The 142,799-nt window shown below is 44.6% G+C and overlaps 2 protein-coding genes and 1 long non-coding RNA gene across 3 annotated transcripts; 1 reads left to right on the top strand and 2 right to left on the bottom strand.

The window, feature by feature from the left end:
• Nucleotides 1-22,035: 22,035 nt before the first annotated feature.
• Nucleotides 22,036-24,899, bottom strand: LOC111159127 (eukaryotic translation initiation factor 1B). Its single transcript, XM_022521548.1, has 4 exons — nt 24,517-24,899; nt 23,425-23,588; nt 22,920-23,021; nt 22,036-22,494 (listed from the first exon to the last, which is right to left on the bottom strand). Exons 1-4 carry the CDS (start codon nt 24,545-24,547, stop codon nt 22,450-22,452), a joined length of 342 nt encoding a protein of 113 aa, XP_022377256.1. The 5' UTR covers nt 24,548-24,899; the 3' UTR covers nt 22,036-22,449.
• Nucleotides 24,900-25,062: 163 nt separating this feature from the next.
• On the top strand, nt 25,063-33,863 carry LOC111159128. Its single transcript, XR_002641398.1, has 2 exons — nt 25,063-25,330; nt 33,177-33,863. It is a non-coding gene; the product is annotated as an uncharacterized LOC111159128 (long non-coding RNA).
• A 23,450-nt stretch (nt 33,864-57,313) lies between these two features.
• LOC111159084 (rab effector MyRIP-like) lies at nt 57,314-132,096 on the bottom strand. Its single transcript, XM_022521471.1, has 13 exons — nt 132,061-132,096; nt 131,688-131,785; nt 131,391-131,471; nt 128,826-128,969; nt 120,659-120,812; nt 112,527-113,158; nt 96,749-96,988; nt 71,863-72,057; nt 65,197-65,358; nt 60,825-60,929; nt 60,655-60,715; nt 58,748-58,866; nt 57,314-57,346 (listed from the first exon to the last, which is right to left on the bottom strand). Exons 2-13 carry the CDS (start codon nt 131,775-131,777, stop codon nt 57,314-57,316), a joined length of 2,016 nt encoding a protein of 671 aa, XP_022377179.1. The 5' UTR covers nt 131,778-131,785; nt 132,061-132,096.
• Between the last annotated feature and the right edge of the window lie 10,703 nt (nt 132,097-142,799).

Genomic DNA, 142,799 nt, shown 5'->3' with positions numbered 1-142,799 from the left:
AGCCATTCTGACTGGTGTGAGGTGATATCTCATTGTGGTTTTGATTTGTATTTCCCTGATGCCGAGTGATGTGGAGCACTTTTTCATGTGTCTGTTGGCCATCTGGATGTCTTCTTTGCAGAAATGTCTGTTCATGTCTTCTGCCCATTTCTTGATTGGATTATTTGTTCTTTGGGTGTTAAGTTTGCTAAGTTCTTTATAGATTTTGGACACTAGCCCTTTATCTGATATGTCGTTTGCAAATATCTTCTCCAAATGTTTTCATTCTTAAGCTTCAGTGAACTATTTCTTCCTCTAAGTGAGATCAATTAATTGAACCCAGTATACTTAGCCCCCATTTCAGTAGGTCTTCAGAAGGAATAAGTGCATGAGATAAGCCCTTGACTCTAATGTGTCAGCCATGGCTCCTGGAGTGTCCACATGGATCCAACAACTGGACGTGAAGAATGGGGCAGCTGTGCTGTAGTTCTGGCCCAGGAGGGGTAATCAAATTCACACCCACTGTGCACCATGCCCATCACACATCAGAGTGAGAGGACTGTGTTGAGGTCAGTGCTGGGAAAACAGACTGGGTAAAGATAGAGAGCGCTACCCATTACTTCTAGGGCCTCTTTGCTCTAACACCAAACAACCGGCTTCTTTTCTCTTTCAAGTCAAATGCTTAATTTATCAGATCAGCTGGAAGCACAAAGGAGAGTTTTGATAACATTTACTTGGCCCAGATTTCTCCAGCTAAGTCAGAAACACCTGCTAGCCTTGCCTCAACCCTATTTGAATTACAAAGCCTGTTTTAACAAAAAAATTTTTTTAGTTACCTGATAGACTCTGGAAAGATTTTTTGTTTTGCTTTGAAAGTAAGTGGTAGAGGGCACCTGAGTTGCTCAGTCAGTTAAGTGTCTAACTCCTGAATTCAGTTCAGGACATGATCTCACCATGATGAGACTGAGCTCCACACCAAGCTCCACGCTCAGGGCGAAGTCTGCTTCAGATTCTCTCTCCCCATCTCCCTCTACCCCTCCTCCCATTCACACTCTCCAAATAAACAGATAAATAAATAAATAAAGCCTTTTTCAAAAAAAGAAAGTAAGTGGGAGAAATTGAATCCAAGTCAGTTTAAAGGAGGGCTTCAGTAAGCAATCAATTGGTTTTTAGGGGTGAAAAACAGTGATGAATATTCCTCAGTAATTGAGTGGAAGAACCTGGGAAGAATTTAGACAAAGAAGTGACAAGAAATGACTATATCTGCAGGACAAGTTTCAGTACAGGTGTCTTGGTAAAAAGGAACAAGAAAGAAACAATCCAAATGTCCATCCATGGATAATTTTTAAAGATTTTATTTATTTATTTGACAGAGAGATATCACAAGTAGGCAGAGAGGTGGGCAGAGAGAGGGGGTGGGGAAGCAGGCTCCCTGCTGAGCAGAGAGCCTGATGTGGGACTTGATCCCATGACTCTGAGATTATGACCTGAGCCAAAGGCGGACAGTTAACCCACTGAGCCACGCAAGTGCACAAAGATCCCACCTCTTAATAGAGGCATGTCAGTGTCACATTGTAGGAAGAGCTTGTGGTGTGGGTTATATTCCAGTGTGGGAGTCTTTGGATAATACCGTGTGACTACAACTAATCATATCTTAAAATAATATCTAATGACATGGGAAATGTTCAGGACATGTTAAGAAGTAAAAATCAAATTATAAAATGGTGTGTACCATATAATCCAACTTTGAAGGCCAAATGTATAGGTGCAAAATACAAACAGTGGTTATCTCTAGGTTGTGGGATAACAGGACATTTTTATTTTCTTCTATATGCTTTTCTGCATTTTCCAACATCTCTACAATAAGCAAGTTACCAATTTTGTAATTAGATACATAAAATGAAATAAAAAATACCCAATACATGTTATTTTCAAAGGAATGGGACACTCTGCCTCGGGGTGCTTCAGAGCATTTTTACCTTAGGGTGTCAGGGATCCCACACTCCACTGCCCCTCTATGCCCCAGGGCCATCTCCGAGGGTGCTGGGCTTGCCTCATTATGGAGGCCAAGCTTCCACCAGGCCCCCTGAGTCCATTCTTGCCCTCATTTGACAGACTTTTCTCAATCGGCTACCCGGTCTTTCTCCTCCGTCTTCAATCTCCTCTTTGTTATTGGGTCTTTCTGCTTACATTCTCGAGCGACCAAACTTTAAAAACTCAGGTGCTTCTCTCTCTGACCTCAAGAACTACTCTCTCTGCTCTGTAACGAACACCTACACTGGCTTTCTCTAACCTCACCTCTAATTCTTTCCTCTCCTCTCCACAATATGCTTTCTGGCTTCACCACTCATTTTAAAGGACCCGGGAAGAGGTCCCCAGTGGATGCCTGACTGACAAATCCAGTGCAAGCAGACATTATAAGTTGGGGGATTATGTGTGGGCTCTGGTGCGTGAGTAGGTTTCTCTTAACTTCATAGTATTTTAACATTTTGTAATTGATTCTGAAGTTTAAACATTAAAAAAGCTCATGTAAAATGTAGAATTTCAGACTCTATTAAAATGGAGAGATCTAGCAATAGTGCCACCCCCTTGCGTGGCAATGGTCTCTTAAGTTGAGTAGAGCTAGCCCTGAGAGACAGGATATGGGGCCCTCAGGACCCCTCATGTTCCAGTTGGCTTCTCCACTCATGGCTTTGGCCTGTAGATATTTGGGTTTGAGATGTTCACTTTTAAGACAGCTAACTTGGAAATGTCATTACTGACACTAAGAGTAAAACTGAGTCTTAGTTTGTGTTCCTCTGAAAGCAGTTGCTGAGACCAGGATTTGGATGCAATTAGTGTATTTGAAAAGTGATTCTGTAAAGCTAGTCAGAAAAGGATGACTCCCAAGACAGGGGAAATTAATGAGCAGGAGGCCAGGGTGGACGACCAGCGCTCCCTCCCACTGAAGGGCCTCTGAGAGACTGAGTAGAACGAGAGGCGAGGAAGCTGTGATCTTTATCCAACGCCTCCTCCCTCCGTGGATCCCCTCGTGGGGCCGTTAAGTCCGTGACATTTTGGGACAGTCCTGTCCACAGGCCCTCTGCTCCCACAGCCAGTGAGGGCCCCAGCCAGAGAGATGCGGGGGTTTAGGGTAGGAAACCGAGGGACTGTAGGGGATCTCCAGGTGCACAGTGGGTGGGGCGCTGGCCCTGTTTGCCAAAAGGTGACCTCATCTCATTTCCCCACAGCGTCTGGCACCAAGTTGGCACATCTTCCGTGAGAATGGTTAGAAGCTCTTGCCTTTCTCATCCTCGTCCTGATGACTCCCACCAGAAACATGATGAATTTAATGGGTGATCATGTAATACCAATTGTTTGTGCGTGTGCATGTGTGTGTGCATGTGTTGTGTGTGGGGGGGGGATTTACTGGAAGCATCTGTTCTCTGCCCAGAAGCAGCTCTCAGCTTCCTTGGGGAGTGCTCTTATTGGCTCCCCCAGTGGAGCACTGGATTTAATAGATAGGAAAATCTATTTTTACTCAGTGATGCCTCTTGGTGTTCTTCCGAGAGGCCCTGGCTTCGTTCCAGGTTACTGTGGCACAGATTCCTAGCAGCACGTGGCCGCGGGGACAAGGCAGGAGTGAATTAACATTTAATTAAAGGTGAAACTCCACTGTAGAAGGGGTGGCCTTCTACACCTATTTCCTCATGGGTGGCCTATTTCCTCATGGGCAGTTCCTGTAGGCATGGCTCGAAAGGGCGGCACAAGGACTGCCTGCCGTGTGGGACCGCTTTCCCAGGCTTGCGTGTGATCAGTAACCACCCCCCAACCCAGGGCAGTTTTGTGAGACATCTTTCTTTCTCTTTTGCAAAGGGAAAGAAAAACATTGAGAAATATGGTGGTAAAAACACGGACGGCTAGTGTGGAGGGCCGTCTGGAGGAGCAAATGCAGAGTGGCTTCTTGGGTTTGTAATCCAACTGGCATCCTGGATTCCAGGCTCTTTAGCCCCTGGACCCCTCAAGCAACCTTCAGTACTTTTTACTGGGATGATAAGCCGGCTTCTCTGTCCACTGCCAAGCTGACTTAACTGCTCAGAGAAGTCACGGGAAGATCAGAAAAGCCACCATCTGGGCTCAGGCATGGGCCTTCTCATACACTGACTCTCAGACGTTGGGTGAGATGCAGAAGCAACTTGAGCCACAGTCCCCTCACCTGTGAAGTGGGGGTGAGGTCGCTTGCCTTACCCCACCCCCGCGGGGGGTTCTTGTGAGATAACACCTGGCAGGGGTAGGCCTGCTGCATGGTCACACGGGAATTTAGTGCAAGAACATGACAGTCATGAAGAAGACAGACTTCATGGAAATTTCAAAGCAAACCTTAGTGGTGCCAGGCTTTGGAGTGACAGAAACTGGCCCCACAGCTGCTCTAAGGGCTTCAGGGAATGCAGTTGGCCCATTATCACGGTAACACCAACAATGCTAGTGGTAGTAGTGATAATGATGCTAATTATAAAGTTGAGTGAGCACTAACTCTGTGCAGGGCACACGCTCAGATCTTTCTACACATTGTCTTGTGCATTCATTCACTCCTCAGCAGGACCCGGGAGCCATTTTCACCCCGTTAGCCCTCCCCACCAGTGACACTGCCCAACCCCAGTTTAGGCCAATGTCCCGATCGCCCATGCTCCTCCTCTGCTGGGGTCTCTCCTGGGTCTCTTTTCAGAAAGCTGCAAGGCCTACCAGCTGCTTGATCATTTCCCTCTTTTCCAGCTCAAGTTTCTGACACCGGGAACATTCCCAATCTGTCAGGACCCGAGGCTCATGCAATTTCAGAGAGATTCTTTGGAAAGGGAGAAAAATGCATGCATTCGTAGCTAGGTTTGGGGTCCTGGAGGAAGCCTGGATGGGAGTGTGAATCTGAAAGTGTGTTTGTTTCAGGGTGAGCCTGTCGAGGCTGGAGTTTAATAATAAGCTGCTTTGGTGGTTGGGATGGAGGGTGACATTTCATGGCACCAAACCCAATTGTTAGAAGCTGGTGCCTTTAAGCCTGAGCCCTGTGGCTGACGTTCTTTTCCCAACCGTGCAGGGAAACTGGTCTTCCCAGGGAGAACTTGGCCATCTCCCCATCTCACCGGTCCCTCTCTTCTTCAGCCAGAAGCTGGACGTGGGAGAGAGCAACTTCCCTGGGGCAGCAGACTAAGTGCGGGGGCTCCGTGGAGACCTGCAGGGGGAGGTGCAGACATGGAGTGGATAATGATCAGGTGGCAATTCCCGTCCTGAGTGGTTGTTTTCTCAGTGCCCTCGGGGATCTGATGGGGATGAGGGATGGCTGGATCTAGCACAGTCTGGGGCATTTATAGTGTTGGTGGGCCTATGGCCAAATCACCATCTTTAAACCATTAAAACTTTTCCATGTTTCCTAACAACCATCTCTGATGGTTTTCCCAGCAAAGGTACCGGGAAGTGGAAAGGTTTAAAGTTTTTAAGGCTCTTGACATATAATTTTGTTCAAAGGAAATCCAAATTTCATTCTAGAAAGTTGTGCCAATTTATACTTTTTCCAAAGAGGAAAATATGCCCACATCACAGCATCCTCCCCAACACTGGGTCCTCTCATTTAAAACAGTTCTATTTGTTGTTTTTCTCAGTTTTACAAAGGTAACAGCCATGCTCTTTATAAAAATTCAAATGTGACAGAGACATATAATGGAGAAATGAAAGCCATCCCAACCAACCATCCAAAGGTAACCATCATGAACAGTTTGGTGATTATTCATGCAGATCTTTTCTACGTATATACTAAGATGTCATTTTAATTTTAAACAGAACAAACAGAACAATGGCACACCTAATACACTTCTCTCTCTCTCTCTCTCTCTTTTTTTTTTTTTTTTAAGTAGGCATGGAACCTAGTGTGGGGCTTGAACTCACGGATGCTGAAATCAAGACCTGAGCTGAGATCAAGAGTTGGATGCTTAACCAACAGAGCCACCCAGGTGCCCTGGCCACCTGCTTTTCTAACTTCCTCCTCACTTGCCAACCTGCCCTCTTGTCCAGTGTTCTCACCATGCCACAGTCATCTACTCTCTCATGAGACACTTTTTGTCTGCTGAGTTTGCTTTCTGAAACTTGCCACCTCCCTCCCTTGGCTTCCCTAGATACTCCTCAGGTCAAATGTATTTAACCGTTCAGTCTCTGGTTGGTTGTTTCAAACTTCTTGGTGTTAAAAACAATGATGCGTAAACCATCTGAATGCATTCAACTTTGTCCTCTTTTCTGATTCTCTCCTTGGTATAAATTCCCAGAGTGGAATTGCAAGACGGGAAGGGATTACTTACTTAACTTTTTGATATGAAAATGATAAAATGTCCTGGACAAAATCATACAACCTGTGTGATCCTGCTGATTCTCCTCCTTTTCTCATTCTTCAGGAGAAGTGACAGACCCCAGGGGCACCTGGGTGGCTCAGTCAGTTAAATATCTGCCTTCAGCTCAGGTCATGATCTCAGGGTCCTGGGATGGAGCCCTGTGGCAGGCTCCCTGCTCAGCGGGGAGTCTGCTTCTCCCTCTCCCTCTCCCTCTGCCTGCTGCTCCCTCTGCTTGTGCTCTCTGTCAAATAAATAAATTAAATCTTAAAAAAAAAAAAAAGTGGCAGATCCCAGACCAGGACTGGCATGAAGTGATTTCCCTGCTGCCACGGAGGAAGCCCTGCTTCTGGGAGTACACATGCTTCACGGATGGAAGCCTGGAGGCTGCCTGCCTGTCCCTCTAGGGCGGTCTGGTGACTGCCATCCCCTACTTCCATCCTCTGTCTTCCACGAGTGGGCTGGGGCTGTCTCTCCAGGCTTCCTTTGACCCCATCTTTATGAAAGCCAAGGAACAATGCTGCCACTTCAGGCAGATGGACAGTGTATTTCCCTAGTTTCCAATATGGAGGCAGGTTTCCTTGTATTTTTTATTCTGTACACCAGTGTTTCAAACTTGCCTCATTTCAAGAATGTTTCTGAGCCCTTGTTAGAAAAGTAAGTCCCTTCCCTCCACAGAGATTCTGAGGATGTGGGAGAGGATGGGTCTCGAGCATTTGTGTTTTCTCACTATGTCCCGGGCAGATTTAGAAAACGATTCCACAGATTGTTTCCATGACAAATGAGAAGTGGTCTTGGGTGTTCTCTATTGGTAATCACATGCCATCTTATGTGTAAGTCTCATTTTCCTGAAAACATGACCAAGCTCTTTCCCTGGCAAGGCATTGAGTTTGGAGCCATGCTCAAATCATTTCATTTTCTCCCCCTGTATTACCAAGCATAAGATCCCTGAGTTCTTGCTGAAGAAGCCGAGGCCCTTGAGAGATTCTCTGGCTTGCCCTGGAAAGTGCTGGAGCCTGAATTTGAAAGCAGGGCTTCTGATTCAAAATCCACACTGACTCCCGTCATGAGACCACTGCCATGAGCCCTTGCTACACAAAGTGTGGCTGGCAGATTCGCATCACCAGCCTCACCTGGGAGCTTGTTCAAAATCCAGAATCTCACGCATGTGCTAGAGCCCCTAAGTCAGAATCTGCCTTTTAACAAAATCAGCAGGTTATTCTCCCCACCCCCTCCAGCTTCATTGGGATATAATCCATATATAACAATGAGTCAATTTAAGGCGTACAGTGTGATGATTTGACACATGTATGTATTAGGAAATGTTCACCACAATAAGGTTAGTTAATACATCCTTTACTTCACACAATTATTATGTTGTTGTCATCCTTAAGGTGGAAGGTTAAAGCTCTACTCTTACAGCAGCTTTTGAGTATAGGATACAGTGTTGTTAACTGTAGTCCTCATGTTGTAGTTGAATATATTCATCTTATGACTGTAATTTTGTATCCTTTGGTCAATAGTGCCCATATCTCCCACCAGCAGCCCCTGACAACCACCTTTCCACTCCCTGGTCCTGTAAGTCCCATCTTTTTAGACTCCACATATAAGTGAGATTATACAGTCTTTGTCTTTCTCTGTCTGACTTGTTTTGCTTAGCATAATTCCCTCAAGGTCCATCCATGTTGTCCCAAATGCAGGTTTTCCCCCCTTTTTAAATGGCTGAACAATATTCTGTTTTAAACACCCCACCCCCACATCTTTATCCATTTGTCCATCAAGGAACACTTAGGTTGTTTCCACATTTTGGCTATTGTGAATAACGCTGCAATGAACAGGACAGTGCAGATATCTCCTTGAAAATAGTGAATTCATTTCCTTCAGATAGATACCCAGAGGTGGGACACCAGGTGGTTCTTAATCACATTAAATCTCAAGGAGTGCTTAGGGGGCGGTGGTTTGAATAGAAGTCATTTGAGAGTGAGAAACAGAGAGGAAGCACATGAGGATATGTGTACCTTGGAAAGGTCTAATCATTCAAAGGTTGATCGTCCCCTCACCACCTCATCCACTTCCTATCTCACTCTGGTGGAAAATGGTACCCCAATAAAGAGTCTAACCTTTTTTTAATCCTTGAAGGTGATTTTTGGGAGGACCGCTCATTTGTAATCAGAAACACGTCAGCCAGGTAGCTGTGCCAGGAGAAGAATCTCCAGGAAATGGCTGGACAGATCACTGCGACATCGGGACGCTGGGAAGCAAATGCTTCTTCCTCCTGTAAGGTCGCTGGACCTCCAGAACGAGTTCTCAGAGGGAGATTTCTCTGCACCTTTTAAAACAAAGTTTTTATTATGTTTTTATCTTGAGTGCCTGGAGCATCTAAGTGGTTAACCAGTATCCTGTAACCTCTCTACCTCTTCAGACATGGGGATCCTTTCCTCTGAAACAAACTCCAAGGCAAAGGGATTAGAGCAACCATAGGAAAAGGAGGAGCTGGCCTTGAACAGGTCAATAGCGTCATCTATTGTTCACATCTGGGTACTGCACCTACTATTTTTTTTTCCAGCTAGTAAAATTGCAAGCAAACTGCACCTGGGGATTTGTGGTTAAATAAGGCAAAGCTATCCGCTCCCCATCCCCACGCTGTAACAAAGAGGAACCACAAAGTGAAAAAGAAGTGCCATCTTCAAGGAAATTAGTTGCCACCTGATATCTCTAAGTACAATATTTGAAGAAAGTTTGACACCAGCACTAAAAATGGACCAGGTCTAGGATGCAGAGAGCAGGCGCCAATTTTGGCAGCGTTGAGCAGGGAGGGTAGACCATCGTGTCCCCCAAGGAGTGGGAGGACCATAAATAACAGACACTAGAAGGTATTTCTCCGGGAATGATAATGGAAAGACTAGTTGTCAAAACCTGTGGGTTGCACAAAGGAAATTTATATCCTTAAATGCTTACAACTGCAAAGATGAAAAGTTAAAAGTGAGTGAGCTAAGCAACTAACTTTAGAAGTGACGAGAAGGACAGGACAAAGAAAGTGGGGGGAAGAAAATGATACAAGGCAGAAATGAAAAAAAAAAAAAAAGAGAGAGAAGAAATCTAGAATAGGTAGGGTCAAGGAAACCAAAGAAGTTTTGTGTGTTTTGTGTTGTTGTTGTTGTTTTTAACAAATGCTGATAAGTTTCTGGCAATACTGATCAGGAAAAATAGAGAGAAGGTACAAATAAGAATAGAAGAGGAAGCACAATTACAGTGCTACGAAGATTAAGCACCTCAAGTTCAAAGCTTACTCTTTGTCCTTTAAAGATGACTAGTGAACAGGGGCTGCTGTCCCTGCCCCAAACCTAGTGAGCGCATTGACTTAGTGTCCAGGATTCTGCAGCCCCTGCTTCTAACAGGACGGCTGAAATGCCACCTTAGAGCTTTCTTTCTCACATTTTCACTTCATGCACCTTTTTGATATCTGCAAATTGGACGTGACTAATGTCTTCTCCTTTATAATAATACAAGGGAACATTTGTTAAATGCTTATTATGTGCCAAGTACCATGTGATTATCCCCGCGGTGAGTCCTCTAGCTATCATCATCATCATCATCTCCTTTTTAGAGATAAGGAAACTGAGGTTTGGGACATAGAGAACTCTCCCCGATATCGTGTAGCCTGAAGGATGTGGTACCCGCTTGTGGTTCAGCAATTGGGGTTTGGAGTCTCTCAGTTGTAGAGAGAGCAGACAGAAGATTCCAGGTCTTTTCCACCAAAGTCCTAGTGACACCAACACTATGTGTGACCAAAAGACAACTCTAAATGGTGTTTCTTTTTTCCTCTCCCTCTCCAAATGGAGTGGGGATATGCTTTGTGACTTGGGATGAATCCACGGAGGCACCTTTGGTCTTAGATGTAGGCACTGACTACCTGGAGGGGGTGTCCAAGGCTTTGTGGACAAGTAGCGTCTGCCTCAGTTCTCACTCTCTGGTATGTTTTGGAAATAGCTCCTTAAACAGGCTTTCATCCATTGTTCCTGGGCTATTACGTGTTACTTGTAAGGGCTTCTACTTTCAGGAGCTTCAGATAAAAACCTGCTTTACATAAGGGAGAAGCGTGGTTTTGCAAAACGTCGTCGTAATCAGAATGAGCTGCTAACAGGAGTTTCTTGGTTCTATGCGTGATCTCTTTATGTGTGATGCTTCCTGTGTCATGTTAGAGTCCATAAACTATGAACCCTGGGCCGCTTCCAGCCTGTTGGTTGTTTCTCCATGGCCAGCAAGTTCAGAAAGAAGGATGTTTCCATTTTTAAATGGTGGAGGACAAAATCAAAAGAAGAGTAGCATCTTATGATATGTGAAACTCCTATGAAATTGAAATTTCAGGGTCCATAAATAAAGTTTTGTTGGAACACAGCCACACCAACTCTTTGACTACAGTCTGTGGTAGCTTTCTTGCTTCCAAGACGAGTCAGATTGTTGAAACAAAGACCATCTGGCCATTGTAAGACTCTCGGCAACACACAGAAAGCTCACTTGGGTCTTAACCTGTAGCTGCTCTGCCCTCTGGCATTTGGAGCCTTCCATCTCCCCCCTGAGATATCAGGAGCCGGAGTGGGTGACACTGTTGGGTTACAGAGTCTAAGGTACTGGTATTGCAGGGGAGGAGAAATTTGTTTTTTTCCTTATCCTTCTAGATCCTCCACTGGGGACTTGTAGATTGGGCAACAGAGACAGGTTAATAAGAAAACAAGAAACAGAAGTTTGTTAACACGTGCATCACAGGAACACACAGGAGTGCTCAGTGATAAGTAGCTCAAAGGGATGCTCAGGACTTGGGTCCATGTAGCATCTTAACAAAGAACAGTAATTTTGTGGAGAAGTGGTAAGAGGAAGGGAGAAAGACTTTGAGCTCCTAGGGGCGGCCAGTTGTGGGAAGGCAAGTGTCAGCGGAAACCGGTGGTGTAAAGAGGCTGGTTAGGCAGGTCTGTTGTGTCCTCTGGTCCTGTCCGCAGGCTGACAATGGTCTAGAGTCGTCTCCAGTCCTTCCTGGTAGAGAGACGAGGGCTGACGCCTCTACAAATTTATGTCCTGCTTTTAGGCAAATAATGGGTAGGGCAGGGAGGGGTAGTGGGCGGAGAGCTTTTCTTGTGTCTGCCTTCAGCTCAAAATAATTCTTTTGCCAAAGTGGCATATTTTAGGGTGGCATATTCTGATCCTCTTCATTATAAAGATAAGATAGGGATGTTAGGAGCTGGGAAGATAATTAGGGCATTTGGTTGCCCAGGAATCAAGCTATCCCCACAAGGTCCCTGAGAGAGAGAACAAATAATCTCTTGTTTATGGCCAGTTGATTTTTAACAAAGGTGACAGTCGCTAAATGAGGGAAAGAATGATCTTTTCAACAAATGGTGTTGGGACAACTAGGTATCTCCATGCCAAAGAATGAATTTAGATCCCTGCCTTACACCAAATACACAATAGTACAAATGGACCAACTTGGGCTCCTGGAGGCCTCAGTCAGTTAAGTGCCTGCCTTCCGCTCAGGGCATGAACCCAGGGTCATGGGATCAAGCCCCGCATTGGGCTCCTTGCTCAATAGGGAGCCTGCTTCTCTCTCTCTGCCTGCCACTCCCCCTGCTTGTGCTCTCTCTCTCTCTAACACATAAATAAATAAATAAAATCTTTTTAAAACTGGAGCAATGACCTAACTGTATAAACCAAAACCACATACTCCTAGATGAAAACATACAAATAAGGAATGACTGCTAAGGGGGACGAAGAGTCTTTTGTGGGGGGAATGAAAATGTTCTGAGAATATTGGTGATGGTCGCACAATGTCGTGAAGGCACTAAATCCTGTGGAATTCTCTACTTTAAATGGTTGGATGGATGGTACGTACATTATAGCTCTACAAAGAGGACAACATGGCAGGGACCTGGAGGGTGTGGGTCTGAAGGACCTTGGCTGACCTGGCATTTCTCTGTGAGGCTTGGTGGTTTGGGGAGTGACAGAAGCTTCTATTAGGTGGAGATCCTATACCTTGCTGCAACCTTCCTTTGCGGTCCAGCGTGTTCCTGCCTTTTTTCTGAGCCTGTTCCCTATTGATTCCTTTCCCAAACAGTTCTCCAAACCACTTGAATCTAACACCTGTGTGTTCAAGGATAAGCCTGGGAAGCCTTTAATTTTCTCAGAAGGGTTCCCGGAGCCCAAGCTGCCAGGCTCGGCCTAAGAGGATAGCCAAATCTACACTCATTAGTGTGATAGTTAAAAGTCTTCCAAGAAAAATAAAGAAAGGAAAAGAAAAATCTTCTTTGGAAACTCACTTCTTTCACAGTCTTCCGCCCCAGCCAGACAGTGTGTTTCGGATGCAGAGCAAAGACCCGGTTACACTCACTGCATGACCTTGGAGCTCGCGGCAGACTCCTGTTTGCTCCTGCTTCTGGGGCTGGGAAAATCCAAACCCCAGCCTGGCATACCCCAGGCTCACCGTCTCTCCTGAAGGGATCCTTCCCTCTCGCGCTTCCCACCAGTCTTTTGAGGGGTTCACAGAACAGCCTTTCTGGCTTCTTTTGAGTTCTATCTGTTCTGCATTCCCTGACCCCCTCTCCGCCCTCTCAGTAGTGAGGGCTCCTGACAGGCACGCCCTGGCCAAGGTGATGCCCACTTTGGCCCTTCCTGACCACTGTTTCCTAATCTGCTCTCTCAGCCTCAGGGATGACACTCGGAGGAAGGCGGGGAGAGACGGGGGTGCTGTCTGACTGTGCACCTTACATCAATGAGATCCTTTAGATTCTCACAACCACCCTGGAGACAGGGATCATTATACCCATTGAGCCTCTGAGAGGTTCAGTGACTTGTACAAGGTCTCATAGTTCTGAGTGACTCCTGGGATTCAAACCCAGGTCTGCCTGGCTCCAAAGTTTGGCTTTCATAAATTGCAATGGAAACACCCAAAATGTCCACACCCGAGTCCGGAGGCAAGATCCTAGGGAGTAGGGGTTATCAACCACAGGGGAAGAATAATTAATGACACAAAAATTGTTAATGGGAGAAAAAAAATCAACAAAAATGGGTTGTAAAATAGAATATGCTAATTCTATTTTCACTGTAAATATAACTATACCAAAAAACCCAAAAAACTCTAAGGTTGTATAATAACATGATAACAGTGGGACCCAACGTGGTGGAATTATGGCTAACTCTTATTTCCTTTGAGCTCTTTTGGATTTTCTGAGATTTTTTGGGCTCTTTCTGTTTCCAAACGGACTGCAAAAACCACACATTACAGAGATAACAATAGAAAAGTTTAAGCTTTCATGAAAAATAAAAGGCTTACTCTTTTATTTAATGATTTCCAGTTCTAATAGCCAAAATATGAAACTGTCTTCCCTCAAGTGTAGCTAAAAAGTATTTTCTCTTTTTTCTTTGAAAGGGATGATATAAACATATTTCTCAAAAATTGATTTGAAAGAAACTATAACACTTTGATAAATGTTAAAAACATCGCCCCCCCTTTCTTTTTTAAGGTAGGTTCCATGTTCAGGGCTCAAGCTCATAGCTCTGAAATCAAGACCTGAGCTGAAATCAAAAGTCAGACACTTAACCAACTGAGCCATCCAGGCATCCTTCCACTATCATTTTGTTTTTAAATTTTGTTGTTTTTGATTTTCTTTTGTTTGGTTTACACAAAACAGAAATTTAAAAATTTTGCCAAATCAATTAATTTTTAAAGGTGCCAGCTTTTGAACAACTAGGAAAAGGGCAGAGAAAATCCTCCAATAAACATTATAAAATTAAAAGTCATTCTCAAGTACAGAAGGCTTTTCTTGCTGATTTGCAAGAACTCCTTATATATATTCTAAAAGCTCACTCTAAACATTTTATAGATTTTAGGCCTTATGATATCTTCTCTTGTTGTCTGTTAACTTGGCCCAGTATGTTTTCAACAAAACACAGTCTTTAATTTTAACAGAGACCATACCATCAATTTGTCTCCTTATACTTTGTTTTGAGGTCCAGTTAAAAAATTCCTTTTCCCTCATATTTATAGCAGCTTTATTTACCATAGCCAGAAGGTGAAAGAAACCCAAGTGTCCATCAGTGGTTGAATGGGTGATCCAAATGCGGCACATACATACCACGGAGTATTTACTATTCAGCCTCTAAAAGGAAGGAAATTCTGATACATGCTACAACATGGATGACATTGTGCCAAGTAAGTCAATCACAAGATGAAAAATACTTCCTGCTTCTGCTTGTATGGGGTAACTAGAATAGTCAAATTCATGGAGATTGAAAGTACAATGGCGGTTGCCAGGAGTAGGGGGAGGGCAGAACTAGGAGTTACTGTTTAATGGGTACAGAGTTTCATCTCTTGCAAGATGAAAAGAGTTCTATGGATGGATGGTGGCGGCAGCTGCATAACATTGTAAATGTTATGCCACTGACTACACTTAAAAATGGCTAAGAGGGTAAATTGTATCTCACGTGTATTTTACAGTAGAAAAACCTCTTTTGGCATTTCAAAGTCACAACATATCCTACTGATTTTTTGGATTACCTTTGTATTTTTGTCCTTCACAATTAGATCTTTAAGCCAACTGGAATCCACCATTATTTATGGTTGTGAAATAGGGACCCAGCTTTTTCTTCATTTAGCCAAATTTTCCAACACTTTCAACTAAACAATCCATTCTTTTCCCCAGTGGACATCCACTGTGATAGAGAAGCTTTGTGGTAAGACTGTAACTAAGTCTCCTAAAGCATCTCGGCAGGCTGGGTCACTAGGGTAATGTTGGTGAATGGCAAAGGGGTCTGGCACTCGGGGTTTTCCAAGGCCCTCATAGAATACGCCTCTGTCAGTCATTCTGCCAGCTTTCTTTCTCCTAGAACTGAATTCCACTCCTCTGCTCCACTCTAGAGAGACAGCATGGGAGACAGACAGGGCCAGGATTCTGTTTGCCAGGAATAATTGTGTTCAAACAATCCATTGACAAAAACCATAGTCCTTTGCCATGTCAGGGAGGAATGTGCTTCTTCACAGTTAGGAATGATCCACAGCTAAGTGATGTCATTGGACTGGAATTTCCCAAAGGGTGAGTGGAGGTCAGAGGAAAGGAGATTTAGTCATTTGTTCAATAAATATTTACCGAGCACCTGTTTTTTTTTTTTTTTCCCCAGACCCTGATCTAAGCACTGGGAGTGGGAGATACAGAGGTGTCTTAGGTTGGGTTCCCAAAGAAGGCTGCGATAAGGATTTAAGTGCAAGTAATTTATCTGGGAGGTAAGCTCAGAAAGTACTGGTTGAAGAATGGGGAAATGAGGCCAGAAAAGAAAGGAAGCCAATAAAGGGTACCATATTGACAGGTTATCATTATGAGCAGCTGAGGTCCCATCCTGCTGGGGAATTCTGGGAGCCAGTATAGAACATGCTTCCAGGTTTTCCCACCCAAGGGTGAGGAATCTGGGATACTATACACCAACTTCCCCCAGTCAGGGCCAGGGGACTGGTGTTAACTCCCTGGACTTCTATCCTACCCTGTCTAGTCCCAGCATGGTCCCTTGGCCAGAGAAAGCCCTCAAGGAAAGGTCATAGATGCTTGCAGCTGGATCACCCAGGGAACACGGCCAGGAATGGTGAGTGCCAAGGGGATATGGGTGAGGCTCTGACTGCATCGCCTATAAGGGTCTCTCGCGTTCCTTACATGTTCGTGGTGGGAGGAGGGGAAGTAAACCCCAACAATTAATGAACAGGATACTTTTGAACAAATAGAAGTACTATGAAGAAAGCAAAATACAGAGTGTTTTGTTAGCAATGGATGGTAAGGGCTTGTTTAGACTGGGTGGTCAGGAATGCCCTCCTTGAGGTTTGAACTAAAACTGAGTGACAAGGGGACCTGGGTGGCTCAGGCAATTGAGCAACGAACTCTTGGTTTTGGTTCAGGTCATGATCTCATGGGTTGTGGGACCTGGACTCCAGCTTCAAGCTCTGCGCTCAGTGGGGCGGTATGTTGGAGAGTCTTTCCCTCTGCCCCTGCCCCCACTTGTGTGTGTGCTCTCCTCCTCTCTAAAATGAATAAACAAATCTTTTAGAAAGATAAAATGGAGTGACAAGAAGAGTGATGGAGGGTGGCAGAGTATCGCAGGCAAAGTGAACACAAGTGCAAATGCACTAAGGCAGGGGACCACTATGTCTGGAAGCAGAGTAGAAAGTCAGAGGGTGGATGGCAAGAACAAGAGGTAGGCAGGGAAGAGGTCATTGAGATGCCATGAACCCCTGTAATATGTTCAGCGTTAATATTAAGCGCAGTGTTCACAGAAGATTTTGTGCAGAGAACTGACATAAAATCTCATTTGAATTTTATAAAGGATCTTCAGGGTTTGTGTGGTCAATGGATACATGTAGATCAGTTGGGGGGCTACTTACCAACTGTGAAATCAGTGAAAGGTGAAAGACAATGGTGGCTCCAACTTGGACTAGGTCAGGAGATGTGGGAGGGAAGAAGAACACAGATATATTTTACAAATAGAAACTAGAAGACTTGATCAGATTTGGATGGGAATGTAGGCAGTGAAGGAAGGGAAGATTCAAAGGTGATTAAGTTTTAGGCTTGAGTATTTTGTGGATGGTGGTACCATCTGCTTAGATGAGGCTGACTGGGAAAGAGAATGGGGGGGTAGGGGAGGATGGAGTCAATATTTCTACTTCTGTCATGTTGGTCATGAGATCCCTGTTACACATCCAAATGGATGGAAAGCAGGCTGGTTAGCAACTGAAGGGAATATGGGATCAAAAGAGGTTTTCTTTTCTTTCCGTCTGAAAGATGGGAGATATTACAAGTATTTCTGCCTCTTGGAAAGGATCCAGCAGAGAAAGAAGAAATGGATGATGCAGAAAAAAAGAGAATAATTTCAGTGGTAATTCATGGAGAAGAGGGGACCATGCCCCAGAAATAAATGGAAGGGTTGGTTTTGACGGGAGCAGGGACACTTCACTCATTATAAACAGAAGAGAGGACAGAGAGTATGAACGACGGCCTGAGGTGGGAAGATTTGGAGCTGGAAAAATGAGAGTAGGCCAGGGCATCCATGCTGGGTCACAGAGTCTGTGAGCACCTGAGCAGTCACATGAAGACCACTCAGAGCTGAAGACTACAAGCGCTGGAAAGAGGCTAGCCACTTTTACTTTTATTGTAAGGGAGGTGAGGAAATGAGGGGCAATGCTTGGTCAAAATGTGGGAAGTGTCGAAGGATCTCTTGGAGAGGTGGTACATATTCTGGTAATACTTCCCTGGCACGGGGATTCCCAGGTCTGGAGCCCATCTCATGAAGCTGACCCTCACCGCATAGAATCGAATCCCTACAGTATAATTTCCATGTTGCCCAGAACTCTCATTAGGCCTCCCCTACTGGTGACGGTGAGGCTGTGCAAGTGGGTCCTGTTCTGGGCCTAACGGAGCATCCTGTATTGTGGCCTGAGGAGCTTCTGGGGAATCCAGTCACTACTTTTCCCAGGTAAAAATCGCCGATCTTCAGGTGACACTCAACATGGGTGTGCCCTTGTAGCCAAAGAAGGCACACTAACCTGTGACAGAGGTTTAAATCGAAAGCCCCATACATTTAGGTTCTCTGTGTATGTGTATGTGTGAAGCTCCAGATCATGTTCCTCAACAGGTGACAATTTGAGGAGAGCCTTGATTCTTTCTAGTTTAATCACCCATCCTCTGGAGGCCATAAACAGATGTCTCTGTTTACATTTGAGTTAAATTCCTTCTAATGACACTGTGGGAGGTAGTGGGAGAGGAGGCTTTATACATCCCTCCGGCAAGACTGCAGAAGCATTTTCTTGTCTCTCCAGCAGAAAAGCAAATCGATATAGATTTTTATGGATTGCAGTGATAAAGGATTGGCTGGATCAATACCCGCCTCCCATTTGAGGGACGGCAAAACTAGTCAGCTGGAGCTGTAATGATGCCCCCAACAGCTGAAACCTCAGTAATTTACTGTGAACAGCCAGGCGCGAGCAAGGTCTTTAGATGGCCACAAGGGGGTGATAAAGGATTACACACGTGCCCTGATCACTCCCCCTCCTCCTCCACCTCTTTAATTCCCTACTTTTTAATAGCACAATTCCCCGGGGAAGTCTATGTTGTTTTATTTCAACAATCCTGGTCTACCAAGTAGGTCACCAGTGGTTCCAGTAGTCCAATCTGAATAGCGAGAGGGCTAACGTTTCCTGTATTTTAAAAACGTCAGTGGCAATAAAGTGCCTGATTAGAGTGCACTCAGTTCATGACCAGTGAGCAGGTGGGCCATTTTTCCCCACTTCAAAAAATTATACTATTCTCCAAATCCTTGATGTCTTCTCTGCAGAATTTGTCATGGCTTACGTGGATTAAAGTACTTTCTGATTCCATCTCCACTGCCATACTGGATGCTGTCCCTTGCCCGAAGGACTCAGGAGGTTGGCCTGGGGTCCCAGTAAGAACGGGTAAAGGACACATGGAGACAAACCTGCAGGTCATAGCTACCCTCCTTTTAGACCGTGCTGTAGGGTCAGAGGCCCTTCAAAATCCTCCAGGCTGGAACAGAGAGCTTCATTCAGCCTGAAGCCCAGTTTGGGGGCTGAGATCACTTAGATGTCCTGTGGAGGATTTTGATTTTGAACTTTAGTCCTCTTTTGTGCCTTGAATGAATGGTACCTAATTGTTTTTTGCATGAAAAATGTCTGTAAGTTGTTCTTTCTTTTGAGATGAAGGCGCCAACCATAATTCTAATCATGCCCTCAATTCGTTGGGAAAAGAGCTACAGACCCATGGCAGTACTACTGCTCCCCCTGCTAGGTCAGAATCAGATAGATGAGCTAATAGGTGAGCTACATGACCCACATGGGCATCCTCACAGCCCAGGCTAAGTTTTAAATGGCCATTTCAGTTCTCTGTATAGGTCAGAGACTCCTCACAGGCCACACGTCATTGAACCCAAAAATGCCTGGATTAGGGCTGTCCAAGGACAGTTTGAAATTCCCTCCTCTTCCTGGCATCAATTCTGCTCTGAATGATTTTCCAGGCGTGAAGTAATACAGCCATTCCTCTGATCGCTTTTCTTTTTCCAAGTTTCCATTATCAGGATAAAACAGAGTTAAATGCCTGCATAGCCATGCGAAAGGAGCTGTCAACGCCGAGGGTCCTTTACATGGTTTTGCTCCTGCTTAATTCTAGCTGATTCACTTGGCCCCTTGATCCCAGACAAGCATCACGTGGCCTGGCTATCGCCTGTCAAGGAAGAGCAGCTGGTAGCAATCCACAGCAAATGAGGATTCCCTCAGTTTTAGTTACAGCAGGGCCACCCTTAACTCGTTTCCTTCCCACACGGAATTCTGGCTTAGTAAGGGGAATCCTCAAGAGGCCCAATGGAACAAGCTAATGAGGTTGTGAGCAATCTGATGAGGTTGATTTTTCGTGAGCTGTAACTACCCATTCTTTTAGCTGGAGCCCAGCCGGTGACAGGTGGCACACAGAAGTCTGTTTGCATTCTCTATTTATTTAACTGCCGTCTGAATGGGACCAGAACTGTTCCTTCCATATTAGAGCTGCCCTTTCTAGGATGATTGAGAACAGCTAGTATTATGTGAATTCCTAAGTACATAGAGCAGGCTGCTTCCCCCAGGCTATTCTGGGCCTCAGGGGGTCTGGGATTGGAGGCAGAGGAGGTCACTGCTAGAAGCACCTTACTCCAGGCCCTGCCTCAACCAAAGGTTCATTTTCCTAATAGCCAAGACCTCTGCCACATCTAGGTTAGGGACAATTTTACTTGTCCTCTATTCACTATTTTTCTTTCCACTTTGCATCCTGGGAGTATAGACCACTAAAGAAACTGCAGATCTAAGTATTCCACATGGGAAGCACAAGGAGGGACGCCCCTCAGGCTGGTTATTTTTGCTACATTTGTTAAGACTTAATCTATTTTCCCTCCTCAGTTATACAGGGCTGCCTAGTCCTTTTTGCCTCTGAAACAGACAAGAGCAGTTAGCCTTGCTCCCCTGCTCTTAGGAACCTCCAAGGCTGCCAGTCAGTTTTTCCACATGAGAGTGGTATTTATTCTAAGTTCTTTGACGAAGTTTCAGCAAATTGTGGAAATCCATAGATCTTAATTACATCCTTTATTTCCATTGCATTGCAAACACTAGAAAGAAGGAAAAGGTACATGACCTGTTCCTGCTCTGAGGATAGGGACTGCCCTGCAGGTGAGAAGTCCAGTCAGGTGTCTGGGGCTCATGGGCTGGAGGGAGATCAAGAGAGGCACTCCTCAAAGAAATCATTTTGCACCAGAGGCTTTTCATTCATCCAGTGGGAGTGGCCTGACACACGGGTTATGGAGAGCTTACCTACGGGTGCCAAGAAGAGGGGCCTTTCTTGTGAGGTTTCTCTCTTCCCTTTGTTCAGTTTTAAAGGTCAATTATTTCCTGAGCACTAGCTTGGATCCCCTATTTTAAAACATTACAATGAGGAGACAACTCTTGAACACACATGTTAACTTAGGTTTCTGCTTTATCGTTTTCATAAACTGTTTCCATGGCACATCTCAACTAGAGGTGGAATCCTTACAAAACGCTACAGGTATAAAAACAAGGATTTCTCAGGTTAGCTGGAAAATGCTCTTAAACTGCTTGTTCTTGGTCAAATTTTTTCAGAAAGAGCCTCTCAAAGTTAGCACTGTATGCTGGTATACTCACACTTAACAGTCCCAGTCTTTCTTGGGAGTAGCACAGGGTAAGGAAATAACAAAACCTATTTAGTGTCTTTAAGAGGTAAACTATGGTGGCCAATTTTGCTTTTCTAAAAGCAGTACTATATTAAAATAGGGGCAAGAGTTCAGCTGGTACAGAACATGGTGGTGGCCTGCGTGAAACACTTCTCACATCATTATTCCACCACATTAAGCTGGATTATGCATTTACGGATGCATTTTTTTTTTTTTTTTTTTTGTCTTGGTGAAATGGATTTAATGACATGGCTTGTATAATGGAGCAAATTACTATTCCATAAAAAGCAGAAGCTTGTAACTCAAGAAGAAGAGTTGCAGAAATCTTCTAAGAGCTGCCCCAACTCCCGAGCATTGTCACCTACAGTTCTCATTTCCTTTGGTGAAACCCATGTAGTGAAAGAACATGAATTTTCTGGCCTGGAAGCCCTGAGCTGGCACCCCAAGTCACTTCCTGGCACTCTGGGTAAATTAATCTCTGCACCTCTGTCTTCTATCTGTATGACAGTGATCCCACCCATCAACACTTGCAGGACAGTGCCTGTGAGTAAACTTATTTTCTGTCAGGAGCCTTCGGTATTATCTGGCATAATACTGGGACAGATTTATGTTGGCAGCCCAGGAACATCATCGATAAAAACATATAAAAGAATTCCATGTGTTAATACTTCTGAATTTAAATTGTACTTCATATTCTCTTTGAAGTTTAACACTATTCTTATAAATCTTGGCTCTGGCCGAGCTTATACTCCTGTTCCTAGTAAGTCAGTAAATGAAGAACACAAGTTATATAACAAATGCAACCCTCCATCTTTGGGTTTAACGGTACGTAAAAACTAATTAGAATACTTGCCATGACCTGAACCGAAATCAAGAGTCGGATGCTTAACCAACTGAGCCACCTAGGCGCTCCTTATTTAAAAAACAACAAAAAAAACTTGCAGAATGAGAACTCCACCTATGAGACGAAATATGTGTATTTACTTGCTTAGATTTGGGAGCCTAATTGCTCACAAAGGATTCATAGATGTTTCTTTATTGTTAAGCTGCAACATACATGGTTTAATACAACAAAAAACATTTAATCAAGTGAAAAAAAATAAACTGAACAATAAACAAATAAACACTCAAAATATTTTCCATTGGAAACATGTTAAGATGAATACGGGGTTTCATTACCATCTTACTGCAATTTTCTTATGTGTTACTAACCTACATACCCCATGTTTTCTGTAATCATGCAGGTGTGAATGGGAGTTTGAATGATTAAATACATGAAAAGTCCGTTTACTGCAGAGAATCATTTCACAAGGCAGCCAAACTGGGTTTAGAGAACAAAATTATTCAAGAAATTCTCCACGTATTTAGGTTCATTTTAGAATCCATGAACCTTAAGCTGTTCCTCCTTGACAATGCCAACCTGCAAAACAAAATTTAACAGAATCACTGAGAAACTTATCTATTTCATCCCTAAGAAAACATGGAGCGCTGATTATAAAAAGAATCATTGTTAATAGTCTATTGCAACACTGTTACTTAACAGTATTAACTGTTAACACTAAACAATTCCACACACACTTAAATACCTTGATATGCCCCCAAACTCAACTGACAATGTAGGTACAGGAATGATCAGGTCATTCGAATGATAACGTAAGTGAATAAAGGTTCTACTGCCTTCAAAATAAGTACCAACTTTGTACTTCTCTATCAATTTACCTCATTCATACGATTTTTCTTTTCTTTCTTTTAACTAAGGAGGAAATAACTCATAATTCATGTTGCCCTTCAATACAATTTTGGAAGAAATCTGAAGGTTGTACATAAAGCACCCAAGCCACTCACCTCCAAGAGAAACTGGCAAATGTTTTTTCTTTGGTCACCTTGAAGCTGAATAACCTCTCCGTATTCAGGATGTTCAATCACAGTACCATTACAGGCGAATTTCTGGAGAAGTGTATGTTTAACATAACGGAGTCAGATACAATGAGGTTTTATTTTCACCATAAGACTAATATTGACTACTTCGGTAGACTTGATCATGTTTAAGAAACAGGTTTTGTCTCCTGTAATCCCCAGCGCTCCCAAATTTGCAAGTGAATCAGCAGGAAACATAAAGGAAATCATTTCACTTGGAACATCAAGAACTGAATATTTTCATTTTGTCTGAAAGCCATGAAAATATTATTTTAAAGTGGGAGACAACACAAATATCTGGGTGTTAACAGAATGAACACGGCTTTCTTAGGTCCAACCATTTTCACCCATACTGATTTAAAGTCAGGTAAAGGTGTCCTATTCAGGAGTCATCAATAACTACAGTTTAACCTTTTCTTCCCAACACCTTTACCTTTTTGAAAGCTTTCACAAGTTTCTTTTTGTCATAATCATCTGCAATGCCCTGGACAGTAGTCAGTGTCTTTCTGCCGTTCCGTTGCTGGATTCTTATATGAATGTAATCCTCAGTCCCTGCCGGGAGTAAGTCGTCACCCTTAGTTGCATCAGCAAAGGGGTCTGCAAAGGGATACAAAAAAAATGCCAAACCAGAAAAACATCTTTTAGTCAGTCATTTCCATATGTAGGACACACTACAATCTAGCAGCAAAGAAGGTTCTAGTGCCTCTGCTTTTTTTGCGGGTGGGGATGGGAGGGGGCGAAGGGGCGAGGTATTAAGAAAACCACCAAGGTACTCTCACAAAAAGAGGAAAAATTTAAACAGCTACGTCCACGGACATGTGAATAGAAAACGTTGTTATTGGCAGATTGTTATCATTGAACGCAGTCCTCTAATGAGAAAAGAGCTTTCAAAAAACCGTAATTTTATAGCGACTATAAAAATGTGCGTCATCTCGATTACATTCTGATGTGACAACAAAACAGTCAAACGTGTCCACCCCAATCATTTAACCGTAACGGTGCCCTTCACAAGTAAACAAGAAAAAGAAACCCACATATACACAGACACACATAGACATATCTGTCAAGAGGCGTAATTTTACAAATTACTACGCAAACAGAGAAGCTGGACCGCAGCCCCGTGACAGATCAGAGGGCCGGATCCGCTTCTTTAACCAAATGCCCGAGAGAGCTGCGCCGAGTCCCCTCCGACCGCCGATGGACGCCGATCCCCAGCCCCGGGCCTGGCAACCCCTAGCGAGTGGAAAGGCAGGTCGGGGAGCGGCGGCCGGGCTGGAGGAGGCGGGAGCCGGGGCAGGGGGTTCCGCGGGGAGGGAGCAGGGGCCGCAGCCGTCCTCGGGGAGGGGGTCGCCAGGGGCCCAGTCGCCATTTTCTGGGCGCCGAGACAAAGCCCCACTCGGGGTGCGGGGAGGGCAGCGGGGGGCCCCTCGGGGCTGCGGGGCGGCCAGTGGCCCCGGCGAGGGCGGGTAGTGGCGGCCGGCCGGGAGGCGCGCGGGGGCAGTGGGCGGTGGCGGCCTGATCTTACCGAAAGATTGGAGGTTCTGGATAGTGGACATGCGATACTAGTGTGAGGCCGGTGAGGGGATAAAATTCCTGCGGGGCCCGCCCGGATCACCGTGTCTGGCGGCTGCAGTGGCGAGAAAACGTAAATAAATAAAGAGACGCTTCGCCCCGGGACTGGGATTCGGCTAGAGCGGCGGCGGCGGCGGCGGAAGCCGGGAGGAGGCAGGAAGAGGCGAAGGAGGAGGCGGAGGAAGAGGCGGCGGCCACGGAGGCGAAGACGCGAGAGAAGAGGCGGCGCTGTGGCTTCTCCCTCAAAATGGCCGAAGGAGGCTATTTAGCCGCGCCCGCCGCCCCTCCCTCGTGACACACCCGCGCCGGGCATCCTGGGATTTGTAGTTTTCTGGAGGCGGCTGAGCCCGTCCAGCCTGGGATTGGCGGGTTTCCGGGACCGCAATTCCCGGCAGGGAGCACGCCCTCCGGCTCCTGCAGAGGCGGGGGAAGAATTCAGGGGGTTCCGGGGCCGTTGGGGCAGAGCCCTCGGGTTTGGGGGGCCATGCACTACCCGGTGCCCAGGCGCTCTCCCTGACTCCTTTTCTCTTGCCATACAGCAGCGGCGCCAAGGGGTTGGTATGGGGGGACCTTCTTTGTCAGTTACCGTCGAGGCTTGGAGTAATATAATTAAAACCGGGGTGCAGAAGAAAAACAAGCACCGTAGCCCTGGCTTTCGACTCATTAGGCCGCTCAGCACCTCCTGCATCGCAATACCGGCCCCCCAATCTGACCCCGGCCCCTGGCCCCAGTTGGACAAGCAGCGTTAGTCCCCACGGAGGTTGGAGGTGAGAGAACTCCTTGCACCATCCCCAACCCCCGCCCCGGGTTGGGCTGCCCTCCCATTCCCTAGCGCGGTGGTACTCAGACTCCCGCGTGCATCTCCCGGAGGGCTTGATAAAACACGCATTGATAGACCTCAGAGATTCTATTTTGGGTCTGCGGTGTGACCCAAGAATTGGCAAATCTACCAAGCTGCCGGGAGATGCTGATGCTACTGGTCTGGGACCACACCGCAAAATCACCGCGCAGCTTCACCAGGGGCCCGACATCCCGCGAGGGCCAGTAAGTGTCATCCGAACACACCAAAAAACCAGCCTGTCAAGTTGGACACAGAACCTTGAAGAGGGTAGGTGCCAGCCATAGATTGAAGGTGAGCTCAGCAAACAGATTAATTGATAGAGTCAGGTACCAGGGCTGCAACAGCTTATTGACAGAGCTACACATATAGAAAACAAACCTGAGACTTTGGGAATGGGATCACCCAGGCAGGTGCTCAGTTATCAAACTTGGTTGGCTTTCTGGAAAGAAACAGAGAGACTAAAATTTAGGGATTCTTAAACTTTATTCGAGCCATGGCAGTTTTGTGAAACCTAGGGAGCCCTTCTCAGAATCATGCTTTAAGTGCATAAAATAAAACATGGAGTATTACAAAGCAAACTAGTTATACTGAAATTTAAAAAAATATGTTGGTAACACAGTATTGTTTCTTTTCTAATGCATTGATTAACAAGATCTAGCAGTAGGTCTAACAAGTACTAGAATTTCAAAAAGGTGATGAAAGGTATTTTGAGAGACTTGTGACATCAGAAGTGTGATGTGAAAATACCTGTTCTGTAGTGCAAAGCGGCAGGTTCTTCTAATACTGTTTTTGCCAGTATTCATAATGGGGAAATGCTAAATTTTGATTAGAGGTTAGTGAAAATATTGATGTAATCTTTTTTCCTATTCAGTTTTTGGGGTTCCCCCCAGTCTGCCATTTTATCTATGGACTAGAGGTCTATAAACCCCAAATTAAGAATACCTGGATTTAATAACCTTTCGTGATTAAAAATGATGTTCTCACTGAGTGCTTAGTATTTGTCTGTTGGACTTATACACAATATATTCTTGATCTTCATAGCCATTCTGTGATATAATTTTATTGAAAATATGTGGAAATGGCGGCTCTCATAGGTTAAATAAATTGCCTTAAAAGATACAGTTCATGAGTGTCTGGGTGACTCAGTTGGTTCAGATCATGACCTCAGGGCCCTAGGATGGAGTCTCTATTGGGCTCCCTGCTCATTGCCGGGGGGCGGGGTGGGGTGGTGGTGTCAGCTTCTCCTTCTGCCTACCCCTTTCCCCAGCTGGAGTGCATGTTCGTTCTCTCTCTCTCTCTCTCTCTCTCAAAAATAAAGAAAATCTTTTAAAAAAATCCAATTCATAACTCTCAGGAATCTTACTACATTCTTAGTCTTCTAATTTTGGTGTAAATGAATAATACTCTTTTTTTTCTCCAAACTTAGGTGTAAGTGTTAGAGCTGGTCCCCAAGCAAGGAGAATTAAGCATTTTTTGTTGTTTGTTGTTCATTTGTTGATCACAGTTAGAAAGGTTTCTGTTCTTTGGTCTTACAGCTCTATACACATGCTTTGAAGTAATTTTTAATACTACTGTAGATGAAATATAGGATAAACAAAATGCATGTCTGTTTCTTACTAGATGTCCATAACCATTTTATACTACATTTTTTTTCAGTAGACAGGGGTGGTCCAGTCAAGAATCAGATAACAAAGATACATACAGAAGTTAAAAAAAATTCCAGTATCTTGGGGATTTCATGATCATTACCCCTGGGAGGAGAATTCCTTTTTACTTCCTAGTATTGAATCAGAAACCCCTAGAACCTCGGAAATCTTCAATAAAAGCCAACTATATAGGTTAGGTACAATTGTGATTGTTATCTTAAAAATTTTTTGGACTCTTTGTTCATTGGTAGCTTTGTTTTTAGACTGACACTGTCCAATACAGGAACCACTTGACACATCTGGCCACTGAGCATTTGCCGTGGGCCTGATCCAACTCTGATACAGGTTCTACCTATGAAGTACACACTGGCCTTTCAAAGATTTAAATTGTTTCAATTTTATCTGTTTCTTTTTACTTTTTAAAATGTGGCCACTAGAAAATTTAAAATTACATGTGGGCAGCTCACTATTTCTATTAGGGCTGGTTGAGAGCAAAAGGATTGACCTCTATGCAAAGTTATCATACAAGGAATAAACTGAAGCATTTAAAATCTGGTCTTTTTAGTTCTCGTAGTTACTAGCCTAGTCGACGGTGATTATTTCCTGCCTTATTTCAGAAAGGAGTATGGATCACTTGCAGAGAAGAGTAGTGTTGAAAATCAGGAAAGAGTAGTAAAAAGGTAGAAGAGCAGAAAAATGAAAGCCCCAAAGCTAGAGTTAAAACCCAGGTCTGGATCTTAATTTCCTAATGGTTAAGACAAAAAGAAAATCAGCGACAAAATTCACATAGCTACAGGATGAAAACATACCAGTTGCGCAGGAGGAATGACTTTGCCTGGCCCTGAGCCACAGGACCTGTTTTTCTTGGGCCCTCATAAAGGGGACACTGTGATGTAGTGGACAGCATCCACACTAGTTTGCCTACCGCGAAGACAATGGTGGGTTTTATGCCGCTGTTTTTTATATCTGCTAGTTATGAAAATGTGCTCTCTAGTTAGAAACTTGGGTCCTCATCCATCCTGCTGTGGCGTGCTGGTGAGAGCGCGCCACTCAGATTTCCTGCTTCAGTGAGCATAATTGATCAACAGCCCCAGCCACTGTGCTGTGAATTCAACCTTGAGTCCCGCTGAGGCCACACTTCCTACCAGCTGCTCCCAGCCAATGACTGCATGTGACAAGGATCCAGGCCTCTTCTCCAGATGAGGGACTCAAATGATGGGCGACTTTTATCATGGACTCTCCATGGGCCTGGCTGAACATTCCTAGCCTTGGGTTGAGATCAAAGACTCTTCTTATTCACCTCGTCTTCCCTCTCTCCTTTGTAGGGTCACCTCGTTTGACTCCTTCCTCTTTCCCCCCAGATGTTCCACCAATAAATTTCCTGCACGTCCAGACCCGTCTCGGTGTCTGCCTCTCAAAGGACCCAAACTGATACACGCAACCCCGTGCTGGGTGGGACGCGAGGTTCTGCCTCTGCTGTATACGTTGCACCAAACTCTGAGGCAAGAGGAAAGAGTATGAGTTTCACCTTTCCAGCTTATGCATGCAGGGTTCCAGCTTGCTTGGATCTTCTTCTTTCCCTTGCCTTCCCAGTGGACTCTGCATCAGATACAGAGGTACAGTCTTATAGAAGCCGCCTAACGATCCCTCACAGTACATAAGCCAATCCCCTGTAACAAATTCTTTCCATATATTTGCGCGTGTTCCAACAGAGAAGGAGAAATAGCAAGGGATGTATATGCACTATCCTGTGTGGGTGTTGCACGCAGTTGCCCTAACCTTCTGGGTGGTTTCTTCCTAGGCTTCACGTGGTTACCTTTCATTCCTGGGCTGATCAGGATTGTGCTAAATACTGGAGGAGAGCCTAAGAGTTCTTTGGAGTTTCCCCTCTCTCTGAAGCTCTTTCCAGTACTCTGTGAACTCTGTCTTGGGCTCTTGACTTTTACTGCTAAACGTAGGGAGTTGGCTGGGCTTTGCCTGTGTTTTCCTTGAAACTCTTTCAAGGCAGTGAGCTAGGGCAATCGCAGGGCTCACTGCATTCCTTTTCTATCTTTTAGGGATTGCTGTCCTTTGATTCAGAGTTTCTTGAAACACTGTTGTTTGTACTGTGTCCTGTGTTTTGGTTATTTCAGTTGGAGAGTAAATTCAGTAGATTCATTTTGGTTGACAGCAAAAGTCCAGTACGTGTATTTTTGAATGAATGAATGAGCTTCTCCTTGGCATCCATCCTGAGATTAAACCCTTTGCTCTCAATATGTCTGACACCTGAACAGTGCAGTGACCTGGCCATATGGGTGTGATACAGTGGTGTAAGTGTACGTGTGTGCACATTTTTTATCCACCAAAGGTGTAGTTCTTATAGTATTAAAAACCTGTGCTTCAGGACTTTTAGAAATGTGTATTTCTATTTATTTTTTGTAAAATTTTATTTGAGAGAGCATGCACGCGTGAGAGAGCAAGAGCGAGGGAGAGAGAGAGAGAGCGAGAAAGCGCCAGTGAGTTCAGGCAGGGGGGAGGGGCAGAGAGAGAGGGAACAGCAGGCACCCCACTGAGCAGGGAACCCCAATGCAGGAACTCAATCCCAGGACCATGAGATCATGACCTGATCTGAAGGCAGACACTTAAACAACTGAGCCCCCCCCACCAGGCACCCCATGCTTTTAGGAATGTGTATTTCTAAATATTATTTATTCCTTATTATTTTATAGCAGGGAAACTTTTCTCCTACATTCTTACTCTTTTATGGAGGTTAAGCATACAGTTTGGGTCATACTATGTTTATTAGTATTTTTACAGGAAAAGAATAGGCAAATCTGGCCAATTGAAAACATGGACCAGTGAACAGAACATGGACCGGTGAAGTATGGTTTCAGTGGTTGCTGACAAATGACCTAAAATCATTCAGGAGTAAAAAAGTCACTAAGTCTGGTTTAAAGTGTACGCCAAAGCTAATTTTTCTTATGCCGGGTTTTTGTTGATAACAAATTAGGTATAAAACCGCACTGTTCTAATTGATTGGAAATAAAAAAGCAATTAGATCTTCCCTTCATCATAACCGAGGAAATATTTCTCAGTTCCTTAACCTCATCCAGCTTCTGAGAGAGTCCTGAATCCCTGCGCCCCCCGCCAAGAGTACAAGTGAGTCTGTTGACCAGGTGATAGCATCAGTCAGTCAGCCTTTATTGAGAGCTTCATGCCCTGCCAGGTGCTGTGAAAAGAGACCTATGTTTGAATCAATTAGGCGGTAATTCAGTATGTGCTGGAGGTCAAAGTTTGCAAATATAAGCCCCCTGCTTGTTTTTCAAGAAAGTGAATTCATAAAATTTGTATAAAATTTGTATAAAATATAAATATAAAATATAAATTTGTATAAAATTTATTTTCTTCAGGAAAATATATGAATTTCTAGCTTCTTTACAAAATTCAGAGCTATTGCTCTACCTTAGCTGAGGCACAGTTCTTGAATTTATTGCATACCTTTTATTTCTTATAGTCCCTTTATCATGGAGGCTGAGTGCACATTGTCTTTGCCATTATCAGTTGTCCAGAACACCGCCTGACTCACTAAATGCTGGCGGCCTTGGCTGGGAGCCTCTTGCTAGAGAATTAGAGAAGGCATGATGGAGACTTTTATGCATTTTCTTCAGCTCAAGCTTCCTGAGAGTCAAGGGATAGTGGGAAAGAAATGGGATGGATTTTAAGATGTAGGACTGATTTTGGAAGAGTATCTGTAGTCGCATATCAAAACTAGATGTTGAGAGGGAAGTATTGATCAGAAGAGTATTTCAGGAAAGAAATCTGTAGGTCAATAGGAAGAAGATCAGTTACTTCAGTTACAAACAGATACATGGAAGGAGGGAGAGGAAGGAAGGGAGGGAAGGAGACAGGACAGGGAGGAAAAGGCAGGCAGGATGCTCTGTGGAAAGAATTGCATCCATATGACAACCAAAGTGAGGAAAGCCAAGGCACAGCGGCACCGACCCAAGTGGAGTTTAGGAGTTGGTCAAACAGAGGCCCACCCATTGTTTTAAAAAAGGTAAATTAGCTGTCATATTTCACATGAAAATTCAGACTTCTGTCTGCACTTAAAAAAAATCTACATTGACAGCTTATTGTAAAAAAAACAAAAAACAAACAAACGAAAAACAATCCGTCAAGGCTAATCTGTAGATATTTGATTTCTGATTGCCCAGGCAGTGGGACAATGTGAATGGAACTGTGTGAATAGAATTATGATGGAAAAAACCCAAAAAACAACAACAACAAAAAAAAACCAGTGAGTTAAGAAAATATTTTTTTTAAAAAAAGGAAAGAAAAAGAGGTGGAGCCAAACGTGACAGGCCTGGACTGTTCCATCTTCGGGAACATTTTTGGGAAGAGTTAGTGCCAAGTGAAAGGGAAGAGTCATGAAGGAAGGAATTTGTGTCTTGTATTAAAAAGTGAAATTGAACTGTTTGGCTGGAGAGAGCATCTGCTGGTAGAGAATTTTTGGCTCTTCTTCTGAGTTGGGTTAGCCCAGTGTACATAATACATCAGCAGTTGCCATTCTGTGTGTTGCTATTCTGTGCACTGGGATTTGTGGCAGAGATTGCGGGTTGCTACATGATATCCATCCTCCCCTTCTTTCATAGTAAAAGAGATCTCCAGTTTTATTCTGGGCTGCAGTGTGCCCCGCATTTCAGTCTTCCCTGCTAGATGTGGCCAATGCAACGTAGGCAGAAATGTTGAGGGAGCTTTCCAAAAAAATCACTTAAAGGAAGCAGACTCGGTTCAGAAAAGTGTCCATTTGCCTCCTTTCTGCTTCCTGCCTACTGCCTAGAAAGGAGACAGGGTGCTGGAAGTGCAGCAGCCATCGTGGGCGGTGAGGTGACCTTGCCATGTGGATGGGCTGCAGCTGGTAGCTCAGAATGATAGAGGGAGCCCGGGGCCGTGTACTGCCTGTCTCTATCCCTTATTCTGTGGCAGAAGAAACCCCATGTGCTTAATTAAGCCTCTGGTGTTTTGGGTTTTCAGTTAAATGAAGTGGAACCCAGACAAAGAGTACTTGTGAATGAAAACCCCAGGACTCAGGGAAGCTGGGCACGCACTTTCCTCGTGACCCCTGTTGGTGCTGTCTGTGGCCTGGATCATGCCTTCTGTGCTGTGGCCCAGGAGAGTTGGGCCGGCTACAACGTGGGTTGTGGGAGGACATGCCAGAAACAAACTGACGGTACCTTGTGTCTCTCACTTCAGAGGCCACATGGCAGGGCAGATGTCCATCAGTTGCCTTGGGCTCATCACGACTTTGCAATAAACACCAGTGACAGATGGTGGCCTATGGGAGTTTTATTTACATATATTTTTTAAGGTTTTTATTTATTTGATGGAGACATAGGGAGAGAGCACAAGTAGGCAGAGCGGCATACAGAGGGAGAGGGAGAAGCAGGCTCTCCATTGAGGAGGGAGCCCGATGCAGGGCTTGATCCCAGGACCCAAGAATCAGGACCCGAGCCAAAGGCTGCTGCTTAACCAGCTGAGCCACCCAGGTGCCATCCCCACCCTCCACACCACCCCGCCCCCACCCCATGGGAGTTTTAAAGGGAAGAGTTGATCACATTTTGCCTTGTTTATTGTCTGCTTTGGAAACAGCATGTCTGGATTCTCACCCTGAAACTGGAAGCAGACTTCCTAAAGTTCAAATTTAAAAAGTCTGAAATCCCATGAACATTCTTTGGCTCTTTATGATGTAGTTATATATGTTGGAGGGTTGACTTCCAGCTGATGTCCATAACTGCAAGCATACATGTTAAACTCTTAAACTAATTTCATGCTGGTTGGCAAATAGGTACTGCCCTGCCTCCCCAGCCCGTGCTTCTCCCTTTGGACCTCTTAGACCACTGCCTGAACAAGCAGCTGAAAGGCTGATGCCTGGCAGCAAGGACTTCCTGAATCTGGTCACGATCCACTTTTAAAATTAGGCATCTGAGCTCCCAGTGTTCATTTTCCCAGCAATGTGTTCATTGCTGCCCAATTTTTGTCAGTAGTTTGAGGGAAACGTGGCAGAGGGTGATGTTCTAGATTTTCCAGAGTCCAGCCCTGGATCAAATCAGGTCAGCAGATGAACTGAGATTGTGTGTTTCATTTCAGTTTGTTCCTGCCACCGCTGCCCTCTGGAGAACTGGTCTTGCTGAGTTGTTGTCGGGGTGATGTCATCCGCCTGTGCTGAGAGACAGGGGAGGAAACGGCCCAAATGACACTCACTGTCGTCTGTCTTACAGAATGTTGTCAAGCTGTGCTGTTTTGTATCCCAGTGTCTATTTATAAGACTCCTCAGAGACTTGCCTAACTGGTCTTAGAAGCAAAAACAGTTGTATTACTCCTGGAAAGCTGTTCTTTTTCCTCCGAGAAGCCCATCTCCAAGTGTCCAGTATTCTCTTCTCCCTGTCATTCCGGAATGAAGCAAAGAAACAAAAGAAGGAGGAAAAGGAGAAAATACTTTGAGCTATGAAAAATCAAAGCAGATAGATGATCAAAGGAATCCAAATACACAGGCATTTTGTGTTTTTTTCCTCAGTGGAATTTTAACATTAACTCATCACAGATTCGTACCGAGTAATAATTATGTACTCGCTTTTCAAAGCTCTGAAGTACAAACAGTAAGTGCCTGAAGAGGGCATTCTATGTATGTGCCTTGTCTACAGACTCCTAAGTTCTTCTTCCCACCATGTTTTTAGAAATAACCAGCACAGTTAGGACTTTGTAGAATGACATTCGGACACTATGCTTTCATTTGAAGCCAGGCACAATAAAAATGTCTTTGAGGCTTTGTCCTGATTTGCCTTCTGTCAAACATGGAAAGTCTGTTGTTCATAAGTTCCATAAACATGTAATGCAGGCATACCCAAGCACTGTGTCTTCTGAGATTATGGTTTCTTTTTTTTCTTTTGTTAATAAACTGATTCAAGTCTTATCCCACGTAACTGCGGGGCATCTGGTACCCTACTTACAATTTCCAAGGATTCTGCAGAGGTCTGCTTCCTTCTGATCCTCTCCCACTTTCAATTCTTACTCTGGTTGAATTCTTTGCCCCAAAGAATTCTTTGCTCCTCCTCCCTTACTTCCCTAACTACTGCTAACACAGGGTTATGATGTGTAGCACTTCTATGGGAAAATTAGAGAGAACCCAAGGGGCACACAGGTTGGGGATCAACTTCCAAGTTCAGGGTTAGGTACGGTCACCTCCTCCTGAGACCCCTCCCATCACTCTTCCTCTCTCTGTGTTCTGGGCCAGGAAACCACTTGCCAGGGGACAATGAACCTTTTTTGGTACCTTATCCTGCAGAGCGATTTAACTGCCTCCCTTAAAACCTCACCGATTTCAGCAGAGAGGACTTCCTGTGCTAGAGTCTCTCATTACATAGTAGCAAGAAGAGCAAAGAGCAGCAATGTTGTGTATTGCATTTTGCATTAAGTTCTGGAAAAGCAAATTCTTTGGCAGCATTCCCTCTTCACCAAGCAGGACCTGTGGGTTCTGGGGACCTTATGGTTTGTGGGGAGAAATCTGGAACCTGTAGTATATTAGACACTCTTTCCCGGTATTTTTTGGCTGTTAGTAAGGTAGCTAATCAAAAAAGTTTGGTAAAGATTGGCTGCAGTGATAGACATACTGTGTTTTATATTTTGCTAAAATATATAATTTGATAATCTTTCAATATTGAGCTGAGACCTTTTTCTGATTATTGGCTTACTGACTGGAGTTCCTTGGTATCACAAATTCTACCTATAATATATTGGTTAGAGTGTCCTGTTTTTGTGTATTTACTTAGTAAGATCTATTATTTATTTATTTTAGAGAGAGAGCCTTGGGGGAGAGGGGCAGAGGGAGAAGGAGAAAGTCTTAAGCAGACTCCCCACTGGGCAGGAAACCCGAGGCAAGGCTTGACCTCATGAAAACCAGGAGTCAGACACTTAGCTGATTACACCACCGAGGCGCCCCTGTTTTTGTGTATTTAAAGTAAGAACTTAAGGGGCATCTGGGTGGCTCAGTCTGTTAAGCATCTGCCTTAGGCTCAGGTCATGATCCCAAGGTCCTGGGATCAAGTCCCATATCGAGCCCCCAACAGGCACCCTGCTCAGCAGGGAGTTTGCTTCTACTTTGTTGGCCTTATTTGCACTTTACTTGGCCAAAATTCTCGTTAGCAATTCGCTTGTACTTAATTTTTCCAAAGTTGTCAATGTATTTCTCCTAGAAGTGACAACTGTCTTTCTTTTTCTACTCATGGAATCCATTTCATTTTATTGGAATTAAATAATTACAGTAACATGTAAAATTGCAAACATAACTGTGGGAGCAAACTTAACTGACTCTTGGTAAGCATTTGTTTCACATAGTGGAGGCTAGATGTGTCAGGGCCCAGCTAGGCAGCAGCATCAGGGCAGGGGGAACGTTCTACAGAAGGAAGGTGGCGATTGGCTTGGAGAGTTGGTTAGTGGGGGTCCATTATGGGAGCTTCTCTCCAAGCAGATTAATATTAATAACCAAAGGCCCAAGGGCTACCTCTGTTGACCAGGTATATGACTTCATGGATGTAATAGCGTCTCTCTGAATATCAATTTCATTTGTAAATTATGGAAGAAAAAAAAAAGGTATACTTGCCAAACCTACCTGCTAGGAAAATCAAATGAAATAATGTATGTAAAGCTCTCTTGAAATAGTAAAGTAAAAAACAAAAATGTTTTTGTTACTATAGGTTTTTTTTTTTAATTCATTCACAGTATTTGATAGCTGTGGGGAAATATTTATTTGGACTCTCTCCCACCTTTTCTTTTGTTTGTGAGGACTGATATTCTTGATTTTTAGCTTAACTGGAGCCATATGTGATGTGGAGACGCTAGGTCACCTGTAAATTGTTGTCCTGATAATGAGTTGCCTTTTCCCCAAATATAAATAACAGCCTTTCCAGATTTCAGTTTAAGAAATAAATTTGGAAAAAAAAATAATAAATTTGGTTTCATCTTGCAATGTTAAGGCCTCCAAACCAAAGCAAGACTTGTTTCCTATGCTATATATATATTTCAGTGTTTGAAACTTAAGACTTTGATGGTATTGTCCAGGCATACAACCATTCTGGCTAAAAGTGTCCAAATCTGAGAATTTTTATATGTATTATTTCATTAAATGAAGGTAAGTGAAGTAGTTTTTATTATCTTACGTTTGCATAGCAGGAAGTTAAGGCTCTGAGGGGTTAAAAATCTTGCTCACACCCACAGAGCTTGCAGTAAGTGCTTGGACTGAGCCTTGAATCCGGGGCTTCTGGTCCAAATCCCATGATGTCTTGTATGCAAACTCTCTCATACAGAAATTGGATAAATATACCTGAATGATTCATAGAGCTGGAGCAAACAGAAATAATTACAGAGTGTCTGAAAAGTCAAGAAACATAAGGATGAATTCATTTTTAGAAGCACATTAATTACACTTTCAAATAATATACTCTTAGGATGTTTTTTCAACTCCTGGAAAACGTTTCAGGTGAAATACCTCTAATCTTAAAGCAATAGGTCCTATCTATTTTTTAAAAATATTTTATTTATTTGACAGAGAGAAATCACAACTAGGCAGAGAGGCAGGCAGAGAGGGGGGAGGAAGCAGGCTCCTTGCAGAGCAGAGAGCCCAATGTGGGGCTCGATCCCAGGACCCTGGGATCATGACCTGAGCCAAAGGCAGAGGCCCTAACCCACTGAGCCACCCAGGTGCCCCAGGTCCTATCTATTTTTTATTCTGAAAAAGTACAATGAATACACTGTTTATGTTTCTAGACCTTTTAGACACTCTGTTGTGTCCAGGTCACTTAGAAAAATTAGTAAGAAAATCTCAACTTATTATTATGAGTGGTTGATTGTTGTATCAGCAACATGTGATATAAACAAAATACTTGAAACATTATTGAGAAAGGTTTAATTCTTTTATTTATCACTGAAAATAGTAGAATTCTGTTACAGCAGAACTCATTACTATGAATATTTGCATGGGCCAAAAATAAAAGCATATCTCTGGAAACCTACTTAACCTACAATAGGAATTTGAATAATAGGTCATTAAAAGTAGTCGTGATAATGAAAAATTAAACAGTCTTTAAAGAGAAGGGGATAGTAGTTGGCTCAGGGTGGCTAAATCAGCATGTTTACCACCAGAAAGTCCCTAATGATGTCAGACAAGATATATTTTAAGGCAGAATAAATCTAGCACCAGACAAGAAGACATAGCATCTGTGGATTAGATATTTCCTTCCTCCGAAGGAAAAATAGATGGAAATCAATTGATGGAATAAGCTGCAAGTTTAAATACTGGCACCACTGGGTTCTTAAAGATGATGGGATACTTTCAAAATTTGGAGATTTTGAACCCAAAGCCCTATATTTATGTAAAAGAACATGCAAAAAAAGGCAAAATAAAGGCTTTTAGAGAATTTTTAAAACATTTAAAAACTCACAGTTTTCTTCCATAGGCAATATTGATGACACACTCCAGAAAAATTAAAGTCCCAAAGAAAAGAAAGAAATGGGACAAAAAGAATGCAAGTATATAAAGAAACCAGTAAAAATTGTGGTTGTGTCTAAATAATATTGTTATGTAACAAGAGTGAAATATTTTATGGGGAATTTCTAGAGGAATAGAAATTTAATGCATTTTTTAACCCAACAAAAGGCAGAAAGAAGGAGAAAAGCAAGACGAACTCGTGTAGGAAATTAAAAACATTAAATTGTAATGAAGTAGAAAGAATTATCAGTAATCACAAAAAATGTGTTATATTTTTTAGTTATAATTCTTTAATCGAAACCTCTGGTTTCAATTATATTAAATCAAGAAGGATTGCAAAGGGGCGCCTGGGTGACTCAATGGGTTAAACTTCTGACTCTTGATTTTGGCTCAGGTCATGATCTCAGGGTGGTGAGACTGAGCCCCAAGCTGGGCTCCCCACTCAGCAGCATAGAGTCGGCTTGAGATTCTCTCTCTCACTCTCCCTCTGGCCCTCCTTCCTGCATTCTCTCTATCCCCTTAAAATAAATTAATAATAATAATAAATAAAAATGATACAATAAATAATAAATCTTTTAGAAATGGTTGCAAAACTTTAGCTTCTATTTATGAGATATTCAAAGTCAAATGATAAAGAGAGATTTAAGAAGTTATTTTGAGCAACTGCTAATTGAAAAGTAGGGTATAATAATGTTATCAGGAAAAATGGATTCAAGAAGAATCATATTAAACAGAACAAAGAAGAATAGTTCATATGGATTCAAATTATATCAAACCATGAATGAGTCATTAACTTTTATATCCCTAATAACTTGGCAAAATGCATTTAGAGCAAAAGGGGAGAAAAACATGGAGCAATTGATAAATTTGCAGTCTTAATGGAATATAGAAATCCATCTACTTCAGAAATGGACAGATCAACAAAAATTAAGTAAAATATAACTGATTTCAGTAGTATAGTTAACACATTTGACCCAACAGGCATGTGTAAAACTTTGTATCTAATGTAAAAACATACTAGTTGTTTCCAACACCCATGGCATGTTTATAAAAATGTATCACATGTATTTCATAAAAAGAATCTCAAAAAAATTAAAATATAGAAATCATATAGGATATATTATTTGACCAAAAATCAAAATTCAATAAATTAGTTATTAACAAAAATTTGGCTAGGTAACCTAGCCAAAACAAACTATTTACTTAGAATTTTTTTGGTGTTATTATGGTATGTTAGTCACCTACTGTACTTCATTAGTTTTTGATGTAGTGTTCCATGATTTATTATTTGCATATAACACTTGGTACTCCAGGCAATACGTGCCCTCCTTAATACCCATCACTGGGCTCACCCATCCCCCCCACCAAAAAAATCCCTCAGTTTGTTTCCTGGAGTCCATCGTCTCTCATGGTTTGTCTCTTCCTCTGATTCCCCCCCTTCATTTTTTCCCTTCCTTCCCCTGATGTCCTCCATGTTATTCCTTATGTTCCACAAGTAAGTGAAACCATATGATAATTATCTTTCTCTGCTTGACTTATTTCACTTAGCACAATCCCCTCCAGTTCCATCCCTGTTGATGCAAATGGTGGGTATTCATCCTTTCTGATGGCTGAGTAATATTCCATCGTGTATATGGACCACATCTTCTTTATCCATTCGTCTGTTGAAGGGTATCTCAGCTCCTTCCACAGTTTGCCTATTGTGGACATTGCTGCTATGAACATTGGGGTGTTACTTGGAAATTTTAAAAAGCATATACTTCTAATTCTTGGATTAAATAAGAAATCAAAATTGAATTTATAAATTATTAAAGAATTGATTTTTTAAAACAATATACATCCAAACTTAGGGAATATAGCTAAAGCAGGATTAGGGGAAAATGTGTAGCATTACTCATAATTAGGAGAGAACATGGAAAATAAGTGGACTATATTTCAACTCAAGTGCTAGAAAAAGAATAACAAGTAAGTCCAAAAATGTGGAGGGAAACCCCAAAATAATGAAGAGAAAAGTAAAAGTAAGTTAGGAAAAACAAGAGTAGTTTATCAGTATAACTTACTGGTCAGTAAGAAGCCAAATTTTGTTCTTTTAAAAGACTTAAAATAGACAAACACTTAGCAGTTGTAATCAAGAAAAAGAGAGGGGGCGCCTGAGTGGCTTATGGGTTAAGCGGTTAAGGGTTTGGCTCAGGTCATAATCTCAGGGTCCTGACATGGAGCACTACATTGGGTTCTCTGCTCCGTGGGTAGTCTGTTCCTCCTTCTCCCTCTGCTTCTCCCTCACTTGTGCTCTCTCCCTCTCTGTTTCTCAAAATAAAATCTTAAGAAAAAAAAAAAAAAAAAGAGAAAGGGAGAGAGAAGCTTATAAAGATAACCTTAATAATAAGGAAGAGATGTAACAGATACAGATAACTTTAAAAATTATGAGAATTCTGCACTGTCCTTATTGGAGTAAATGTGAAAATCTAAATGCAAGGATGATTTCTCATAAATTCCTATAATTGGTTTATAAGAAGTTAAAAGGTAGAATATATCTTTTCCTAAAAAAGGAACCTAGCCCAAATAGTTTTGAATAATCAAGTTCATCATACATCAAAAATCCCATGTCACATAAAATGTCAAAAGCATAGAAAAAGATGGACCTTCCTAACTTATTTTAGAACTCCAAAAGCAAAGATGACATAAAAGGAACAGTTTATAGAAGCATCAAAACTAATAAAATTCTTAGCAATAAATTTAACAAAATAAGTATAAAACTTGTACTTTTAGAACTATGTAACATTCTCAAAAGACATCAAGTATTAGGTGGAGAAACATCTTATGGTCATGGATCAAAAGAAAATATTGTTAAGGTGGTAATCCACTCCCAAACTAATCTACAGATTCAACACAATACCCATTAAAGTTCCATTTGGCTTCTTTGCAAAAATTGAAAAGCTGATCCTAAAATTCACATGGAGATTTAAAAATTCATATTTAAGAAATTTATATAGCTAAAACAATCTTGAAAAAGAACAGGAAAGTTGGAAGATTCATACTCCTGATTTTAAACTTCGAAACTACAGTAGTCAGGACAGTGTTGTATTGGCATAGGAGAGACATCTAGGTCAGTGGACTGGAACTCAGAGCTCAGGGAAAAAAAACAAACCCAAAAACCTTAAATTGAGACACCTGGGTGGCTCAGTCAGTTGAGCATCTGCCTTCAGTTCAGGTCATGATCCCAGGGTCCTGGGATCAAGTCCCACGTCGGGCTCCGTGGTCAGCAGGGAGTCTGCCTCTCCCTCTTCCCTTCCTCTCTGCTTGTGCCTTCTCCCTGTCAAATAAATAAAATCTTTAAAAAAAAACAACCCTTAAATTTATGGTCAATTGTTTTTTTGACAATGGTGACAAGACAATTCAATGGAGGAAAGAATAGTTTTTTTAAACGATGGTGTTGGGACAACTGGATATTCACATGCAAAAGAATGAAGTTCTTAACTCACATTATACACAAAAATCAACTCAAAATGGACATAATGCTAAAGGTAAGAGCTAAAACTAGAACATTCCTAGAAGAAAGAGTAAGTGTATATGTTCATGGCATTGGATTAGGCAATGGTTTCTTAGGTATGACACCAAAAACACAAATAAAGAAAACAAGATTAGTTGGGCATCATCAAAATTAAAAAACTTTTGTGCTTGAAAGGACACCATCAAGAAAGTGAAATGCTAACCCACAGAATGGGAGAAAATATTTGCAAATCATATACCTGATAAAGGAGTTGTATCCAGAATACATAAGGAACTCTTACAACCTAATAATTAAAAAAAAATCCAATTAAAAATAGGCAAAGGATTTGAATAGACATTTCTCCAAAGAAGGTACACACAGACGGTGAATAAGCACATGAAAAATGTGCTCAACATCATTAGCCATCAAATGCAAATCAGAACCACGATGAGATACCACTTCACACCTGGTAGGATGTTTATCAAAAGCAGAGATACTAGTGTTGATGAGGATGTGGAGAAATTGAACCTTTCATACATTGTTTGTAGGAACACGGAATGTCTTTTAGAAAACAACCTGGTAGTTCCTCAAGAGATTAAACACAGATTTGAAATATGACCCAGCTAGTCTCTATATATTTTATATACCCAAGAGAAATGAAAACCTATATGCTCGAAAAATTTGTATGTTCATAACAGTTTTATTCATAAGGCAGAAGTCACCCAAATGTCCATTAACTGATGAATGAATAAACAACATGTGGTATATGCATGAAAACTCAGCCATAATAGGAAGGATACATGCTACAACAAGGATGAGCTTTGAAAAAATTATGCTAAATGAAAGACACCAATCACAAAAGACCACATATTACATGATCCCATTAATGTGAATTGTCCAGAATTGGCCAGTCTATAGAGACAGAAAGTAGACTAGTGGTTGCCAAGGTTAGGGGTACATGTGAGAGGAGATGCTGGTTGCTGCTAATGGAATTCCTTTTTGGGTGATGAGAATGTTCTAAAATTAATTGTGGTGATGGTTATACAAACTCTGTAAATATAGTAAAAGTCAATGAATTCTATATTTTGAATTGGTGAATTGTATGGTATATGAATTATATCTCAACAAAACTGTTAGAACGTATTCAAACAAAGTGAAAACCAGTTTCTCCTATTCACTGTCAATATATCAAAAAAAATATTAGCAAACTAAGTCAGCACTACATAAAAAGTATATTATTAACCCAGACATGCTAGGGTAATCAATCACAAGTAAATATATTATTATAATTACAGTAAAAGATTTGGTATTTAATATATAAGGATTTAAATACAGGATTTTGCCATTTTGGAGGAGGAACAGAGAGAAGAGTTAACTAACCCTCCACACTGCCAAGCTTTTTAAAAATAAATTTAGAAAGAGAGAGAGTACATGTGCATTCAAAAGCTAGGGGAAGGGGCTGAGGGAGAGGGAGAAGCGGCTCTGCACTGAGCAGGGAGTCCAATGCAGGGTTCAATCCCAGGATCCCAAGATCATGACCTGAGCCAAAGGCAGACACTTAATTGACTGAGCCACCCAGGCGCCCCCACATTGCAAGTCTTTAACATGTCAGAATGACAGGCTTTTATAACACAAATATAACCAAGACCACCAGTGGGAGTTGCCTTTTAGTTAGTAAGGTTGGAGGGGCTTTGGGATGCTCAGCAGGGGAATGGAGACTTGGTGATAATCAAGTGGAAGAGATGGAGACCTGCATCTCTCAGATGGAGAAGGTAAGACCCCTGACAGCATGGGAAAGAAAGGTCAACATCATAGGTACAAGTCAGCTAATTTCAAAAAGGCTCTTCAGAAAGGGATAGTGATAATATACATTTGGAAAGTGGCAAAGAGGCTTTAACTTCTAGTTAAGGACAAAAAGCATTACCATGAGAAAGGACTGATCCCTCACTTCCCCAATATACTGACAAATTAAGTGATCCGAGCTCTGTGTTCCTCTCAATAAGACGAAATAAAAAGCGATTTCAATCACCTTGTTCTGTTTCCAAGGACAGCACTCCCCACCCCCGGCCTTTGTCTCCAGTGCAGGAAGGGCGACCACGGTGTTGAGGTTAAAGCTACATGTTACATCATCCCATAGGTTTTCCACAAGTGGGATGATGCCGGCCGGAGGTTGTTATGTCTAATTTCAAGGATAGAACAGTGACCTTTCCAAGTCTCAAATTTATGCTGATATTTTCATTGTAATAATAGCTTCCCTGAATTCTTTCCTTAGCTCACTTCAATATAAGAGCTGCTTAATCGATTCTATTACTCTTTGAGTATATTATTTTTTATATATGATATACCCATATCGTAATCTGCCCACCAAGGTTTGTAATTCCAGACCAACCATGCCCTTATGTTACAGGGCTGCACAAGGTTCTGGTAACAGCCACATTGAGATGCAAGCTTGCTACCATGTCCTTACAAAATCTTATTTAACTGATATCATGCTCTTCATATTTCAGTGGTTCCTTAGGCCATTAGGTCTACTTTTCAAGACTCTTATATTCAGCCATCTTACTTTACTTGAAATATTTTCTGTATTTAATGGGCTTATAATGCTGGTAAAACCATCTCACCCAAGATTCATTCTCCCTCCCTCCCTTCTTTCCTCCCTTCCTTCCTTCCTTGCTTCCTTCCTTCCTTCATAAGATTGTATCTCTCTCTTTTTTTAAAAGATTTTATTTATTTATTTGACAGACAGAGATCACAGGTAGGCAGAAAGGCAGGCAGAGACAGAGAGGGGGTAAGCAGGCTCCCTGCTGAGCAGAGAGCCTGACTCAGGGCTCAATCCCAGGTCCCTGGGATCATGACCTGAGCCGAAGGCAGAGGCCTGAACCCACTGAGCCACCTAGGTGCCCTGATAGGATTGTATCTCATCTAAGCAAATAATAAAGACATATTCACGTGGCAAAATAGTAATAGCTTGCATTTACTGAGTATGCATTATGTACCAGGTTCGAGCTAAGTGCTTTACACACAATATTTCTGTTTTCATTAGCCAGCCTCATTTTAAATTCTAGACCACAAATCTCAAAAGGGCAGTCAGCACCTCACTTCTTTCTGTACCTCCTAGGATGTTCTTTTTCTCACTATAGTGATGATATCAGACCTTTTCTCTCTTTGCAAAACCCAACTTCTTCCCCTATATTCATCCCAGCTGATGGGCTTGCTCATATTTTGTTGAGAAAATAGAAGCAATCAGATGGGAACAAACATCATCCAGCCAACCAAATCTCCAAATCTCCTTGCATTTGCGCTTCTGCTCTGTAGTACTTGCCTCTTGTTACAATGGATGAAGATCACCTACTTTCCTCCTTTGTCTTTTCTAGGACTTTGCTCTTGGACAAATCCCCTTCTCTTGCTTGCATTTATAATGTCTTTCTCTCTATAGTATAGTTCTACCACGAGGCAAAAACCCTCTAACAATTTCCATTTTGAAAAGACAAAAATAAAAACCTCCCTTACCTCATTCTTTTCTTGCCAAGACCATTTCTCCAATCTTCCAAAGAGTTGTTTTTATTACTCTCTCCACTTGTTCAAGACCTATCTCTCCTAACCCCCTCCAAACAGGCTTCTCTTTACATAACCCTGAGACCATTCCTCCCTGAGTTTAGTTGACCTTCATATTGCCAGTTGAATTGTTATTTCACATGGTTGGTTTTTTTTCCCCCCTTACTTGACTTCAGTATTTGATGACGTGAACTACTCCTTTCTTCTTTTGGTTTCTATGACATCACCCTCTCTTTGTTTTCTTCCATATCACCTGTCATACTATTTCCAGCACCTTTGCTGACTCCTTGTCTGCTCAGAATATGCCAGTGTGATCATTAAGACAGGAGGAAAATCAGAAGGTAAAGTTTTGAATACCAAAGGAAGGAGGTGTGGATCCTAGAGGCTGATTAAGAGTGGTAGTCACCAGCAGAGGACAGTTGAACCCAAGGGCCTGGTAACCTCACAGATGCATTCAGTGGCATTATGGTGTCAGGATAGGGACAGAGCTGAAGTAGAGGAAGTAGTTATTCCAAACATTTGGGAGACAAGGGAGGGGCTCAGATCACTCCCAGTTGGGTTATACTGGTTATAATAAGCTACCAGCAAGAAGGAAATGCATTAGAATTCCCCCTTGAGCTAAAGAATAAAGAGAGAGAGGAAATTATTCTGCATCAAAAACACCTTTGAGGAAGGGAAAAAAAATGTGGCCAATTATTTAAATAAAACCATTCAGTCTTGAGAAATGGGTAGGACACAGACAGAGTGTGAGAAAACAGATTAAGTAAAAGAAAATCTGTTAGTTCACCTCACCTTAATTCCCTTTGCATATTAGTCCTCTTTAATGATAATACTCCTTAAGAGAAACAGGAAAATTTGTAGAACTGTCAATAAGAGCAATTGGTTTGGAGGGCAAGATCATTCTAAGCAAACAGAAGAAGATTTGTCTTCATGCATGAGCTAGGATGTTGTGAAAATATTATGAACCATTGGCCATAAACCCAGTCCCCATGTTGTATAGCCAGGGTGCTAAGTTATAGTAGTGGTGGAAACGCCACAGCCTGTCTTCTTTTAGTTACTCAGAGTGATAATTTTAGGTGTCTTTCAGAGTAGCTAATTAGAAAGTATGGAGATTGCAAAACCAATTCAAACACAAATATGAGCAAACTTCACAGTAAAAGAAAGTACTACTATATCCCATATCTGTTTCACTGTGTCAGTTAATACAGCTGCCACTGACCCAATAGGCCTAGCAGGAAATCTGGGGGCCTTCCTACCCTTCTTCCCTTCTCTCCACTCTTTCTGCTTGGTTCTTTGAGTCAGTCGCCAACCCTTGAACACCTGCTTTCAGCCTCATTATTGCTTTGGGCCTGGGTGTGGAGGTGATTATGTCATCTGTGGGTCCCTTCCCTGCCTCCACACAGACCTTCGTTCTTGAGTACAACCAAGAAAGACTCTAATGCCAGACTCTCAAGTAAGCAAGCCTTTCTTAGAAAGATCAAAAGCGAAAGTACACTCTCAGGATGGGAGAACAGGCAGGTACAGAAATGACAACTGTACGAGTGGTTGGGGCTGTCTTCTCCTTTTATGCTTGTGTTGTTCAAGGGACAGCACTAGAGCAGTCTCTGAGATTGCTTCCAGTCATCTAAGGGATTCTTTCTACTGGTTGAGAAGGGGAGTTTGGGGCCCTACATAGTATTTGTCAGATATCACGACAACCTTCCCCCTAAAGGGGGGTAGAAACCACAGTGTAAATGTATTATAATGAAGCTATAGGTTACTTTAGGGCAGCAGCTATAAGGAAAAGTACAGGTGGGCTCCCTGGGCTTTTCCCAGCTCTTTGTGTTCTGGGGATAGTTGACAGTTTCTAGATTTTTAAATTATTTTTAAAGATTTTTAAATTATTAATTAATGTATTTACTTATTTTAGATTTTTATTCTTAGTGGCCAAAAAATTCTGTTCCTCGCTCATACCCAGCTAACTGCCTGTTCTATCAGATGTGGAGTAGGATTTTGTGAAATATTAGAATATTGGTAGGGAAGGGGGACTGGCATGGGCTGGCACATGTATTCTTAAAAAGCATCCCAGGGGATACTGACACCCACCTCCCCACAGTTAAGAACCACAAGGTGTTAAATAAATTTTCATTAATTCTGTGTCTTCTCTTCCTTCCTAAAGTGTAGACTTCCAGAGGATTATATCTTTTTCTTTTTATCTATCTGGTCCCTGTCAAAGGGTAGACACTAAGCACGTGCTGCTGGATTCAGTGAGTGAATGTGTGTTTATAATCCACACCTGGATATCTCTATAGAGATGTTCCAGATGCGCCTTAAACTCAACATGACCCCAAATTGATCTTTTTATCTGGATTGTGCTTAAACTTGTACTTCACTTCTGTGTTGGTTGGTGGAATGGAGTCATGCAGTCTCAGCCTTTCCAGTGTGTGTACAATTTGAGTGCTCAGTAGCCACTCACTTTTTCTCTTAAACTTCTTGTTTCTTGAGTCATTATTCTCCTCTGGTTTTCTTTCCACCTTTCTGGCTACTCTTCCTCTGCCAGTCCACAGGTCCTGGGCCCTTGGTACCAATCAGATTTTATAAGGTCCCCCAGTGACCTCATCTATTTATACATTTCCACTTCCATCCATGTCCCACTCATTCTCTGATCTCCACCTCCAGCCCTGATCTCTACAAATGTAGATCCACCTACCTCCTGGACCTCTCCACTTGGTCAGTATCTCAAATCCAACATATCCAAAAAGGAATTTGTCTTCCCTCAATATCCCCCAGATCAGTGAATGGGACCAATATTTTCCCTATGTCACACCTCAATCTTTTTCACACCCCATATCCAACCAATTCCTGAATCCCGTTTTTGACTCTAAAATGTCTCCTAGATTCACCAAAATTCTCCTTTCTCCCTGCCTTAATCTAAGCTGTCTTGATTCCTTCCTGGACTCTATAGGAAGTCTCTAAATTAGTGTATCCACAGTCTCCTTGCCCTGCTGTCATGTATTCCTTACACTAAAAAATTCAGAGCAATTAAAAAGAATAAACTCATAAATCTGACCAGGCCACTTGCCTCTCAAACTTTTCAGTGTCTTACTTTTAATCATGGACTAAAGACAAAATGCACTGTATCAATCCAGACATGCACATAAGTGGTGTTTATCTGTGATAAATGGAATGGTGATGGGGGAACATGCAAAATGCTCTGTGATGAGAGGAAGGAGGGAATCATGCAACGAGGTAGAAAATGATATTTTAATAATGAATTCCAGCACTCAGCTTAGGTGCAGAGCTTTCTCTGGGTAAGTGCTTGGGGCAGAAAGTGGGACACCTGTATGCTGAGTTTTCAGTGGGGCCAAGGCATCACAGAGGCCTGTGGAGTTGGCCAAGCAATCCGGGGGATCAGAGAGGAGGAGGCAGGACATAGCAGGAAACTGGTGCTGTGTGGGAAGTCCATTTTGGTTGGAAAGAGGACTTTTGGAAAGGGAATGCCAAAATGGAATTTTCAGCTATTAGGTGATACGCCCCCACCTACTTCCCCACCCCACCCCCAACCCCTGCAAGTTCCTGCTGCCCATCAGCCCTTCAGTGATGTCCATTATTAAGGGATGATTGATTGTTGTCTTTGTTGTATGAATGAAAATAGTGAAGGGTTACACTTCCTGTCTGGATTAATGCAGTGCAAAATAGAGCCTGCAACAAAGAAGAAAAGATCAGAAACTGTGGATTTTCACAAGCGCAAACTCACAGGCTTCTGGGAAAGGCTTTGGGCTTCACAGGAAATAGAATTAGGGGTTTGAACCTGTGTAGATTTGAACCTAGATTTTGAGTGGCATGGAGTCTACTTCCACCTCCAACTGTCTGGGTTACACTACAGTTCTCCTAGGCTGGGAGGGGTCAGAACCATCATACAGGAGGTGACATTTGAGCCGAGCCTTCTTAAAAAATAGATAGGCTTTTCACAGTAAGAGAGAGGCATTCCAGGGGGCTGAATATAATATGGGAAGACACAGAGTTGAGAAAGATCTTATTTTTAATGGTTTGTGACCCACAGAGTGTAAGTGGGACCCTGCCAGGAGCTGTGATCCAGAATTCCCATAGGGTACAGGCCTGTGACAATGCCTGGAATAGGCTTTCCAACCATATATTTTTTTTTTAAAGATTTTTTTTAAAATTTATTTATTTGACAGAGAGATCACAAGTAGACAGAGCGGCAAACAGAGAGAAAGGAGGAAGCAGGCTCCCTGCTGAGCAGAGAGCCCCATGTGGGGCTCGATCCCAGGACCCTGGGATCATGACCTGAGCTGAAGGCAGAGGCTTTAACCCACTGAGCCACCCAGGTGCCCCCAACCATATTTTGATCTGTAATTTTAGCATTAGCTGAGATGTATATTTTCTCCTGCAATCAAGGTCTGAGTGGAGGTCAGGAGAGCAGAATCTTAACTGCTTCAAGTCAAGAAGGGGTGTCTTAATCTTTTGTCATCGGACAGTTCAACAATCGATGGGCACCAAACTGACATTTGGCCAAGTGACATCAGCACAGCCACTGAACCTCAGATAAGCAATATTTCAATAGCCCATGGTCACAAGGAGGAATTGCTACTGGACACAGAAAAGCGAATAACAGTGTCATTCAAAGACAGAAAGGAACCCTGATTCTGCCAGACTGAGGAGAGCAACCCATTCATCACCAGGATGGTTCTACAAAGACCCAAATTACAAATGGGGTGGAAATACTCATTCACAGAATCTGTTCTCAGCAGAGCATTTGTGACACATGGGCTACATTTATCAGGGCAAAGAATACTTGTCCAGCCTTACCCTTTTAAAGACTGGCCCTTCCTCAAAGATGGAAGTCTTTTTCTGACTTCTGAGTGAGTTTGTCATGAAAAGAATAAAATAGTAGGGAAGAATAAACTGAAAAGACAGGCTTGAAAGTGAAAGTTATTGTCATTATGAGAAAACAGGAAGGGCATGTTGAAGATGGAAGTGCAACAGAAAATACTTACTAACTCCACTGCCTGCAAATTGCCCTTTTATCTTCAATTAAGAAATGGACATACTGCTCTACGGGCAACAATTACATGCCTTTTCATCCTGTCACCTTACTACCTAACCCCTTATGGTTGTGGCCCATCATGGCTCTGGGCCAGCATTGCTTCTTTTCATTTGATACCACAACACATGGTGAAGAACACGGATGACTCTCATGGTCTTCAGGCCACCAGATACTCAGTCCTGCTTCTGTAACCTTCTTGGGAAAGTATAGACTGAGAACTTGGCAAACTTGTTGGGGCTGTCTGGGAAGTGCCAAAGACATACTCTCCAAATGGCTCTGATTATAGCAGAGTACAGACTCTCCTGGACTTATGGAAGATCTTAAGAGATGACAGATGTGCAATGTTCATTGCCCTTTGCCTGCACAAATAGACTTTCTAGAGGTTCTCAGGTTAGCTGGGCTTGTGAACAGCTGAGCCTACCTGACTGGGGGGCTTTGGATGCTATAAATCAAGGGAGGTAGAGCTGGGTAGAGCTGTTGCCTGGTTCACCTGACTGCCAATGCCACATGGCTCTCCCTCTACTAGCAGAGATTTAACTTGGGTTCACTTCAGAGAACTGCAAGGAAACTTGATGGGAAATCCCCACACCTCAAGGCCACCCACTGGGTTGTTTCTGGACAAAAATAACCTGGTGTCTTTCAGTAGTTCAGTTAAGGGAGTTGGATAGTAATAGACATTCCCTCCCTGGGCTGGGAAGGAGAGCAAGGAAGATAGCAAGACAGACAGAAAGCTTTTCCCTGAAGACATGGGCAAAACCCATCCCAGGCCAAACCAATAGATTGGGGCTCTCAGGATGACCTCCTCACCTCTGTCCTGCTTTCAGCTGCCCTTCAAGCACTGGGTCAGGTCTTGAGAATTAGCACTGTCCCTGAAAGTACAGGGATGGGGACCAGCTTGGGTGGGGGGAATTTGAGTCATCAAAAGTATGCTAGGGCTTTCCAACTAGTAGGTGTTCTCCAAGCCTTTTTGGCTATATGCTCCATTACAAAAAACTGACAATGCATGCTCAAAATAAGTATATTCACTTGTAAATTATTTATATGTACTCTCATCTATCATATATTTCATATTGGAAGACTTACTTCCATATAAAAAATAAGTATAAAAAGAAGTTTTAATATTTCTTTCACCTGCCCCCAGCTGCCATCTCTACACCCCATGTGTCATCTGTACCCCACTCTGGATGACTACTTTAATTGTTAAGTTCCCGATGTTCTGGCTTTTGGTGGGCAAAGAACAAAGAAGAGGGATCCACTCGAAGGAAAGTTGGGTCATGGATGGGCACATAGGCTGTGTCCAAAGAAATCAGTGAAATGCGTGAGCATCTCAAAGTTCTCCCACCTTATCAGTGATGGCAAGAAGGGGTGATTGCATCCAAGAACTCTGTGTTAACTCTCGCTCAGTCTGGAGACTGTGTTTTAAGAGGCCCAGTTAAACTAAACCAAATTTACTGGCAAATTCACTGGGACCCATGGGTTGTGAGCGTCTATGGATACAGGGGCTTGTGCTTTCAGACTCCAGGGAGCAGATGCCTACATGGTTTATTGCCCACTGGACTGCCCTACTGTCTCTAGGAGAGGGAGAAGGGAGAAGTGAAGGTTTGGGGGAGTCTCCTGCTGCTCCATGCTGGTGTTGAGATTCCTCCTAATGCACTCCAGTGCTGTGAGGATGCTCACCACCTACCTATGGGTGGGCATGAGAGGGACGGCTCCCTGTTGTACAGAGTCTTCAGTTCAGTCACATGGGCATGGGGCAACCACACAGCCTAGATGAATGACGTTTGTTTCAAACACCTGCTCCATGCCAGGCTCTGGGTGGGACAAATAGAAACCAGTTCCTGAAGAGGCTTTCAGGTCGGTGCAGGAAAACTATGCAAACTTGTGTATGCATCGCAGGGGATGTCTTGGTTTGGGTTTTCCCCAAAGGAGGCTCTGTGTTTAGTAGTTCCTTGGGGAGGTGACCCCAGGATATGTGCTCAGGGAGGGAGAATGTGAGTACACGAAGGGAGGGAAAGTCAAAAGTGAGACATAATGAACAGGGTGCTGCTGTGGGTAACTGGCCTCTATCTTGCAGGGGTCCCTCTGAGGGACTCCACGGAACCTGGGAACCTTGCTGCTCAGGTGTGGCCAGCATCATTGGCATAACCCGGGAGCTGGTGGATTGAAGCATTGTGCACCCTCCTCCCCAACCAAGACCTGCTGGAGCAGAATTTGTTTAACCTTAACATTGGAGAAGCACTATCTTAAGAAGCACTATCTTAAGGCTTTCATCTTTATCAAACATGATGGCTTTGATATAAAACATCGTTGTCCGTATTGTAGGACTTGATTCTTCCAAACTGGATCCCTCTAAATAACTTCTTTGAGGTTTCCAATGTTTGAAGTGGATATTAAAGTTTTCTAGTCCCTTGAAATCTCTTTAAAATGCAACTCCATGTACCTGCACTTTGTCATCATTATAACTCAATTGCAGAGACAGAAGGTTCACACAACCAACTGTTCTGTAAAATGCAAATTGTGCATGGGAAAAACTTCCCTTGGGAGAAAATGGAGTAGCTGCTGTGCGAGAAGTTATTTTTAAAAGAACACACCAAATGTGTCCCGTGCTTTAGTGTTTTACCAAACATTTCAATGAATCGAGGACCCTTTGGAAAGATCAATACACACACACACAGAGTGAGAGCAAGAGCAAGAGAGAGAAAGAGAGCAAGAGAGAGGTGCTACATTTTGGGAAACATGTAAACATAACAGAAGTTTCATATATAAATTGGAAATGTCAAAACCAAGCAGGTCAATACTTTGCTTACCTATCCTTCATATTGTCATGTGATTTTTTACCTTTGATAGCCACTCATCTTCATTTCACCCTCAACAGAAGGATTAATCTAAGGTGTTAAAATGTATTTTTCAGAGAGTGTATCAGTTAGTCATTCCCATGTAAAAGACTACTGCCAGTCTCAGTGGTTTAAAAGATGGATGGTTTATTCTTGCTCATAGGTCTAAAGGTTGGTGGGGTGTCTCTGCTGATCTCAGCTGGGCTCAGCTGAACTTGGCCGCAAACCACAAGTTGGTTCGGTCTGGATCTGTTCCTTGAACCAGTTGGCTGCTTGTGGCATGTTCTTAAAGTGGGAATGGCAAAATGAAAATGGACAAACCCAACTCAATAAACATATTTGAAGCCCCTTAGTAGCTCTTCTGTTAACATCTGATTTGCCAAGACAAGTCATGCGGCCAAGTCCAAACCAAGGGTTGGAGGATACAGTCTGAATGTTTGAGTCCCCGCCCCCTGCCCAATTCAATTTTTGAATCCCACTGCCTCAGGTGATGGTATAAAGAGATAGGGATTTTGGGAGGTGATTAAGTCAGGAGAGATCTATCCTCACAACTGGGATTAGTGTGCTTTTAGAAGAGGATCCAGAGTGATCTCTCACCTGCTTCCAACATGTGAGGGCATAGTGAGAAGCCGGCAGCCTGCAGTGGCTTCTGGTAGCCCCCGGCCATGTTGGCACCCTAGTCTTGGATTTCTAGCCTCCAGAACTGTGAGAAAGAATTTCTGTTGTTTATGAACTGCTCGGTCTCTAGAATTTTGTCATAGCAGCCCAAATGGACTAAGAGAAGTATGTTCTACCAGTGCTAAGGCAAGTCACATGACCCAGCCCAAAGTCCAGTATAGTGCACGGCTCCCAGAGTGAGGGTGAAAAGGGAGTGCGTACTTGTAGAACAATGATCTTTCTGACTGTCAGTGGGAAAAGTGGGGCACAGCATTTTACCTAAGTCCTGGTGCTGATATTTGAATGATTTTCATGTCCTAAGAGTAAAAGTACCTATAATATATTATATATACTATATATACACGTTTACTATAAATACCTAAAGTATACTGTAATAACTATAGTACTCTAGGATTCTGCTGAGTTTCTTCACGGGTTACTCCATTTAGCCTTGTAACAACACTAAGAAGATTTTTATAACCCATCTCACATATAAGGCCATAGGCCACAGAGCTAGTACATGGAAAATCTTAAGAGTGGAGCCCGTTTTTTTCTGGCAGCCTTCAAGTATTTGAATATTAGGTCACGTTATTATTTATGTATTTTTTTTGTCATGGCAAATCAAGCATTTATCTCTATGGGGAAAATATCATTGCTACACTGTTCCTATTTACCCCAGAAGCAGGAAGAGCTGCGCATCATTCTTGATATTCAAATTGTTTGCTCAAATGGATTCTCTTGAATATTTGGACGGATGAGGCAGATTGGTTGCTCAGCAATGCTTTGGGGGTTTCTGGGCTAGAGAGGTGGAATGTTCCTGCTGCTGGAGTGTGACTGGACTGTCTTCACTGTGTTACATGTCCAGCTGTCCTTTGGGATGGGGCCGTGGGGAGGGAGGATGGAGAAATCAGGAATTCCAGCCAGGAAATGCTGCCTGAAGAGGACTTCAGATGGGTCTACAGATGGTGTTCTCCCCCCTTCTGAAATACCGTGTCCACCTAAATGTTAGCTTGTTTGCTCTCGGTGCTTAGCAAACACTGTTGTGCCAGACACATGTGTAGTAATGTAGAGAAAGTAGACCGAGCACTGGGGATGACTGGGTGACTCCCATGAATCTGTGTCTTTTTTTAAAAAATATTTTTATTTATTTATTTGACAGAGGTCACAAGTAGAGGCAGAGAGAGATAGGAGGAGGAGGCAGGCTCCCTGCTGAGCAGAGAGCCCGATGTGGGGCTCCATCCCAGGACCCTGGGATCATGGCCTGAGCTGAAGGCAGAGTCTTTAACCCACTGAGCCACCCAGGTGCCCCATGAATCTGTGTCTTAACAGGTGATTCTGATGCCCACTCAAGTTTGAATATGACCGTGTTAGGCCACCAGGTGGTGAAGGCCAGTGGCTTCTGTCCATATTATTATTATTCACTCATTTACTTCCAGTGGGAGGAGGGTTCCTACTCCTCCGTGGGGATGGCAACATCCAGTGTCAGGACAGGCCAGCCTCAGAGAAGCAACAGTTGTCACTGGACCCGTGAAAGACTCTGGGAGACTCAGGGTCCTGCTTCCTGTGCAGGGGCCTCTCTGCCCATGTCCAGGCTTCCCTCCAGGGTCCCAGCGTCCTCAGCCTTGGCACTGATCACATTTTGTGTGAGATAATTCTTGGTTGCGGGTGGCTCTGCACTGTAGGGTGTTTGGCAGCATCCCTGGCCACTGTCCACCGTATGCCAGTAACAACCCCCCGCCACGTTATGACGATCAGAAAGGTCTCCTGGGGGAGAAACCTACACCGTTCCCCTCCTCCCCCTCTGCTTTGAATACTGCGCTCTCAGGACAGTGAGTAATCCAGAAGCAAGTGCTGTGACTGGAAGGAACGGGGGTGTAAGGCAACAGTAGCTTTGAAGGTTGGCCCCTCCAACGACTAAACATTGACTTCTTTCCCTGTCCCCTCTGCACTCCCAGTCTTCCCCAACCCAAAAAAGCGCACACTCACATACATTATTTTCATAAATGACTTTTACTTCTTTATCATTTCTCTTGACAGTAATTCTTGGCAATGTGCATATAACATGAAGGCAAGCATAACTTTCAGAAGTCATCAAAGATATGGTCCTATTGTCCTCATTTTCTTAAACCATTAAAATATTTTCATTTATAAAAATTAATCTAAATATAAATATTGACACTGAAGATCAAAATCACTTGATGACAAAATAATTCTTCTGAAACTATAACATATACTTATGGTTTTTAATAGTAAATTAAATCTTTGCACTTATTTGGCACAAGGAAACCTTTATAAAATTTCAAATGCCATAGAGCAGGCTTCTTCTTCTTTTTTTTTTTCTTTTTTTTTTTTTGCAAGGCTTACACAGTTTACACATTTTTGTCAAAGAAAACTGAATATTTTAACACTGTAACACAACAATAGTTGCTTTTTCATGCCTCTTAAAGAAAACATTCTATTTCGAACTCAGATCTTTTTTTGTTGTGTTTTTAAAATTTGTATTTGTCTGCTTTGAGTCACACCAACAGAAAAAAAAGCCAAAGACTTAATTTCCAAAGAGTCATTTCTGTTGGGTAACACATACACAGCATCAGCAGGGAGTATCACTGGAAGATAGGTAGACCCCCATCAGGAAGGGATCATAACACACATCTCAGCAGCAAATCAGATCTGGGAATGTGCGTAGCAGCGAAAGAATGTAGAAGTTGAAACAAACACGGAGTGAGGCTTTTGTGAAGCTTTCCAATTAGACTTCGTTTCAAGGTGTGACTTGGGCAAACTAATCTCTTTGGCCCCCTCTGTTTCCAAATCTGAAAAATGGGGACACCTACCAAAGAGGGTTGCTCTAAGTGTTAAAGTTAGAAGAAACTGACTTCCTGAAAGCAGTCACTTAATACATTTCGGTCAAACTATCCCCTTGCTTCCCATGATTTGCTTCTTTTGATTCAGAATGTCTCAGGGACAGATTTAAGAAAGGTTGTAAATGCTCAATTCATTGTGTGAAATTCCATTCCATTTGTCTTTATAAACACACTCTACGTAGTCATGCATTTGAGACCAGGAATGTGGAGCTCACGTCAGCTCTTGTGTCCACTAAATTCAGTTTATCCCTGCTTTTTTTATGCCTGTTTTTCCCAAGGTGATTCTTTAATCATGTTTACTTTTAAGGTCATTCTATTACTTTTGTTGAATATTTATTTGGGAAATAAATTTTGGAGGACAATTTCTCACGTGGTTACTATCTGCAAGAATCCATTTACCCAAACCCCATTAGACGCATGACCATTGCTAAACCACGTCATGTGGATTCTGGACAGTGCCCTAAAGTTAAGCCAATGGTAGGTGTTCTCAAGTTCCACCCCCCTTCAGAGTGGAGAGACTGTCCGTAAGTCCAGGGAAGAGCCCTGAATTCTCAATGAGACCTTGTTTCAGATAGGCCTGGACATGGCATGAGTGAGGCAGAGCTTCTACTTCGTGGCTTGTGATGGCAAAGCGATGGGAATGACTGGCTGTGCCGGGTGCGGGGAAGGTTGGAACTGCCCAGGAAGGAGGTGGCTGAAAGGCAGCATCCTCTCTGGGTGCACGCTCCCCAAATGGGACAGTCCTGATGTTCACTACAGGGGCGTTTGCACTTTTTTTTTCCTTAGCACTTGTGGGACAAAGATGCTTGTGAGAGATTAGCAAGACCTGATGATGAATTAAATGATGATACAGATCTCCCTTCCTTCCACCCCCTAACCCCCAGTAGTTTTCCTTTGGACAAATAACTGTTGGCACGTACTTCTACTTGAATGAGAGGGACCAAAAAAACCCAAAAACCCAAAACCAAAAACAATCTTAAAGACAACACACAGTAGCAAAGCGGATAGGGAAAAGATGCATCTTTTGAACACGGAGCTCTGCTGTTGGAAGCCAGCGTCTCAGTTTGCTGTCTGGGATTCCCCTGGGAGCCTAAGGCAGAGAGTGGGCAAGCCGGCAGCGCCCAAGTCCAGGACTGCTTGCTGGGTGAGGTATCGGGACAGCCCTGTGCAGTGGTGCACCATGGCCTCCCCAGGCCCTCTCCTCGGGTGGAAATCCGCACAGTATTCGATGGCTGTGGGGTCAAGGCACTGTCGTGTACGGCCGGAGGCAGTGGGTCATTGGCAGTGGAGTCCCGGGGCGCTAATACATCACCGCTGACTCCAGAGTGGGCTCCTGTGGGGAGACAGAGGGCGCTGTGGCTGTTTAACACTCTCTCTCGCCCTCTCCTTCTGCCCCTCCACCCCACAGAGAGGGAACAATTCAGTGGCATTTGCTACACTCACAATGTCACGTGGCCACCACCTCCTAGTTTCAAAGCCTACTGTGCCTCTAAAGTAAAGCATCTTACCCACCAAGTGCTTTCTTCCTATGGCCCCTCCCCACAGCCCTTAGCAACCACTAATCTATGTTCTATCTCTAGGAAAAGTAATGTTTTTAACTTTCTTATTTATAACAGATTCCTTCCCTGGCCCTAATGGTCTGCCCTTTAAAGTGCGATAAACGCATCTTTTTAGCTCTTTGAAGTAACAGCCGGGAGCAAGGTAACTGGACTTTAAAAGGTCAGGGATAGGGCGCCTGGGTGGCTCAGTGGGTTAAAGCCTCTGCCTTCGGCTCAGGTCATGATCCCAGCATCCTGGGATTGATCCCCGCATCAATCCCTGCATCGGGCTCTCTGCTCATCGGGGAGCCTTCTTCCCCCTCTCTCTCTGCCTGCCTCTCTGCCCACTTGTGATCTCTGTCAAAAAAAAAAAAAAAAAAAAAAAAAAAAAAAGGTCAGGGATAGTGACTGAGCAGTGAAGAAGAGGCAGTGGGCAGAGCTGTTGCCATGTGATGCCCAAGAGATGCAGTGATTTGTAACCCCAAAGGGCATGCCCACCATTATGCTGTTACTTGGGGCTCCTGCTCTCAGGGGACAGGGACCATGAGGCGGAGGAAGGGGAAGGGAAGAATGGTGATGCATAAAAGGCAGAAAAATAAACTTGCCCTTGCTTCAATCTTGTCACCCAGATGCCATCTGTCCTCAGTGTAATGGTACCATGGGGTCAGTTCAGCTGGATTATCACTTCCCACGGAAGCCCCACCAGGCATAGGTAGGTGTTTAGTCAAATGATCTGTTAGGCCTCTGTACAAGCTCTCCAGAGTTTGTGCAAATTATCTACTGTCCCTTCCTTTGTGTTTCGGGACAGCTGTTGAACATTTTTTTCAGGAACACAACAAGTAATTAATGACTCACAAGAAATTTAAGGATGAGTGAATGTGGATCAAAAACAGGATATAAACTCTGACACCTCAACCAGACCTTACATTCCTATGTACCCATTTCTAGTTCTCTCCTATCAAACCCTACAAGGAGTTGCGAGGATGTATCCCCATATCAAAGAGGTTAGCAATACCAGGCAGGGTGCTCATCGCTTCTCATTGGCCCACTTACCCGCCAATTCCCTGACCAACAGACCGTGAGACCAGGCAGGAAGGATGCTTCCTGGGGCTCTGATGGAGGAGCTGGGGACAGGAGGACTACAAAATGGAGGCCTCATCTACAGTGCAAGTGATGGTCATCGCGACACAACTTACCATCAAATCCTTGGTGGTGTTTTTCCTTTCATTAGTCCTGTTTGTCAAGGAGCCTTGGAGAACGAAGTTGCGGTTAAATGTTTTCGTGGTGGTCACTGAAGATGCCTCCATGTTTTCAGCTAAAAGGAAACAGATGGAAATAAGTGGTACCCAGAAGCGGGCTGAGTGTTGAGGAAGAAAGACCAGGTGTCCCCGTGACCCAGATTTTGGTTCTAGGTTTGGTATCTCATTCCAATCTACAGGTATGACTGCAGAAGTTTTAAATTTTATGTTTATTTTTATGATATGCACCAAACAAATTCAAGACTCATTAGTGGCTTTCCAGGAAAAGGTAGTTTGGAGATAATCCACCATAGTTCATAAATTCTTTCTTTATTTTTCTTAAGGTAGGCTCCATGCTCAGGATGGAGCCCAACACAGGGCTTGAATTCATGACCCTGAGATTAAGACCTGAGTTGAGATCAAGAGTCAGATGCCTAACCAACTGAGCCACCCAGGCACCCCATGCATAGTTCATAAATTCTTATTTGCAATTCTGGAATATAAAAGGCTTTCAAGGTTGAAAATCCTTATAACTTTGGGGCCAAAATTGTCCAGTGGCCAAACCTGACTTACACTGACATATGACCATTTAAAATCCTTGTCCATCCCACTGAGAGTGAACATTCTCATGTTTTGGTGCAAGGATATTAAAGTGTTTATCAGCTGCTGCCCCAGACACTGCGGGGCAGGGGCTATTAGGAAATATACTGTCCTTGTACCATGTTACTTTTCTAATGTCCAGGATATTCTGAAACATATACTTATCCAAGGTTTCAAATAAGGGGCAATGGATCTGTAATACATTGTAATTGTATAAGGTTTTCAATTAGCAATAATCGTGCCTCAGATAAACCTCATTGGCTATGATACTGCCACTGCGCAAAGCTTGTATAAGGTTTTACGGATTCAAGAAATGTTGAACAAAGAATGGTGGAGCCAAGACTCAAACGTATCTTCTGACTGTCTACTCTTCTGATTTGTAGATCTAAATTCCTAGTTCGGCATCATCATATGTGGCTCTTGAATCCAGGGAAATTGTTGAAAACGCCCAGTGGATGAGGAGGACACCACCGGCATTGCTGGAATCCCCTGTGGGTTGTGCACTGTGTTAGATGCCTCTGGTGCCCTGCCCACATTTCCCTGACATGCCACACATTCTGGCATCCAGCACATTCCAACAGCATGCTTCTGCGAGCACTGTCACTTTCTCTTGGCTCGTGTATGGGGTGGGGCAGAAGTACCAGGGAATTAATGCCTCTCCGCCCCCCACCCCCCGTAAATGTCAGGGGATGATAGCTGAGAGTTGAAATCCTCATCTTCCTATTCTTTGGGCAGGAGACTGTGAGGTGCCATCAATACTGTCTCCCAGGGATGTCTCCAGGGCTCAGTCGGTTAAGCGTCTGCCTTCGGCTCAGGTCATGATCCCAGGGTTCTGGGATCCTGCTTCTCCCTCTGCTTGTGCTTGCACACACTCTCTCTCTGACAAATAAATAAATAAAATCTTAAAAAAAAAAATACTGTCTCCCAGAAGTCCTCAGTAAATCCTGCTGAGGACTTCTGGAAGACAGTATTTTAGTCTCATTTGCCTGGAGAAATAAACTACAAATTATATTGTATTGCATTGACTTAATTTCCTTTCCTGAATCATTTCTCTCCTGTCCTACCAGTTTCTTGGAATTGCTTCCCAAATCCCGTCTTTGTCTCGGGGTCTGCTTCTGGGGGATTCAAGTCAAGATAGAGTCTTCACAAGAGCACTTCTGGTGAGAACTCTGCCTTAGATCCGGTCCTCAAACTCAGATCGCTGAGTAACTCAAAGTAAGTCAGGCATATTTCTTTAGTAGTTCTGCGGTTTACTTTAAGCACACCTTTCACTGGTGGGGCAGGCAGTTTCCTTCTCTGCTGCCTTGATGTGTCTATGGTTTGTACCTACAAATAGAACACAGCTGTCAACACACCTTCACAAAGACAAAGATATTTGATCTAAATTTTCCAGGTCGTGCAATATTCCAACAGACGAAGTAAGGGACAAACGCACCTGGTTCCTTTGCTTCTGCTCTCGTTTTCTTGTGAGGCGCACACACGGTGCTATGTTTAATCCGGCAATGGTCAGAGCTGAAATCCGGCTCTCGATATCAGAAATCTTAATGCAACAGAAAGACAGAATCAGTAGGGGGAAAGCACAGGAGGGGAGAATCTTTGTTAGAAATGACAGGAATCTATAATGAATAAATCTGCTTTGATGTATACATTCAACTTCTTTTTTATTCTTTTAAGTAATCTTTACACCCAACGTGGGGCTCAAACTCACAACCCCAAGATCGAGAGTCATATGTTCTCACTGACTGAGTCAGCCAGGCACCACTCATTTGTCCAACTTCTACCAAGCCCTTCTCTATCTAGTGCTGTAATAAGAAAATAAAACACAGGCCTTCCTTTGTAAATTTAAATGTCTAGCTTGGTAGCTCTAGAGAATATCAACACCCTTGTCAGGGATATATCTCTAGGGATAAGTGGAAGCCCAGGGCATGATGGGAGCCCTGGCCCAGCATGGTGGGAGAGGGGTGGGGGGTGGTCAGGAAGGCTTCCAGAGTGGGCCACACTTGATGTGAGCTTTGAAAGGTGAGTATGATTTGTAGGTCCTTCTTCGTTCTTCCATGACTCCATGAGCCAAAACCACAGCACAGGCTCTTAGGAGTGAGGCCCAGCAGTCCCTGGTTCCAATCCATTTCTTTCATTAAAAGGACAAGTGCCTTGAGACAAGTGCCCTCTTCTCTCGGGCATCAGTTTCCTGGACCATAACATCAGATGGTCAGAGAGAGTTCGGATTACTTTTCAAGAGTCTTAAGGCAGATACAGAGAGCAAGAACCCAGTCAGTGCCCAGAAAGAACCCTAACCCACCCATGTCCCCAGGGATGGAGAAGACGTAATCCCTGCTCTTAGAAAAGAGCAATAATCTGTGTGTCACCCTGCTAAGCATTTTGAATATGGGAACTCATTCATAAACCTATGACAGAGGTACCATTCTCTTGGTTCTATGGATGAGGCATCTGTGGCTCAGAAGGATAAGTAACACAGCCAGCACTGCACAGCTGGTCTGGGGCAGAGCTTCGAACTCATGCCAACCCTCATGCTCTTGCCACGCTGCCACATTCTAAGAGGACCTGCCAAAGCCTGGCATGGGGGACACGGGGAGAGGCAGGAGCAGGCTAGTGGAGTGGAAAGAGGATGTGGGGATCACAGCTGCCTTGCTGATCTCCGGACACAGCCTGCACGTTGCCAGGGCATCAGACAGGGAACCCGAAAGTTGGCCCAGCAGCCAATCTGTGTGGACCCTGAGTTCTCTGTCCCCGTCCCTATCTCTCCACTCTCTTGAGCTGCTCAGGACAGATTCAAATTCTGCTTTCATTTACTAGGGACCTCTTCAGAAAGAGCCTACTGGGACAGAGGCTGCAGAAGTGCAGAGAGAAGGACTGAGGGGTCGGCGAATACCCGAGGTCCATCCCCTATCCCCAAGTTGGGGTAGGGGGTAGTCTTGGTCAGAATAGGAAGAGGAGGAGGGAGGAGGCCAAGGCTGTGCAACCGGTGAAATACTCCAAGCTGTTCCCAGGGGAGATGCTGCGCAGCCCCTGCTCCTCCCTGGCCCCCAGATGCCTTCTTGTTCTGACTCCTCAAATTTCATATTGAAAGCTGCATTCCTTTAGCTTATAGACCAATAAATGGCACAGCCCCCTTAGAAAGGCTGCAGGCTAAACATTTTTTTTTAAGATTTTATTTATTTATTTGACAGACAGATCACAAGTAGGCAGAGAGACAGGCAGAGAGAGAGGAGGGAGCAGGCTCCCCGCTGAGCAGAGAGCCTGATGCGGCCCGATCCCAGGACACTGGGACCATGACCTGAGCTGAAGACAGAGGCTTTAACCCACTGAGCCACCCAGGTGCCCCAAACTTTTATCAGTTATGTGCAACTGGTGTGGATTAGATTCCCATGGTTTCCCTGGAAGCTGTTTGGATGGAGGCCCTTGTTCATCAGGCCCTGAGAGACGGGTCAATGGGAGAGCGGGCTGCTCACCTCCTGTTCTGCTGACTGTCAGGCTCTGGAATAAGAAGGGGTTAATTTTTTGAGTTTTAGATCAGAGGGCACAAGCCAGAGAAAGAGGAAGGAGGCCTATTGAGGGCTGATTTTGCCTACATTTTGTACTCTCTCTCTTTCTCTCTCTCCCCTCCATCTATCCACCTAGTTGTGCTCCATTTCATTCCTAAGACTGCATATCCAATGGCCCTTACACTTGTTAGGGGGGATGACCAATTCAGCTCTGCGTTTCCCGGGAGCCAAAGCAAAGAGATCAGTGTTGGATAAAGACCGAATGCTCAGAAGAACAGCTTTTCCCGGTACTGAGAGTTAAGAGAGAACTTCCCCCAGGAAACCCATAGAGATGATGCCACATGATATAGTGGACAGCACCATAGTACAATAGACCCCTGCCCCATGGGTCATCCTGCAATCTCCCAGAGCACTGGGCAATCTTGTGCCAAGGGTGATAGAGTCCCTAGACTCTGACCTAATCCAAGAACACAGTTTAGCACATCTACACTTCTCCGTAGGGACAACTTTGGATGAGAATAGACAACAGGGAGTGAGAGGCTTCATTTTCTGGGGCAGCTGGCAGCAGGGAGAGAGTCTCCATGGTACTGAAGATTCCCATGTTGTGAAGATCTGTAAAACTGAAGGCAGCGTTGACAACCTCCCTTGCAAATTAAGGACTCCTGTGCAAGTGGATATGTGTCTGATGGCAGGACCAACACATTTCTCAGAAAACCACGCAGCACAGCCTGGTACAGAATGTGGCTGTGAGATCAGAAAGACAGGTTCAAATCCTGGCTTTATCACTCTTTAGCTATTTGGCCTTGGGCAAGTGGTTTAACCTCTCTGAGCCCCAGTCTCCCTAGGAAAGCAAGGGGGAAAATAAGAGCTATGTCATGGAGTTGCTGAAAGGATTGATTACAATAATGAGTTTAAGTGTCGAGTACAACTCGTGGCACCAAGTAATGATCACTGAACACTACTGAACACTAATGAACACTGAACAATACTGTCATATTTTAAAATGTATAAAGACTAGGCACATTCAAACACAAAGAACATGGTCATTTTGGACTCCAGGATTTTCTGCCGTAAGACATGGTTCCAATAATTTAAGACTAGAAATATCTAGGAGCAGGAATAACTATCCAGTAAAACCCTGCCAAACACCCATACATGATGTTATTTCTTGCTAAACCACTCAAGAAGGATTTGGCCCAAACTGTACCTCAGAAAACAAGTGATTTTATTCTACTTTGTATAACTTTGACCATAAATTGATTACATGTCGGGTGGTATTTTTGGAAAATGATTTGTATTTGAGGAGAGACGCTCTTCAGCCATTCTTGCTGATAATGAATAGTCGACAGGGCCGTGTGCAAGGAGACCACTCCTAGAACACAGCATTAATTCTTCCACGGGGTGGAGAACGGGCACCCCCCATTCTCGAGAGGGCTTAATGCTGCCGGTGGCTGTAGGGATTTTTGACTCTCTAAAACAAAAATATTTATTTAAGAAATAATTACCACTTGAGATCATCATCTTCTCTGTGCACAGGTGGTTTCTACTGACCCCAGTTCCCCTAGGATGCAGTTTTAAGATGCAAGGTCTGTAGAAATTGCACTGAGCCAGAGGTCTACACTGAATGTATACTACAGAGACCAGCATGTCTCATGGACCCCAGTTTGAGAATCAGCGACTTTGTCCACAGTCCACTCTGATTCAGAGTCAGAGGCCATGGGACTACCCATGAAAATGTCAAACTCTTGTCTTCACAAAGGTACAGATAACATCATTTCAGTTCTGAATCCGCCATGTCTAAATCATGCAAAATACTGGTCTGTGAAATCTACAATTTCATTTCATTCGTTTATTCACCCCATTTTTATTGAGTGCCAAACCCATGTCCAGTATTATGTTAGGCACTGGAGTTTCTGTGTTAAGCTAGGCAGCTGTAGTCCTGTCCTCATGGGGTTTTTAGTGTATAGAGGGAGAAACTGCCATCAAGTAAGTAATAAACAGTGTGATAAATGTTAGGGAGGGGAGGTCTTGGGATGGAATGGGAACCTATATAGCCAGGAGACCTACCTGTGGGACAGAGAATTCATCGAAGAGAAAGGTGACATAGGTTTAAAGAGAAATCTGATATATTATCAACGCTGTAATTTTTAAAAGTCGTATTTGATGGAATCCACACAAAAGGACCATGCAAGCATGCCAGAGAACGTGCCAGATAGAAAGGCTCTGCAATCATTCTTGTGGAAGTCAGGGTGCCCTCTCCCCTTTCATGAAGGTGCTCCATCTGGGCAGAGAGGGAGTTCTTACCTGGAGCTCAGCATGGTGGACCTGGGCTGCCGCCGTGGCCACCTGGTCCTCCAGATCTGCCAGCTCGGTCTCATTGGTGCCACTGTGGATGCAGCGGGCGGCATCCTCCAGCTCATTCAGTTGGCCTTCCAGTCCGTACACGGTGCCTGCCGCCAGGTACACCTGTAGGGGAGGCACAGCCTCTGAGCTCAGGTTTTGGAACTGGGATTGGTGGGGTCTTTTCAGGGCACCCCAGACAGAGAACCAGGCTCAGCCTAGGGGGAAAAGTCAGGGAATGTGCCCAATTCAAATGGTAGCATGAGGTCTTACTCCCCTCTCACTGTCAACCACACCTACCACTCCCCCAAACTTTCCTGCAGGAAAAAGCAACTTCTAAGTCTTGAAAATATGATAAACTAGTCCAAAGTACAAGGTGTCAGCTACATAAATTGCAAATTTTTCCAGTGATTATAACAGCCATAATGCCAAGACAGAAGACACAAAGAAAAACCAATGGTGTGATTTTTCCAAGAAAAATTTTGTTTGGCATTTAGCAACCGAAAAAAAAAATTCAGAAAACATAAAAGAGATGAAATTAATTTAAAACAATTCCACATTTTGAGTGAATTAACTCTGATTGATGACCTTCGGCTTGCTTGAAGCTGTTTAAGAGCATTAAGATGAACCTGAAATGTGTAGTAGGAAAATAGTTGATTTCTTAGCAAATTGTGTGATGTTGAAAGAAACATGTCAAATCTATTTATCCGTCAATGAAGACAGTTTTTTGAGAGTCCTCGAAAATTAAAGAGAAAATTAGTAAAGGGAATGATCTGAGGAAAAATTAAAGGGAAAAAATTTGACTCATGAGTTTATAAGGCAATTGCCATACAAGTGGGCAAACAGAAGGTAGAATCGTTGGGATAATTCAGACTGAGGGATGCCGGCCAGGGTGAGAGAAACAAATGTCCTTCAGCCTAGATAGTTACGGGATGCAACAACCAACTACACAGAATGAGACTGATCCAAAGAAGCTAATTACTTAACAAGCGGTTTTTGAAACTTAATCAACATATGTAAAGCTCTAAACATGTAATCACAGCAATTTAGAGTCATTTGAATGAAAACACACGGTCACACATGCTCTTTTAACTTGAGTTAAAAAATAAAACAGGATAAGCCAAGAGCTTGCACACACAATTCATGCAAGTGTTTTGCACTGAGCGACACCAAGTGTTGGTGAGGAAGAGAAGAACGCTGAGGTGCTCCTACCCTGTCCGTTCTCTGGCCTGATTCACACATCTGAATTAAAACTGACAATTTTACAAAACATTTCAAAGTGGAACAAAGGAAGGGGCAGGTTTGATGAATGTGCATTTGTGCCATGCCAGGCAAGATGAGCTGGGCTGGGGGAGCTTCCCGCAGTGACGGGCACAGTGGACGCCATGTTAAGTGATTCTTCAGTCAGAAGGGAGCCATGAATCAAATGTCTGTCAACGACTGCCATAGTTCCATCTGCCCTTAGTTTTGTCCTTCTTTGTCATATGCAAGAATCAGAGAACTTCTGTTTCTAAAAGATCCTCACAGTTAATATAAGACATTTATTCTTTGTCTTGAAAACAAAATACACTCCTTTGTTGTTTGTCACACGAAGGAAATGAATCTTTCAAAGCTATTTGAGTGGAGAAAACATTAAGTATTTGTGTCTCAAAAGTTACGAAGTTGAAAACTTCTCTTCAGAGGGGTAGAAAATCGAGGAAAGAGAGAAAGAGACAGGCAGGGAGAGATGATAAAAGGCAAATGATGAGATCAATTTAAATTCAGACTTACAGGGTTGTGCAATGAAACAAAATTTGGAATGATTATTTAAATTAAATGAATAATTTGAGTGAGTATGGCAATAGGGCTAAACATAACTTGTCATAACTTTGGTCTCAAGAACCTTGATTTTTCTGGAAACACACAAAGCTCAACATCATCACATCCCACAGCTGTGTCATCTTAACGGTCTCTTGTTTTGTCTTCAACGTGGTCATCTGCTAATATTCTTTGTTTCTCTGCCAACTAGTTCCAAGCCTTCAGCAAGGCCAGGATGTTCATCTTTTACTCTATGTTCCCTGAAAGTGTGCTTTCCTTGCATGAGGGGGTGAGGGAAGGTTCTGTGGTTTGGCCCTGATGCGGGCTGAGCAGGAACACCCCAACAAGGTGATGGTGCCTAATGGGCTGGTATTGGCGATGATGGTGACCACACATACTTATTGAGCCAGGCATTAAGCCAAGGGTTTTATGGGACATTTCTCCTTCAATGTTCGTGGCAATCCCTGAGGTGCGTGCTATGATCATCATCACTGTCTTAAAGAGGAGAACGTTAGATCCTGGAGGTTAAGTGACTTCCCCATGCCTCAAAGCTCGGAAGTGGTAGACTTGGGATTTGAGCTCCTGGGGGCTGATGTCAGATCCCATGTCTTTATCTGCCCTAATACTTAATCTCCCCTGATGCCCTAATACTTAATCTCGCTTGCAACATTATGACGTTTTACACTTGAAACTCTGACCTAAAGGTCTTGAGTTATTGTGGTTATAGATCAACCTGATGTTGGTTCTGTTGCTGGGGATGAAATAACACAAGTTAACATGCTATGATAATGGAATGCTATTCGAGTCTTAAAAAAACAATCCATTTGAAAACCATTAACCTGGAATTGCTGGCTGAGTAAAGGCTCGCTTTTGGCAAGAACCATGGCTACCATGTCTGTGTAAGCCATGTCTTCTCCAAACTCCAGCCACTGATGCCCATGACGCCATGAACTGGCTCCTGGTTCAACTCAACTTCCTCAAAGTGGTTCAAGAAACAAGAACAGGTGTTTCACTGAGGAAGGACTTTGTGGTCAAAGCTTCAAGCGTAAAGAAAATTAAACAGGTTTCTTTGCTGCAGTACTTCTCAGAGTCTTTAATATGCTAACACATCTCTCAATTTTCCTAGAAAGACTATACATCTTGCTGAAACTGATCTGATTTTATAGTATCCTGTTGGACTTGCCTTCCATGAAACACATTCTAGGGGACTATGCCTAAACAGTAATTGATAGCATTTCTTTGCTTGCTCTGGAAGGCAGAGGACCACCGAAGTAGCCAGGACCATCTCCACAAGGCCCAGGCCCACGTCCTCTCCTGTGCCACGGAGGGCACCCGAGAGCCTTGAGAAGGAGGACCTACATCCTCTGCCTGCTCCCAGATTCTGTGACAGAGCTGGGCTCCCTCCTAGGGCAGTTCTACTGTGTCTGAGGCCACTAAAGATACATACCATGGGATATGGTGTTACAGGGCAAAAGTTACAGGGCAGCACTAAAAAAGAAGTTGGGCTGTTCCTGCACAGCCTCTGTGTTGGGAATTACCAGGTGCCCCAGGCTGTTGGTCATTTAGCAAAGAAGAGAATGAGGAAGGTCTTCCCATGGTGGTGGGAGGTGTGAGGGAGCCCACTCCTCCCTCCCACTCATAACCCTGCCTAAATCCCACAAGATGGCCTCTGTGGGTCCCTACTCCTCACACCAAGGGTCTGAGAATGGTCATGCCAGTGGTTCTGTTGACCCCTAGGTCCAGTTCCTACCCTTCTCTGCCCCGCCCTCTTCTCTGTGAGGCTGACCTGCGTGAACCTCATCATCCCGGCGCCCTTGCTGGCTGGGATGGGGGTTTGGCCACTGGGAGACAACCAGCAGGAGATGGATGGCAGGAGGAGGTGGAAGTTACTCTCCTGGCCCCTGCGCTCTCCTAGTGCGGGCTTCTTGGTGACAGCTCCCACTAGGGGGCGCTCTTCCGGGCTCCTGCTCTCCATGGACCTCACAGCCCGGGGTGGGGACCACTCCCCCCCGCCCCCAGCCCCGACTGCCACTTTCTGGGGCTACAGCCTCCCTGAACCTTACCCACACCTCAGACAATAGTCCCTTCCTGAAACCGTGGTAGCCAATGTCCAGAAGGTGAGAGTAGGTGTCTCCGTTTCTATTTCTGGCGCTCCCGGCTCCTAGGCACAAAGGAGCAGGGCCGCCGAGGACAATGAAAAACGAAGGAGCGCCCTTTAGAGCACAGACGGACAAAAAGCCCGGGTTTAATTAAATCCGCGGCACCCAGAGGCCCGCTGAAGAATCAGCCCCGCCCTTCGGCTGCCCCCTGAATTCCGTCCTGGAAAACGCGGAGCAGAACCAGCCCCGGGGCTCTGTGATCTTTGTCTCTAAAGAGATAAAGAGAAGAGTCAGCCCTTCTCTGACTCAGAACCACAGAATTCAAAGGAACGGAGATGTTCTTCTGAGGCGCGATGTGGAAAGCTGGAAGGGGGAAGGGAGGAGGGGGAAGAAGCAGTTAACTCTTGGGGAGCAGGGGTGCAAGGAATTACAAACCCCCGCCTTAGAGCGCTGGTCCCTGCTGGGGTTTCTGACATCTCACATCGCGGGTTAAGTGGATGTGTTTCCACCGGAAAATGTTAAGGAATCCAAGGAAAGAAACATAGTGTATAATAAAATGATCTTACAAAAGGAAAACTCCCACAAAGCCACTGCATTTTCAACATGCCCCTTGGAGGGAAAAAAAAGGCATGTTGTCTTTGCTTTAAGTGTTCCCTGGGAACCCACAGTCACCTCTTAAATCTGAATGTTTCACATAATGCATTTTTAAAAAATACAATACTTGGTAAAAAAACCAGCCCTTTCCTGGTGACCCATGTCTTGACTTTGACTTTTTCTGCTCTGGTGTCCAGGATTAAGGCTATTTTTAGAACTATCAATACTGAAAGAACTGTAAGAACTGTATTGTAGACATATTTAAAGAACAGAGACCCTCCATGTTACCAATAAAACATTTCTTTCCAAGAAAAGGAGTTCATTCGACTGAACCATGTATCAGGTAAACATTCTTCCAGCACCTCCACGTCAAGCTCTGGGCAAGGGCTGGGGCTACTCAGGGGAAAGATGGTGTTCTGCAGCAATTCATACATCGGATTCCTAATCTGGGGATGACTGGGCTTCTGCCTCCGTGCCTCTCCCCCTCCAATATCTGACAATGTCTGAAGACATTTTGACTGTCATATTTTTTTTAATAAACATTTTCTTTTCTTTTTTCTTTACCTTTCCTTTCTTTTTCTTTCTTTTTTTCTTTTTAAAGATTTTATTTATTTATTTGAGAGACAGACAGAGAGAGAGAGAGCACAAGTGGGGTGAGGGGCAAAGGGAGAAGCAGACTCCCGGCAGATGAGGGAGCTCGACGTGGGACTCGATCCCAGGACTCTGGGATCAAAACCTGAGCCGAAGGCAGACACTTAACCGACTGAGCCACCAGGCGCCCTGACTGTCACAGTTTGATGTCACTGGCATCTCATGGGTAGAGGCCAGGGATGCTGCTGAACATCTTTCACCTAGAGGACCCCCCCCACAACAAAGAATTATCGAACCCAAAATATCACTGGTGCCAATCTAATGGGGACAGATGAATGGATAGAAAGGGCAGTAAAGGGAGGTAAGGGGCAAACAGACCTCTACTTAGGTTTTATGGGAATTCCAAGGGAGAGAGTCTTTAACTTTTAAGATAAAGCAACTATTGGCATTTTTAAAAAAACCTTGAGTCATTTTGATTTGTTGTTTCAACTTTTTGCAAAAATTACCTGTACTAACAGATCCTGATTTCTGAGAACTCTATTCATGACAGCACCCCACAATCAGGGTTGACTCTGCTGGGTCTGGAAAGATGGAACCACCTGAGTCCATGGGCAGGACTATACCCACTGGTGACAGAGACTATGGCCCGAGTGGCTACTGTCCCAAGCTCTGTGCCGCCCCCTAGTCTGGAGTGTTGGGAAATTCTCATCAGGAATTTATTAAAACACTCAAGAATGAGCGTGGATATTTATATGTAAGAATCTGGTACCTCCTTTCCTCCTCCCAAGTCAGACTAGAAAAATCCACTACCAGCACACAAGCCTGGAAGCAGGGTAGACCACTTGTGACCTATATTCTGTTGGCAACCACCCCCTTTCCCTGTGGCAGTGCTCCACCTGGATCCCAACTGGGTCCCTTTTACAGTTTCTGTATCTCCCCACCCCCACAAGAAGACACCGTCTGCTGACTGTAGGAAAGGCCAATTCCTTTGCCGCAAGTCAGGACAACCCTGAGATGCAACTGACGCCCTAGTGCTTCCTGCTGGATCAGGTCAAAGCTACTCTTCCTTTAAGGTCACACCTTTGTTGGGGCCCCTGAGTGGCTCAGTTGGTTAAGTGTCTGCCTTTGGCTCAGGTCATGATCCTGGGATCGAGCCCCATGTTGGGCTCTGCTCAGTGGGGAGCCTTTTCCCTCTCCCAGCTTGTGTGCTCTCTCTCTCTCTTTCTCTCTCTCTGTCAAACGGACAGATAATATCTAAAAAAAAAAAAAAAAAAAAAGGTCACACCTTCCCTTGACTTCTTCCCTATCCCCATCTTTCCCCACTCCCTAACCAGCTTCCCTGGCAGAGTGCTTCCTAGGAAATCACTTGGACGCAAACCCACATTTCCAGGTCTGCTTCTGGAGAACCCAGCCCGTTGCCTCCCTGGGAATAGACCTGCTACGGTGGTAGTGTGTATGCATCCCTGCACTGTTTGGGATGGGCTACACCTTCATTGGTTTCTTCTTTGCACCTGTTTGCCCTAGACAGGGAACATCCCCACTGTCTTACGTTTTCTTCCAGGGAAGTCAGCTGCTCATCCAGTCTCACTTGGTCTATCCCGAGAGGAAATGTCCCCTTCTCTCTGTCGGGAGGAACAGGTGGGAACTCCAAGGGCCCTGAGGACTCTGCTATCAGCTCCTCTGTGGCATTGATGACCTTCAAGACTTCTGTGGAGATGTTGCAGAGAGAAACTGCAGAATACTTCTGTTTGGTCCAACAACAGAAGGGGACAGAAGACAAGAACAGCACATTAACAATGACATGGAAATTTGACATCATCACTGTGCTCATCATGAGACTGATTCCATTATAACACACACAAACGTCGATGTGCCAAAAGAATGAGAAACTGAAAAGTCTACATGGCTGGAGGGCACCTGGAGGTGGCCTGATTTGACGTGGCCTGGCTTCTGTGATTCACGCAATTATTTGATTCTGTCCCTCTACTGTCCTTCCCCTCCAGGGAAGAAGGTGACCTCAAGGGGAGGCTATTCTGTCCCCTGTCCGCTGCTGCTGGTTTTATCGCCAAAGGTCATTTTCTGGATGATATTCTACTTCTTCGAAAGAGCTCCAGCCACAGACTCTGTCCAACCACAACCCTGGCTGGTCCATTAGGGAGCCTTCTGGACTGGGTATTAAGAGACCTGGGTTCTAGATCTGGCTCTAACTTCATTTGATGATGGGATCTTGACCCAGTTACTGTGTACTTCTAGAACTCAGCTTCATCATCTGAACAATGAGTGTTGGAAGTATTCACCTGCTGTGTGTCAGTAGCCCCTGTGTGTTTAGCTCCCACACACCTGTTGTCAAGCCCGTTCTCCCTTGCTCTGCTCCACCATAGAGGCTGAATGGAGAAACACTCCATTTCCCTCATCTCTCACAGTCAGGGGTAGTCACGTGACACCGTTCAGCCCAGTAAGCCTGGCAGGAAAGCTTGCCCGGGAGTCTCAATGAAAGCTTTGGTTTTCTTAACCAGGTGAATAGATCCAGCTGATGCTCTCCTTCCCCACTCCTGTCTACCTTGATCACAGCTGTGCAGTTGTGACAAATGCCAAAATGCTGAGTAGCGTGGGTCAGAAAGCCTCAAAGAGCCTGGCCCAGACAGCCGCGGATCAGCTGAACCACTGTGAGGCACCCCTGCCTCTGAATATCTTGTTACATGAGGAAAATAGTCCCCTACCATTGAAGCCACTGTTGGCCAGATTTTCTGTTATTTGCAGCTGAATATAGTCCTCACTGACACAAGCTTTTACATTCAGGACTGAAAATTATAATCAGTCCAGATCTGGGCCAAGGTCACTGACGGAGAGAGGCACTGCCACCACAAAAAGTTATCCGCATCTCTAAGTTTGTCAGGAGAGAACGTCAAGCAGTAGGCTGGAGTCTGGTGTTTCTGGATGGCAATGATTTCAATCTAGAACCCAGTTTATTTATCCCATCAAAGGGCTTGCAAACTGGAAGTCAAATATTGCCTGCTGCTGACTGGGGTGTCTGTGTGTGTGTGTGTAAGTGTGTGTGTGTTTACAATTTACCAGTAAAATGTTTCAAGAAAATCTGGAATTTTAATGCCTTTGGTACCTTGTAAGGTACTCATATATCCTGGCTAAAATATTAATGATGGCTATGGCTTGATTTTCCATTCCTCCAAGTAGATTCTACTTGCTAGAGGATGTTTTGATACCCTTCCCGATTCGATGTGTTTAAGTGAAAAGTCACAGTCTAAAAGCTGGCTCTGGGCTTCCATGCTGAGGCACATGGTCTCGTATCTGTCAACCCTTTGTAGGGTTAAGGCACGTGTGCCCAGAGGGCTCCCCATCCATCCTGTCTGCTCTAGAACAGCTGATGGCTGACCCAAGAGCCACATTCCTTTTGGTTCAGGGGACTTTGCTACAAACCCAAACAAATGGGTCTGGAGTGTCGGGAGAATGGGATGGAAGGATGATGACGCAGATCCAGTGGAATAAGGTCAGTGTCCCTGGGAACAGCCAGAGTCAACGCTTCACCGGAGGAGAAACAGGGGCTGTCCCCTGCGATCCAGGACGCTGTGACTCGCTGTGGCGGACTGTGAAGATGAATTGGGCTCAAAATGTTTTTGGCATTAAACAGCTGCCACTGTTTGCTTAAATCCATTTTAGAAAAAGTGACGTTGTACGAATGAAAGCAGATTTGTCACCCTTCTCTCAGGACATAAGTTTGTGTTTAGAAAGTCTGTTCCTTATTTGGTAAAAGGGGTGTTCTTTGTACATTTTTTTTGAAAAGAAAGGCATATGACTAAGAGATTCAGAAAAAGACCACAGCACAGTAGAAGGGAAAGTGTGAAAATTTACACGTCTCCAATTAGGACAACGTTGTTAAAGGGTCAAGGTTATTAATGGGAAGGATTTAAGAGGTGCGTAAACTGGTCCTGCGTCCTGACTCCAACCGGGCACATTACATCAAAGCGGTAAGCGGGCATCGCTGTTGCTTGGAGGTCATTGTTCCATTCTATCCATAAATAGCCTTGTTTATTCAACCATAGGGGTTGGAAGCTGGAAGCCAAATATTGCCCAGAGGTGTGTTTTTTAACAAGAATGGCTTCCACGAGACACGTACTTGCCAGGTCTCTGTGATCCCCACACTGTTCCCCCTACATATTTTATTGGGGGTGGTCTATGGTGTGCAGACTCTGTTCCAGGTGCTGGGATAAAAGGGACAATGGGTAAAGCCCCGCCCTCATGGCATGCCTAGTCCTACGCCAGCCACTTGACAAGCAGACATACTTCAGGTGCCCTGAAGGCATCTGCTTTTGCCACTAAGTCAGAATGTGGCAGTACCCGGCAGCTGGGCTGAAGAAGGCACCACAGCTTCACCTGGAAGCTCTGTGGTCTGGGGAAAGCCCTGGAACACTTCAGAAGCTGACTAGCCTCCAGCTGGGGGTAGTGGCAAAAAAAAAAAAAAAAAAAAGAAAAGAAAAGAAAAAAAAAGTATATGCAAACTGGACAAGATCTCTGGTTGGTGAGCCAGATGGCGGGAGCACCCCTCCCCCAGTCTGGTGGGTGAGCTCTCAGAGGGGAAGTACACCCTGCCATCCACCAGCCTTTGCAGGAATTCAGGGGCTCCTTGCCCACAACCAAGGACTGGGCTATTTGCTTGGATATGGAGGGAGGGAGTGAACAGTGCACCTACCGGAAGTTAAGATACCTGGGATTTAATTAGTCCTATGACAGGAGCAGGGCTGCAAACCTCCCCGTTCCTTAGTTTCCTCACCACTCCAATAAAGGAAATCAGGGCTGACACCAGCTTGTTATGTAAATGTCCCACTCCCTGGCCAGTCTAGATTTAAAAGTAGAAAGCACCTTGTACAATTATGTTAAATAAAGCTATATTTAGCACTGGACAGGGTTTTGTTCAGATGAAAAGCTGGTGTGGACGGGTGCTGGCAGGAAGCCCTGTGTGTGGGAGAAGTGAATAGCTAAAGGAACCTTCTGCTTTGTTGCTTACAGCCCCGGAGGGCTGAGCTGAATGGCACAAACAAAGCACAATTTGAGAGCCCAAAGAGAGCTATTATGTAGCTGATGGTACTCCAGAGAGTAATTATAAGATGGATTCAATGTGACAGTTTCCTGGGATCAAAGAAGGGAGAGGTGAAAGTGTGGACATTAGCAGAGAGCATAGGGGCAATTACAGAACAGGAAGTTTGGTCTCAAGGATACTTGAGGCCAAGGGCCCCACAGATGATAGGATGGAAATGGCCATGCAATAACAAATTCAACCTTCTAGTGATCAAAGAAATACAAATTAAATAATGAATTTTGTTAAGCGCCAGATACCCGTGCGATTCCCTTTTTAAATGCTTGGTGTGTGCCAACATGACTTGGTGCAGATGGGGCATGGTTTTCAGTGGTCACTACTGAGAGCCTGAGTGTCCCCTGCCAGGGTCAGTCTGTGTCCCAGCCCCATGTGGAACATCAAATCCATCATGCTGCCCTCACTACCTCTGGGGTTGACCCAAACAGTCTACACTTGGGATATAGAAGGTAATGAGAACCACTCCGGTTTCCTTGATCACTCACCAGAGCCAGCACAGTAAGGAACCTCAGCAAGAAGTCATGTTTCCTGCTGCCTATAAGCAACAGCAGGACCAAGGCAGACCTTTCAGAAGGTTGCGGATCACTCTGGGGCCAGGGTCCTGCCATGGTGGCCATTTCAATGGGCCCAAGAAAGCAGAAGAGCAGGGCAGGACCCGAGTCATAAACCCCAGCTGTCTCGTTCTTTTCTCTCTAGGGACTGCAGAGAGAAGCAAGACTTCTTTCCTTTTTGTCTCACTCCCCACAAACTTTAGCCGTGGTGATCTCTCCATCCTGTCCCCATGTACTCCCCCTTCACATAAAACATGCTGCCAGAGCGAATTCCTCTTCCATTTACTCTTCCTTATAGACTGTTTGCCCAAGACAAGCAGAATGCAAGGTGTTCCCAAGGACAGATTCTGAGTCTACAGAGTTCTAAAGAAAAGACGGTTTTCAGCCTAAACGCTAGATATACTTGATCAGTAGCAATCCTTGTAAACTCTCCTGATATTTTTTTTTCTGGCATCATCACTCATTTCAAAGCATTGTGTTGGACAAAGAAATGCAGACTCATTTCAAGCTGGAATAGACAGGAATGCTCCTTACCAGAATATCCCAAGCTTGCCAACATGTGAATATCGGGAGTGCGTGAAATGCCTGGCTTCCCAGAGAAGGAACACTCTGGATGCCAGAGGGCTGATTCCAGGCCTGGTTCCACCCAGGCTCACGTGTGTGTCTGCCTGACTCAGCTGGGCCAAAACAGATCCCATGTCGGGCTGCATGTGATGGACCGGGGCTGTGACGGAGGCCTGGCTTTCTATTTATTTGACTTGATGTAAGTCTTGATATGATCTCATCGAATACAATGTGGGGAGGAGAAAAGCCTTCCAGGTTAAATGAGTATGCAGGCGTCTGGGGCAGAAGAGGAATTTTTATAGCTCTACCTTGGGAACTGTTCCGATGCCTATAACAAGAATAGAAGAGCTAAACAGGTAGAGACTGAAGGGACCTGAGCACTAGGGTTTTGTGAGATAAAGAAGGAGGCAGTAGGCTTTGAGGTCCATGGGCTAATCCATGAAACAGGGGTGGGCAGTGGTGAGAGGACTCCCACTCTGGCAAAAGACTCCCCTTCTTGCCCGCTGGGCTCAGCAGGCATGGAGCCCACAGCTCATCATTCTTTTAGGAGCCTATAAAAATGTTTTAATTTTTTTTTAAATGAAAAAGAAGAAGATAAAAAAGAACTCTTAGGTCCAGGAACATGTTTTAATTCATAATATTCCTATATTAATCTTTTTTAAAAATTTTTTATTTATTTATTTGACAGAGATCACAAGTAGGCAGAGAGGCAGGCAAAGAGAGAGAGAGAGAGGAGGAAGCAGGCTCCCCCTGAGCAGGGAGCCCAATATGGGGCTCGATCCCAGGACCCCAGGATCATGACCTGAGCTGAAGGCAGAGGCTTTAACCCACTGAGCCACCCAGGTGCCCCCATATATTAATCTTTATACCTACACAGTTGTAAAATTTGATTTGATAGTGTGTTCTATGGAGGAAAGGGCCCATGGGGGCAGAAGTGCTTGGGTACGGAAGTCATATATTGGCCTTGACGTGGCTGCTCTGGAACCAGATGTCTGTGAGAAGGCACGTGGGCAGCAGCGGCCTGGTGAGGCCTGTCCTCTGGGAGGCACTGCTGTCCTCCCTAGATAATTATAAAGGCCCCAAGCAGGCCCCTATGGGTGGACTGTCCATGCACACTTGGAGAAGCCTCCCTAGTTTCCCCCAACTGCTGTGGGGGGGGGGGCCGTGGGTGCTGCGGTCCTGTGGCTTCCTACTGAGGACTGATGAGAGTGTGACCTCCTCATTGCATACCCCATACCACGAGGCTTGGGAAATTTAGGTTACACTGCCTGTGACATTTTGGGCAAATGATTTATTTTTAATTTTTTAAAAAGATTTTATTTATTTATTTGACAGAGATCACAAGTAGGCAGAGCAGCAGGCAGAGAAGCAGGGGGAGCAGGCTCCCCACTGAGCAGAGAGCCTGATGCAGGACTTAATCCCAGGACCCTGAGATCATGACCTGAGCCGAAGACAGAGGCCTTAACCCACTGAGCTGCCCAGGCGCCCCTGGGCAAATGATTTAACCTCTCTGAGCCCCCACTGTGAAAGAGGTAACACCATCTAGCTCAAGAGACTTTGGAGAGTAAATTAGACAGCATGTGTAAGGGGACACACAGTGCCTGGGTCCAGGGTTGGCCCCTCCTCAACACCCACCCCCACCTGCCCCAGTGTCTAGGTGGACCAGTTACTGGCATGGCCTGGTGACTCAGATGCCTTCCATTATATGTCATGCTCTCGAAACAGCTTTCCTTGCCTACCTGTGTTTTGAAGAATGCTTTTTACTGTTCTTTACTGAAGAAAGTTAAACTTTGCTCCTCTTCATTTCCCAGTTTTTTTCTTGCCAACTAGGAATATTTTAAAAAGAGGGGCACGTGGGTGGCTCAGTCGGTTAAGCATCTGCCTTCAGCTCAGGTCATGTTCACGGAGTCCCAGGATGGAGTCCTGCATCGGGCTCCCTGCTCAGCGTGGAGTCTGCTTCTCCCTCTGCCCTTCACCCTGCTTGTGCTCTCTCTCACTCACTCTCTTCCTCAAATAAATAAATCAAATCTTTAAAAAAATAATATTTTAAAAAGAAAAAAAAAACCCCACTATGATCTAGTATTATCTACCACCACCATAATTTCATAAACAAGGGGTAACCTAATGACAAAAAAGGAGAACGTAATATCTGACTCTAGAATGGTCTGTCCTAAGAAATGACAATGGGCAACCTGACATGGACATGCAGACCGCCCATCCCCCACCCCCGCCCCCGCCAGGCACATACACGTATTCTGGGAAATATATACACACGTATTTCCCTTTGACTGGGAGCAGAGTGAACTGGGAGTACTGGTATGCAATAAAAACAAGGGATGTCATTGCCTAGCTGGGAAACTGAACAACCAGTTCCTCAGACATCACCTGCTGTTTCCCATCAGCACTAATTGAATGCAAGCCTTCAGGAAGAGTCTATCCCACACCAGGGCCCTGGCACAGAGCCCTGTAGGGGATGCAGAGGCCAGTCAGTCATCGTCCCTGTCCTCAGAGAGCAGATAGGGGAGAGGGACACGAAGACCAACAGCAGGTAGCAGAGGACAGGCCCTGCCCTGCACTGTGAGCAGTGGGCTGTGGATCCATAGGGGCCCCACCACTTTGTGACTTTGGGGTTGGTCTGGAAGCACAAGAAAGAAGTTAAAAAACAGTGAAGATGAGGAAGGTCTTTCAGACACCAGTCCCGGAGCCCTGACCCCATAGGGACTGGCACCGCAGCCTGGGGCGTGCCAAGGATGACAAACAGGAGAAGGGAGACGGGGGCAGGGCAGTGCCCCGAATTCCAAACTCAGGAGTTTGAGTTTTGTGCTCTCTGAAAGCGGGTGCCACCGCAGGTTCTCGCTGCTGTTGTTCTCAGGAGCCGGCATTTCCTGACCACTTACCGCATGCCAAGTTCTGTGATGAGCACTTTTTGCCTTGCCTCCCTGAGCTCACCTGACTGCCCTCTGATGCCTGTACTATGATCACATCTCCCAGATGAGGAGCTGAGCCTTAGGGAGGGGTCTGCTCTGAAGGAGCCGGCTTTGCACCCAGATGTGCCTGGTTTTGAACCCCAGATTCCTCACAGGCCCCTCGAGAGGCCTATGTTTGTAGGAAGGCAGTTCCGACTAGGAGAGGAGGGACAGATTTAAGGCTGGGGAGAAGCTGAAGCAGAGAAAAGTGTTGGGAACTCTTACTGCAGCTGGAATTCAAGGTCACTGGGGCCTGGGGTGGGGCAGCTGTGTGGGAGTTACAAGGGTGAGGAGCACTTTTCTGGAAAGAGCTGAGAGCATGCCGGGGCTGTGGACTGGGGAGGGAGGCAGCAAGACGGGCTGTGAGCCCAGTCGGCTGAGCTGAGTGAGCCCAGGGAGCTGGCACAAACTGACACTGGTAAGGAGATTTCAACACCAACAGAGAAAGAAGAGTTCCCTGGGCTCTTGGAATAAGGGAAAATATAGTATTGCAAAGATCCTTTCTGACCATCCAAGAGCCAGTGATTGCTAATGGCCAGGATGGAATAAACTCCAGGTCACCCTTTTAGTCTTTATTTTGTTTTTTTTTTTAAAGTATTTATTTATTTATTTGAGAGAGAGAGAGAGAGAGAGAGAGAGTACTAGTGGGTGAGGAGTGGGAGAAGCAGGTTCCCCACAGAGCAAGCAGCATGATGTGGGACTCGATCCCAGGACCTTGGGATCATGACCTGAGCAGAAGAGAAATGCTTAATGACCCAGTCAACTCATGTAACCCCTTGAATCTGTCATTTTTGCTGTCAGGTCACCAGAGCGGGTTGGGGGGACACAACCTTCATAGCTCGGTTGGTAAAAATGAGAAAATGGTGGAGGTGTGGGGCCCTCCTGTTCTCCTTTGAGCCTGTGATAAATGAATGTTCCTCAGGAGGCTGATGGGAGATCGTGGACCTTCCAGGTAATGCAGGGAAAAGCTTCACCTGGGCTCTTCTAAGGACCTTTTTGAACATAAAGGGGTAGTGCTCATGCAGCATAGAAAAGCCCTTCAGGAGCTCACATTGCATAAAACCCACATGGGGCCCCACTGCTCCCCTGCTGAAGGCTGCTCCCGAGACCCCTCCAGGAGAGAACAGAAAGAAGAAGGCAGCCAGCTCAGAGCTAATGTGGGTCCTGGTGCCATTAGGACTCCAGGCTTCTCATCATTACATTTAGCCCTCACAACAACCTGACACAGTTGATGTTTTAATTCCATCTCTAGAGATGAAGAAACTGTGGCTCAGGGAAGATGCAGAGCTGGGATCTGAGCCCAGAGACTTTGGTCTCCGAAGCCCACGCTCCTTCCCACCTGTCACACCACCTCCTCTGCACATAATTCCTGGAACCCAGTGGTCTGTAGGAAGTGACTGTGGAACTGAATTGTACTGAATAATCAGATCAGTAACAATAGATAGGTCAGCGAGACAAGGGCTGCATTGACATTCAGCAGAATAAGCTTTGGCCACACCACCCACCAAGCCACACTACGGAGCTTGAGATCTCCCCAGTGACAAGCTCTGGTTTTGAGCCTTCCTGAACCTACATGGGATTGAGCCAGCAAGGACAGTCAGTGAAAAGGAATGTGGTCTCTAAGGAAATCTGCTCTAAGCGTGGTCCAGGCTTCATGGTCTCCTTGTTACTTTTCTGTCCCATATTACAGATGCTGTGTTGGCTTTAAGAAATGCTTCCATCAAACTACCAAGAGGAAGCAAGGAAATTTATCCTGATTTCATGTATTCCCCCCACCCCTTTTCAAAGGTAAGAAAAGAAACTCCATATGCCCTCTTCAATAGTTGACAGAAATCTGCTAGAAAAATTCAATGCAAATATGTTTCAGCTCTCATAAAACATAAGGCGCTCTGGCGAGGCCTCTACAACCTGTCAAAATACATCCTCCACGAACAGACCCCTGTCCCTGAAGTGACTTGACGAAAGAGGGTGACACAGAATTGTGGAAGGAAATTGGAGTGCGAACAATAAATTCGCATATGTAATAAAATGAAACTACAAACCATAACAGAGATTAGAGAACTGTCCTCTAGGAATGTTTGGGGCCTAAATCATCTAGGGTTTGATGGTCAAGGCCATGTATGAAAGAAATGACTTGCTGTCTTAATGGTGATGACAGAAGTGAATTTTTGAAAACTCTGCACTTTCAATCCAGAATTAACCCCCCTGGTCTGTATGTTTTCCTGAGGTCATGTTCTTGTTTAATGCCGGCCAACTGACACCCAGTGAAGGCCACTTCGGGACTGGTGGAGGTGACAAAAGAGGGGGATGGGGAGCCATTACCTTTGCCTGCACCTGCCTTGGTAGTGTCTGGCAAGCAGGACTTGCTTTCCCAGCAGAGGGGGTGATCATGGTCACCAGTCTTTTTTGCTTTTGCATACTTACTGGCTGTTCTCCAGAAAAATTGTTTCTGATACTGACCGCAAGTGTTTGCCTGCTGCTGGCAGTAACCGGGGGGTTGCTGGGGCATGTGATCACTTCTGAAGAAGCCCAGTGAGATGTGAAACCATCTTCCACGTTCACTGGGAAAGGAGGTGATTCTTTTTACCTCTTGGCAGCGTGGGGGATCTTGGTAAATGAAAGGTCCTCCTTGTCATTCTCTGTGGACACCTTTCCAGGCACTCCTTATGTCACTCAGAATAAAAGCTGAGGTTCTCCGCATGGCCCCCGTCACTTCTCTCACTGTCCTCCCCATTGCCATATTGCGCCAACCACCCTGGCTCTTTCATCAGTTCCTTAAACTTGTCCAGGTCATTTCCACCGTAAGTCTTTTCTTGTGTTGCTCTGCCGGGAGGAACCTTCCTTTAGATTTTCCCCAAATTCTTCCTTCTTGTCCTTCAGGCCCTCAGTCCAAGGGACACTCGGTCAGAACGGTGTCCGAAAAGACCTTCCTGGATTCACCTTCAGTCCAAGGGACACTCGGTCAGAACGGTGTCCGAAAAGACCTTCCTGGACTCACAATCTGACATCATCCCCTGAACCTGTCTACATATTTATCAGCTGTCTCCTCCAATAGAAGGTAAATTCCACGAGGCAGGTAACTCTTCTCTCTTATCCCTGCTGTACTGCAGCGCTTGGAATAGCTCAAAAACTATTTGTTGAATAAATGGCAAAGGTACAGGGATTCACTCTCTAGAGCCTGTGTGGCCTCTTCTCATAAGGGACTGTCTCCTGTAAGTCCTGTCGGGCCTGCACACCAGGAAGATCCATTGCTCCCTTCACTGGAGGGAAAATTAAGGGCCTTCCTCCCTTGCTACCTCCTCCCCTCTCCCAAATAACTAGTGGATATTGGTCCCAACACCATTTATTAAGAAGTTTCTTTTTCTGACTGGGGGTGAGAGGTAGGTGGGAATCATGAGATAAATCATGAGTTAAATTTTAATATATTCTAGGCTGTACTTCTGGCCTATTTCATTATAGCTTGTATCACTCTCTCACAAATTTAATTACTGTGCTTTTAAAGTATACAGTAATATCTTAATACGGGGGTCCTCTTCATTCAGATCTTATTTTTTGTAAATGTATCTAAATTATTCTTGACTTTTTCTATCAGGTTTTCTATCAGATTTTCTTTCTTTTGAGAAGTTAAAAAAATGTCTGGTTCAGATTTGGATTTGATTTACATCAGGCTTCTGCCCTAATTTTGGAAGAATTCACCTTTACATTATCTTTTCTTCCATTAGATGGCTATGCAGTTTTCTAAAGTTTTAATGTCCTATTTTTTGTTCCTAGTACGGAGAGAATTCATTTTCATTTTATCTGCTCTCGCCAGCTCCCAAACTTGGTTTGAGATTCATCCGTGAATTTCATTGCAGATTAATGGCTAAACTAGAAGCCCCTGACACGAGGAGTTCTAATGTAAATCTTGGAATTGACACTTGGGCTGTAGTACTGTGTAATTACATCCAATGATGTGGATTTATGAATATAACTGCTACTAACAGACCATTTCTTCCAAAAGAATGGGTTTTTATTTTGCATTTATTTGTGTTCAAGGTTGTGGTAATCTTTTTTTTTTTTTTTAAAGATTTTTATTTATTTATTTATTTATTTGTTAGGGACAGAGGGAGAGAGAGCGAGCGAGCACAGGCAGACAGAGAGGCAGGCAGAGGCAGAGGGAGAAGCAGGCTCCCTGCCAAACAAGGAGCCCGATGTGGGACTCGATCCCAGGACCCTGGGATCATGACCTGAGCCGAAGGCAGCCGCTTAACCAACTGAGCCACCCAGGCGTCCCGGTTGTGGTAATCTTTTGCAGGCTCTGTGTCTCAGGTAAATGTTCATGATCTCTGGCCTTATGCAGGCCTTCCTTGCTGTGTGGGGATCCTTTCTATTTGTCCATATAATTTCCTTTCCCACTCTATGCAAGAGCTATTCCAAATCTTCTCTACAATCTGGAAATGTCAATTCTACCACCCCTTCGCCTTCAGAAGACAGACTTGCTTTTCAGTTCAGAGAGCAGGGGGTAAATGGGGGGGGGGTGGGATACAGAGCATAAAACAAAACCTCTCCAACTTCCTGACATCAAATTTACACAATTCCTTGTATCTGGACCAAATCTGCCTGCTCTTGCAGTGCTGATGCCTTATCTGTTTTCTGGACCTTGTCCCCTCCATTTCGCCAAGAGTCCCTATTGTGGGACATTTATGTCATTGTTTCCCTACAAGAATAATGCAATGCTTGATGGACTGTACTGGTGTACCCTGGGTGGCTTGTTCAGTTTTTCCATAGGATAAAGGATGCAAAGTACAGTTGCTGGACCAAAGGGTGTGCCCGTTCTGATGGCTCGGACTTACCCAGTTCCCAGCACACTAACGCGGGCTCCTACTATTTTGTGTGCATTAGACTGCCTATTTCCCTGAACTCCTAGCAACGTCGGTTATGATTCTTTTTAGTCATCCAATTTGTTAGGCAAAGTGACATTTCGGTATTTCAATTTGCATTTTTGTTGCTCGTCTAAACAAATGATGAACTTTGCCCTGTTCATGGCTGTCTTCCCAGCATCTTACTGTGCATTTGTTGAATGGGAAAGATGAATGTGCAGACCATATGCTAAGTTCTGAGCTACATGTTGAATTAGATACAGTTGAAATACAGTTTAAGCTAAATATTTTTTTCACATGCTTATTGGTCATTTACTTTTTTTTTTTTTTTTTGTGAATTGCCTGCTCATGTGCAATGCCCTTTTTACCCATTAGCATTATGAGGCTAAGTTAATTGTTTGCCCATTATGTATGTAAGCAATATGTCTTCTCAGTTATTGTTTGCCTTTTAACTTTATGGCTTTTGAAGGATGAACATGTCTCCCCCCACCCTCACCAAGATTTGTTGAGATATAATTGAGACATAACATTGTGTAAATTTAAGATGTATAACATGATGATTTGATACACTTATACACTGTGAAAAGATTACCATAATAGGGTTAGTTAACATCTCAATCATCTCTTATAATCTCCATTTTTTTGGTGTGTGGTGAGAACACCTAAGATTTACTTTCTCAGCAACTTCGGAGTATGTAATACAGTATTATTAACTACAGTCACTATGCTATGTTCCCCAGTACTTAATCATGTTGTAACTGGAAGTTTGAACTCTTTGACCAACACCTCCCCATTTCATCCATCCCACAGACCCTGGCAACCACTGCTCTACTCTCCATGTCTATGGGTTCACCTCTTCTAGATTTCACACGTGAGATCATACAGTATTTGTCTTTCTCTGACTTATTTCACTTAGCATAACACTCTCAAGGTCCATCCATGTTGTCACAAATGGCAAGAGTTCCTTATTCCTCACAGACTGAATAATACTCCATCGTACATATATGCCACATCTTCTTTACCCATTCATCTGTAGATGGATATTTAGATTGTTTCCATACCTTGGCTACTGGATAATGCTGCCTTAAACATGGGAGAGCAGATATCTCTTCCAGATCCTGATTTAATTTCCTTTGGATATATGCCCAGATATTACTGGACATTACTGGACCAAACTCCATACTGTTTTCCACAGCGTCTGTACCAATTTACATCCCCACCGACTGTGTACCCAGGGGTTCCCTTTTCTCCATAACCTCGCCAACACTTGTTTTCACTTCTCTTTTTGATGGCAGCCATTCTAACCGGTGTCTTTTCTAACAGCATCTTTTCATGTCCCTACCTTTTGGTTATTTGTATGCCTTCTTTGGAAAAATGTCTATTGAGGTCTTCTGCCCACTTTTATTTTTTCTATTTTTATTTTTTAAAGATTTTATTTATTTATTTGACACACAGAGAGAGATCACAAGTAGGCAGAGAGGCAGACAGAGAGAGAGAGAGAGAAACAGGCTCCCTGCTGAGCAGAGAGCCCGACGCGGGGCTCGATTCCAGGACCCTGAGACCATGACATGAGCTGAAAGCAGAGGCTTAACCCTCTGAGCCACCCAGGCTCCCCCTCTGCCCACTTTTAAATTAGGTTGTTCACTTTTTGCTATTGAGTTGTAGGAGTTCCTTATATATTTTGGATACTAACCTTTATCACATATAAGGTTTGCAAACAATTTCTCTTATTCTGTAGGTTGCTTTTCCATTTCATTGGTTGTTTCTTTTGCTATACAAGAGCTTTTCAGTTTGATGTAGTTTCACTTATTTATTTCACGTATTATTTTGTTACTTGTGCTTTTGGTGTCATAGCCAAAGAAATCATTGCCAACACCAATGTCAAGGAGATTTTTCCCTATGTTTCTTGAGGAGTTTTAGAGTTTCAGTCTTTAATTCATTTTGAGCTAATTTTTGTGAATAATGTAAGGTATGGGTCCAATTTCATTCTTCTGCATGAGATTATCCAGTTTTCCCATATTATTTATTGAAGAGACTATCTTTTGAGCATTGAGTATTCCCAATTGAGTATATGAGGGTTTATTTCTGGGCTCTTGATTCTCTTTCACTGATATGTATATCTCTGTTTATGCCAGTACCATACTATTTTGACATCTATGACAGTGAAGCATAGTTTGAAATCAGGAATGCAAATCCTCCAGTTTTGTTCTTCTTTCTCAGGATTGATTTGGCTATTTGGGGTCTTTTGTGGTTTCATACAAATTTTAAAATTGCTTTTTTCTATTTCTGTGAAAAACGTCACTGGAATTTTAATAAAATTTTGATAAGAATTGCATTGATTCTATAGAAGGATTTTATGGTGTGCATATTTTAACAAAATTAGTTCTGATCCATGAACATGGGATATTTTCCCATTGTTTGTGTCTTCTTCAATTTCTTTCATCAAAGTCTTATAATTTTCAGAGTACAGGTCTTACATTTTCCTGGTTAAAATTTTTTTTAAAAGATTTTATTAGTTCATTTGACAGAGAGAGACATGGCGAGAGAGGGAACACAAGCAGGGGGAGTGGAAGAGGGAGAAGCAGGATTCCTGCCGAGCAGGGATCCTGATGTGGGGCTCGATCCCAGGACCCCAGGATCATGACCTGAGCCGAAGGCAGATGCTTAATGACTGAGCCACCCAAGCACCCCTTCCTGATTAAATTTATTCCCAAGTATTCTTTTGTTTTTGATGCAAATACAAATGGGATTATTTTATTTCTTTTACAGATATTTCCTTGTTAGTATATAAAACAAAACTGACTTCTGTATGTTGATTTTGTATTCTGCAAATTTACTGAATTTGCTGATTAGTTTTAACAGTTCTTTGGAGTCTTCAGGATTTTCTCTATATAAGATCATATTGCCTGTGAACATGACAATTACTACTTCCTTTCCAAATTGGATGCATTTTACTTCTTTTTCCTGCCTGATTATTCTGCGTAAGACTTCCTGTACTATGTTGAAGAGACGTGGTAAGAGTGGGCACCCTTGTAAAAGAGGAAAAGCTTTCAGTCTTTCACCATTGAGTATGCTGTTAGCTATGGGCTTGTCATCTGTGAGTTATACTGAGGATGTTCCTTCTACACACAATTTATTGTGAGTTTTTATCATGAAAGGGTGTTGCATTTTGTCAAGTGCTTTTTTCTGCAACTATTGAGAAGATCATGATTTTTATCCTTCATTATATTAATGTAGTATATTATATTTATTGATCTGTATATGTTGAACCATCTTGGCATCCCAGAGATAAATCCCACTTGATCATGCTGTACAATTCTTTAATGTATTATTGAATTCAGTTTGCTAATATTTTGTCGAGAATATTTGCATCTATATTCATCAGGGATATTAACCTGTAGTTTCTAGTGTCCTTATCTGGCTAGGGTAAAAGGGTAACATTGGCCTCATAGAATGAGTTTGGGAGTATTCTCTCCTCTTCAATCTTTGGGAAGAGTTAAAGAAGGCGTGGCATTTATGCTTCTTTAAATATTTGGCAGAATGAGCCACTGGTCCTGGGCACTTCTGTCCTGGGAGGTTTTTGATTACTGATTCAGTCTTCTTAGTCATTATTGTTTTTTTCAGATTTTCTATTTCTTCATGATTCAGTTTTGGTAGGTTGCATCTTTCTAGGAATTTATCCATTTCTTTTAGGTTGTCCAATTCGTTGGTAGGCAATTGTTTATAGTGTTCTTTCATGGTACTTTATATTTCTCTGATATTATTATGTCTCCTCTTTCATTTCTGATTTTATTTATTTGAGTCGTCTCTCCTTTTCCTTAGTTAGTATATGTAAAATTTTGTCAATTTTGTTTTTACCCCCCAAACCAACTCCAGTTTCATTGATCTTTTCTATTGTTTTCCTTGTCTCTATTTCATTTGTTTCTGTTCTGTTTATTGTTATTTCCTTTCTTCTGCTAACTTTGGGTTTAGTTTGTTCTTATTTTTTAGTTTCTTGAGGTGTAAAGTTGGGTTGTTTATTGAGATCTTTCTTTTTTCTTAATGTAGGCATTTATCACTATAAACTTCCATCTTAGAATTGCTTTTGCTACATCCCATAAGATTTGATATATTTGGCTTCCATTTTCATTTGTTTGAAGACTTTTTTATTGCCCTTTTGATTTATTTTATTACTTTGTTATTTTTTTAAAAGATTTTATTTTGTTTATTTGAGAGAGTGAGTGAACAAGTGAGTGCACAAGTGGGTGAGGGGATGAGGGGCAGAGGTAGCAGGAAAAGCAGACTCCCCTCCAAGCCCAGACCCTAACGTGGGGCTCAATCACTACCTAAACTGAAGACAGATGCTTAACTGGCTGAGCCACCCAGGCACCACTTGATTTGTTTTTTTAACCTATTGATTTTTTAGGAGTGTGTTATATAATTTCCACATATTTGTAAATTTTCCAGTTTTCTTCCTGTTACTGATTTTTAGTTTTATACCACTATAGTTAGAAAATATACTTAGTATGATATCAACCTTCTTAAATTTGTTAAGACTTGCTTTGTAACCTAACATACGTTCTATCCTGAAGAATGCCCCATGTAAGCTTGCAAAGAATGGATATATATATGGAGATATATATATATATGGATATATATATGGAGATATATATATATATCTCCATATCTCAGTTCCATTTGGTCTTATATATATATGGAGATATATATATATCTCCATATCTCAGTTCCATTTGGTCTGAAATATAGTTCAAGTCCAACATTTCTTTATTGATCTTCTCTCTGGATTATTTATACACTGTTCAAAGTGGGGTACAGAAGGCCCCTACCCCTACTGTATTGTTGTTTATTTCTCCTATCAGATCTGTTTGTATTTGCTTAATATATTTAGATGCTCCAACACTGGGTGCATACATATTTATGATTTTTATATATTTTTGATGAATTGACCCCTTTATCATTTTATAATAACATTGCTTCATTACAGCATTTGAATCAAGTCTATTTTGTCTAATATAATTAAACCTACCTTTGTTCTCTTTTGGTTTCCATTTTCATAGAATATCTTTTTCCATCCCTTTACTTTATGCCTATGTGTGTCCTTAAAGCAGAAGTGAGTCTTTTGTAAGCAGTGGATAGTTGGGTCTTGTTTTTTAATCTTTCAGCTACTCTATGTCTCTTGACTAGTGAATTTAATCAATTTACATTTAGAGTAACTATTCATAGGTAAGGACTAATTAATGTATCTTATTAATTGGTTTCTGGCTGTTTTGTTGTTCTCTTGTTCCTTTCTTCCTCTCTTGCCATCTTCCTTGTGATTGATGACTTTCTGTAATGGTATGCTTTGACTCCCATGTCTTTATCTTTTGTGTATCTATGGTAGATTTTGCTTGTATCATAAGATTTACACAAAACAGTTTATAGATATGACGATCTATTTTATGCTGATAACAACTTCAGTGGCATACAAAACTACATTCTACCCTCCCCCTTTATGTTTTTGATGTCACAATTCACCTCTTTTTATATTGTATCATTAACAAATTGTTATAGCTATAGTTATTTTTCATATTTTTGTCCTTTAATCTTTTTACTGGCATTAAGTACTTAACACACTACCGTATTACAGTATTAGGGTATTCTGTACTTGACTATATATTTACCTTTATCAGTGCATTGTATATTTTCATGCCTTCATATTATTAATTAGCTCATTCTCATTTCAGCTTGAAGAACTTTAGCATTTCTTGTAAGGCAGATCTAGTGTTGCTTAACTTGTTCAACTTTTGTGTGTCTGGGAATGAATGAGGTCATCTGTACTTCATTTCTGAAGGACAACTTTGCCAGATAAAGTATTCTTGGTTGGCAGGTTTATTTTTTTCTTTCAGCATTTTGAGTCTGTCATTCCACTGTGTCTTGGCTTGTAAGGTTTCTGCTGAGAAATCTGTTGATAGCCTTATGAAGATTCCTTTATAAGTGATAAGTTTCTTTCCTCTTGCTGTTTTTAAGATCCTCTTTTTGTCCTTCATTTTTGCTAGTTTTATTATGGGTGGGTCTTGGAGAAAAAAATTTTTGAGTTTAACCTCTTTGGGGACTTATGAGCTTCATGAAGCTCATAAGCTTTGGATGGTCAAACCTCTGCTCAGAAGTTCTCAACCATTATTATTATTTTATTTATTTGAGAGACAGAGACTGAGAGAGAGCAAGAGAGAGCATGGGAAGGAGGGGCAAAGGGAGAGGGGGAAGCAGACTCCCCACCATTTTCAAGCAGGGATCCTGACATGGAGCTCGATCCCAGGACCCCGAGATCATGACCTGAGCTGAAGGCAGATGCTTAACCAACTGAGTCACCCCTCAACCATCATTTTTTTTTTAAAGATTTTATTTGTTTATTTGACAGACAGGGATCATAAGTAGGCAGAGAGGCAGGCAGAAAGAGAGAGAGGAGGAAGCAGGTTCTCCGCTGAGCAGAGAACCTGATGCAGGACTCAATCCCAGGACCCTGAGATCATGACCTGAGCCGAAGGCAGAGACTTTAACCCACTGAGCCACCCAGGTGCCCTCATCATTTTTTTTTTAAAACAAGCTTTCTGTCCCGTTCTCTCTTCCTTCTCCTTCTTGGTCTCTAATAATTCAGATTGCTTCTCTTGATGGTATCCATAGTTCACACAGGCTCTCCTCACTCTTTTTCATTATTTTTCTTTTGTTCTCCTCTGGCTGCATAATTTCCAAGGTACTGTCTCCTACTTCACATGTTGTTTCTTCTCCTCAATCCATTCTGCTCTTGATACTCTCTATTGTACCTTTCATTTCATTCACAGTATTCCTCAGCTCCAGAATTTCTGTTTGGTTCCTCCTTTGATTTCTACCTCTTTGTTAAACTTTTCATTTTGTTTTATGCATTGATTTCTTAATTTTGTTGAATTGACTTTCTGTGTTTTCTCATAGCTCATTGAGCTTGCTTTAAAAACCTATTTGGAATTCTTCATCAGGTAAATCACAGATCTCCATTTTGGGAGGTCAGTTACTGGAAGATTATTGTGATCCTTTGGTGGTGTCATGTTTCCTTGATTTTTCATTTTCCTGTAAGTTGTGTGTAGCTATCTTTGCATTTGAAGTAGCAGTCACCTCCTCCAGTCTTTACGGACTGACTTCAGGAGAGAAATACCTTCTATCATCTTTAACCCACTGAGCCACCCAGGTGCCCCCCTTCTATCATCTTTACCAGGGATTCTGAGGCTTTCTCAGACCTCCTATGGATACCCCTGCTCCACATTTCTTTGTCCCCCCTCACCCGTTCAAGCCCTATGGATAAGAGCTGCAGCTCTAAGTGCACAGTTAAAGCTTCCTCCCCACACCCCCCCACCCCTGCCATCCAAGGCAACAGTTAAATGGAGAGTTAGAGGGGCGCCTGGGTGGCTCAGTGGGTTAAAGCCTCTGTCTTCGGCTCAGGGCATGATCCCAGGGTATTGGGATTGAGCCCCGCATCAGGCTCTCTGCTCGACAGGGAGCCTGCTTCCTCCTCTCTCTCTGCCTGCCTCTCTGCCTACTTGTGTTCTCTGTGTGTCAAATAAATAAATAAAATCTTGAAAAAAAATGGAGAGTTAGAAAAGAGGTGTTAATTCTTCAACAGGCATAGGCCTACTGAGATCAATCACTTGTAAGATACAAGTCAGTACCTAACACTCTATTCTCTCTAGCACCATCTAGAGATGAAGACACTCTGAAATAGAATGTGACCTGGGATGAAAGACACTGAATCCTTACATGAACGTGTGTTATTTTACAGGGGTGAGACACACACAGATACAGTTGACTTTAATGTTAACACTGATATCAACAAAAAGGTTTTCATGAGCACATTAAAATTCAGAAACAAAAGGCTCTGGGTATGTTGGAATAGTCAATAGATCTGTCTCCTTGATCACTGACTGGGATTATGTATCCCTGTTCCTTAGTGTTAGTAAATGAGCAGACAGAAGAAGATGCATAAATTCATCTCTTGTTTGGGAAGAAAGACATATAATAATTTAGGGAGCTCTCAATACTTATGATGAGAATTATTCCGTGAAACTATACATATGGGAGGTATCTGCTGGTCTGTGACTCCCTTGTGAAAGCAAAGCCCAATGATCCAGCGACTTCTAATGGTTATAAACAAAGGCACTTTAAATAAAATGCTTTCAGGACACCAGCTATACAAATTTTACTATAATGCAAGAACTAACTAATCTGGGCCTTCAACAGACATTCATATTCCAAGAGCTTGATACATGGGACATCTTTTGTCATATAAACAGTGTCATAAAGGATACTTAGGTCAGGAAACAAAAAAATTAATCTAATCTGTTACATTTCTAGAACCAGGGGATTTGGGAGCCAGAAGGGACCTGGGGGACCAGTGCTCTAAGCCTGGGAAGATTACGGGCTTGTGGGAAATCCAGCCTCTGAACGTAGACTCCAAACTCAGGCCAGGAGTTCTTGGCCATTCTTGGCTCCTTCAGGAATGCTGCCCTTGCATACCTAGATGCAGACCCTTCTAAGAATTGCTTTGGCCAGGACTTTCTCCCAGAACCATTGGCATGGCCATCTGCCCAGTGGTAGAGGTGGTGCTCACTTCTGGGCTCTAAGGATCACATGGTTTAGGGGGTTGACCCCTAAGCTTTGATGGAATAAAATGACTTCAAGGACAAAATGATTCTTTGGGAATCCAGCACCCAAGAGGTTTCTGGGCTCCTCCTAGCTCTGCAAGCGTGTTCTTCCATTGGTTAAAATTCAGAAGGTAGGTACCACCCTCCAACCCCCAGAGAAAGTGAGCCACCTATAGGACAAGTTTGCCTACAGCAAAGAACTGAATCCAGTCAAGATAAAATGCTTCTTCTGCCACTGGGCAGGATTCTAAAGCCCCGGTTCTTATGTGGGTTGTCATACTAAAGACAGTAAACAGCCACTGATATCCAGTGTCTGAGGGAACATGCACATTCCTCTGCTTTGGCTCCCAGAGAGCAGGGCCAGTGTGGGAGGCAGGGGGACAGTGACGGCTGAGCAAACCTCTCTCTGCATAAGGCAAAGCTCCTCTTAATAAGGCAAAGGCAATTAGTAGCCAATTGGGCATTGGGATTTCTTCGCTGCCTACACAGCACTGAAGGATTTGTGAACTGGGGACCATGCATTTCTCCTGTTTAGTTACCAACTTAGTCTGGTTTCCCAGAAGCAGATGTGAGACAGGGATTTAGTTCATGTGGGAGGCGATCCTTGGAAATAGTGGTGGAGAAGGTGGAGGAGGGGTCCGTGGGGGCAGGGGAGGGAAGGGAGTCGAGGAGGACTGTTCATCCTGTTGGGTGCCGGGAACTCGGGGAGTCAGTATGCAGCTCTGCCCCAGAGTCACCATGCCCACAGAGGCCAAACAGCTGGGGCTGCTCCCAGCTGGGGTTCTTGCTCTCCCTTTCAGCCTGACTTTTGCAGAGGAAGAAAAGCTCCTGCTGCATCAGGGGTCTTCAGGCAGCTAGACTTTGGGCCAGTATGCATTGCTAGAGTAAAGGGGTTGGGGAGCACTGACCACTTCTGAAATCATTACACAAGCCCAGTTCCACTCCCAAACCATGCTGTGTGCCAGCCATATGTGTGTGTGTGTGTGTGCGCATGCACGTGCACACATGCTGTACAAATCAGTCATGGTTGGCCCACAGGGGAAGTCATAGTTATTCTGATACTGAAGATGGGAACGTGGGGCATTCTCATGTAGTGCCTTCCCACTTATATTCTACCTAGCACGACAAAACCCCAGATGTGGTTACAGACCTATGTTAGACATGCCAGGTGTCAACTGGAAATAGGTACTAAGTCGTTGCTTCAGTACCTGAAGATGGATGTTAACTCACAGCCATGAGGTTTATAGGGGATCTGGTATTTGCTGGGCTTCTGCTATGTGCTAAGCACCATGCTGTAAAATTCAACCCTCACAACTCTATCAGGGAGTACGATTATCCTTATTTTACAGATGAGGCCAAGATGTGTTTATGCAATCAACCATGAGGCCCAGGGCTGAGTCCCAGGGATCAGCTGAAAAACACAGCAGGTGTGGGCCTGTCTCAGTGCTGACAGCAAGCTCAGGGACTGCAGGGCAGTTGTGGCTGTGGAGTGGAGGAAGAACTGGAGTAGTCATGCATGGTCTGGAGGGACAGAGAGAGCAGCTGGGGGACAGGGTCCAGCGGGAGGCAAGAAATCACCTTGGCTTGTTCTAAGCACTAGCCAAAGTTTGCAGAGTTTGCAAATTGCATGGTTGCATTTCGAATTCAGTCTTATCTTGAAGCCTATCTCTATATCCTTTTGCTTCTAAATAATAGTGAAGATATAAACCTGTATTTCTGTGTTCCCATCCCAGAGTAAACCATGCCTGATGAGGAAAATATATGTTAATTATCTTTCTCAGTTTGCTCCCCAGATTTTTACATACAATAAATGATAGCTGATGGATATTTTAATGCACTGATTCATGGTAGGCGAGGGGAAGACTTAAATTTTGAGAAACTGACATATTTGGGAACTTGAATAAAAGCAACCCTCCTAGTTTCTTGCTCAGTGAGGGCACGGGGCAGAATGGGGGCTTATCTTAGATTTTTCTTGCCCTGGCTCCTCCTTTCCCTGTTCACGTTCTGCCCAAGAGAGCACAGCGCAGACTGGCTGCTCTGCTTCCAGAAGGTGAGGCCTGCAGGCTGACAGGGGCTGGGAGTCCATGACTCATCATGGCCTGGCGGGCTGCTAGAACAGCAAGCCTGTGGGGAGCCTTGTGACCATCAGGCAGCAAAGCCAGTAGGATGCAGAGGCATTGTAAGAAATACCATGATATTCCTCAGTTACCATCTGGCTCTGAGTTCTGGCAGACAAATGTGACTGTCATGGGATATTGGTTCAAGTAACAGAGAGGAGCAGAGCCCATTACCACGGAGGAAGTGATGGGTTGGAGCCCACATCCCAGGGAGGGGTTGCCTGTGAAGGCCACGCTCCGGCCTCCAGCCTACAGATGTGGCAGGGGACAGATGTGTGCACATCCTTGGGCAGAGGACCTGACAGACTGAGGAGTAGGAGAATTCGATGGCTATGGAGGGTGGGACAGGAATGAATGAGATGCAGAGTCTGAGCTGTCGGAGGGCTCAGGGGCTCGGCGGTGGGAGAGGGCCCCCAGTTGGCTCTTAGCCGGCTCTTGCCATATCCGTGCTCTTGCTGGCTTGGCCTGGCTCCTCCCCCAGCTTGGCTGTTGTGCAGATGAAGGAGCTCATCCCTCACTCATGTGCGCTACCAGGAACTTGTTAGCTTATATAATGTACTCTCAGAAGAGGGGAAAAAACTACCACAAGTGCCAAGAAATCTACATGTTTCCAGGCAAGACATTATCTGATTACAGAAGAGACAGCTCGTCATAGTAAAGAAGGGACCTGTGATTTGAGGCCAAGCAGGTCTGGGATGCAGCCCCAGTTCTGAAGCTGACTAGTTATGGGCCTTGCGTAAGTGCCTTCAGGACAAGCCTCTGCATCACCTTCAAAGGGTTTTTATGAAATGAATTCATTAACATAAGCAAAGCACTAGGCACTCAACAAATGTTAGCTTCCTTCTCTTCCACTCGAAGCAGTAGGGATAGCCTGACTGTCCAGTGGCCAAGTCTACAGGGATGTGCTTGGAGAAGCTGTAGAGGAAAGAATGGGGGTAGAGCACTGATTGCGGGGTAGGGGCCCAGGACCCCCCCTTTCTGCCAGAGGGTTCTTCCTTCTGTGGTTTCCTAGCAATGCCCTTGGGTAGTTAGGGGGGTGGTTTGGGACTGGAGATCAAATGGTTGGGTTTTGGGGGCTTTTACCTATTTTAAACACCAGGATTCCAAATAAGGCTTGTTTGGAAAATGATTTTGAGGCTAAGACAAGCCCAAATATGCAAACTGCAGGGATAAATGACATAACAGGCCACATTTAGCACAAAGATCATGGTCTGAAACATTGCTGTTGACTAAAAGGGGGATGGTGAGATGCTCTCAACCCACAGGCAAAGTTCCTCTGGGAAAGGGTGGGGGAAGGAAGAAGTAGCATGGCCCTTTACCAGCAAGAGAGACTGTGAGCATTAATTATAGGCTTGAAGGGTAGTTCCCAGTATAGACTAGGAAGGATAGTTAGTAGAAGGACAGGACAGATCTCGGAGGCCTGGGACCCGCGGGGCCCTTTCCTGGATTGAACCACTTAGCTTGAATCAGCAGGAGTTTCTGGGGCTCTCCTGCATGCATGGGATGGGCATTTGAGAGACAGCTCATGGGGAGCCCAGCACAACTCTGTGCAAATACAGAACTTCCTCTGCCCACCTCCCCACCCCCCTGCTGCACACATGGAGCTGCCTTCATAGCCCTTACCTTCTTCAGCTCTTCCTGGACGCCCTGGCTGTTGTCTTCAGAGGACAGACTTTCCTTGTGGTTCTCAGACTCCATCTTGGGCTCTGACTCCTGATCTTCTCCCGAAGACGTCTCCTTCTCACTCATTTTCATTGCTAACTCATACAGCCTGTTTCTCAGTTTCTCCTCGGTGGTGGCCACGCTGGTCCGAGGGTGCTGAGGTTCATTACTGAGGTCAGTCTCTGACAAATCACCCGACACCTAAATGCAAGCCGGAAGCATGAGCTGAGGACTCCTCTGCCACAGTCAGATTTGTTTGTTCCTAGTCAACCCCAGGAAAGGACAGTCCAGGAAAACCAAGCTCTCTTAACTTGATCTACTGTCTCTACATGTGAGCTTTTATTTTTCACTTTTACTTTCTCAAACATGTGCACCTTAACACTCTGTTCCAGGGGTCAGGCAGGGGAGCATCTGTACTCAGAAACATGTTTGAATTCATTGTTTTTCATTCACAAGGTGCTTACTGAGTCCCCGCCTTGTGCTGATGGTACAAGGCTGAGCACACCTGGTTGGCAGCCCTCAGGTGGAGGTGACATGGTAGTTCTAATAGCCCATTAAGGGGCAGTTAACGGCAGGCCTGAAAGTTTGGGAAAGCTTCCTTGTGGAAGTGTTCAAAGTGGAAGTGCTGTTTAAAGCATAGCAGTTACCCAGCTAAAAGGGAGAGAGCAGATGAATGGTATTATAGGTTAAGGGCAAAGATTTTGAGATGGTGTGAGGTCCTTGCACTTAGGTAGGCAATAATGTATGGCATTCCCTTGATAATTACAGTCCCAGCTTAATAATGACACCTTTGGCTCCTACTATTCCATTTGGTGAACACCTCCGAAGTTTCTTATAGGAGTAGATCCCTGACTTGGCCTGGGAAACTTCAGGAAGACAGGGAGATGGTGACTCTCAATCTATCCTTAACTTTAAGTTGGACAGACGTGTATGGAATTTTAACACGATAACTCTCAGTATACCATTAGGGTCCATTAGACCCAACTTTAGTTTTTGAGTTTCCTCTTTGAGTTGCTCTGTCTATTTAAAAGGCTTGATATTTCATTGCTTTCACTCCTTCTTGAAGGGTTTCCAAAGAACACAGAGAAAATTTACTTATTTTTTAAAAATAAAATAAAACTCATTCTATTTTGTAATTACTATGTGGGTTCATTGGACCCTTTCATAAATCTATGATGCACGATGACATCTTTGTGATCTTATTTCTCCTATCTTTTGAAATATCTTGCTCTTTCATCATCCTGGGAATTATCTTTCATTATTACTCATCAATTATTCCCAATTATGCTAAAAGAGACCAAAGTAATAAAACAGAAGAATGAAATGGCCTGGAGGGATGATTCAGTAATGAAATAAATCATCATTTATTTAGAGTCTGCTTTTAGCTCATTGCATACAGTTGAGAATTTAGAATTTTTCATATTCGCAAAGAGAAGAAAAGTGACAGAGAATAACATTTCACAATTATTAGATGACTCAGAAGATGAACTCAAAGAGAAGGAGAACAACTCTTTAGACTCTAACAATGACAGTAAGTTGATTGTATAAGTAAAGTCTCAGACTACAAGATGAAGGTGAGTTTTCTCAAACTCAAGAGTAAACTATTTATAAGGACAAAAGGAAATATGGTATTTTCATTTAATTCGTCATTCAACAGGAAGGACTTCATATGTAACATTTTGTCTCAAGAATCTGGACCATCTTGTGCTAAAAAAATATGAGAGAGATTCTTTGATCCTTTATGATGTTTGTGCATCAAATTTACTTGACACCATTGTAACTGGACAAATGTTAAAGGCAGTTGTCTATATAAAGGTCAGTCGAAGGAAACAGATGACACAGAAGTGAAAAAGAAGAGCTCCTAGGTTGATAAAAGAGAGTCCACTGGAAATGACTGTTTCTCTGGTCCTGAGCAAGAATCCGTGATGAGGGTCTTACAAGAGGTGATCTGTGCTCCCAGCATGCTTGAGAGAAGGAGGATTCTTTTGTCTGGGGACACAGGGAATCTCAATGGGAAGAATGACCTCTGAACAGACTCTTGAAAGATGAGCAAAGTTTTAATATGTAGACATGGGGCCAGACCTTCTTGATGAGGAAACAGCAGGACCAGTAAGACCCAGGGTCCATGAGACTGCTTGGTGTAGCTAGAACAATAAGGCCCAGAAATGGGACAGTGCAGGGCTTACAAGTGAGGAGAAAATGGGCCTGGGTCAGACTGCAGAGGGTTAAGGATGAGCCTAAGTCGCTGAGCTTGTCTACCAGATGGTCTCACTGCCACCATGTGTCTGCACATTAAACTCGCCCGAAAGTCAGCAACTGGCCACAGACCCACACTTGGGAACCTTCTCTTATCACCTCACTCAACAGATTGAACACACTGAAATATCAATTCATCTTAACTCCTACTTTGCTTTCTTTAGCTTTGGCCTCTTTCTTTACCTTCTAAGAACCTTTGAAGACTTGGGTCAATGGTGATTCAGTCCATAGTCAGCGAACATGCACTGAGTGCCTACTATGTGCTGGGCCTGTGCTGACCACTGGAGCTCACAGGTGGGAGTGACAACCCTCCTGCTCTGGCGGCATTCACAGTGTGATGGAGAGACACCATCTTGACACACTGTGTGCAAGGCACACACATGAGCATTTGATGGGATCATGGGGAACCCTCACCTGGTTGGTTGGATGAATGTTGTCGGGAGAGAAAGAAGAAAAGGTGACAGCTGAGTGAACTCTACAAGAATGAACTCCTAGAGATGATCAGGATTTATATGTCAAGTTTTATCTGAGTGTTGAGAATTGTACGAATGCTAAATGATGGCCCTGGAGTTCAATAAACACTGTAGGCATATGCACTAGGATCCGACACCAGGAGAGGTGATACCACGAACAGAGATGGAAGCATCCTTATCAAAGCCGCCACAGCTTCAAAGCTTACTAAGTAATATTTGGCCCTGTAATATTTATCAAGTACATCAACAAATATATCTTCAAAGAAATGGATCCTACAAAGGATCAAGCCATCCCTACTTCATGTTATAAACTTACACGCTTTCCCTACATACTGATTTTCATGTCAGTCTCCACGGGAGCTGGGCAGTAGACGTTCAGTTGGGGTCTTAGCTAATGGGGGTCTGTGGTTGGCCTCTGTGGATCTTTGATACTGTGTGCAGACTTCGATTTAAACACACACTTTTCTAGGGGGAGGGGTCCTGGCTTTCATTAGATTTTCACTGGCACCTATGCCCCCAAAGGGCTAAGAAACATTGAAAAGAACACACAATTTACTTCCTGGTGAGACAACAATAGATAAATACATGTTACTTGATTACAGGATGGCAGACTTCCAGCTGAATTCAGAGGAAGAGGGAGAAGGGCAGTTGTTTTCCAGGGTCTGTTGGGAACCTGGACCCAGCATGTAGAGAAGATGAGGATCTGCAGAATCTCCAGCCTGAAGAATGTTCTCTTTGTACTTCAAAGGAACCTTGACTATGAAAGTGTTGGGCAGTGACTCAAACAGATTACCAAGAGCATTATAAAGACAGTGGAGATTCTAAGAAACTTTTGTGACAGGAAAAAGAAAAAAATCAAGCTGGGTAACTGTCAGCAATATGTGTATCTGGGCAGAAAATATTTTCCATAATTGGTTGAAAATCAGAATTTTCTGCCTGCTGGTGCTTTGTCTCAATGCCCCCACTTTACAGATTGGCATTGGTCTGTAGAAGGGGACATTATTTTGAAAACAAGAAACTCATGTTTTTCAGTTCCCACTAAAACTGCATTCCCTTGCCTCTTCATTTTCTTAGCTAAGCCTAAGCATTTTACCCTAGAGAAAAGAGTATAGATCCAGAACGAACAGATCATGGGTCATTGTTCAGCTCACCTCTTTAACATGGTGACCGCATGGTCCAGATTTTATGGAGAGACAGCAGAGGTTTCTAGAGGCTGAGGTTCCCTAAAGTTCAAACGCTGGATTTTGCTTGTTCCTTGGTTGGGATTCAGGGAGGAGGAGCCTCATAGGCTGTCTGTGGTCTCTGGCCCTTTCGCCCCTAATAATTTGGGGCAGCTATAGCAGAGTTGACTCAGACCCTGAGGAAAGGCTTCAGAGGAAGACCTGAAGGGCTCCGGGTCCCCCAAGCTCCTGTGTGAAGCAGAGAATATCCAGAAGCGGGCTTATGGAAGACTGTGGGTGGTGCTGGAAGGTGAGCTTCCCAGGGACTCCTACGGTGGGAGGGAAGGGCTGCCTTGGGGCTAGACAGTCAGGGCCCTGGGTCTGGTGGGGAATGAGAGTAACAGCCACGATGGGGCCCGAGGGAGAAGGACCAGGTTCTGACCTTGTACACAGGGAAGAGACCACAGGTTCTCAGGCCTTAGGATGATAGCAGGGCGGGAACAACTTCATGAACAGGGGCCCCATCACTAAGAAGACCTGCAAGGACAGATCTCAGCCCTCAGATGGCCCTGCAGCCACAAGGCCACCAGAGGCTCCCCCTCAGGCACTCCCAGATGGCAAACATGGGGAAGTGGAGGGGTTGGAGGGTTGATTATTTACCTAGAAGAGGAAAGATGATTTTAAAGAGATAAAGATGTTGAAATCAGAAGAGGCTTAGAGTTCCTGAATTGGCTAGTTTATATTGCTGGCTCTGCAGACTGGGGAGGTGGAGGAGGAAAGGTGTGGTAGTTACAGAAGGACAAAACATCCCCTCTTCCTTGCACCTGTCAATGTAGCATGTGGAACTGGAGACCCAGGCTAAATAACAAACTATAGTTTAAAACACTTAGTGACGGAATACTCATTAAGATAAGCTAGGATGGTTTCTTAAACAAGAGTCTGCTGATATATTCTCAGTGGTCTGCAAGTCCCTATTTATAATAATTTTTAAATTTCGGTTTTCCTTTCATTGATCATCTGGAAAGAAGGCACCGTCTCAGTCACCAGGGCAACAGAGTGTTGCCAACCTGACCTCCATGGATCTTAGGTTTTGAGCCAGGTATCCTCTGAATGATTCCTGAGGAATCTGGGGATTCTCAAGTTTGGGGAAACACAGAAAGGGAAGCACATGGAGGTGAGGCGGATGTGAGTGGGGGCCAGGCCTGGACGGTTCTCAGAGCTGAGCACATTAGTGTGGATGAGTACTGCATAGGGCCCAAGACACGCCAGATCTCATTCAAGTGGCCTGGTAGTTCTCTCTGTATCCACAAGGACGCCGGGCTTGAGGAAGCTGTCCAAGGTCATGTGACCAGCGTGGGGCAGAGCAAAGGCCAAGCTCTTCCCATTCTTCCAAGGGAAGCCCAGATGCTCCAGATTGAATCAGGCTCATTAGGAGAGGAAGATAGTAGAACCACAGCGTAGGAACAGAACTGGACAGGAAAAGGATTTAATCCCTTCTCAAGTGGAAGTTTCAAAGAGGGAGAAGATAATTTTTTTTCGAAGCTTTCTGGTACCTGCAGATTTCCTTAGAGGACTGACTGTCTTTACCTTCATTCACCCTTGTGATCTGACCTTATGCACCCTGAAATCCTGCCTGCTTTAATTTAAAGCAATTTTTCTCTTATTACGCCTCCCCATCATCTTTATCAAAATTCTCCACATGTTTGAAGGGAGCCCTGTCAATGTCTTCTAGACTGAGCAACACCGGTCCTAGAAATCCTCTTTTTTTTTTTTCCCCCACAAAGCCTGTCTTTCATCTGCTGGGTCATTTGAGGGAGCAGTGGGAGGCTCAGCATTTTCTCCACCTTTAAAAAAAAGGCCCAGCTACAGGATGACTTTCAAATATTACATATCAGACTTTGTTGATTATATCCTCGTGTCCTGGTGGTTCTCCTTGTTCCTGTTGATTAAAAATACCGAACCTGACCTAAAAAGCAGAATTTCTGCAGGTTGCTTTTAGGTATTTTAGTGAACTTCAGAGATGAGCCCTGACTTACAGGTTACCCAGCCCTGGGAGAACCGTCTGTGCCACATGCATGTTTTACTTGCAAATGTCTTGACAGAGTTGTGCTGAAGCTGGAGAAGAGAGGACGAGCCTCGGGTTTGGCTGACTTTCCTGCTGACCTGTTTTTTTCTGAGGACGCAGATGATTTCTGTCTCTGGTGCCTTCACACAGAGGTTTGTCCTCTCCCAGTGTATCACTATTAACCTAAAACTAGTTTTAGTCACAGGCTGTGCCGTGGTGATGAAGACATTTATTTTTCTTATAACTGGTGTGATAAGAGCAGTCACACATACACAGATACAAACCAAATCCTTGGTTAGCTAACATGGTGGAAAAAGGAACATGTCACCTGGAATCTTAGCAAATTTAATATTACAATCCATTTCCTCCTGCCTCCATGAGAGCCCCTTCACAAAGAAGGGCCTGAGTTTGGCCCGTGGAACCGCACGGAGGGCAGATGTGAGTTCTGCCTTTGGTTAAAGGAAGTCATGAAAACTTAGCACCTAGATATCGATCCAGAAGGTTTATTTTTAGCTTTTACAATTACAGGTCAGTTGTCCTGGTGTGGATCTCAGGCTGTTTTCCGAGTCTTTCAGATTATAAAATTGATTTAAAAACAAACCGACAAAACCTTAATCTCACCCGGGGCACGTCTCCCTCTCCCAGAACAAAACATCGTATCTGACTAACGGGCTCTGCAGCTCGTCCATATTTTTTCTCTTTATCATCTTCTATCTGACAGAGTTAGACTGTGCCATTTGTCAAAAGGGCGGCTACTCGTTCCCCAGAGTTGTGGCAGCCCCATATAAAATATCTAGAAAATCACCAGCCTGGCCTGCTCAGGTCGATATTTATATGAGGAACAGACATTTGAGACACAATTATTTTCGTGCTGACCACAACTGGTCTATCGCTTTGTAGAGAAATCTGTTAAGGAATGAAGCAGCATTAAGGGCAGATTTCATCTTTGTTTGTTCCTTTGACTCTGCACTGAAACTGGGTGTAGACCTTTGGATTTTGATGGAGGTTCAGGACCTGAACCTTAATGCCAGCACATGAGTCAGAATTCTCAGGAAGAGTCTCCTAAAAGTGATGGCATTCAGGGCAGGGATTGGGGTAGAGGGATGGAGGGTTGTTCCAGATCCCCTTCTTTTCGTGGGTTCCTAAAGCCTTGCTAACAATTTTGAGGGAACTGAGTTGTGATAGAGAATTCAACATTTTCTTCACAGATCGAACGTGGTTTGATTGCCACAAATAAGTAAAGGCCTAAACTGATAGGGAGCCCTGGTATTTAGTATCTGCCCCGAATAAAGACTATAATTGAACTATTGCAGAACTAATGTCATCACTTTTGGTGGTTGATCCTTAATTACTCTGATGGCTCCTGGTTAAAAATCCTGTATAGCAGGGCTTCTAACCCAGAGTCTGTGGAAACTCAGGGAAGTTGCTGCTCCAAAAACTCCTTAACATTGTATGTAAGCCTTTGAATGCTGTGTTTATGCACGCACCCCCCCCCCCAACACACACACACTCGGGAGAAGAGTTTGTGTTCCTCAGGTTCTCAATAGGGTCTATGACTCAAAAATATTTAAGAATCACCATTACTCAGCAAGCGTCTCCTTGTTTTCCAGACCTATTTTCTGCAACTGTCTTGGAGGGCACACCTAGCACTCCTCATGCTCAGAGGGAGTCCCTTGACAGATACCCCACTAAGACTTTTCTTCTGTTGAGGGGGTATGGGTCACACCTGCTCAAAACTGTTTCTGGGTTATTATCAGTACTTGCCTAGGCTGCTGTGTAGGTGGGAGGAAGGGGCAAGGATGGAGGGCAGCCTTGTCTCAGAGTGGTTTGGCTTTCAGCCAAATTATTTTCTTCTCCTTAAATTTTCATTTCAGGCAAAGTCCCATGCCTTAAAAAGATTTGAAAATCAATGTGAAGAATTTGGTGTGGGATGCAGGGATTACCACTCTTTGATCTCTATACTGGAGGAAATTCAAATACAATTGAAGTAGATTGAAGGGCTTGCTTGGGGATTTTCTCTAGGCACACCTTAGAGGGATGTGCACCTACCTGTTGGGTGTCTCAGTGTTCATGGGATGAGGGGCGCCACACTACCTCCAATTGCCGTGATCTTCCTGGCACTTGTCAGAGAGCATCCCCTTGAATTCAGAACTGAACAATACTCATGAACCAGGGCTTGGGGAGGTAGTCATCCACTCCTTCACATATCCCAAAACTGAATCCCAGAGTGACCTGGACCAGGAGAGGTCAGTGTAATTGGCCACTGATAGACTGATGTGATTGAGATGTGCCTGCAGTGATGTACTGGTCCACACTGAGTGACACTGTGAGAAACAGCCTCTAACATGTGTGCTCATTTGAAGCAGGTTATAGTGGAGGGTGATGGATTCTGCTTTCTCTCCACGAGGCCCCATGGGATAAATTTCTCATGGATCTCAGCTCTAAGAGCAGCATCCTTTAAGGAACAGATTTAGCAATGTAATATGGTTTCCATGACTCAGCAAGCTGCTCACATCATTCTTTTCCCATCGTCTTCTAGAAAGCACAGAGCCAAATTTTGGGCATTGTTAGCTTGTGATTAGGACCTCATTGCATCCATATTATGAACTAACGTTACTCTTAGTTTCATTTATTTCTCCTATCCTGATTTTCCCTTTGTCCTGCTTTTCTCATGTTTTCATTTTATTCTCTTGTGTTTATATTTATGTAAACCACTTTAAATTCTTTCTGTAGCAGGGTATAAACACATGAAATACATGAATATTTACAGATTGTTAGTTATAAAGATTTAGTAGCTTCCCAATGTGGCAAGATTCTTAGAACAGACATCTTTTAAGAGTAATTAGGACCTTGCCTTCTAGACCAAGGGGCAAATTTACCTCAAGGAAACAAGTTGCACTAATGAGTACTACAAAAAATGAAACGTCAGAGGAAACTAAAATAGCTGCCTCCTGCCATCCTGATGTCTCCATCGACGAAAAATTAATTAGCAGGTTTCCATTTTAAAATGACATCTGGCAAACGTCACTCTACAACCTCTCCAAATTTTTCCACCAAAATGGTGTGGGAAGAAACAGAAAAAGGTGAAAACTTACATAACCAAGAAAGAATGGAAGTCAGCTTGTTACTAGTAAATGGATGGGGACAATTTTTCACTAAGTACAAAGCCCATGCCAATGAATTGGGAAAAAAAAAAAAAAAAGAAAGGAAAGAAAATTTTTGGAGACTGGTCCACTCTTTCCCTCTCCTAAGTAGTCAGGATAATTGCTGCCCACCCCCACCCACATGCCCCCATCCCCCCAGTATTCTCCCAACCTCAAACCCTGTTTCAGAATGTGAGATAAATGCTCACAATAAAATAAAATAAAATAAAATAAAAAAACAAAAATCAAGTGAATGAAAGCACAATAGCTGAGCCTTCTGTTGTGGTGGTGAGGCATTTGAAACATCCAGAGGTAAGCTCTACTCCCAACTCTCACTTCCTCCTATTTTTATAACCACTTAGAAAATGTATCTGTCCAAAATATTCAGGAGGGCAGAGGGAAGAACTCGCCACGGAATGATGTTGCATTCTGGGAGATGTGGTCATGAAAATGTAAAGCCCTGGGGGAGAGGGGGAACTATAAACCATGTAGAAATATGGAATGAATTTTGTTCTTTTCCACTCATTCATTTAATCAACATATGCATTTTCAGTTGTAGGTTCTTAGCCATTTGTTCAAAGAAACATACAGCAAGATGATGAGAGTAGGAAAAAGCTCCTCTCAAGCTGGCAGAGGGGAAATGGTTTGAGTATGTTAGATACTGGCAACAGTGGGGTGGAGACAACATTCTCCTCACTTAGGGATGACTAACAGAAAAAGTTAACATGGAATTTATGGAAAAATACTGCGGAGCAAAGGAAACCAAAGGTAGCTTGAAGGCATCATGTTTTACTAATTCTACTAACAAGCAAGACACAATGTCTGATAGTGATTTTGTGCTTTCATTAGGGCATAACAATACAGAATGCCAATGAAGAGATATGGAAAGTTATGAGGGAGAAGCACTCAGACTAAAAGGCAAGACTGTGGCATGAGATGAACTGTGAGACTGTTGAGACAAAAGACTGCAGAAACACTGGAAGCAGAGCAGTAGGGTTGGAACCTACATCTGACAATGGTAATCACAGAACTAATCCTGGGAACACAGATGAGTGATGGGAGGACAAAATTGGAAAGGAACTCTAGAAGGTGGAGGACAAGATCAGAGAAGGGGAAAACAGTAAGAGAAGATCATAGACATGGACGACAGAGAGTCGAGATTCAACATAAGCACTATGGTGGCCTGGAAGAAGTAAGAAACAAAATGACAGAAGGAAACACTCCTGAGTTGAGAAAATACCTGAGTGTGCAAAGAAGAGCTCACTGTCTTATGTGCAAGAGCACGGAATGAGAGCACACGACCCTTCTGGAAAAAGGTTTGCGCTTTAAAGGTAACAGCAAATCAAACAAATGTTGGAGAGAAGAGAAAGCCATTATACAGAAAGGAAAAATTAGGCTGTCTTCAGGTGTCTGTTCATCATGCCAAGGCAGGAGGTGGTAAAATACGGGCTGCAGGGCTTTGGAGGGAAATTAAATCTGACCCACAGATGTCATCCCACCAGTGGACATCGGGGGTCGGGGTTCCAGAGGTCAGAGAACCCGTTCAGCCGTCCATGGTAACGGATCACAGAGAGACTCCACGCACAAAGTTACATGTGTGGTGAGATCTGAGGCTGTGGATGCAGTTAGAGAATGTGTGACAGGACTTCTGCCTTCAGCAGACTCTACCTGCTAATCAGGGCTGGTGAGGGCATGGGTCCAGCAGGGAGTGGAGCTGCCAGCATGTGCTGCTGTGCCTCCTAGGGACTTGCCAGACTCAGAAGGGATGGAAAGTAAGAAAACCACAGAGCCATGAAGACAACAGTAGAAAAGAGTAGGGACGTTAGGGAAGTGAGGCCTGGCAGACGTGAAGGCGAGGGAACGTGAGCTTCTGGGCAGGACCTTGTCTGTCCTACTGACATCCAGAACAATGTGCACGTGCACATGGAGTTTGTCCTCACCAAACAGAGAATATGTGTTCTTTTCAAACACATGTGTGTAGTAGTCATAAAAATTGGCCATAGATTGGGTCACAAAGGAAATCCCAACAGATTGCCAACAACAAAACCACATAAACCATATTTATTGCTCACAATGCTGTGAGGACTCAAAATTAGAGACAAAAACAAAGCCAAACCAACCAGAAAGCTATCCACTCTTCTAATTACCTTTTAATTTTGTTTAAATTGAGAATCACCTTGGAAGTGATAATTTACTTAGAAGAGTTTGACGATGGGCGCACTACCTATCGAAGCCTGGGATGCAAACAAAACTGCATTTCAGGGGAAATTCATTATATATTCACCCACATCATCTCTGTATAATGAATATATATATATATTCATATATACATATGTCAGCTTTTCAGTTTATGAATCGAACAGTTTTTGTTTTGCTTTTATATTAATAGTTTCCTCTTACTTTCCTGTTTTCTAATATTTTCTAATACATATGTTTTCTACATAATCTAACATATAAAATTCACTTCTAAAACTGCCTCTCAGTAGGGGCAGACCTGGATAGCTTTATAGGTGAATTCTTTCAAACTTTCAGAAAATTATCACGTCATGTAAAGTATTGCAGAAAATAGTAAAAACTAGAGAATCCTTGCCAAGTCATTAGTATAACCTGATGGCAAAGCCGAACAAGATGGCATGAACATGGAAACCTGCAAACAGAAACCAGTTTTTATAGAAAGGATTCAGGTCCCAATATAATTTATGCAACAAATGAAAAGACATTTCAGAGCTAAGCAATCTATTAATGTGATTTACAATCATTAACAGAAGAAAAACTATCTTCTCAAGAGATGGCAGAAAGCAGTTGATAAAGCTCACATTCCTGCTTTAAAGTGTTTAGGAAGCCAGGAACAGGCAGATGCTTCTTGGTTTTGAGAATATCTACTAAACATAGAGGAGGCAACATACTTGACCATGTAGCACGGCAAGCAGGTGCCTAAGGATGGCAGCTGGACACAGACCGAATGCCAATGTCACTATTGCTTCGGAGTGTAGCCTCGGTTGTCTCCAGGGCTTAAGACAAGCAAGAGAAATAAGAGTGAATCATGGGAAAAGCCATAAAAGTGTCCTCCGTGTGGACAGGATGATGATCTGCCTAGAATAGCTAAGAGAATCATGTCAAAGACTAGTAGGACTAAGAATCTATTAGGTGCTAAGTTATAAAATACAAACATAAAATCAACAGTGATCTATACACCATCAGAAACCAATTAGAATGTATAATAGATAAAAGAGATCTCATCCACAATGTCAACAACATGTATAACATATTGAAAAATCTCTGAACAAAAAAAGTAGGAGGGCTTTGAAAAAAATCTCTAAAACTTGAGTGAAAGTAAATTGATGGGAGACAAGTATGACACCATTGGATGGGGAGCCTCAATATTATAAAGACATAGATTTTTCCCAAAGAGATAAATGCATTTGGAGCAATCCAATCAAAACTTAAAAAAATTTTTTCAACTTGTAGAGAAGATTGTAAAAAGTCATTCATGTTAGTAAAGGATTGAGAAAAGTTAAGACACTTTATAAAATATCATCAATGAAAAACAACTGTGAAGGGAAGACCATCTACTGGATATCAGAGTACGTTATGAAGTTATTAAAATTAAAATAAAGTTGTTTTTGTACACAAATGGGACTTCTGCATCCATGGAACAAAATAGAGAGCATAAGGAAGCCAGGCTCATGGAATAAAAAAAGGTTAATATATATGAAAGGGGGCATCTGAGGCCAGCAAATTAAAGATGAATTATTTACTCATGGTTTGGTGACAAAGGCTTATTTTGAAACAATAAGGTTAGATCTGACCACATTATCATCTAGAAAAGCAAAGAACAGAGGAACCAAAGGGCTCACTGTAAATTACATTGCTCAGAATTGTCCCTGCATGGTGCAAGGTGATAATAAGAAGACTGACTTTTATTGGGCTTATTACTGTTTTAAAATTCTCTACAGGACGTGCATGCCCACTACTTGCACCCTGGATGGACGGCTCCGACTGCCTGTCAGGGACCACCTCAAGGCAAATCTTCGGCAGGTACTGTGTGAACACGTGCGCTGACATTTCTGCCGCTCACTGTTAATAGCAGGCGACAGGGGAATATGGAGAGTAAGAGGATGACGCTGCGAAAATACAGACACCTTTTCAAAAGTGTATTTCTAAATGTCCTATACACATGTGAATGTACAAATACATACCACTGAAGTCATTCTGGGGGAGATGGCGGGGATTTAGGTTGTGGTCGGGGGAGACTATATCTGTATATTCACAGTTTTTTTTAAAACATTATATTCATTTATTTATATAATTAAGAAATATGCAAACAGTTAAAAATACATCTATATCCTTGTATGTACATGTACACACATATATAAGATCTAACCTGAAATATATCTAACCTTATAAAATATATATGTATATATATATATAGTATGTATATATATGTGTATGTGTGTGTGTATATATACATGTAATTTTTTTTTTGAGAATTGCCTTAATAAAGGAAGAGGGTGAGCAAGGAGGACTTATGTTAGTGCAACACCACTGCCACCTACCGGGAAGGAGAGGACACTGCCAGGGAGGCAGAGAGAACACTGGCCCCGTCTTCTCCCTCTCAGTGCCTTGCAAAGATGACCACCAGAAGACAACCTTCAAGCCAACTCCCAATAGACAGGAAGCTTCACTCAGCCAGTGGGTGTGGATGCATGGCAAGGGAATCAGGCAGACAACCCTTAAGACTATCCCTTCGGGGGGTGCCTGGGTGGCTCAGTGGGTTAAAGCCTCTGCCTTCGGCTCAGGTCATGATCCCAGCGTCCTGGGATGGAGCCCTGCATTGGGCTCTCTGCTCTGCAGGGAGCCTGCTTCCTCCCCTCTCTCTCTGCCTGCCTCTCTGCCTACTTGTGATCTCTCTGTCAAATAAATAAAATCTTAAAAAAAAAAAAAAAAGACTATCCCTTTGGGCAAGGGACCCAAAGTCTCTGTCAGACAGTCTCCCCTTGAGCTAGAGCACAAGGAGTCATCACTGAATGGAAGCTTCTATTTCTGCTGTAGGACTGCAACGGCCCCACAGGACAAATTTGTAACGATCTGGTTTTACAGAGGAAAACACGAGACCTTGGACCAAAGAAAGGATGTTTTCTAGGCAACATATTAGCAGCTCAGGCAGGATTGATGCCTGATTCTGGGACCTGAGGGCCTCTGAGTCCACAACTATGTCCACGGGGGCCTCTCCATCAGGGATCCGGCTGATGCATTCGCAGTCATAGCAGACAAAGGTGATGTCCCCACCTGCATCCCCGAGAGCAACCTGAGTTGCCCGCAGCCACGGGGGACAGTTTCTAGCTCACTGATCATTTCCCACCTGAGACCTGGGTCTCTCTCTTCTTCTTTGCCTGAAGGATTTTTCAGTTGTGCATGGAGTTGATGCTCCCTTGGGGGGGGGGGCCACTCTGTACCAAAGGCAGTTGGGAGACTGTGGATGAAGACTACTGTCCTCAGGTGAGGGGTGTGTCCCACATGGTTCTCTGAGGGTCCCTGGTGGGATGCAGCCCCAGTAATCTATAGCCTTCCTTAATAGGCCCTTCTCACTGCCCTGGCTCACTCTTGGGGTTCCTGGGATTTCCTTCCACCTAAACCTACACCTGAATCCTTGACTCGGAGGCTGCTTTGCTGAGACCCAAACTAAGGATGCAGGGCACGGTGGTTGACTATTACTGGAGAGGCAGTAGGGTTCCAGAAGTGGGTATGGTTTCTCCAGGAGTGTGAAAAGTCAAGTTGACGGCAATGTGAGCCTACAGAAGGGAGAGGAACCTAACTAGATCTTCCATTAGACACTCAGTTTCAAATGCAATCCATTGTTTCTATAAGGTCATTCAAAGCAAACGGTGTGAGAGTGCACGCATGCGTGTGTGTGTGTGTGTGTGTATGGGTGCATTTTTCTGTGAAGAGAGTCCATAGATTTTATCAGAGTCTCAAAGGAGGTTCCTGAACTAATCCTTATGGGCAGAGCCACTGAGGATTCTGAGAGGGGATGGGAGGTGGCCAAAAGAATCACAGAACGTGAGTAAACTGTGCCCTGAGTTATCATCTTGAAGTAATATTTACTGAGCCCTGTACCACGACTAGGACAGAGCTTAGTTCATTATAAATATTGTCTTATTCACTCATCACATTATCCTTTGAAGGGGGTGGTAATAGTATCTACATTTACAGATGAAGATACTGAGCCCTAGCCCAAGGTCACATGGCTGGATCTGAAGCCAGGCAGCCTGTCTCTAGACCCCAAACCCTTAGCCCCAAGCCAGCGGCCCTCAAGCTTTAGGACAGCAGAATCCCCAGGAGACTTGGTGACCGCACCTGCCTGGACCCCATCCCCAGAGTTTTTGAGTGGGGCAGGGCCTGGGAGTGTGTATTCTAACTCGTTCCCCACTGCTGTTGCTACTCTGGGGGTCACACTGCAAACCCGCTTGGAGCCATAAGCTCTTGTCTCCAGAGAGGAGGTCACAGAACCTATCTAGGCTACTCAGCTACTTAGCAGCAAACCAAGACGAGAATCTGGGTCTGTGAATTTTAACCCTTTCCACACCACTCCTGCTTGGAGGAGGGCACATCCGGCTGAAAAGCGTACACCACTCCGATTACCTGTTGTATGTCCAGCCCCTGGGAATGGGCGTTGGGAGAAGACAATTCCTCACTTGGCTCCTCGGAGCCCACGCGGGCCCTTCTCCACTTCCTGGTCTTCCGGTCCATGGCGTAGGGGGCCTCTTCAGGCTCGCTGCTGTCTGAGGTCTCCCTGCTGGGGGCCTGGGGGTTGAAGTTCACGTCCAGTTCTCCCTGCAAGCGCAGCTTCTCTGCTGTGGGGTCCCTGGGGGCCTTCCTCAGCAGCCAGGACAGTCTTGCCCGGCGCCCAGCTTCCCGGCAAGAGCCTGCAGAGGAGGTCTCTGAGTCGGAACACATGGCCTCGGGGTTCGGAGAGAGCCCAGAGTTGGCGGCTGATGGGCCTTGGTGCAAGCTCTGGGCCTGTGTGGGCTGAGGCTGGGGGTTCCTGGGCTGGCCTCGGGTCCGTGGGCACAGTGTACTCAAGGCCTCACTCCAGTCAAAGTCCTCCTCGCTGTCAGAGCCCATCTCGTCGTAGGCAGAGGCCACGCTGGAGGCTGCCTCCAGGACCTGGAACGTGCCACTCTTAGGTTTGGCCAGCAGGCGGGTGGGCAGCAGAGTACCATCCTTCAGGGCCACCCAGTTCCCATCGGGGCTCTGCAAAACCTCGGCCAGGTCTGCGGGGGGAGGGAGGGAGGGAGAAACCAGACAGGGCTGTTATCAACTGACGGCAAGGCGAGGCTGCCCTCTGCGTCTTCCCCACTGCTGCCTCGGGGCCCCAGGAAGCAGCTGACTCTGGGAAGTCCAAAAGGGCACACCTCTTTAGGAGGCAGAATCGAAGGTCCCCAAGAAGCCCCTTGAGGCCTTGCAGGCCCCAGTGCTCCAGGGATGAGGAGATAACTCAGAGGTCAGGTTACTAGTGCATCTCTGCCTGGGTGGATGGTCCCCTCTATCTCAGAATGGCCCCTCTCCTGCCCTGAGATGGCTGGGTTGGAAAGGCAGGGGGTTGGGGGGACAGCTACTGTTAGCAGCCTCAGGTCTGGCTCTTTGCCCTTGGGCCATGGCTGTCCCTGGTCAGATGGGAGAGGACTCTGTCACCGGCCCTGGGCTCCCTCAAGGTTAACACACTCTGCCCTTGGCACTCCTAGAGATCTTACCCACAACGGCCTTGTGAGATGGCAGTGTGAAATAAGACATGCACACGCACACACGTACGCACCAGACTCTGCTCCCAGTTCCTGTTAATATTTGGTCTTTGACCCCAGTTCTTGACACAGGGCTCCTCAATTAAATCCCTTGTAATTTCCTGGGTGACAGGAGCCTCTTTTGTTCTAAGGGGGTGACTCTGGGCGGCTCCAAGATGGGACTGGCCACCAGAAAGACCAAGCCATGATTAGAAATTCAGAACTTTCAGCCCTATCCCCATCCCCTGAAGAAGGAAGAGGGGCTGGAAAATGAGTTAATGATCGACTGTGGCTACGGGAGGAAACCTCCGTAAACGTCTCCCAAGTCTGGGGTTCCGAGAGCTTCCTGGCTGGCACGTCTGCGTGCCTAAAAAGGCACCCCAGCTCCTCGGTGCTCAGGATCCTCCAGGACCTCACCCAGTGAACCTCTTCATCTGGTTGTTCATCTGTATCCTCTGTTATATGATAAACTGGTGAACCTAAGTGTTTCCCTGAGTTCTGTGAGCTGAGCTGCTCCAGCAAACGACTGAACCTGAGGAGGGAGTCGTGCACAGCTGGTCGGTCAGAAGTCCGAGGGATGACATGGGACTTGTAATTGGTGTCAGAAGCCACATGGTCCTGAGCCCTTGATGGTGGGATCGGGAGCTACCTGCAGGGAGGCAAAGTCAGCACGGAGCTGGAGGCCCCCAGGCTGGTGTCAGAGAACTGGTAGATACGGAAAAACCCCACACATCTGGTCCCAGAAGTGTTCTGTATGAGCCGCAGAGGGGGACAGAGTTTATTCCTGCTCGCCACGTAAGTTTATTTTCAACTCAAGGCACATGCCTCATTCCGGAAAGGATGTGAGGGAGAAGGCGGTTGGTAATTCCAATCTTCTTTGACAGATGGGAGACAAAGGTGAGCGAGGTTACGTAACTTGTCAAAGGTCACAGGGCTCATACCTGGTCAAATTGGGATGATCTCTGTCCAATACCGAGACGGCTCTGGCTTAGAGACTGTGCTGTGGACACCAATGAAGGCACTGATCAAGGGGAGGCTGGAGTGGTCCTCACTGGAGGTCATGATCTGGGTTGGCCTACAGTGGGCTCAGTTTTGCCCAGAGCATCCATGATGGCAGGTGACTGGGGCCCCAAGGGTAGACCTGCATGGCAGAGGGTGACAGCTGCTTGATCTTTTTTTTTGCGGAAGCCAAACAGGATAGTGCACCCGGGGAGTGAGCAGGATGGTACGGTGCTCCTCCCAGCCACGAGTACCTGGGAAAGCCCCGCGGCCTTGGGCACAGCAGTGGCCAACAGAAGCTGTGTTCCTGTATTAGAAATCTTACAGGACTCCCTGGGGTTTGCGTGATGAGGACCACGGGGCTTTGGACGAGACCCCCTTGTGTGCGGACACGAGCTTCTGGGCTGGAGGCCTCCAGGGGCCACAGGTCCACTGTGCTGGGACACTGGGGCAGCGTCTTGCCAGAGGTCGTTTCGAACACAGATTTCCTACTAGTTAAATGATTACTGTTTCATGTAATGAAGTAAAAGTTCCTGGTGTTTCACAGCGTTGTCCACAGAGTGCTGTACGTGCCAGGACTGCTGTAGGGCCACAGCCTTTAGGGAATTCAGATGTTGGTTGAACACATTTTCAGCTCGAGACCCCGGGGCAGCCCAGGCTGGCCGGACATCTGTATTCCCTTTCTTCTTGAGTCAGAAAGTGGGGCTTCTTTTCCTCCAGGAAGATTCCAGGCCTGGGGCTGATTTAAGCACAGTCTTCCTGGAAGTCTGAGGGCCTGGGTCCTGCCTTTCCCTGGCTGCTCCCTCTACCCTTAGGGTCTGTCCCCACCAGCATCTCCACATGGCAAAGCTCCAGTGACTTCTCAAAGACCTCATCTGCTTGGTTGCTCTTTTCCCAGAGCACTTTCTTGTCTCTCTGCCCAGTTGTGGCCTCCTCCTTCCCTGGGTCTTGCTAGGGTGACAGCCTGTCTGGCTTCTGCCATGACCCAGTCTGGGTTCTGGCTGATCACGCACGTGGCTGAGCCCTCCTTCCAATGATGACAAGGTTCCTTTGCCAGGGGCTGGATCTCAGCGACCTTTCCAGCCTGCTGCGTACCCCCAGTTGGCGCAGAGGGAAGAGCAGAGGCCGCTGAGTCGGGGGCCTGCGGGGAAAGCTCGGGAAGCTTCTCGGGCTTGGTACTCTCATTGGTGGAAAGGGGCACAGCTAATCCCGCCCTCGTTGGGTGTGGGGATTAAATGAGGTGACACCCACCAAGCCAGTTACACGTGCCTGCTCAGAGCAGGAGACGAGTTCTTCATAGCACTTTCCCCCTTATCCATCCCTGGGCTGCCTTAGAACTTTGGAATCAGGAGAGCCAGGGCTGAGCCCCAGTTGTTGTGATTCCTGGCAGGGGACCTTGGTCAAAGAGCACCTCTGAGCCCGTTTACTGACCTAAAATTGGGGACAATGCGACCCTCTGTGGCTGTCAGAGGATTATTAGAAGACAACATATGTCAAGCCTCGATCGTACTGTCTGCTACCCCTCAACCTTTTTACCTTCTGCCTGCTGAGTTGGCCTCTACCATTGGCCATGTACTGCCTACACAGGGATTCATACCTACCTACCCTGTATTTACGACTGTGTACCACAGCAACTACTGTCCTTGGCCATGGAAAAGTGCCGAAGAGAGCCTAACGACGGCGTTATTGTCATTTGCAGGTAACGGGCTCTACCTGTTGTGGTGGTAATGGTCTTCTGGGGAAAAGGGTTTCTATGTTGCCGGCATTTTCCCAATGCCATGTCCCAGTCTCATGGGTCAGGTGGTGTGGAAGCAGGGACCACAGAGCCCGCCTGGATTTTTCCAGAAATATGCAGGCTTTCTCTCTGAGAGGCTGTTTGTGGCCAGTTAAGTGGTGATTTTGATTTCCCCAGCAGCAGGCAATGTGGGTCTCTTCGGCCTTCACCCTCTGGGCTTCCAATTGCCAGCACTTGCGATTCTTGGCCTGAGGTGTGCTCTGGTTAGCAGAGGCTGCTTGGCTGCCCCAGCAGTGGCGGTCATCACAGCCTCCAGGAGCAGCCCTCGACCAGTGGCAGCGGAAGCTGGTGGATTAGTACCCCCTTTCCTTTGCCTGCTGCTGCCCAGGAGGGCGTTCTACACTGGTTCTTGCTGTTCCCCAGCCCTGCTCCATAAGGAGTCATTTCCTTGCCTTGCCTTCCCTTCCCTGTCTCATGTCCCCTCCTCCCCTCTCTGTGTTTCCTGAGCTCACCTCCAAACAAGCCACAAGTCCTCAGATCTTTCTATTAGAGTCTGCACACAGACACACTCCCATGATGCAAAGCAGACTCGCCCTGGCTGTGGAGAGGGTTCACCTTGAGGGGAGAAGTGTGGCCACCCCGCCCCGCCCAGCCCCACCCCGGGCCCTATATTTAGCTGTTAAGTCAGCCCTCTGGATGGTCTTTGGAGACCCAACTCCCATGCTGCTTCTCAAGGACACATCCATGGCTTTCTTACCTTAAGAAGCTAGACTACTCTGTTCTCTGGACTTTGCAAAAAGCTTTCATTTTTGAAGACTTAAACTATACTAGAGCTAATTTTCCTGGTTGTCTACCCCCAGTCTCCTTGCCCCGCCACAACACTGACAAGAGGATGCATTTTCTTCACTGCCCTACCTCCAGTCCGTGAGCAGTTCTGGAACCTGCCCGGGGCTTGTAAAGACTACTTATTGGTGAACCCAGGCACCCACAGGATGCGGGGGCAAGACTGCGCTCGTGATGTTAGGCCCTCCATGGCCCTGCTGTCTGCATCCTCTCCTGGGGTCACGGGAGGAAGTCACAGCAGGAAAGCCCCGATGAATGCCACTCTGTGCCTGGCTCCCGGTGGTCATGCACCTGCCTTCGACACCCGCTACCCGGAAGGCAGGGATTCAGTCTGTCGCTGGCCCCCCTCTTCTGCCTTTCACAATCCCAGTTCACCACATTCTCCTGAGGAAGCTAGAAGCTGGCCAGCTTTTGTCTCCGCAAAAGCATAGCGGGCTTCCTGAATGCCCACCCCTGTGAAAACCTGTAAGGAGCGTGGTCGGAACTGCTCAAAGCTGTACTCGGGTCCCACTACCACACTCTCTTAGTCCTCTGGGAATAGCCATCGAGGACCCTGCACCCTTCCATTATCTCCTTTGTCCAAATTCTTTCCCTTCCGTGACTGTGCGGCAACAACCAGTCAGCAACTACAGAGCAGGGCCCGCCGTCCCCAATGGCTATTTCCAGCACCGAGCATGTGCTGTGCCTATAGTGGATGCTCATTCAAGGTCTATCAAGGGGAAATGTGTTTGGGGAGGCATCCACTGACTGCTGCGAGCTCTCCCGGGGCTCAAAGTGGACCTGTTGTGGTTTACTCAGCCCACAGTGTCCCTCCAGCTGACCCCAACCACGAATTAACAGGCTCTGGAAGCCACCTTTCCCCCAGGGCATGAATAGAACTGCGGAAAATAGCCAATGGCCATTAACCAAGATGACCTCTACCTCTGGGTCTCCTCTCTTCTACATTTCTGCTCTGCTGAGACTGGGCCCTGCTCCCAGGTATAATCTGCTTCCCGCTAAACAGATCAGACACTCCTTGAGACCTGTGGGGCTGGTCTGGACATTTTAGCATGTCAAGGTCAAGCATTCCTCAGAAAAACCAGAGGTTTTCTACACAAGTGCTTTATAGTTGTTATTTTAAATCTCTAACCTGAGAGATGCATGGAGTTTTTGAGAAGAGTATGAAATCTTTCCTGTGTGTGGTATTGTTGAACTAAATTTTGTGTTTATGTACCACTGATACGTAATTACACGGGTGCTTCATTTTACAGAAAATTAGGTAAAAAGAAATCATGTTTTGAAAATCAAAACCCTTTCCAAATTTATTTGGAATGCTCCTAAGTCAGCAGGGAACTATTTTGTGAAAGGGAGTGTTTTCTAGAAGTTCTGATCATCTCCTCTAAACTTAACCGTGTGTAAGCGTGAATTCTGAAAGGCTATTTGTTGTGGTGTTGCTTATTTGCTTGCCTTTATGGAGGGAGGGACACTTATTATCATGCAGTAGTTGAAAAAGCCTGCAAATTGGAGCCATAAGGTTTGCATTTGGCCACATTAGCTGTGGGATCTTGAACAAGACACTCACCCTCATTGTCCCTCAAGGTTCTTGTCGGCTACGTGAGAGGGTGGTAACGCTCCGTAGCGCTGTTGTTGGAATGAATAAAGTAATGCCTGCAGATGGACCCTGTACGTGGTGAAGTGACATTTAGAGGGTAGTTATTATTGTTTATGGAAGATAAGCATATGCCCTGTGGAATTTTAGAGCCCCCTCTCTATGGGAACTTTCAGTCTCTGGTGAGAGATAGAGAAAGGAAGAAAGCCTATGAATGAATGAAGAGATACGTTGGGCAGCAGGAGGAAAGGAAAGAAAAGCTTACTTAGAATGGAAAAAGGCACTTCAAAAACAAAAACCCAAACCATATACATAAATAGGGAACATTTCATGTGCTCCCAGAATCTCTGCAGATTCTACTGACAGGTGGGTTCTACTAAAAGGTTCACATGGAAATGATCTGTTTTGGGAAATTTTTAGAATGACTGTTAAAAAGCATTGCATGCTTTGTGGTTCTTTGCACCTTGAGGACAATGGAATTTGTTTCAATAGCTGTGGATTCAATATTTTCCCTTAGAGAGTAGAAACGATAGCACAATCTTTAAAAACCTATTTCTAAGGTGAGTATTTTGTTGCTAATTTTTGTGGTTGTTGTTCAGAAACAGATTCTAGATCTGACATACAGTGGGAGTTGAGAATCCTCTCATGGCTTCTTTTGTGAGGACAATGCTCCTAGCTTCCGTTACGTGTGGTCGGGTGAGGAGAGAACAGACCTGTGCCAGGGAGGAGCGAGCATCTTGGCTTAGACAGTCATGGAACCCAAGACACCCGGGTGGCCTGAGCAGGGGACTTCGTGGCCCTCAACGGTTACCCATGTGGTTCCAAGCACCTCCAGCCTTTGGATGTGTAACTTTGGGAAAGTGACTCAGCTAATTGGAGCATCTTCATTGTGAAGGATTAGGTGACGAGACTGGTTTATGACGGACTGTGTGTCATGGATGTTGAGTCTCTGGAGAGGGGAGCTCAAGGGCTTTATGCAGAGGTGGGATGTTCTAGGAGAAGGAGCAGGAAGAACGGGCAGCAGGCCATCCCCAGGTGCGGTGGGGATGACAGATGTCCATCAAGGACTCCTGTGCACCCAGCCAGGACACCTGCCAGGCCCTCTGCACTGAAGTTGGGCTGTGTGACTGGTTCCTGTCTGTGGGCTGGGAGTGAAAGTGGTGTGGGCCATGTCCCTGCTGGGGTGGTTAGGAAGCAGATGCACTCACTTCTCTGTTCTCTCTTCCTCCATCTGCTGGCCGGTGTGAATGACCCAGCAGAAAGCTCAGAGGCCGTGGAGGACAGCAGAGCCTTGGGCCTCCGCAGACCTCCCACAGCCAGGACACTGCATTGCACTGGTGTTTGATGAGAACCTAAACTCGTATGTTAAGCCACCTAAATGTTTGGTTTCTTTGTTATGGGAGCGAGTATCACCCTCACTATTATGTAAGGTTTCAAAAAGGACACTCTTAAAACCAGCCCTCACTGAGACCCAAATCCTCTGAACACTGACATAGCTTGCTAGGTTGGATTAGTGTTTCTGGCCTGCATGAGACCTGTTCTCCTGGTCCACGTGGAATGGGAAGCTGAAATGTGGCCAGGAAGCTGAGGCATTTTTAACACCCTAGCCCTGGAGCACCCCAGCCCCCACTGTCCCACAGGTCTCAGCGGGAAGACTGCCCAGTGGAAAACACAACTGCATTATACGTGTGTGCTTGGTAGAGGCCTCATGACTCGGTGGCTCGGCGGCCCCAAATGGGCCCACACCAACTCGGGCTGAGCAGGAAGAAGCCTCCCAACAGCACTCCTGGGACCCACAGACCAACCAGATGCCACTTAAAACCGTTACTTGTCTCGTCCAGCCTGTCCGTGCTCTTCCAGCTGGGCAAGGTTGCCTCCTCCCGCAGTGGCTGGGCCTGGCTCCTCCGCAGTCTCGACACAGCCTCCAGGGAAGGGGGCTTCAGGGCGTCCTCTCTGGGGAGTGAGAATGCAGACTGGGACTGCTGTGGAGAAAAAAGAGGGGAAGAGAGCGGACTGAGGGGCACAGTCATGGGGAGGGATGCCTTCCACTTTCTGGTAGACGACACAGTGTGGAGAAGACATGTCTGATGGTGTTGGTTCTTCCCGCGCTGGGGCTTCCAGCTGCAAACAGTGTGTAACGCTATAGGACAGTGCCAACAGGCCCTGCTGATTCTGCTGAAGCTGTGCCAGGTCCACCCGAAAGCATCAGAACCCTAGTGGGTAGTGGCTGCAGACAGCCTTTTATCCAGCCACTTTCCTGGCAACATTTCTTAGGTCAACCGTGCTCAAAAAAGAAAGCATCTTCCCTCGGAAGACCTCCAAACCCAAGGTTGGGCAGAAACTTAGGGCGCAATGTCAATCCTACGACAGATCCGTGAGCCAAGTACGGCCCATCCACAAACCTACAACTATTGCAACACGTACCACTTAGCGTCTGAATTAAAGAAGGGAAACGGAGCTGTTACCTAAGAAGCGGAGGCAGTGAGATTTCAAAGGACAGGCGGAGACACTGTTTGAATCATATCACAGGTACATGGAGGGCGAGGTCTGAGCTGGAGGACAGCCAAGCTAACACACACACATCAAGAGGCTTTCAGCTGAGTGCTGCTCCCTTTATTCCAAGGGCAAGAAAGCCCGGACTCTGTCCCTTGTGTCGGGAAAACAAGGTTTTCATGGGGATGGGTATTCAGGGAGCCGCCTATGATTTTGCTAAATCCTTATTCTGATGAACAGCTTCCAGAGAGAAAAGAGATCAAATCTGATGGTCAAATGAAGTTACTAAAAATGAAGGAAAAAGTCTTTCTATGGCAAACTCCTGTGTACTCAGGTAATATACCCCTGACACTCATCCCACCGTGGTCCGGCAAGAAACCTCCCCTTTGATGTAATCCCACACATAACTGCATATACTGTCTCACAGTCCTACTACAACCTTTCAGTTCTTCCAAAGACCGTGAGCTCCTTGACAGCAGGAATGGTGTTTTGGATGTGATCCTTGGTTGCCTGTTTGTGACTGAATTTCCAGGACTTCAGACAGAGTTTAGACAGACAGCTCCTTAAGGGAGTTGACCATCCTTCGCCAGGTACGGTATGGAGAGTATGGAGCCATTTTCTATGCCCTGACTTTGCCTTTTTTTTTTTTTTTAAATATCTGACAGCTTCTCACTATAAATCACTGAACACATGCTTACAAAAGAGGAAAAATGACACTGAATGTTTCACTTTATAGGGGGTCACATGGTATTTTATATTTGTCTGTATGCGTCTTTAAGAGTGAGCTTGGGTCCATTTTTATGGGACAAAAATGCTCCCCATCTACAAAAGCCTACACCAAGAAATGAAAAGTCCCTGTGGTTCTAACACGGAGGATGACATCTCTGTTCTTTGCGAGTGAGTTGGGGACCCCAGACTTTTACACTAGATTTCAGGCAAGCCATTGTTTCACACTAGAAGAAAACTATACCCTGACAACCACAAAAGACCCCAAGATCTGGCTTCAGTAGGTTTCAGGACACCTCTGGCCCTGTCTCCAGCCAGGGTGGAAAAGCTCCCGTTCTGAAACCCAGACCCAGTTTTGCCACAAATTCAATGCAATAAACATATTTACCAGCAGATGGCGACAGGATAATGCATTTATTCACCACTTAGCTCAACCTCTGGCTCCTGGGAAGTGAAGGGATTACTGGAGTCTTATTTGCTCATGATCCTAGCTGGGCCTTTGTGCCCCCTCCTTTGTTCTCACCCATGACCTCTGCTTTCCTTCCCTTCCTCTTACCCACCCTACTGTCCACGGAAGAAGCAGGTCTGATAATAATAGGAAGGGCTGGCCTGAGTTAGTGTCTGCATGTCTATAAAGGGAGGGCGGGAATGGCTGGTCCATGGTCCAGGAGTATCAAGGTGCCAGCAAGGTCTTGCAAAGAGGAACTTGAGAATCTGCGTGTTGAAACAGGTCAGCCTCAACTCTTCAGGCACCAGCTAATGGGTGGTGTGTTTGGCACTGGGTCAATGCCAGCTTCCTCTTGCTCTGTGGGATTCTGCGGGGGGTGAGGGGGCTTCAAGTGTTCTGTGCCTCAGTTTCCTCATGTAAAAGGATCAGTGTCATGCCTGGTACATAAAAAGCACTCAAGGAGTATTAGTCAAAATAAGAGTATTTATTACACTCTACCGCTGAGCCGGGACAACATAGGCATTCTCTCACTTGACCTGATAGGGTGCACATGAGGAAACTGAGGCAGGGGTTGAATAACTTGCCCAAGCACATGGTTGGTCAGGCGGCAGAGGCAGGGTCTGACCTGGGGTCTGTCTGGCCCCATGCTGATGCGATTCCATGCCTTCTCCATGCTGTGCCGAGCCCATGCTGCAAGCCTGGGAACACCTTCCTCCTGGCTAACCTGCTCCGGCCGGGCAGGACTTGCCGTTTGAGCCAGGTGGCTCTGACACTCTGGGCGAAACACACAGCATGATCATGAGACCTTGCTCCACACTCGCTGCCTATCCTGTGTGGGCAGTGGCGTGATGTGCTCCTTGCATCTCTTGGAAAGGTCTACTGTCGCTATGACAAATAGGACCATCAGCACTGCCAACAGGGCGGACTCCCTGAGGGACTGACCATGGCACTAAAGAAGTCTTTACTCACAAGGAGGTTATTCCATAAAACAGGAAGAGGATGAATGACAACTGAGACAAAGCTTTGCTTTGTATTTTTGGGGTCCGGCATAGATACTAAATTCAATCCTGTAATTATAAATAATGAAAAATACTTTAGATCTATCCTGTAAAAGGAGAGAGCAAGAAAGAGGGAGGAAGGGACAGACACGTAAGAGGAAAGGCTGAGAAAAATAGAGAAGGATAGAGAGGGGACAGAGAGATGCCTCTTGGTCACTGGACGCATCCTAAGAGCCTGGCCTCTGGGGTCATCACGGTTATTATCAATAGGATCACCAGGTTATTATGAAGACGACTTTGTATATACATGCGCCCAAAGAGGCAGGCATTAAATGAATTATAAGACCTGCACTACAGGCTTTTAGGATACTGCGTCTTAAGGCTTTGAAAGCTGGATGGCACAGATCCCCTACTGTTGGAGAATCACACAATAAGGGAGGAAATTAACAAGAGAATGAACACATTCAAGTTTCTTCCAAGAGAACACAGGAGAACTCCTGTCTGCAGGGGATGGATTGAGTTTGGGTTTCAAAGTTAAGCCTAGCAGCCTGGCCTGCAGTGTTTTGAGATTCTGCATGGTTATGCCCTGGGCTAGAGGGGTCCAGGTTGTTGGGAAACTGAGGAAAAAGGGGAGGCATTGCCTGGAGGCCACAGGGTTATGGCCTCTGCAGCAGGAGGTCAGGGAGCCCTCCTCAAGAGAGAAAGAGCTATCCTTAAGCCTGCAGCCCATTAGCCTCACTGGGGGAGAATTGGGTCAGGTACTTGGATGCCCAGGCTGGACTCCAGACCCCATGAGTCGGAACCCCTGGAGTGGGGCTCTGGTGATGGTGCAAATGAGCAGAGGGGGAGGTTGGAGACCAGCTGGTCAAAAGATGGGAGGGCCACCTTCCCTGAGGTCCCCAAGAGCCAAGACTTGGCCTGCTGCTTCGTGTCCAGGATTTGGCCAATGATGAGGCACATTTCTGCATTTATGCCCTCTGCTTATCACTTCCTCCTTATCTCAATTCTAGACCAGTGCTGTGCAGCAAAATTTTCTGGGTGATTGAAATGTTCTGCAATGTGTAATACAGTACCCACCAGCCAGAGGTGCTACCGAGCACTTGAAATGTAGCCAGTTGAATGGAGGAGCTAGATTTTAAACTTTGTTTCATTTTAATTAATTTAAATTTGAATAGTCACTTGTGTCTCATGGCCACTGCAATGGAGAGTGCAGTCTCAGGCCTGAGAGATAGCTGAATCTGCTGATCTTGTTTCATAGAGGAAGAAGCTAGATCAAGGGCTTTGGAAGAGGAGAAAGGTATTCAACTCTCAGAGCCACCAATCACAAGCTATGGAGCCTTAGGCAACTTATGGTAAAGCTCTAGCCTCAGTTTTCTCATCTATAAAATGGGTCCAAAATACCCACATCTGCACCTTGTGGTGGAGATATAAAAGATATAACATGAGATGGGCAAACATGTATCTGTTCCTTAACCAGTCCTCATTCCCGCTCATTGGCAGCTAGAACTGCAGTCATCATGCTGTACAACCTGGGGGCACTGATCATGCTGGATTCTAGGTCAATGGTTGTGCAATATGGTGGCCTTGGCCAGGGTCAGTCCCCCTTAGGCCCTAACTCTGGGATATGGTGTTAGCACAGACTTTCACCACAGGGGACAGGGACCAGTTGCAGGCCAGGAGTGAGGAGAAAGCACGGGCTTAGCCATCAAGGTGAGATCCTGCACAGCGCATTGGAGAGGCTGACCTTTGTCCCCCAGATGTACCAACTCTTGAGGTCCCAGGCTGGCCCTGACCATTGGTGCTGTTCAGAGGGAAAGAGCTTGGGGTCCTGACCAAGGGAAGTCAGGCTGGGGTCTGTCCAAGGGTCAAGACCCACATGTAGCATTAAATGAAGGTCTGAAGACAAGAGAAGAAGGCAACAGGACAGAGATAAGGATGAAGGGAGGAAGGCTTGAGACATTGGGGGAAGTGGTGGGTCAGGGTCATTGGAAGGGAGCCAGTCCTTCCCTGCAGGCCCTCTCAGGGGCCTGGGCTGGCGAGCTTGTCTGGTTAGCCTGTTAATGGGGTTGGAGCCCAATGGGACAGCACTCACACAGAGGAGGTATGCCAGCCTCTTTGTCGCTGGAAGAGCCAGAACTTGGGGTAAGCCTTTCTAAACAGCTAACTAATCAAGATTCCATGGATTCTTATCACTGAGTGCTGCGTAAGGTGCAGACTCTCCTTCCAAATAAGGTTTTGTAAAAGCTCTAATCATGTGGCTGTCTTCAAACCAAACCAGGATCTACAAATGGCCTTCACAAGGGGCTGGACCCACCCCTGCGTGGATCCACACAGTCTCCTTCCTTCACAGGTATCCTGGGAACCAAGGGGAAGGGTTTGAGCCCAGGCCATGACAATCCCCACAAATCAACATGGTGCCATCAGGTGGCCATGGCCCTGTTATCGAGAAACGGCTGCCACATGTCCGGTGCTGGGCTGGCCCATCGCCTGAAAATACGTGACCACGGACAATGGGGGCTAAAGATCCTGGCCGCTCAAAAGAGCAAGCCGTGCCAGGGACCCCGCTGGATGATGGATTTCTCTTTATGCCGGGGTTCTGGCTGCTTCGTTTGCGGCAGCTCCCATGAGTACAAGCGTGAGTAGAGAAAGCCAAAGCATTCGCGTGTCCCTGACTGATAATGTTGACAGAAATATGCTGTTTACATATTGCAAATCACAGCTTAGGGAGAACTCACACCGAGAGGCCAAGAGGGGACTTCTTTGATCAAACATCAAAGTTAAGGATGGAAGGATTAGCAATAGGAGCGAGAGGATGATCCTGTCCCCTCTGTAAGGTGCCAGGCCCTGTGATTTGGGTGGTTAAAGTGTTATCCAAGGGGTGTATCGGTGGCTTTTCTGGGCTTTGCTCCAACTATAGCCTCAAGGATCTCTTCCACCCCCTCCCACACTGATGGATTCAAGACCCAGGAAGGTGGACATAGCTTGCAAAGCACTGTATACCTGAGATTCAAAAGATGCCTGCAGTGGGAGAGGGACTTCCATTAGGCCTTATCCTATATCAAAATCTAGAAATAAATCATATTCTGTCATTTGCTTCAGGACAAATAAGTAAGAAATGCATGTGCTCTGTCTTCATTGCTGTTGAAACCAACGTGACAATTGGGACGTGCGGGAGGCAGGCATTTGGCGAAACAGATTTTCTGGTGAGAAAAGGAAACCCTGAGAAGGTTTTTTTAGCAAAGCAAATGGGAACCCTGTGCGACTGACCCACAGTCCCCGTGTGCCTGCACCCCAGGTAGACTAGGGTCTTCCAGCCAGCTGAGGGGCTGAGTAGGAGGTCCCCCTGGGAAGCATCACTGCTGCTTGTTTTAAGCCACTTTCACCCAGTACTTGATGAAGGGGTGTGCAGGAAGCACTCTGCTGTCCTCCTGTGGAAAGGGGGTGCCCACTGCAGGCTGTTCCCACTGTCCGGACCCATTCTAGAGCCCACTGTCCCCCATCTCCGCGGACACACAGAGTGTCTCCAGCCTCAATGACGTGGCAGGAATACCATTTCTAGGTTGAATTGCAAGCATGACAAGGGGTCCCCCTAAACATTTGGTGGGAGAACAGGCATTTCATATCCATGAGCTGCCCCATGACCCAGGAGACAGGAGCAAAGTGGAGGAAATGCTCAGAGCCAGGAGACCTGGGTTCTGGTCTTGCCCCACCCCTCAACTCAATTCCAGTGGCTCAGGCTAGAGAGGCCACAGTTCACTGCTCTGTAAAATGGGGAGAACCCAGGATGCCCTTGTGTGGATCTCACGAAGTAATATGTATGAACACCATCCGCACAGAAAGTCTACATAGAGGAAGTATTGGTCCAATGCCGAGACTGGGGGGATTCACACCTCCTAGAGACGCCCCCCTCCCAAGCCTGACTCTTTCAGAAAATGCTTCCAAAAGACTTCCCAGAAAGCAGGGTGTCACTATGCATGCAGCCTGAGCTCGCAGCGGCAGGACGAGTTAGTGAAACCTCTGAATGACAGGCTATTTGAAGGTCATGGGGCTCTCTCTCTGCTGAACCCCAAGTCCATTTCCAGTCTCAGCCGTTCAGTGGGGCACCCACAGCCCTGGGCGGACTCGTACCCCAGCCTGCTTCGCTATCCGGATTATTCAGTTCCAGTGGGCCCAGACCGAGGCTCCTGTTTAGGTGCACAATGGCAGCAGTAAAGTAAGCTGATGGGCACGCTGACAAGGGAAGTTTCTGCCAATAAATCAGTGACGCTAACTCCCCGATAAAGCAATAAAGATGTTCCCTGTTACCCTGAGCATCTGGTGGCTGGTGAGGACACAGGGAGGTCTGACATGGTGAAGATACTGGGCATCGCTTCTGGGACCGCATGCCTACCATGCAGCTGGGCTGCACACCCGTTTTTATCAATCTGTTCACAGAGGGGACGAATGCCGCTGACCCCCAGGGGGAGCAGGGGAAACACATGCTGGTGATCTCCCAGTCTCTGACTTGCCAGTTTTAAATGGCACCTGTGTGCGCTGTCCTGACCTCACGCCCATGCTGGGACCATGGGCTCCTACCACTGCTGGAAGACAAGCCCTGCCAACCAGTCCCTGGGTTTGGGGTGTAATCTCTGCACAGAAGGCCTGGTTCCTTGGCCTCAGCCTCTGGCCTTCCCAGCCCCCACATCTTCTGCTGGGGCCACTTCAACAGGTAGAGGAGTTTACAGGCTTGTTGGTTCTACCATAGACACAAGCAGGCTCCAACCCTGGGGTCACAGCAAGGGCCCTGTGCTTTGAGTTGCGGCCCTTGGCTTAATTTCAAGGTGATGGACAAAGGGCTGGGCCACTCCCCGACTCCCCGCCCGTGTCCAGAGGTGGCCATTTCGGTGCCTCAAACGGCATGGTGATCTCACTGTCACGGCTCGGGTTCGGGAAAGCAAGGGGTGGAAGCTGTAAGGAAGCCCAGAGCCCTCATAAAGCTGTTCTTTTCACAGGAACAGTTCAACCCTCTTTGGAATGAATTTTAAAAATACCTATCGACACCTTTATTTTTCCTAAGTGGGTCCTGCATAAAAAGCCATTTGCATATCCTTAGGAGGCTGTTCTGTATTTACTCCCTCTGGCCCCTCTGGCCCCTCCTGGCCCCCATCACATACACTTTTCTCTGTTTCTCCCCCTGCCCCCTTTCGGGTACTTTTACCCAGTCGGGTGGGTACAGGAGTCAACTATAAGTGGTTGAGAGTGTTGGCCCCACGTCTAGGGCACCAGCTCTGATCAGTGCCTGGGCAGGACACCAGTCCGTGGTGGGGGCAGGATTATGCTTCGGGACTCACCCAGAGGGTGCAGGGAGCTCGGGGGCCTCCTGGGGGTGTGGCGGTCCCCCGGTCAGCTGCCTTGGCCATGCAGCTCTGGGGCTGCAACCACTCTGGCTCTTCTTCCATTTGCTGCTCGCCTTTGCTCTTCTGTTTCCTTATGATCTGGGGAGGGGGTGGGGGGACAAAAGGGGGCATGTTACTGGCCAGGCCTTCAGGTGCTATGTGGAGCAACTGGAAGCATCTCTGGGATGTGTTTCAGCCACAGAAGAACTTAGTTTCAACAGCATACCCATCTGTTTCAGTTATGCCTGAGGGTAAAACAGAACAACACCTTACATTTTGTAAATCATCCTTTTATGATGCTTACAACTTCTATTCATTAAATGCCTACCACAGGCCAGACTGTGGTAGGCACTGTATGCATTCCATGGCATTTAATCCTCAAAATAATCTTAAGAGCTATGGGCTATGACTCCTCATTTTGCAGATGAGGAAACTGGCTCAGAGAAGTTAAGCTACCAGTGAAGGCTGCACAGCTTGTAAACAGTGGAGTTGCCTTTTGAACCCGCAGTTTCTGGCTGTAAATCCTGGTTTCAGGAAGCACTGGCAGGGTCTGTGAAGGGGGCAGGTTCCAAGAGCCAGGAGCTGATGGCTCATTTTTACCACCTGCCATGCTGGGCACAGTCACACGGAGAGAATGAATCTATTTGTACAGTGGTGTTTGGGCTCCTGACTTCCTAGAGGCAGCTGAGAAGACTTCTGAGCCACCAATCTGGGTTTATTCTTCAATGCCCTTGTAGCCCAGACAAGATGAGAGCAGGAGGCCGAGTAGAGAGAGTGAGGAACGGAGGTGCCATGCCCTGGGGCAGATGGCGGGCCTGACCAAAGTGTACCCCCACCTCCCTGGGCTCTGGGATTGCTGGGGACTGGTCACATCCTGAGCCAGCCAGCTGCCCAGGGATCTGTCCCCGACAGTGTGTGTTGGACATATGGGGACAGATAACGTTTCCTTGGTTCCTATGTCTCAGCGTAAAAGCCCCGGAATCTGGATTGAATATACTATGAACTGTGGGTTGGATGAGACATCTGGGGCTCTCTGGGGGATTAGTGGGGATCTTCTGTGTGGGCCGTGCAGAAGGGACATGGATTTTGTGACCAAAACAGAAGACTTAACTTGTTCATTGCTTCCTGCATGCAGTTCTTTGTCATGTGACTCTGCATCTGTCCGAGGAAGGGGACAATAAGTATAAGCCTGTGGCAGTGGGCTGACTGGGTGCCTTGCTTTGGTCAGTGACAGGTGAGGAGGAAGTGGGTAACCACAGTAGTCAGGGCTGAGCCTAGGCCTTAGTCCGTATGGCAGTTTCCTCTTCCTCTCCTGTGCTCCTGTCCTGGGTCCTGGCCCCAGTAGCTGCTGTGCCTTTACTCAGGCCCCTGAGTGAACACACAGTGTGGACTCGAGCCCAACCCACAGCATGAGCCGGGAGCGGATGCCTGAGCGAGAAAGAAACTGAGCTCTAATAAAACATACATTTGGTCTTTGGCCTCGATTCCTGGCACTGAGCCCAAAAACCCTGGGAGTGTCTTTGTTATGCTAATGAGCTGACTCAAGGCTGGGAAATCTCAGCTCCCCCTTCTACCTCTGGGAGTGAGGGGGTACTGCGCGCCCAGGGCTGGGGCAGCCCCCTGGTGTCACCTGGAGGGCAGTGCGCTGGAGGGAGAGGGCATGGAGGTCTGCACACGTCCTCCCCCGCCTTGTTACCCTGTGTATCTCTTCATCCAGTTGTTCATTTGTATCCTTTATGATAAATCTGTCTTTGGAAATGCAGCACTTTGCTGAGTTTTGTGAGTTGTTCTAGCAAATTATCCCACCTGAGGGCAATCAATGATCATGGGAATCCCTGGATTTGTAGTAGACTGGACATCAGTGCGGTAACTTGGGGATACCTGACACCTGTCCCTGGTATCTGCAGTGGGGGCACTCTGGTGGGGCTGAGCCCTTAACTTGTGAGGTCCATGCTAACTCGGCATAGATAGTGTCAAAACTGAGTTGTAGGACACTGAGGTGGTGTCAGAAACTTGCGTGTGGCATCACAGAAATCATCCTTGTTTGCAGACACAGAGGTCTGGCGCGGTTGGCTTCTCCACAGTAATGAACGGATACTTCATGCAAGGAACGGTTTACGGCATGGAGGTAGCAGGAGGTGACTGCGGGTCAGCAGGAGACCGAAACTTGTGAGAAGGACACACATATGTGCACACATGCAAACACGCACAAGCGGGGAGGCTAGGAAACAGGAAGACGGTGAGTAACCTGCTCAGTGCTGAGTTCCTGGCTCCTTACCCGCCAGCTCGATCCCTAAAGATGACCCCATTGGATCCCTCCACTCAGACTCTGCAGCGCCATGCAATCTCTCCGCAGTGGCTCCCGGGGCACAAAAGGGAAACGTGATGTGGCCCAGAAATGGTGCCCAAGACAACAACGGGGCCCATGGTTGCTCTTCCGCTGGCCAAGACTCTGATCCAGGCCAGGGGTGGGGAGGGGTGGGGGGTGAATGGCATAACGGGATGGCAGGGCCCACCTACCTTCTGCAGGATAGTTGTGGCCAGTTCCTCGGTCAACTCTTCCTTGTGGTCCCGCAGGTAGCTGGCCTCGTTCTGCTTGTCCTGCAGAGGGAGGGAAGAGAATGGCTGCTGTGGGTGGGTGGGTCAGGGGATGTGGCCATCCCTGTCTTGGGAGTCCTGACCAGAGACGCAGGGGGAGGGTGGGCCCCGCTCTTGTCAAGGACAGCCACTGTGAGGCTGGTTTCCCTACAATCTGGACTCTCTTCCGGCAGCCAGGACCTTGCCCCACACCTCCCCCCAGCAAGGACAAGGTCATACCAGACTGTCCCCGTAGGCTTCTGCTTTGGAAATCGCCTCCTCGATGGCCTCTTCAGCCACCCGCAGGGCGACAGCCAAGGTGTCCATCATGCTGTGTCCTATAGAGTAAACAGAACACAGACCACTTTCTGAAAGGGAAAGACAAGTCAAATGATTGTTCCACTTCAGTTCTTCTGTTTAAATCTTGCAGGGGCTGGGGGCTAATTTCCCCATTGCTCAACTTGGCACACCAGCTCCAGCCCTTCTCCCCTGCCTCAGTCTCCCCCTCCCCCACAACCCCAGACACAAGAAATCGTGATTCTTTGAGAGGTACTGTCTCTCCCTTCATGGCTCCTATATCTTGGCCTTCTTTCCTCTGGTCCCTGCTCTGTACCTGAGCTTGTTCCTGGGGCCCCCAAGGCTTGGCCCAAGGGTTCCTCCTCTGAAAAGACTCCTCAGATCTCTCCAGTCCCCATCTCAGCTGGATGTCTGTCCGAGACTCTGGAGTTTCTGGAGTTTCCCGCGGAACCAGAAAGACTCTCTCCCAGCCAAGTCACTCTGAGAGAGCATGACTGCATCACACGCAGTCCCTCCCGACAGGCAGACTGCCTTACAGATAACTGCTCTCCTAGAAGTGCTTCATATAAAGAAATAACAGCTCTTTCATCAGCTTTCTCAGATGAAGGTTATGTGTTATTTTGTGCATTTCACGTATCACTGTGACGATAGGGATGGAAATTATTCAATGTTCTAAGGGCATTGGACAGTACACATGGTTTAATGCAAATACAAAACCCGTGGAAGCAATGTTTAGACTCTAAGCCAATTTTGTCAAGAACAACAGCACTGGCCAACCTCACCAAGCTCGACTACCTGCCGGCCCCAGGCTGAGTGTTATGTGCGTGGCCACAGTTCATTTGGACCACAGTCCACTGAGTGGGTGCCATCTAACGGACAACAGAACTGAAGCACAGAGAGGTCAAATAACTTGGCTGAGGCAACTCAGTGTGACAGGAGGAGAGATGAGTTTTGAGTCCAGGACTCTGTCTGCAAAAGCCCTTGATTTTGACTACAATAGTGAGACAAATACAAGCTCACATGATTTAGAAAAATAACGCTAGCATATTTTTAGCAAGCATATTTTTTGCAAATGGCAACAGGTGGAAGGAAACATCCCCACGTCAGAGGGCTTCTGTAGGTGACAAAATTCTTTTTGGAGCTGAGTGCTTGGAAGAGCTCTGCTTTCCCAGAAACTCAATCTTTGAAGTGAGAATTTCAATCATCCCTCCCTTTGCCCCAGAAGCCCAATTCACATCAGGCCCAGGAACACAGGTCTGCAGGGGCTACATGTCTATGCCTCCTTTGGCCAGATTTCAACTTCCTGTTTCCATTTATACTCTCTTACTCATGCATTATTTAACACATGCAAACCTCCTGAGAGCTGCCTCAAACTCTCTGTAGAATGAGACTAAGCATAAATACATCAATTCACTCATTAATCAATCCCTCAATTAAAAAAAACCTTGATTCAAGCTTTGCAGGTTCCTCAAGACACAACTGTGAACAGAAATTGGCATCTGGCAAACATATAAAATCTCCAAAACCAACCCAGGGATGCTCAAAGAGATCCAGCAAGCTGACGGGTCCATCAAAAGCTGGCTATGATGACAGTCACATCAGGGCTCTGTGCGCCCCAGGGTGGCCGACTGAACATGCAGCTTTCCCAGTGTTTCGACAGGTATAGTCTACAGAATTGAGATTGTCATCACACCACGTGCTCCCTAGAGATAGACACTTGTACCTCCCGTGTCTCTTCTTCGAGATACCAATCAACGTATTTTTCTCACAAGCCCTCGCTAGCCCTGGGACATCCCAATGGACAAGCCAAGTCCACACTCTCCCGTGCTCCCCAGGCTATGGGGTGAGCAGGCACTTACGCTAAGAGGCTTGCGGAAGGACCTGTGGTAGGTATCGTTCCCCAGTTCCACAGATCCCTGGCCAGTAAGAGCCTGGAGCCATAACCCAGAGGCTCCGAATGCTATATTCATGACTTCTGGATGAGGATGAAGTGGGGCACTCAAGATGTTTTGGTTGAAAGTGAAGACTCAGGTTGGTGCTGCAGAGGGAATGACTGGCAGGGGTGTGGAAGAAGGAGAAGGAGGCGAGGCAGAGTGACCGAAGCTTGGAGGACCGGTAGACAATGGGATGTCAGTTTTAGGCATCATCCTGGCTGGGCTGTCATACCCACTGATTTAATCCAACACAAATCTAGGTGTTGTCATGAAGGTATTTTGTGGATGTGGTTAATATCTACGATACTTGACTTTAAGGGAAGGAAATTGCTCTTGAGGTAATGTGGGTGGGTCTTATTCATGCAGTTGAGAACAAAGCCCTTCAGAGCAAAAACTAAGGTTTCCCAGAGAAGAAAGCCTGTCTCAAGACTAAAGCATTGGCTTCTAATAAATGAAACAAGATGGGATTGGGAGGGAGACAAACCATAAGTGACTCTTAATCTCACAAAACCAACTGAGGGTTGCTGGGGGGAGGGGGGTTGGCAGAGGGGGGTGGGGTTATGGTCATTGGGGAGGGTATGTGCTATGGTGAGTGTTGTGAAGTGTGTAAATCTGGCGATTCACAGACCTGTACCCCTGTGGATAAAAATATATTATATGTTTATAAAAAATTAAAAAAAAAAAAAAAAAGCATTGGCTTCTGCCCCCAGCTCCTCCTGCTGACCTACCCTATAGACTTTGGGCTTACCAGGCCCCACAATGGTGGGAGCCAAGTCCCTAAAATAAAATAAATCTGTGTGAGGGTGTTCAGTCCAAGGGACACTCGGTCAGAACGGTGTCCGAAAAGACCTTCCTGGATTCACCTTCAGTCCAAGGGACACTCGGTCAGAACGGTGTCCGAAAAGACCTTCCTGGACTCACAATCTGACATCATCCCCTGAACCTGTCTACATATTTATCAGCTGTCTCCTCCAATAGAAGGTAAATTCCACGAGGCAGGTAACTCTTCTCTCTTATCCCTGCTGTACTGCAGCGCTTGGAATAGCTCAAAAACTATTTGTTGAATAAATGGCAAAGGTACAGGGATTCACTCTCTAGAGCCTGTGTGGCCTCTTCTCATAAGGGACTGTCTCCTGTAAGTCCTGTCGGGCCTGCACACCAGGAAGATCCATTGCTCCCTTCACTGGAGGGAAAATTAAGGGCCTTCCTCCCTTGCTACCTCCTCCCCTCTCCCAAATAACTAGTGGATATTGGTCCCAACACCATTTATTAAGAAGTTTCTTTTTCTGACTGGGGGTGAGAGGTAGGTGGGAATCATGAGATAAATCATGAGTTAAATTTTAATATATTCTAGGCTGTACTTCTGGCCTATTTCATTATAGCTTGTATCACTCTCTCACAAATTTAATTACTGTGCTTTTAAAGTATACAGTAATATCTTAATACGGGGGTCCTCTTCATTCAGATCTTATTTTTTGTAAATGTATCTAAATTATTCTTGACTTTTTCTATCAGGTTTTCTATCAGATTTTCTTTCTTTTGAGAAGTTAAAAAAATGTCTGGTTCAGATTTGGATTTGATTTACATCAGGCTTCTGCCCTAATTTTGGAAGAATTCACCTTTACATTATCTTTTCTTCCATTAGATGGCTATGCAGTTTTCTAAAGTTTTAATGTCCTATTTTTTGTTCCTAGTACGGAGAGAATTCATTTTCATTTTATCTGCTCTCGCCAGCTCCCAAACTTGGTTTGAGATTCATCCGTGAATTTCATTGCAGATTAATGGCTAAACTAGAAGCCCCTGACACGAGGAGTTCTAATGTAAATCTTGGAATTGACACTTGGGCTGTAGTACTGTGTAATTACATCCAATGATGTGGATTTATGAATATAACTGCTACTAACAGACCATTTCTTCCAAAAGAATGGGTTTTTATTTTGCATTTATTTGTGTTCAAGGTTGTGGTAATCTTTTTTTTTTTTTTTAAAGATTTTTATTTATTTATTTATTTATTTGTTAGGGACAGAGGGAGAGAGAGCGAGCGAGCACAGGCAGACAGAGAGGCAGGCAGAGGCAGAGGGAGAAGCAGGCTCCCTGCCAAACAAGGAGCCCGATGTGGGACTCGATCCCAGGACCCTGGGATCATGACCTGAGCCGAAGGCAGCCGCTTAACCAACTGAGCCACCCAGGCGTCCCGGTTGTGGTAATCTTTTGCAGGCTCTGTGTCTCAGGTAAATGTTCATGATCTCTGGCCTTATGCAGGCCTTCCTTGCTGTGTGGGGATCCTTTCTATTTGTCCATATAATTTCCTTTCCCACTCTATGCAAGAGCTATTCCAAATCTTCTCTACAATCTGGAAATGTCAATTCTACCACCCCTTCGCCTTCAGAAGACAGACTTGCTTTTCAGTTCAGAGAGCAGGGGGTAAATGGGGGGGGGGTGGGATACAGAGCATAAAACAAAACCTCTCCAACTTCCTGACATCAAATTTACACAATTCCTTGTATCTGGACCAAATCTGCCTGCTCTTGCAGTGCTGATGCCTTATCTGTTTTCTGGACCTTGTCCCCTCCATTTCGCCAAGAGTCCCTATTGTGGGACATTTATGTCATTGTTTCCCTACAAGAATAATGCAATGCTTGATGGACTGTACTGGTGTACCCTGGGTGGCTTGTTCAGTTTTTCCATAGGATAAAGGATGCAAAGTACAGTTGCTGGACCAAAGGGTGTGCCCGTTCTGATGGCTCGGACTTACCCAGTTCCCAGCACACTAACGCGGGCTCCTACTATTTTGTGTGCATTAGACTGCCTATTTCCCTGAACTCCTAGCAACGTCGGTTATGATTCTTTTTAGTCATCCAATTTGTTAGGCAAAGTGACATTTCGGTATTTCAATTTGCATTTTTGTTGCTCGTCTAAACAAATGATGAACTTTGCCCTGTTCATGGCTGTCTTCCCAGCATCTTACTGTGCATTTGTTGAATGGGAAAGATGAATGTGCAGACCATATGCTAAGTTCTGAGCTACATGTTGAATTAGATACAGTTGAAATACAGTTTAAGCTAAATATTTTTTTCACATGCTTATTGGTCATTTACTTTTTTTTTTTTTTTTTTGTGAATTGCCTGCTCATGTGCAATGCCCTTTTTACCCATTAGCATTATGAGGCTAAGTTAATTGTTTGCCCATTATGTATGTAAGCAATATGTCTTCTCAGTTATTGTTTGCCTTTTAACTTTATGGCTTTTGAAGGATGAACATGTCTCCCCCCACCCTCACCAAGATTTGTTGAGATATAATTGAGACATAACATTGTGTAAATTTAAGATGTATAACATGATGATTTGATACACTTATACACTGTGAAAAGATTACCATAATAGGGTTAGTTAACATCTCAATCATCTCTTATAATCTCCATTTTTTTGGTGTGTGGTGAGAACACCTAAGATTTACTTTCTCAGCAACTTCGGAGTATGTAATACAGTATTATTAACTACAGTCACTATGCTATGTTCCCCAGTACTTAATCATGTTGTAACTGGAAGTTTGAACTCTTTGACCAACACCTCCCCATTTCATCCATCCCACAGACCCTGGCAACCACTGCTCTACTCTCCATGTCTATGGGTTCACCTCTTCTAGATTTCACACGTGAGATCATACAGTATTTGTCTTTCTCTGACTTATTTCACTTAGCATAACACTCTCAAGGTCCATCCATGTTGTCACAAATGGCAAGAGTTCCTTATTCCTCACAGACTGAATAATACTCCATCGTACATATATGCCACATCTTCTTTACCCATTCATCTGTAGATGGATATTTAGATTGTTTCCATACCTTGGCTACTGGATAATGCTGCCTTAAACATGGGAGAGCAGATATCTCTTCCAGATCCTGATTTAATTTCCTTTGGATATATGCCCAGATATTACTGGACATTACTGGACCAAACTCCATACTGTTTTCCACAGCGTCTGTACCAATTTACATCCCCACCGACTGTGTACCCAGGGGTTCCCTTTTCTCCATAACCTCGCCAACACTTGTTTTCACTTCTCTTTTTGATGGCAGCCATTCTAACCGGTGTCTTTTCTAACAGCATCTTTTCATGTCCCTACCTTTTGGTTATTTGTATGCCTTCTTTGGAAAAATGTCTATTGAGGTCTTCTGCCCACTTTTATTTTTTCTATTTTTATTTTTTAAAGATTTTATTTATTTATTTGACACACAGAGAGAGATCACAAGTAGGCAGAGAGGCAGACAGAGAGAGAGAGAGAGAAACAGGCTCCCTGCTGAGCAGAGAGCCCGACGCGGGGCTCGATTCCAGGACCCTGAGACCATGACATGAGCTGAAAGCAGAGGCTTAACCCTCTGAGCCACCCAGGCTCCCCCTCTGCCCACTTTTAAATTAGGTTGTTCACTTTTTGCTATTGAGTTGTAGGAGTTCCTTATATATTTTGGATACTAACCTTTATCACATATAAGGTTTGCAAACAATTTCTCTTATTCTGTAGGTTGCTTTTCCATTTCATTGGTTGTTTCTTTTGCTATACAAGAGCTTTTCAGTTTGATGTAGTTTCACTTATTTATTTCACGTATTATTTTGTTACTTGTGCTTTTGGTGTCATAGCCAAAGAAATCATTGCCAACACCAATGTCAAGGAGATTTTTCCCTATGTTTCTTGAGGAGTTTTAGAGTTTCAGTCTTTAATTCATTTTGAGCTAATTTTTGTGAATAATGTAAGGTATGGGTCCAATTTCATTCTTCTGCATGAGATTATCCAGTTTTCCCATATTATTTATTGAAGAGACTATCTTTTGAGCATTGAGTATTCCCAATTGAGTATATGAGGGTTTATTTCTGGGCTCTTGATTCTCTTTCACTGATATGTATATCTCTGTTTATGCCAGTACCATACTATTTTGACATCTATGACAGTGAAGCATAGTTTGAAATCAGGAATGCAAATCCTCCAGTTTTGTTCTTCTTTCTCAGGATTGATTTGGCTATTTGGGGTCTTTTGTGGTTTCATACAAATTTTAAAATTGCTTTTTTCTATTTCTGTGAAAAACGTCACTGGAATTTTAATAAAATTTTGATAAGAATTGCATTGATTCTATAGAAGGATTTTATGGTGTGCATATTTTAACAAAATTAGTTCTGATCCATGAACATGGGATATTTTCCCATTGTTTGTGTCTTCTTCAATTTCTTTCATCAAAGTCTTATAATTTTCAGAGTACAGGTCTTACATTTTCCTGGTTAAAATTTTTTTTAAAAGATTTTATTAGTTCATTTGACAGAGAGAGACATGGCGAGAGAGGGAACACAAGCAGGGGGAGTGGAAGAGGGAGAAGCAGGATTCCTGCCGAGCAGGGATCCTGATGTGGGGCTCGATCCCAGGACCCCAGGATCATGACCTGAGCCGAAGGCAGATGCTTAATGACTGAGCCACCCAAGCACCCCTTCCTGATTAAATTTATTCCCAAGTATTCTTTTGTTTTTGATGCAAATACAAATGGGATTATTTTATTTCTTTTACAGATATTTCCTTGTTAGTATATAAAACAAAACTGACTTCTGTATGTTGATTTTGTATTCTGCAAATTTACTGAATTTGCTGATTAGTTTTAACAGTTCTTTGGAGTCTTCAGGATTTTCTCTATATAAGATCATATTGCCTGTGAACATGACAATTACTACTTCCTTTCCAAATTGGATGCATTTTACTTCTTTTTCCTGCCTGATTATTCTGCGTAAGACTTCCTGTACTATGTTGAAGAGACGTGGTAAGAGTGGGCACCCTTGTAAAAGAGGAAAAGCTTTCAGTCTTTCACCATTGAGTATGCTGTTAGCTATGGGCTTGTCATCTGTGAGTTATACTGAGGATGTTCCTTCTACACACAATTTATTGTGAGTTTTTATCATGAAAGGGTGTTGCATTTTGTCAAGTGCTTTTTTCTGCAACTATTGAGAAGATCATGATTTTTATCCTTCATTATATTAATGTAGTATATTATATTTATTGATCTGTATATGTTGAACCATCTTGGCATCCCAGAGATAAATCCCACTTGATCATGCTGTACAATTCTTTAATGTATTATTGAATTCAGTTTGCTAATATTTTGTCGAGAATATTTGCATCTATATTCATCAGGGATATTAACCTGTAGTTTCTAGTGTCCTTATCTGGCTAGGGTAAAAGGGTAACATTGGCCTCATAGAATGAGTTTGGGAGTATTCTCTCCTCTTCAATCTTTGGGAAGAGTTAAAGAAGGCGTGGCATTTATGCTTCTTTAAATATTTGGCAGAATGAGCCACTGGTCCTGGGCACTTCTGTCCTGGGAGGTTTTTGATTACTGATTCAGTCTTCTTAGTCATTATTGTTTTTTTCAGATTTTCTATTTCTTCATGATTCAGTTTTGGTAGGTTGCATCTTTCTAGGAATTTATCCATTTCTTTTAGGTTGTCCAATTCGTTGGTAGGCAATTGTTTATAGTGTTCTTTCATGGTACTTTATATTTCTCTGATATTATTATGTCTCCTCTTTCATTTCTGATTTTATTTATTTGAGTCGTCTCTCCTTTTCCTTAGTTAGTATATGTAAAATTTTGTCAATTTTGTTTTTACCCCCCAAACCAACTCCAGTTTCATTGATCTTTTCTATTGTTTTCCTTGTCTCTATTTCATTTGTTTCTGTTCTGTTTATTGTTATTTCCTTTCTTCTGCTAACTTTGGGTTTAGTTTGTTCTTATTTTTTAGTTTCTTGAGGTGTAAAGTTGGGTTGTTTATTGAGATCTTTCTTTTTTCTTAATGTAGGCATTTATCACTATAAACTTCCATCTTAGAATTGCTTTTGCTACATCCCATAAGATTTGATATATTTGGCTTCCATTTTCATTTGTTTGAAGACTTTTTTATTGCCCTTTTGATTTATTTTATTACTTTGTTATTTTTTTAAAAGATTTTATTTTGTTTATTTGAGAGAGTGAGTGAACAAGTGAGTGCACAAGTGGGTGAGGGGATGAGGGGCAGAGGTAGCAGGAAAAGCAGACTCCCCTCCAAGCCCAGACCCTAACGTGGGGCTCAATCACTACCTAAACTGAAGACAGATGCTTAACTGGCTGAGCCACCCAGGCACCACTTGATTTGTTTTTTTAACCTATTGATTTTTTAGGAGTGTGTTATATAATTTCCACATATTTGTAAATTTTCCAGTTTTCTTCCTGTTACTGATTTTTAGTTTTATACCACTATAGTTAGAAAATATACTTAGTATGATATCAACCTTCTTAAATTTGTTAAGACTTGCTTTGTAACCTAACATACGTTCTATCCTGAAGAATGCCCCATGTAAGCTTGCAAAGAATGGATATATATATGGAGATATATATATATATGGATATATATATGGAGATATATATATATATCTCCATATCTCAGTTCCATTTGGTCTTATATATATATGGAGATATATATATATCTCCATATCTCAGTTCCATTTGGTCTGAAATATAGTTCAAGTCCAACATTTCTTTATTGATCTTCTCTCTGGATTATTTATACACTGTTCAAAGTGGGGTACAGAAGGCCCCTACCCCTACTGTATTGTTGTTTATTTCTCCTATCAGATCTGTTTGTATTTGCTTAATATATTTAGATGCTCCAACACTGGGTGCATACATATTTATGATTTTTATATATTTTTGATGAATTGACCCCTTTATCATTTTATAATAACATTGCTTCATTACAGCATTTGAATCAAGTCTATTTTGTCTAATATAATTAAACCTACCTTTGTTCTCTTTTGGTTTCCATTTTCATAGAATATCTTTTTCCATCCCTTTACTTTATGCCTATGTGTGTCCTTAAAGCAGAAGTGAGTCTTTTGTAAGCAGTGGATAGTTGGGTCTTGTTTTTTAATCTTTCAGCTACTCTATGTCTCTTGACTAGTGAATTTAATCAATTTACATTTAGAGTAACTATTCATAGGTAAGGACTAATTAATGTATCTTATTAATTGGTTTCTGGCTGTTTTGTTGTTCTCTTGTTCCTTTCTTCCTCTCTTGCCATCTTCCTTGTGATTGATGACTTTCTGTAATGGTATGCTTTGACTCCCATGTCTTTATCTTTTGTGTATCTATGGTAGATTTTGCTTGTATCATAAGATTTACACAAAACAGTTTATAGATATGACGATCTATTTTATGCTGATAACAACTTCAGTGGCATACAAAACTACATTCTACCCTCCCCCTTTATGTTTTTGATGTCACAATTCACCTCTTTTTATATTGTATCATTAACAAATTGTTATAGCTATAGTTATTTTTCATATTTTTGTCCTTTAATCTTTTTACTGGCATTAAGTACTTAACACACTACCGTATTACAGTATTAGGGTATTCTGTACTTGACTATATATTTACCTTTATCAGTGCATTGTATATTTTCATGCCTTCATATTATTAATTAGCTCATTCTCATTTCAGCTTGAAGAACTTTAGCATTTCTTGTAAGGCAGATCTAGTGTTGCTTAACTTGTTCAACTTTTGTGTGTCTGGGAATGAATGAGGTCATCTGTACTTCATTTCTGAAGGACAACTTTGCCAGATAAAGTATTCTTGGTTGGCAGGTTTATTTTTTTCTTTCAGCATTTTGAGTCTGTCATTCCACTGTGTCTTGGCTTGTAAGGTTTCTGCTGAGAAATCTGTTGATAGCCTTATGAAGATTCCTTTATAAGTGATAAGTTTCTTTCCTCTTGCTGTTTTTAAGATCCTCTTTTTGTCCTTCATTTTTGCTAGTTTTATTATGGGTGGGTCTTGGAGAAAAAAATTTTTGAGTTTAACCTCTTTGGGGACTTATGAGCTTCATGAAGCTCATAAGCTTTGGATGGTCAAACCTCTGCTCAGAAGTTCTCAACCATTATTATTATTTTATTTATTTGAGAGACAGAGACTGAGAGAGAGCAAGAGAGAGCATGGGAAGGAGGGGCAAAGGGAGAGGGGGAAGCAGACTCCCCACCATTTTCAAGCAGGGATCCTGACATGGAGCTCGATCCCAGGACCCCGAGATCATGACCTGAGCTGAAGGCAGATGCTTAACCA

The sequence above is a fragment of the Enhydra lutris genome, unplaced genomic scaffold, assembly GCF_002288905.1.
Source record: "Enhydra lutris kenyoni isolate GAN:26980312 unplaced genomic scaffold, ASM228890v2 scaffoldscaffold66, whole genome shotgun sequence".
Lineage (NCBI taxonomy): Eukaryota > Metazoa > Chordata > Mammalia > Carnivora > Mustelidae > Enhydra > Enhydra lutris.
This window is presented reverse-complemented; position numbering and strand designations above follow the sequence as displayed.

Excerpts from the sequence above, each read along its gene's own strand:
- LOC111159127 (XM_022521548.1), bottom strand. The coding sequence starts at position 24,547 with ATGTCCACTATCCAGAACCTCCAATCTTTCG. Across the intron at positions 23,589-24,516 it reads CCAGAACCTCCAATCTTTCG|ACCCCTTTGCTGATGCAACT; the intron begins GTAAGATCAGGC and ends ATCCCTTTGCAG. Across the intron at positions 23,022-23,424 it reads TTGTGAAAGCTTTCAAAAAG|AAATTCGCCTGTAATGGTAC; the intron begins GTAAAGGTGTTG and ends ACACTTCTCCAG.
- LOC111159084 (XM_022521471.1), bottom strand. The coding sequence starts at position 131,777 with ATGATGGACACCTTGGCTGTCGCCCTGCGGGTGGCTGAAGAGGCCATC. Across the intron at positions 60,930-65,196 it reads TCCACCATGCTGAGCTCCAG|ATTTCTGATATCGAGAGCCG; the intron begins GTAAGAACTCCC and ends TGTTGCATTAAG. Across the intron at positions 60,716-60,824 it reads AGCAGAAGCAAAGGAACCAG|GTACAAACCATAGACACATC; the intron begins GTGCGTTTGTCC and ends TTCTATTTGTAG.